General features: G+C 50.1%; 1 protein-coding gene across 1 annotated transcript; it reads right to left on the bottom strand.

The window, feature by feature from the left end:
- Positions 1–1,297: 1,297 nt before the first annotated feature.
- On the bottom strand, positions 1,298–97,418 carry CCDC60 (coiled-coil domain containing 60). The gene is made up of 14 exons (XM_036449669.2): positions 96,936–97,418; positions 53,378–53,457; positions 35,665–35,835; positions 29,860–29,967; positions 24,036–24,143; positions 17,912–18,002; positions 14,998–15,229; positions 14,373–14,457; positions 10,971–11,042; positions 8,166–8,228; positions 7,398–7,520; positions 5,321–5,452; positions 3,554–3,743; positions 1,298–1,628 (listed from the first exon to the last, which is right to left on the bottom strand). Exons 1-14 carry the CDS (start codon positions 97,023–97,025, stop codon positions 1,527–1,529), a joined length of 1,647 nt encoding a protein of 548 aa, XP_036305562.1. The 5' UTR covers positions 97,026–97,418; the 3' UTR covers positions 1,298–1,526.
- Between the last annotated feature and the right edge of the window lie 45,604 nt (positions 97,419–143,022).

Raw genomic sequence — 143,022 nt, forward strand, 5'->3', positions numbered from 1 at the left:
TCCATTCACTCACTTGTCACCTCCAGGACTTGTTTTCCACTCAATAGGAATCATTCTTCTCCTTCACACACCTACTCCCATGAACACCTTCTTCAAATCCATGTAAAGTTGAAAGTTTGTCCCAATAATCAGTGTTTTGTTTTTCATCTCTGTTTTGTTTTGGGGATGTTGGATGTGAATGTGCTTCATGAAGCACCTCAGGATGGCTCATTGTCCTCCAACCTCCCCATTTTTTTGGTGGGAAGAATTTTACATAATTGGGAAGAGTTTCACATGTTTGGGAAGGTTTTGGCATAGTTCATTTTGCCATTTGGAAGATGTAAATGGTTTTAAAAATGTATTGTGACTGAATCTCTGGCTCTGACCCCCACCAAAAGATGACCAATCTGAGTCCCAAGACAAAAGCCTCTAAAATAAGTATTTCTCCCTGCAGCTTTTCTTGGAGGCTGGGAGCTGGGAGGTGATGTCGTGCCTCTCCCTAGTCCCTAATCTACTTAGTAGTAAAAGGGCCTTTGTTTGAATAAATATTCCTTGCCCAACAAAGTAGGCCTTGTTGCTGCTGGTAATGCCTGCTGCCTTCCTTTTCAGTAGAAGGTTCTATATTTTTCAGGCAAGCATGATGGAAGCATAATACTAACTGAACCCACTAGGTGGTGCTGCAGTTCTGAGAAATAGTCTTGGAAAGTGGCAAGCAGGAGGGTGGAGTAAGTCCTGTGGTTTCAGCATATCTCTTGTGCTAGACAGACAGACACCCAGTCTAGACATGGCTCTGCCACTTACTGGCTGTGTGACTGTTGGCAAATGACCTTAGGTTTTGGTGTCCTTATTTGTGTCCTTATTTGTGAGATGGTGATGATAACAAAGCCTACCACAGAGGGATGGTCTGAGCCTTGCATATGATGCTGCTGGAGTATTATTTAATTTGCAAACTGTGGATTGCTGTGCAAATCGAAGTTAATATGGTGCCAGGAAGCCCCGCTATTAGAGCTAGCCCTTGGGAATGATTCCAAAAGCAAGATAGCTTTTGTGACTCCTTGTCTCATACAGTGAGGGTTGGGGGTCTGTAGGGGTAGGGAGGGAATGCAGAGGCAGCTGAACATGATTGTAAATGGCAGTATGAGGCCATAAAATCACCCAGCACTGAGTCCGTTGAATAACAAAGGCTCAGTAAGTGCTAACTGTTGTCATTGTTAGTCTCTGAATACCACACCCAGATTCCACAGCTCCAACTCTTTCCCAGCCAGACATCAAACATTCAGCTCAATTTTATTATCTGGAATTTGAAGATACAAATTTGTGGATACAGTGCAGGGATCTGGGAGTGGTAGAGTCAGGCTGGGTCAGTGAGGAACGGAGACTGGAAGGTTGGACTTGGTGTGAGGGTGAGGGGGGGAGTTTCTACTTTGCCAGAAGTCAGTCTCCAGATTGATTTTCATATCACGAGTATCCATGAGAACAGGCAGGAAGCAGGAGCACAGTGTCGACTAGCCCTCCTGCACCAGGACAGCTGGCTGGCCCGGCCCCGGCTACGTCCGGGCAGTCTGGGGCCGGGTGGGGATGTTGATCCGGGTCTGCAGCCAGTTGATATAATCCTCTTGAGGCATATGGATTATGTGTTCTCGCACAAACTGCAGGGCAAATACAGTGGCAGCCTCAGATTTGGTCTGAAAGCTAGATTCCTTGCCCTCCCCTTCCCTCAGGATCCTGAGATATTTAGATCGAGGGTGGTGTCCCAGAATGCCTCCAACCACTCAGACATTCAGAATGCAGCATCGCGCTGGGGTGGCTCCTTCTAGAAAAAGATCCCTTTCCAGTGTCCTGGTTCAGCAGGCTCATTTGAAGCCTTTTCTATTGACCCAGAGAAATTTAGGGAGATCAGAAAAACTCAGCTGTCTGCACCTTTCTTTCTTTTCTACTCCTTAATATCTTTTTTAAAAAAGTAATGTGTCCTTAAACTTATTTTGCCCTTTTAGCATTGATGACAGCTGAGGGCTTGCTTCCAGGAAAGGGTTAAGACACAGAATGTAGTTTCAAATAGATTCTAGGTTAAGACACCCACATCCAGGTCATTGGAAGTTCTGTGATGTTCTCACTGGGAGAGGAACATGCTGAGTTTCACTCGCTGGGGCCATGCACTCACCTCAGAGAATGGGGAGCCTCCACATCCCCGCTCCTCTTGCCCTTCGGAGATGGCCCCAGAGCTGGCAGGTTAAAGGTAGACCCCAGAGCTGGCAGGTTAAAGGTAGGACCCCATAACTGGCAGGTTAAAGGTAGACCCATAACTGGCAGGTTAAAGGTAGACCCATAACTGGCAGGTTAAAGGTAGACCCCATAACTGGCAGGTTAAAGGTAGACCCCAGAGCTGGCAGGTTAAAGGTAGACCCATAACTGGCAGGTTAAAGGTAGACCCATAACTGGCAGGTTAAAGGTAGACCCCAGAGCTGGCAGGTTAAAGGTAGACCCCAGAGCTGGCAGGTTAAAGGTAGACCCCAGAGCTGGCAGGTTAAAGGTAGACCCATAACTGGCAGGTTAAAGGTAGACCCATAACTGGCAGGTTAAAGGTAGACCCATAACTGGCAGGTTAAAGGTAGACCCCATAACTGGCAGGTTAAAGGTAGACCCATAACTGGCAGGTTAAAGGTAGACCCATAACTGGCAGGTTAAAGGTAGACCCATAACTGGCAGGTTAAAGGTAGACCCATAACTGGCAGGTTAAAGGTAGACCCATAACTGGCAGGTTAAAGGTAGACCCATAACCGGCAGGTTAAAGGTAGACCCATAACCGGCAGGTTAAAGGTAGACCCATAACCGGCAGGTGGAGGTTGGACAGTTGCCCTGGAGTTCGTTTTGGTCTAGCCAGCTAGTCTTTCCTGAAAGGGCCCCTTGCTCGCTTGCTTTCGCCCCCACTGACTGCCTGCAAATTCCTCCAATAGTTCAAGTTCTATGCTGCGGCCTTCGCACGTGCTCCTCCCTCTGCCTGACCTGCTATTCCCTTCTCTTCTCAGTGCCGTCTCTTCATCATTCAGGCCTTGGCTTAAAACTCACCTTACCCAATTGCTCTGGCTAAGGTAGGTCCCCTCTACCTTGACCTTGAACGAGTGCTCCTCAAACTTTATTATGCATAAAAATCACCTGGGGACTCATTGATATGCAGACTCTGAGTTGGCAGATGTGCTTTGGCACCTAAGATTCTGCATTGCTAAGAAGGTCCATGCTGTTGGTCTGTGGGCCACAGTTTTAGTAGCCAGATCTGGAGGGCTCCTCGTTATGACCGCCAGCTATTTTATTCCCTTGTCCACTTATTTCTGTCTCTCCAAGGTCTCCAGTTTCTGGAGGGGAGGGCACACCATTTACAAAGAACATAATGTCCCCTGGAGTTGAACAACCAAGGTCATGTGACAATCCCTCTTCTATTAGATGATAAGCTCCCAGAAGGCAGAGATCTTTGTCTTTTACGTTGTGTTCTCGGCACTTACTGGTGTCTGGGTGTTGGGAGGTGGTGGGATGAGGACCCCGGGACATGGTGAAGGGAAAGGACCCACGTGGCAGCTACCTCCACAGCCACAGCGACGTCTGGGGAGCACAGTTCCCAGGTCCTCAGTTCCTGGAGCACTTTCAGGAGGACGTGGGGCCTGATTCTCAGGTCCAGGTTTTCCCCGAACTTCTGCAGTTTTGCCAGGATCTTTTTGGCAGGGCGGAAACTCTTCAGATCTTCAGGGAGTTTGGACAGGAGATCAAAGTACCTCGGGTTTCAAGAAGAGAAGGCCAGTTAGGAGGCTGCAGGGAGGTGGGGCTGGCACCTCAGGTCCTCCATCTCTCTCTGCCTCTCATGCGATGCCTCCAGGGTGGCATCAGCCTTTATCTGGGGGACTTTTCTCCACCCCAAATGCAAGGGGCCTGCAGATCAGGCACGTCTTTAATTTTTAAGGGCAGTAAGAGCTGGAGCACGATTTGCATCTCATTAAAAAAACAAATTAGGGACATACTTTAAAGAGATGCATTTATTATTTTTCTGGCAAGCGGCATGAAAAGCTTGCAAGAAAGGAAAGGTGACTGAGGTTTTGAAGTGTCACTTTTGAGAGTTGATCAGGCCAGGGAGGACATGGACACTTCTGCAGAGGAGTCTCCAGAGTGGAGGAGGCTCTCACACACCAGCTGGAGGAGGAGGAGGAGGAAGGAGAGGGGGTAGGGAGGGGAGTGGGAGGAAGATGGGGAAGGAGATAGAGAGGGAGGAAGGATGTGCATTTCCCATGTCTCTGTCTGAGGAATCTTGGGCCACAGCTCTGTGTATTTCAGTGGGTTTGGCGAATCTTTTGATGCTACCACAGAGTGTGAGGGCAGTTTGCTAACCCATGGTGAGAACAAGGTGGATTCTAGCCCTGAGGGGGTTCAGGTGTGATGGGGTTTAAGAGGATCTCTTTTTAAAGAGGGCGGCAGTGGCCTGATATCTATGTACCCATTGTGGAAAAATTTGAAGAAATTGATCTCCATACAATTTGGGCTCCTCGTATGTACTGTTTTATATTTTATGATATATATTTATATATATTTATGTCTTTTTGTAGGCTTCAGTTCCACACTATTAAAATCATGGAAGGATTCAGGGTACATTTTTAGACTTTCCCATCTTACTCTTAGAGGCTGATTTACTCACCCTGCCAGGTTCATAAAATTACAGTTCATCCGACTTCAATCCAGATAAGCATAGAGACCGGGGTCAGGCAGGGGTCTAAATCCTAACTCTTCCTTATTCATAAAGTGGGGGTTGAAATGCACCTTCAGGGTTTTTTGGGGGAATACAATAGGTAATATAGGAACATTGCTCAGGGTGGTGTCTGCCATCCAATAATCACTCAGTTTCTGTTGCTTTTTGTTACACTTACTATCACACTATCACGCCTGGGCACAGTGTTCCTAGGACAGTGTGCCTGGTTCTGTATCGGTAAGGAGGTAAGTTATTTGAGGAATACAGTGATCACCCCGGAGATCTCTGACTCTGGATGTTTTCAGGTTGGTTAGCCTCATCTGTCGCTCCCACAGGGGCTGGTGAGCGGGTCCTTATTTGCAAGTCTGACTCAAATAGAAGATAATGTGGGGAACAGAGCTGGTCGGAGGGTCTGTGCTTCGGGAACTGAAGGGTTCTTGCTTGACCGCTCTGGGGACAGCCTGTTTGGGGGGCCTTGCTGCTGGCTGAGGGCAGCTTTGGAGTGATGCCTCTCCAGGTTGCGAGAGCGAATGGGATCAAATGTGATTTTGTAACAGCAGCCCTTCTTCCTTCACCCCCTCAGGGCCCGTCTTATCTGGCTCTCAGGGTATTTACCAGTGGTCTGCAATTTCTTCTGCGTCTCCTTTTACCATGGCGACTTTATGTCTCATTTTTGCTATGTCCTTTTGAAAATTCGAGACGAGGACAAAAGAATGGAATTTCTGGAGACCTCTCTCTTCCTGGCGCCTGCATCACAAGTTGTGTGAGAAAGAGGGAGAAGAGTCAGACACCTGCCTGCTTTAACCATCTAGCTGCCTTTTCCTGCATGAGGTTCTTCTTAACCCTCTCAGCCACTATCTAATTTACTGCCTGGCTTTGGCTAGCAGAGGATACACCTCTCTCCAAGGTCCTGAAATGCTCTTTTCTTGCTACAGTCAGTAATTTTTTTTTTTTTTTTAAATCAGCCTTCATTCTCTCCCTACTTTTGATTGTATTTGCACAGCTTTCTCATCTGTAAAATGAAGGATAATAATGGTTTCCAGCTCTTAGAGGTGAGGATTACATAATACAATGTGTGGAAAGTGCTGAACTTGGTGCCTGCCAGTCACACAGTGGGCATTCAACTCATGCTGTTTCCTCTCTTCTCTGCTCCCCTTATCATTTTGTGCATATGTCCTATCTCTCCAAAGAGACTTTATAAATATAACCATGCCATTCACCTTATATGCATTTTGATAGCTTCCCATTTTACTCAGAATAAAGCCCTCTGAGTAACTTGCCCTCTGAGGCTCTCCATTCTTCAGCCCCTACAACAGTTCCCAGCTTTATCCCTATCTTTCCCATCTCTCTCTCTCTCCCAGAATTTTATACTTTGGCTCATGATCAAAGACTGAGATAAAGTCCAACCTCCACAGCTGGGCTGGTAAGGCCTTTTATGATCTGGCCTCTGTTTTACTCTGATGACTTTGTAAGCAACCACAACCAAGTCCCAGCCACACCTGGCTACTGGTAGTTCCTGACCCACGGGGGCCCCTTCTGGCCTCTGGGACTGCTGTTCTTTTCCCTGGAACTCCCTACCTTCCTCCTTTTCCTGTGTACCTCTCTGGGTTTGAATGCCACCTTTACTGCTTAACTCCTGGGTGACCTTTGACAAGAGACATCTCTGAGCTCACTTTTCTCATCTATAAAATGGGTCTAATGATAGTACCTACCCGTAGGATTGTTGTGAGGACTCAGTGATAAATACACACAAGGCTCTTACACCGTGACTGATACACAGTAGGTGCCCAGGAAATATTACCTGACTTTATTAAGCTGAAAATATTGTTTTCCCCGGACGACCTTGCTGATTGCTGTTGGGGGGAAATCAGCAATTGCTGGGAAGGACACCCTCTTCCCGTGTTCCCTTAGCCCCTTGCTCACCCCCCTGTTGGCCCTCATCACTCTGTGTGGTAATTGCCTGTTTACTTTTCTGTCTCCCTCATTAGACTGGGGGCTCCCAGAGGGCAGGGACCAATCACCTCTAATCCCGTGGCTCATAACAGCCAGTCCATCCAGGCTGAGAGGGCAGAGGGTCACCATGCGACCTTTGTTGAATGGACAAGTTCATTGAAGTGAATGGTCATGGCAGTCAAGGAGTAGGCTGGGATGGGAGGCACTTACTGGGTTGTCAGAATAAAAACAGTTTCCAGTGGTCTCTGGTACTCTTAACATCAGTTCCAAGTTTTAATTATGACATTCATGGCTGGCTGTGCGTGATGCAGCTGTCACCTGCCACTTCTCTGTCCTCTTCACACTTTCTGTGTCCCTTTCAGCCTTAGGACTTTGTATGTACCTTCCTGCTGCCTGGAATGTCCGTCTACTCTCTCACTACCCACCAGCTCTTCCTTATCCTTGGCGAGGTCTTCCTGGATTACCTGACCTAAATTAGGTCCCCATGGTTTCTCCCTCTCCCAGAACACTTGTTCTTTTCCTATATAGCAATGATTATAATTTGTACCTGTGTTGATTAATTCAGTTAGTTTGTTTCTGCCCATATTTCCTGGGAGAGACAACAAGCTCTCTGAGGGCAGAGAACACATCCTTCCTGTACCCAATGGTTAGCCTCAGCACCAGCACATGGCATCGTGTGGGCACATAGTAGGTGTCAGATGAATGTCCTTTGAGTGAGCGCATCTACAGGTATCCTTACTTCATGAGAATTTCCATCTTGTCCTGCAGGCAGAAGCCGGCCTCCTGGGCCACGTTGTAGAACTTGGCCCTCATGGTGCTACACACATTTGTCTTGCAGTTGATGAGGTCCTGGTAGGTGCGGCTGTGGACACAGACAAGAGGGGTTTGGGGGAATCAGGCCCAAAATGGGTCAGACAGACCCATGAGGCTGGTCTCTCTGGGCCCCACAGTGCTTTGCTGTGGGAATTCCACGTGCCCACCTGGGCTCTCCGCCCTCACCTGGCGCGTCCCCAGCATCACCATGGATGTAGGAAGGACAGATCTTCCCGACCATACCAGGCTGGTGGTGCAGGCCTTATGAAATGAGCCCACAGTGAGACATCTGGCCAGTTGAGCCCAGTGAATGTTAAGGACCTTGAGATGAAGGTGGAATTTGGAGCTGGGAGATCCAGGTTCAAACTCCAGTGCCACGTTTCTTAGCTGCGTGGGTTGGGCAGGATATTTCATTGGCCAAGGGTCCCCTGTAGTATGGGATAATGTTACCACCTCGTAGGATTGCTTTTGAGGAATAAGCAAGATAGTGAATACGGAATGTTTTTCCCAGGGGACGAATTAGTTGCCATTGCTTGTGTTGTTGCTCGGCATCTTGACCATGAGCCCCTTACCCTGGGAGCCCCTGGTCCTTCAGCAGTGTCTGTGGCTTCAGGGGGCCTGGTCTACACTGGGTTATTTCCCTGGGAGGATAGAGGGTGTGGTCGCCACAGTCCCTCTTGCCCACCTGGTTTACCTTTTAGACTTCTTCTGGATTGGTTGGCTGTGGGTTTCTCCACTTGTACTGCTGGACCTGTCACTGAAATAGAGAGGGATGCTTTCAGGTTGCCTGGAGCCTGCTTTTCACACAAAGGAAAGTGTCGGGGTCCCCTTGATGCCTGCTGGCCTCCAGGATTCAGGTCAGGGAATTGTTCCAACCAAGACACAGGTTATAGAACTCAGTGTGTATTTTTCCCACATCTTTGCCTTTGCTCATCCCATACCCTGCCTGGAGCGTCCTTGTTTCTTCTCTCCCTATTAAACTCCTATAGGATTCATGGTCTACAGCTGGTTCTGCTTGCTCTGACTCCCCTGGTCCAACATTGACCTTCTGTCTCTGCCTAGTGGCAGGATGACATATTTTCTGGATCCCAGTTTCTTTTGAATAAAATGGGTCTCTAACGGAAGGATAAGTTCATTGTGGACCCTTCTGTCCTCCTGTCTCTACCCATGAGCTCTTAACCTGGGGCCGAGGGCAGACTTGGTGAAGGGGTGGGTGAGTCCTCCTCGTCATGTTGTCCTGGGAGTTCATGACCCCAGACTGCCTCTTCATTTACAGATTCTCTTCTTTAAATTGGACCCTTGAACTGAGTGTCATCTTCACTTGACTTTGGAGGCAGACAGAGCCCAGTGCTGGTCTGTGGGCCAGGAACTCGCTCTGGAATGCCAGTTTCCTCATCGGTACCCAATCAACTTCTTATACCATTTGTCCCTTTCTTAAATCAGTGAGGACTGATTTAAATCCTTGAGTGGCTGTGTCTTCCTGTGACTTTGCCTGGCTGGGGCTCCTGGGGAGTGGGAGAAGCTCCCTTGCTCAAGCCCATCCCTCCTCTGTGCCTTCTCCCAGGTCCTCCTTTGGTGACCCACGCCTTCAGCACCTGGGTCTAGCACCTTTTCTCTCACCCTGTCTCCCTTTGTTTATTCCAAACGCCTCAAAAAAAAAAAAAATGGACTTGACTGCTCTATCTGTGTGGTTCTAGAGGGTAAGAATCTTTCATATCCCTGTGATGTGTGACTAATCCTTTTCTTTTGGCCTTGTGACCTCTGGGATTCCTTTAAGGAGGCAGGCCTGGTGTCCTCCCAGATCCCTTTCCGTAGGGAGATCCAACAAAGGGCCTTTTCTGCTTTCCCCAGAGGCTCATGGGACTGGACTTAGAGGACTTAGGCCTGGCAGGTGGTGGAGCAAATGCTCCACTCAACTAAGGCAGAGCCCCAGTAATAATACCCAGAAGGCCCTGTGTTGGATTCAACCAGCTGCCTCAACCCTACAGACGAATTATTTGGGGCAAATGTGTTGGCTGTGACTTTCCTCTTATAGATGACTTTCTTCTTTTCTAGCAGTGTTATTAGCTTTGATAAACAAACAAACACACAGAAATACAAGCAACAGCTCTGACTGGCTTGGCTTAGTGGATAGAGAGTTGGCCTGCAGATTCAAGGGTCCTGGGTTTGATTCCGGTCAAGGTGGTGGGCACATGCCCAGTGGGGAGTGTGCAGGAGGCAGCTGATCGATGTTTCTCTCATATCAATGTTTCTAACTCTATCCCTCTCCCTTCCTCTCTGTAAAAAAATCAATAAAATATATTTTTTAAAAAAGAAAGAAATACAAGCAACAAAAGAAACCTTTGCCTGCCTCAGTCTCCTTTCCCTTATCTCTCATTGAGTTTCAGCCATTCAGGTCTTTGCTTAATGCCTTTAAGCTGCTCCCTGTCTCAGGCCCTTTGCACATGCTATTTCCTCTGCCTGGAACACTATCCCCACCTTTCCCAGCCACTCAGGCATGTCAAACTCAGGCTGACGGGCGCATGCCCCATTTAAAGAGGCATGTGGCCCACCGGCCACAAGTTTAACATGCTTGTGAAGTTCTGATCTCGACTTAAATGTCTAAGTCCATCTTGGTTAAGACCCTGGTGCTCAACATTCAGCCACAGTCATTATTATAGGGCTGACTTGGGGGGGTTATTTAATAAATGCATGACTGTCCCATTTATCAAATGGGACCAGCCATTCATAACCATGGACAGGATTCAACCAGTCCATAAATGCGGTGGTAAAAGCCACACCTTTATTTTACCTAGCCATACGCAGGAATGGAAATCACAGGCATTTGCACGTCATATGGCAATTGTGGGAGCTGTTTTAAAAAATCATTTACCCTCGACACGAATCCAAAATTTTGGTCATTCCTAGAGTGGCCACTTGGCCTTGTCAGATGGTGCATTTGCTGCAGAAGCTCACAGATGTATTATACTACATCCCAGATGCAGGTGTAGTATCATAGTCCACCTACGGTCTCACTGTAGATTGCTTCGTAAACAACGATTTATCATTGCATTGGAAAGGATCCATAGGCTTCCTCCGACCACAGTCCAATCTATTTGCTGTGGAATCCCCCAGAACCCAGCACAGCTCCTGGCCCAGAGTGGGTTCAATGAATATTCTTGAGATGAATGGATGAGATGGGGGCATATCTCCCCTCCCCCACTGTAACTCACCTGATAAAGAGGGAAGGACTAGCTCTGTAACACACCCTCCCTCTGCATCTCTCTGTACTGGAGGCTGCGAAAGTGTGGCTGCTTAGCATGCGGTTGGTGGGGAGAGATGCCTGGGTACTCACCCCAGGCCTGGGAGTTAAGGGGCTGGCTTGTTTCTAGTGAAGAAGAAAAAAGCTGACCCTCCCTGCCCCCCCATTCCATGGTCTGGTGAGGAGCCGCTGTACAATGGCCCCTGTAACTGAGGGGTGCCTCCTGACCGACCTGCTGTGGGCCCCAAGCCTTCCTACCTGGATTTGAGGGTGAGCTGCATGTCTTTATAGGCAGAATCGCTCTTGGTTTGTTTCAACATTGACGAGATACTGCAAAGCAATTAAGAATCTCTTAGTAAGGTACCAGACCTGTGGTGCTCCTGAGGCGGTCACTGTCTGTGGGAGGACAAAGGATTCTCTCTCTGGAGCAGGGCTCCTTAGACTACCGGGCACAGGACTCACCTGGAGAGACTGCCGAGAATACGGATTCCTGGGCCCTGCTCCTGGGATTTGCATGTATTAAGCCTGGAGTGGGGCCCTACCCTGGAAGCTGCATTTAAAACCAAACTCATGCACACACCCACACGTACCCACACTTCTGATACCTGTGTGCAGGAAGCACGTTTTGAAACACGAGAGTTTCTCAGCATACTGTGATGTAATGCCCACCGGAAGTGCTTATTAAAAAACACGGTTTCTGCCCAGCCACCATGGCTCAGTGGTTGAGTGTCCACCTATGAACCAGAAGGTCATGGTTCAATTCCTGGTCAGGACACATGCCTGAATTGTGGGCTCAATTCCCAGTAGGGGCATGCTGGAGGCAGCTGATCAATGATTCTCTCTCATCATTGATGTTTCTGTCTTTCTCTACCTCTCCCTGAAATCAACAGAAACATATTTTTTAAAAATACGGTTTCTTCTGGAGATTCTGACCCAGTGGGTCTGGGGTGAAGACCAGAAATTTTCATTTTTCGTAAACATCCTAGCTGATTCTTTGGGGACCTTTGGAAAATACAGCTAGAGGAATTTAAGAAAAGGCAGTCTTCCTAGACCAGTGGTTGGCAAACTGCTGCTCTCGAGCCACATGCGGCTCTTTGGCCCCTTGAGTGTGACTCTTCCACAAAATACCATGTGCGGGCGCGCACGTACAGTGGGATTGAAACTTTGTGGCCCATGCACAGAAGTCGGTTTTCTGCTCTCAAGAAATTTCAATCATTGTACTGTTTATATTTGGCTCTGTTGACTAATGAGTTTGCCGACCACTGAGCTAGAGGAATTTAAGAAAAGGCTGTCTTCCTAGATGATGTTATGATCTGAATGTTTGAGTCTTCTTGCCCTCCCAATTCATACATTGAAATCTTACCCCCCCCAAGGGGTTGGCTAGGAGGCAGGGCCTTTGGGAAGTGATTAGATCATTAGGTGGAGCCCTTATGAATGGGATAGTGTCCTTCATAAGAGACCCTAGCTTGTCCCACTCCCATGTGAGGTCACAGTGAGAGGACAGCGGTCTGGGAGGCAGAGGGCCTTACCCGACACCAGATCTGCCCGCATCTCGATCTTGGCTTTCCAGCCTTCAGACTGTGAGATCGAATGTCTGTTGTTTATGAACCACCCAGTGCATGGCATTCTCTGACTGAAGACAGATGACAGAGGGCGCTCTGCTTGGCCTTGAGGCTGGGCCTGGGATTGGAGCCCTAGGATTCCATGTCAGCCTTGATGGGAGCCAATTTGATGTCTAAAGTGAGAAGGGAACCCTGGTTCTAGAGTGAGGAGAAGCCCTCACCGCCTGCGGCCTCGGAGAGATGGGGAGGTTTTCCTCCCGGAGGAGTGAGGAGAACGGGGCATTTCAACGGGTTCTTGCTCGGCAGCCATGGTTATTTTATCATCAAAGCGGACACAGAGGCTGTGTGATGGGTTTTGTGCGGACCAGATTCTTGCCTGGTTTTGTCTTTGGTGATCTATGCAAGTTATTCACCACCATTCTTCTATGTCTGTGAGACAGAGCGATGGTTATGCTTAATAAGTGTGTCTTGGCAAGGTGCAGCGAGGACCGTGGGACACTATGTGTGTAAAATAAAAGTCATGACCATCACCACTACCACAACCACCACTGCCACTTGTTACATGCCTGCAGCATGCCAGGCACATGCTAATATGTGAAATGCATTATATCTCATGAAATGCATAAAAACAACTCATTGGAGTAGACATTACGTCCATAAAAAATAATAATACTTTAACAGGCATGATAGTATTGAATTCTTACTGTAACTCTTTGGGATAGGTTGTCAGTGAGCCTCACTTTACCAAATGGGAATCAGGCTCAGAGCCGTGAAGCAACTTGCTCAACATCACACGACAGTGAAATGAGGATGGAGATTAACCTTTGTCTGTTTGGTCCCAAGGCTAATGCTTTGAAGCTGCCCAATCTCATTTTATCAGAGGAGGAAATGGAGAAAGGCTGAGGGCCTTGTTCCAGAGCCTCAGGGTTTGCACCCATGGCAGTGGACTCCAAGCCAGGGTTCACACCAGGAGTTCTTACAAAGCGGGGAGGGGCCTTGTAGAGCTGACTGTCATCATGATTGTCTCTCTTTAATGCTGAGGAATCAGGCAGGCAAGCAGGGCCTTGGGGGCCAGTGCTGTCTCTGAGTGCCTGCGAGGGCCACACCTCCACGCCCTGATGCGAATTGAGGCAGTAGCGGAGAGATTCATCATTGCAAACGGACGTGAAAGTGCTTGGTGAACTGTAATTACGTGACAACAATAACCAATAAGTCATAGCCGTCATCTCAGCAGGATGAAAGCAATGATGAACCTTTCCTGGTACCTCATTTACTTTCAGCAAGTAATTTGCTTATTGGGAGGATCAACACTTGGGAAGGGAACTCTGGCTCTGGCCCTTGTGCTCTCCGAGGCTTTTAGAGACCAGAAGCTCTTTGGACAATGCTTCCCACCTGAAGGAAGACTCCTCGGGTTCAAGTCTGACCCTCTGAGCCAATGCCATTGGTCGCCAGCTTGAAACTTCAAAGGATTCCTGTGACTCCTGGGATAGACACGAGACTCAGCGAAGTGGCCTCCAAGGTTCCAGATGGACTCATGCCTCTTCCCATCCATTTGTGCTGCATCTCAGTTCTTTGAAAGTGACATGGTCCCTCGACCAGGTTCACATATGTATATGTGTTGCCTATAGTGTTCTCCCTTGCCCCTCCCCAACTTTACCTGGCTAGCTCCTTTTCATGCTCCATTCAAAAATCTCAGCTTCATGTTTCTTCTTGGAGGAACCTTCCCTGATCACCATTCCAGATGAGATCAGGTACCCGTATTATTTATTTGCACAGGTCTGAACTTTCCTGCCAGAACCCTTCCCTCTGCAATTAGCACATAGCCCATACACTTTCTTAAATACTCACTAAAAGAATGAACGGATAACCAGCATGTTCCTTCACTTCTCTGAGTTGCATTTCCTTATTTGTAAAATAAAGATAATGGTACCTGCCTTGTAGGGTGCTTGTAAGAACGTGGGGAGATGATGCACATGAGAAAAGCACATCGCTCAGTGCTGGCGCAGAGAAAACACTCAGTAACTGGGAGCTGCTGCTGTGAATATTGCTGTTCTTATCCCGATCCCCTTTATTAGCCCCAGGGGTCTCGAGAACATACCTGGGTGCTTTTTTTTGCTCCTCGCTTTCCATCATGATCGTCCTCCGGGCTTCCTCCCGAACCATTTCCAGGAGCTTCTGCAGACCTGACGGGGACAGGAGAACTCACTGTCTGGAGGGCTGGCTCTCTTGAGACCAGACTGTGCTGGCAGGGCCCAACCCCAGCCTGACATCGCCTCTGCTTCTCAGGGTTGGGGAGCTGCAGACGGATTGGAGCGGGTCCAGAAGAGGTGGCACACAGTGTTGGGAACTAAGTGATGTGTGGAGCTTTAGACACGACTTTCTGATTACAGGTTTAAACGATAATGTTTTGTATAATAAGTGTGTCTTGGCAAAGTGCAGTGAGGACAGCGGGACACTATATATATTGTTAACATTGTAAACAGAGAAATTGATAATCATCGACTGTCTCCCAAGGAGAAATAGCTCAGAGGAGCCCAGGTTAGAGGGTATTTTCTGGTCTCCACTGGAGTAAAACAGAGGGGTTCCAGGGGATAGAACAGGCCTAGGGAAACCCTGTGTCTCTCTTAACTGAGTCAGGGCAGAAGTGGAGCAGGAGGAGGTCTTGCTATCTGGCTTCAAGGCAAAGCATCAGGGCAGCTGGTGAGATCCCTGGCAGGACTTACTGATGTGGAGATCCTCGTCTGGCCTGGTGGAAGACGACTCTGTGTCCTCGATGTCCTTGTTGCCTCCTGCCTGGACAGTCACGCTCGGGGGCTCATCCGAGCCAGGGTTCATGGAGATCATGCTGCTCAGGGGAGATGACCCTGCACTGGCCCGAGACAGGCTGAGTACCGAGCCTCGCCGGCTTGGTTTGCGACTCGTGGTGCGCTGTGTAGGAGTTTTGAATTTCTTGGTCTGAAGGAAAGAGAGAAGAAAGTGGGATTTTTAGAAAGAAGGCAGGCTCGGCCCGTGTGTCTCAGTGGTTGAGTGTCGACCCATGAACCAGAAGGTCATGGCTGGATTCCTGGTCAGGGCAGGTTCCCTCATTGGATAAATTAGGAGCTTGATACAGTGTCCTCTTTGTCCTGACATTGGTCAAGAGCTTGCTAGCCTGACAGAAAGCCCCTCGACTCCCTGCCGCTCAAGGATAACGCCCCTTGTGTTTCCCCTGGGACAATGTGAGTTCCCCACTCTGGAAACCAGGTGCTTTAGATCAGCGCCATTTTTGAAGGACAGACAGATTGTGTCCTGGAGGCAGCCTGGGGTCATGCAGTGAGCACTGGACTCAGCCAGGGGACTTCAGGGGGACCTTGAGCAAGTCACTCGGCCTTGCCTCAGTTTCCTCATCTGTAAAACGAAGATGAGGGACTGGGATGCTCTGAGGAGAGCTTTTCATATCTTCCTTGGGTAGGATTTCATTTGGTGCTTCTGAAGTTGCCATTAATTGAAATTCAATTAATAATCCCAATCAGGAAATCCAAAGTGAAGGGCTGACACTCCTGATTAGTTGAGATGGGGGAATGTGACAGGCGGGCTCAGCATTCTCCTTGCCCTTCATTGCGCTAGCTCTCTCTGAATTGGCTTTACCCCAGAGCTTCTCTGTTGTTTTGTATTTCACTCAAGAGCTGTGCTAACCAGCTGCTGTGTCACTCCTCAGAAAGGGCTGCAGTGGTTCCTTATATTTCCTGAGAAGTAGGGTTCCACATGGATGGCTCATGGGGAGACATGTTTAGCTGCCCAAGATTTTACCAGCTGGGGAGATTTTTAAATAGAAACCAAGGCTATTGGTCTCTTAAAAATGCTAAGCCCTCAGTCCCATCCTCACACGACAAAATGAGCTCATGGGGAGCGGAGGTTCTTCCTGACGCTGGGCCAGCGGCTTCCTGCTTGCCACAGGCCTCACCCCCACCAAGCCTGATGGTTTTTTATTTACTTAGCTTGCCAGGCTCTCATGCACACTGCCTCGGCACCTCTAAGCTCTATGCAGAGAGAGGAGTCTGTCTTGCTGAGTGAGTTGCCTAGCGCCTCTCTCGCACAGTGCTCATCAGACAGGCGGAGAAAGTGGGTCAGGAGAGGTGAAAGGACGAGTCCAGTGCCACCCAGTGAGCGGAGTCCCGGAGGTGGAGCGAGGTCTCCTGATTCCTAGTTATGTCCCCCCCAATCCTAGAGTGGACCACGCTGGGGCCCAGAGCTTGACTCACAGACTTGCCCCTGGGAATTCAATTCTGTGAGGCCTCACATGTGGTGATTCACTCTCTCCCCCCATTTCCCGGTGTATGTTCCCAAAGGATATATTTTTTAAGGGTTTGTGGCTCCTGCTGCTTTTTCTGTGCAGCTCTGGAGACAGATGCACACGCCATCTCCATAGCAACTTTCTGTGATAAAAACCAGCATCCTGTCTTCTCAGAGCTATGAGCACCCTGATGAAAGAGCAAGAAAATGTTGAGGCTCTTTATGAGGGCCAATTATAATCATGATACCGCGGAGAACATGCGTTCAGAGACTCAGTGTTTCATAAGCAGTGGTTAATAAACAGGCTAGGATTAGCTCTTGGCTCTGCCGTTACCCAGCTGTGTGACCTCATGCAGGTCACTTAACCTCTCTGAGCCCCTGTTTTCTCCTCTTCCATCTGGAATCAGAATAGTGCCTCATGGGATTATTAAGAGCACAGACTAGCTTCCTTAGCACAGAACCTGGTTCATTGCAATGACGTTAAAAAGTGGCTTCTAAAAGATGCATAGCCACAATAAGCTCAGCCCTTGAACATATAAAAATTTTTAAAAATTGATTTCAGAGAGGAAGGGAGAAGGAGAGAGAGATAGAAACATCAAACATGAGAGAGAATCATTGACTGTCTGTCTTCAGCATGCCCCACTGGGGAGAGTCCACCACCGGGCATGTGCCCTTTACAGGAATTGAACCGGGGACCTTCAGTCCACAGGCCCGCGCTCCATTCACTGAGCCAAACCAGCTGAGGTGGCACTTGAACATTTTCAAGGTGAGTGTGTGTATTGTTTCCTGGGATCCTTTACTAATGTGAAAGAGACAGGGGTGAGCATCATTCCCATTTTGCAGGTAAAAGGAAAGGTTCAGCAAACACTCTAGTTGTATGCTCTCTCAACGACCTTTACATACCTAATATCACCAGTCATTATTATTATTTTGGTGCTTTGTTGAGTAGATGAATTTGTAAGATTTTTAGGTTAAGAATGTTTTTTGGTGAAAAGAATAGACTTCTTGATATTTCCTTAATAAGCACATGTTCTAGTTTATAGAAAGCCTTGTCTGTTGAATCATTCACTTATATTTTCTCTCTCTCTCTCTCTCTCTTATTGAGTGAGTCCATTTCCTTCTGGTGACATCCTATTGAGCAGCACCATGGCCACCCCTCCCGTCTCTGTGATATGGTGTCCAGCCAAATATCATTTCTCCTATAACCTCCAGATGACTATCTAAGAGAATGTGGTTCTGACTCTTCTTCACTCTGAGAACGAGCTAGAAAAGAAGAACCCAGTGAGGGAAAAGACTGGAGAGAATGCCTCCAGCACAAGTTGGGGCTGGTCACCAGATGGCAGAGTCGCCCGCGCTGTCTGTTACCTTAGGTGCCGCGAGGAAGTGCTCCCACCGCTGTCCCATGGACTTGTCCTTAGTGATTTTTTTTATTGTGCTCTTGCTTCCACCTGGGTCCCTGAGTGAGAAACAGGAACAGGTTAGTAAGTTTTCCAGTTCCAGAGTCTCTGTTTATTATGAGTCTCTGTTTATTATAAGAAATGCAATAAACAGATGATGAATGGTGGCTGGTCTTAGTTATTAACCCCCTCCCCCCCATCCTGTACTTGTGAAGAAGTGGGAGGTTACAGTTCTCCGTAACTGGGTCTTGCGAGTGAAAATCAAGATTAGGGAGACTATTGCTTACTCTATCCATTCACCCAATCCATCCAATCCATCCCATTCATCTAATCTATCCATCCATCCATCCATTCAGTTAATCTAATCCAGTAGTCGGCAAATTCATTAGTCAACAGAGCCAAATATCCACAGAACAACAATAGAAATTTCTTTTGAGAGCCAAATTTTTTAAACTTAAACTTCTTCTAACACCACTTCTTCAAAATAGACTCGCCCAGGCCATGGTATTTTGTGGAAGAGCCACACTCAAGGAGCCAAAGTTTGCCGACCACAGATCCAGTCCATTCCACCCAATCCATTCAATCCCTCTCTCCCTCTCTCCCTTTCTCCAATCCATCCATCCAGACCATTCAATCCATTTCACACAATCCATGCAGTCCATCCATTACTTTCATTCCATTCATACCATCCATCCATCCATCCATCCACCCACCCACCCATCTCTCTTTATTCCCCTTTTCTCTGCAGGAAGGACTTTAGATGGCGGGGATCCTTTCAGTCATTTGGCTGGCTGTCGCCTGGCATAGACGAGGGCCTTGAGGGAATGAGATGGTCAGACCAGTTTGATGGGGAGAGGCACTACGGGGTCTAGAGTTATCAGGGCTGCAGAGTGCCAGCGGTGGGGGAGATGCTCAGATCTAGGAGGCAAAGGTGATCAAGACCAACCTTACTTAGGACTGGCTTCTCATGGCATTGGGGAGAACTAAAGGCCTTCACCAGCCCAAAGGGCGGCGAGTGCACTCCTCACTGGCAGGACCTGGCTGGGCACCTGCCAGCTCACTGCTTTGATGCACGAAATGTGCCCAGACACCAAGGTGGAAGTGGGCTGGGAGGAGGGTGAGACTGTGCCTCAAGCTTTTTGTAAGACTTTATGTTTGATTACTCAATAAAAAGCCCTCTGAATAATTAACAGTAAAGCTCATTTAATGTGGTTCTGCCTGCCTCTCCCCAGGGTAATCAAATTAGGGAATATTTAAAATCCAGCCAGAGAAAGGAGCAGCCATGCTTCAGTCCTATAAACAGTATTTAAACTCGTGGCACTTCTGAAATCTGATTTGAGGCTCATCAACTAGAAGCGTTAGCGCTCCCTCTTTGCAGCATTTCTTTCCACAGGGCTTTTTGCCTTTTCCCTTTTCTAACACAGCCCCTGCTGTGTCTCCAGCCTTCTTGAAGTTCAAAAGCAACCCCTTCCCCTTTTAAAATTAAATCTGGTCCAAGCCAAGCTTTCAAAAGTTTAAATATTCAGGCCGATTGGGGAAGATGGGAGGTTTTCTGTTAACACCCACTTCCAAGACGACCCGAAATCTATTGCAACTCCAGGCAGCGGGCTAAGTGAGCTAACAGGCAGCTAGCTCCCCAGAGAGCTTACAGCCCGTGCCTGCTCTTCCAAGCCACTGATGGACAAAGGGCCTGGTTAGACAGAATCAGTCTCTCTCCTTCATTTTCAGAAGCAAATAAGCCAAAAGGGAAGACCAGTAGGGGGAGAAAAGGAAATGAACCGTCTGAGCTTTGTCGTCCACAGTGGGCTGACTGCACACCTTTCGGAAAAGGGCAAGGCCATTGGTGCCCCTTCCGGTAGGTTGGTGGGTTGATCATTATGTGGTTCACCAAATGGTCCCAGGTCTTCAGGCTCCTAGAAGTCAGGTGTCACACCGTGACTTGCTTTGCATGAAAGTGGCCTGTGGTGTTTAGGGTGCTGGGCCTCGGGGCGGAGCCCCTTTGCTGTGTGGATGGCGGGAGCTTGTATTGAGATGGAGCTCTTACCAGCCTGGTCCTTGGAGCGACTCTAATGAGCAGAGAGCCCCGGGTTGATGACATGTAGGGTGAGCAAGGAATAAACTTGTGTTGTGTGATGCCTCCGAGATTTTGGGGTTGTTCAATATGGCAGCTTAACCCTGCTTACATAATTGATGTCCCTGATTCCCTGTCTGTGACCTCAGGCAAGTTTCTCCAAGTGTCAGGACCAGTAGAGTGGTGTATCTTGGCAGTTTAAGAATTGGGCAGACTGGCTGCCCCCACTGCTTCCTAGACGTGTGTTAGTGTAAGTTATTAAGCCTCTCTGAGCCTCAGTTTCCTCATCTGTAGGATGGGGTGGTATTAGCTTTGTGGTGACGGTGCTTGCTAAGAACTTGGTGAGGTTCCTTGCGCAGAGAACTGAATACAGTTAAATCTTAAGAGCAACATCCCCTTTTCAACAGAGATCTTCCTGGGGCTTGGAGGAGGGGTTGTGGGGTAGGGAATGAGATACCAAGGCAGATCCACTGGGGAGAGGTGGCTGTGATTTCTGGACCATAACTTCCATCTGCTGACACTTTCTGGGAGATCCTATTTGCTGGGAATCCAGGGATGGGGGCACCGAGCTCTGTCCCATCTCTTTCCAGCACATTTGTTCCGAACGTTCACTTGAAGATGTCTGCCCACAGTGGCCGCCAGAGTAATTTTTCTCAGATACTTCACTCTCTTTCTGAACCAAGTTTCACCTTCTTCTCTGAGTGGGAAGCCTGTTGTCTGGTTTAGGAGGTGTCATGTGCGCATGACCCAGTGGAGCGAGGAGGTAACTGCTGATTTGGCACCAAAAAGAGGTCAAATTCTTGGGATCACCACCCAGGTTGCCTTGCTCTGCCTCCTGAGTGAGGGTTGCATGCTGATCACCCTGCCATGCCCCCCACTCCTGTGGAGATGCCACTTGGGTAAAGGACTGGAGAAGTGAGATTAGAGCCGTGCAGAGAGGAGGGCAGAGGTCACTCAAATGTCACCTCTTGAGTGAGTCACCCCACCCCTTCGTCACTGTCACATCACCCTCTCAGTTTCTTCATGACACTGAATATCCCAAAGAATCCTGATTATTACATGTTTATCTGTGGTCCCTCCCACCTCCCCTAGCACAGAATCCAGAGAGCAGGGATGTGTCTCCTCTTCCTGCGTGCCTGAAAACAGCAGGGCTGAGGGAAATGAAGCTTTTCAGGCGTGGGGGCACCTAACAACAGGAAACCACTTCAGTGTAATAATTGCTATTGTGTGTGTTGTCACATTGTCTTTTTGTAAGAGCGGCAGTCTGGAAAACACTTAAAGTTTTATTTCTTTTCTAGCCTTAAGTTTCAGTGGTATTGATAATCACAGAGCTAACTGCTCTTTAAACGGGGTTTTAACCTTGAGTAGCTGTCCTACGGGGAGCACTCATTGTGTTCCCAGACACTGGACTAAGTGCTCTATGCGCGTTCTCTTAATCCTTACAACTCTTCTGGGTCAGGAACCCATTTGGTAGATGAAGAAACAGAGGCCCAGACATGTTAAGTGACTTGCCCAAGGTCACATTACATGTCAGGGCCTGGGCTCATCCAGGCTCATCTGATGCCAAAGTCCTGATCTTTATCCTCTAATCCATCTGGGCTTTAAAACACGCAATGGAAGATTTGGGGAAATTCTCATGACAGAAGGGTGAAACATCACAAGTGGGGATTAAGTGTTAAAGATAAGAAAGATACCCTCTGCCTTTCTTTTTTTTTAAATATATATTTTATTGATTTTTTACAGAGAGGAGGAGAGAGGGATAGAGAGCTAGAAACGTCGATGAGAAAGAAACATCGACCAGCTGCCTCTTGCACACCCCCTACCAGGGATGTGCCTGCAACCAATATACATGCCCTTGACCGGAATCGAACCTGGGACCTTTCAGTCCGCAGACCGATGCTCTACTGCTGAGCCAAACCGGTTTCGGCCCCTCTGCCTTTCTTGCTAAAGAAAAAGATACTTTCTGGTACTTTCTAGGGAAACTTAACCCTTTTCCCTACCCCCTTCCACTGATTTGCTAAATTAAAAAAAAAAAAATCAATCTCAGGCAGCGATGTGCTGGAGCTGGCCCACATGGGCTCACAAGCTCTGAGCCTGCAGAATCCCGTGACATCATGCTGTTTAGCCTGGACGCAGCCGCAGCAGGATCATTTCCACCAGGACTTGGCCTGGCTGTAGTCATGGCTTCTCCCATTGGGAGAGCTGGTTGTTAACCCTTTACCTGCATACACTGACCCCAAACGGAAATCACCGCCAGGAGCAAGTAGTTGGCTGGAAAACACAAACCCCAGCGAGTGCTCTGGCCTCCTTTGGGAATCTGCTGTCAGGTGTGGCTGAGGTTCTGCCCTGAGAAGTCACAGTAGAACCTGCATAACCTCTCACGGTGACCACAGGCAACAGTTCTTTTGGTCACGGTCTGGGCACATTCCTAAAGCCAGCCAAAGGAGAGAAAGACAGTCTTTCTGTCTTCTTGGCCCCAATTCTGCATTATGTTCTCACCCCAATTTGGGAGAACGGGTGCTCAGCTGTCAGAGGCAAAATGTTGCTGCTGGAAGCTTGCTTGGGGAGATGAAATGCTATTAGAAGTCCATTGGCCGAGGGCCCCTTTCTTAGAATCTAAGCAGTCAACTGTGAAAAAAATTAGATGTTGCTTTGACCCGGAAATTCGATTTCTCAGAATCTAGCCAACAGAAATACTGCCAACAGGGCTTAAAGTGTGTGCACGAGGATGCTCCGTGCAGCCCTATTGGAAATGCAAAAATTTGAAAGCCATCAATAGAGAATTGGGTATCTAAATTATGGCCCATTTATACCATAGATACAAGTATCCTCTTAAAGCAGTGGTTCTCAACCTTTCTAATGCCTCAACCCTTTAATACAGTTTCTCATGTTGTGGTGACCCCCAACCATAAAATTACTTTTGTTGCTACTTCATAATGTAATTTTGCTATTATTATGAATAGTAATGTAAATATCTGTGTTTTCTGATGGTCTTAGGCTAAGATGACCAGATGTCCCCCTTTTGGTGGGACAGTCCTGATTTTTAACAATTTGTCCTGCATCCTGTGGCATTTTAAAAAAAAGTCCCGATTTTTGTGACTTTTTAAAAATGCCACGGGATGCAGGACAAATTGTTAAAAATCGGGACCGTCCCACCAAAAGCAGAACGTCTGGTCACCTTATCTTAGGCGACCCTTCTAGTGGTTCTTAACCTGTGGTCTGCAAATCACGACACACAGGTTGAGAACCACTGCTGTAGAGAAACATGCAAAATTGATCATCATTCCACTACACCCACCAGCCAATCAGAGCAACTATGCAAATTAACCCAACAAAAAAATTGTGGTTAATTTGCATACACAGGCGTGGGGTGAAGACTGAAGACAGTGTACAAGGAAGAGGGAGGGAAAGCAGAAAGTGGGGTGAGGGCAGTGGCAGCAATGGAGGAAAGGCAGAGTGGGGGTGGCGGCGGTGGCAGTGAAAGTGTGGGGAGGTGGCAGTGGTGGGAAGGAAGCTCGCTCAGGCCACAGGAGACCCCATTCTTACAGGAATCTTCTTGTGATGGGCCTCTAGTATTCCTGTCAGAATCTTTCCTTTCCCTTTGCCTTTGTATTTCTCCCTTCTCTCAAGTCTCTCTCTCTCTCTCTCTCTCTCTCTCTCTCTCTCTCTCTCTCTCTCTCTCTCTCTCTCTCTTTCTCTCTCTCATCACATTTGGTGGTGTGCCTGTCTAGCTGGCCACTGTCCGGGGTGTAAGTCCTCCCACCATGCCTGATTGACTTGAAGCTCCCAGTGTGACATCACAAATGTGGAGCTGGGGAGATGCACACAGCCGTCTCCCACAGCTGTATGCCCTGGGGCTCCAACCTACCCCTGTTTGGATCTCCCAGAACACACAGGAAAGAAGATCCTACAGCAACCCACTCACCGAGAAATAGCAAATGCAGGGGAAGAGCAAACAGGTGTTTCCATCCCACTGCCCAGCCCATTGCTGGTTGCAGCAAGTGGAAGGGCTGAGACCTACTTTGTGTTCCAACAGGTGATCAAGGGCTTCATGGTGTGGTGGGCGTGGTCAATAGTCAGGGCCTCCAGAAGCCAGTGGAGGGCGCACAGCTGGCGGAAGAGGGGTTCCCTGCAAAGACAGAGAGAGGGAGCTCAGTGGGATCCCGTCAGAATAACATGCTTCACAACTGTGGCCACAGAGACGGAAGCTGTGCTGGCTCCCAGTTAGCGGTGCTGTCCTGCTCCTGCATGTGTATTCCCCAAGCACCAACTCACTAAACCTTTGCAATGGCCCCATTTTACAGCTGAGGAACCCGAGGCTCAGAGGAGTTAAGGAACTTGTGCCTGTCACTGAGCTAGTAGGTGGCAGAGCCATGATTTGACATAAGATAACCTGTGCCAGTGACTGGAGAGTTGTGAGAAAAGGAGAGATGATGAAGGGGTCCTGCAGCTGAAGTTCCTGACTTGGCAAACGAGGGACTGAAGGGAATTAATCTTCTACAGGTAGCCAATTGTTCACCGGATAAAAGTACAATAAATATTGTACACTAAGAGGATTGAAGGGAAACTAGTGTATTTACTATACTTCTCCCTCAGCTCCAGATTAACAGTTGGACCCATCGCTTTAAGCATATAAATCCTTTGAATACTGAAGAAAAATATATTCAACTATTATTTGAAAATCCAACTAAATCCTGTTTAAAATCTGTCCAACCTGTATTTGCTGATTTTGGGGGGCATCTTGTGTTACAACGAGCCAGGCGCTGACTAGGGCCCTTTACATGTGTCAGTAGTTCTCCCAGCAGTCTGCGGGGCTGTGACTCAGCATCCACATGGTAGAGAAGAGGAAACAGCTCCGGGAGGCACAGTCATCTTGCTCTGGTCACACCTCTGGATGACAGAGATGGGGTGTGGCCCCCTCACTTCACGTTCCCAACATCTACAGGGAGGGCACTGCGATGGTGTTCTCCTTGTGGACCAGGGCCTTGAGGCTCAGAGAGGTAAATCGAGTTGCTTGAGGTCACGCTCAGGTTTGACCGTGAGGATTAATGAGGATTTGAAACTGAGAATTTTAACCCCAGAAACTGTGCTTCCCTGGGCCTGAGCTCTGATTGTTTGAGGCCCTGACGAAGCCAACGCAGTGGCCACCTGAGAGTGAGGCCAGCAGAGGGCTAACCTGCTGCACCTTTCCTGGGAAGAGGTGAGGTCCTCACCAGCACCCCTGCCCTCATGGTGGTTTCACCTCTTAAGCTAATGGGCACGCTGCCTCCATTATTAACTGTGTGACTGCTCTTCTCTGAAACCTTGCCCAGCCTTCATCGATACCCCCAGGGCCCCTGCACCTGCTGCTCAAAGGGCAGGAAGGAGTCCCACCGCAGAAGCGGAAGCCCGCGCCTGGGCTCAAGTCCCAAGCTGACCCAGGGTCATCCTGGAGATCCCTTTTGGAGGCGATGGTTTCACTCAGCTTGAAGGGGCACTGCCTCTGTGCACCCCACGCATCCCACGCCCCATCCCAGGGACCGGGGTGGCCGTGTCCACCAGGCCTTAGGAAGAAAGCCAGAGTCAGCAGCTCCTTTTTCTCCTCTGGAGCCCCCTCCCATCTCCTTTTCTTCCTTCCACAAATTATTTACTGAGCACCTACTATTCCTTCTCTTTTAATTTAAAGGACCCATCAGCCCACAGCCCTTCCCACTTTGTCTCTCTTCCTCCTTACACCACCTTGGCACCCACCACATATTGGCAGCTCTGAGCGCTGGGCCATGCCCAGCACTTCACCAAGAGCAGCGACCAGCGAGCTGTGTTGTGTGCCTGGCCCTGGGCCTAACACCACACAACACCCTCACAGTGTCCCCAGGAGGTTGTTAAAGGCCTAAAGAGAGATCCCCTCTCTTCTGTGTACAACTTAGAGTCCATGCAGGCTTGGGCTTTGGGGTGGGTGAGGTGGGTATGGGGAACGGGGGCAGGGTGAGCTAAGGGAGGTCATTGGGGATGTGGGGTCTGCTTGGTCGCAGGGGGTTGTGGGTATGTGAGCATCAAATTCATTTCTGCAGGTAATAAGCACAGTTGCACACCTGACCTGTCCCTCCCTGTGCAATGCAGGGAGTAATAGATGAGAATGCTGACCAGGGTGCACATGCGTGCTTCCAAAACCCCTGTGCTCGAACTCCGGGAGGGCACCCTGTGGTCAGCAGGCCTGGAGAGCCCACTTGGTTGAAACTGCCGTGCCAGCCAGAATAAGTGTGGTGTAAGCATCCCTGGAGAGAAAACAATGTTCTCCCCACTTAGTAAGAGAGATAAGGAAGATGCCTGCCAAGGCCTTCCAGCCCCCATGCTGACTGCCAAGGGCTAACCTGGACACAGGTCGCGGGCACTGTCCTCCCTGCACAGTCACTTCCAAGAAAGGCTGTGAGGGACAGGCTAGTCATCTCAGTGCTGTTCTCATTCCTGGAGACTATTCTCTCTCACCCCTTCCAAGATCAAAGTCAAGCCCGGCCAGCATGGCTCAGTGTTGCGCGTCAACCTATCAACCAGGAGGTCACGGTTTGATTCTTGGTCAGGGTAAATGTCTGGGTTGCAGGCTTGATCCCCATTGGGGGGGCATGCTGGAGGCAGCCAATCAACAATTCTCTCTCATCATTGATGTTTCTCTCTCTCTCTCTCTCTCTCTCTCTGTCTCTCTCTCACTTCCTCTCTGAAATCAATAAAATTATATTTAAAAAAATAAAGCTCAAAATCAAGTCTCCATTGACATGATTGAATTGATCCCCACAAAGTAGTTGAGAATTTTTAGCTGCTTTGGGGATCATTTGGGATTGAAGAGACTTCATTGGGATTGAAGAGACTGAGCAGCTCAGTCCACACTGGTTGACATGCTGAGAATGGGAGAATTGACCTGCATGCCCTGCCTTTGGCAGACTGATTACAGATTGCCTTGATACACCACCCTTCCCAGCATCAGCACACTTTGCAATGTGACTTTGCATCTCCCCCAGTGAGAGATGGAGTATTTCCCCTATTCCTTGTATCTGGGCTGGACTGATGCCAAACCAGTGAAAGTGGTGGAAGGATCATTGTGCTCATTCTGAGCTTAAGCCTCAAAAGACTAGATGGTTTGGCTCTTGTTCTTGGAACTTTCATGCCCATCCCAGCCTGAGCTGGGATGATGAGAGGCGGGGCTCAGTCACTCCTGTTACCCTAGCCAACAACCCATCACCAACAACCTGAGAATGAGGCCATCCTAGATGGGCCGACCTCCTGCAGGGTGCACACACAGCCTAGCCAGGATCAGCCAAGCTGGCTTGGACCAGAAGAGCCACCCAGCTAACTTGTAGACTCATGAGCAGTAACAAGTGGTTGATGTCTTAAGCCACCCATTCTGAGGTGGGTCTATAACATAGCAATAGATACTGATATAGTCATCAAATGAGCAGAGCCTTTTAGCAGCCAAGGAGAAGGAAGTGCAGCCTTCAGTCCGGGCAGGAGTTGGCAGACTGTGTTGCTGCCTGTGTTGGCAAAGAAAACTTTTTTGGAACACGGCCACATCCATTCGTTATAGTTTTCATACTGCATGGCAAAGCTAAATAGTTTCAAGAGAGACCATCTGCTCTGCAAAGGCTAAACTATTTACTTTCTTTCCCTTTAAGAAAAAGTTTGCTGATCCCTGGTCTGGGGCATAACAGATGATGATGATGATGATGATGATGATGATGATTATGATGATGATGATGATGATGATGATGAAGGAGGAGGAGGAGGAGGAAGAGAAGAAGAAGAAGAAGAAGAAGAAGAAGAAGAAGAAGAAGAAGACGACGACTATAATAATAGTCGCCCACCTAACAAACCTGATACAAAGATCTGACTTAGGAGTTAGGAGATGAGGATTCCTGTTGGGAGAACTTAGGCAGGTTTCCCTCTCTCTGAGCTTCAGTTTCCCCATCTGGCATTGACGGAAGATGAGGAAGAAACTTTCCAGTTAGTTCCACAGTTGATTTGAGCCTCAATTTGCTCAGACCAAATGAGTGGAGGGTGGGGCATACATTTCTTCCAGGCTTTCCACCCCCACCCCTTCTCCCCACCTCCCATCCCCAGATGATTGGGATGCAAGTGAAAGCGAGACCCACTGATCTTCACCATTTGGTTTTAGAGGCTCATCCATGGCAGAGACAGGCAGAAACACAAGGACTTCCAAGAGACATTAGGAGAAATTGCAAGGCCTGTCGATGTTTTAAGAACATTAGCCTTCAGCTGCCAGTTGGGATGTCCCTAAACAAGTCTATCTAGGAGCCAATCATAATATCTACCAGAGGGAAGTACATAGGAGGAAAGTGGAGAGTGAGGTGTCAAAAGCTGGAATATTAGGGAAAGGTAAGGATGTGTCCAAATACATGGTAGTGGTGGTGATGGTGATGATGATGGTAGTGGTTGTGGTGGTGATGATGATGATAATAATAGTTATGGTGATGATGGTGGTGGTAGTGGTGGTGATGGTGATGATGATAGTGATGGTGATGATAATGATGGCGGTGGTGGTAATGATGATGGTGGTGGTAATGATGATAGAGATGGTGATGATGATGGTGGTAGTGGTGGTGATGGTGATGATAGTGATAGTGATGGTGATGATGGTAGTGATGGTAATGGTGATGATACTGGTGGTGGTATCTTCCACACATGAACTAAGTGCTCTTATTAATTATCTTCTTTTGTCTGCCATCTCATCCTCTGATTTCACTTTTGCATTTTTTTTACTCTCAAGTACACATACTGGGAACTCCTCAAAGGTGTTAGGATGTACTTTCTGTGCAGTGTGTGATAGTAAGAGCTTAGCTCTGAAGTCAGGCAGACTTGCTTTCAAACCTCTGCACAGCAACACACTGAGCTCTATGACCTTGGATTTATGCTTTCTTCCTGCAGAGAGGGGACAACAGTATACCTACATGAGAGGACTGGATAAGATAATGCCTACAGAGCAGGCAGTGCACTGTTATTAATGTGCATACCATAGGGGCCTAATAATATTTGACAAATGAGTGAACGGTGGACAGAGAAGTCTAGAATTCATTGAAACATGTTCTTTCGCCCATGTAGAGTGTATGATTTTGCATCCAGGGGACATTTGTCGATATCTGGAGACAGTTTGGGTTGTCATAACTAGGGGTTGGGTGCTACTGGCCCATAAGGGGTAGATGCCATGGATGCTGCCAAACACCCTACAATACACAGGACAGTCCATCACAACGAGGAATTACTCATCCCAAAATGTCAGCAGTGCCAGAGTTGAGAAACCCCGCCTGCCCTAAAGTCAAAAGCTTCTACCTCTGTGCCTGAAATCTTCCCATTGGAAAGTGCTAAAGAGAAAAAGTTGAAATTCTTTGACGTAGACCCAAGGGGAACAAGATGTCAAGGTTTTGGAAAGTCAGAGTGTTCTTCAGGGGGTTGATTAGCCCGGAACATCATGCAATGATGAGTTCACGCCTGGGGTCAGCAGACACAGGGCTTCTCTGGGAGACAGCTCTGCGAGTCTTGGGGAAACCTGTCCCCTGAGCCATGGCCAAGATGTGATCACACACGCTCTGTGAGGGCTGTAGACAGATTCTATCAGGCTTTGCAAGCTATTTGACATTTAGAGCGTCTGGCTCGGTAAGGAACGGAGTGACTCAGTCCCCACTGATTTGCCACTTAACTCTAAACCCCCGTGTCTGCCCGCTCTTATTTTCATACGCCAACAGTGTTGTCGGCTCTCGGCTCCATGTCCCGTTCAGGACGACAAAGGGACAGCCGGGTGAGTCATTTCACCTCGGTTTCGCTTGAGGAGCTGGCGAGGCAGGCGAGCCAGAGGTACTTACACGTGGGACTCCGGTAGCAAGGGCGAAATGATGCAGCTGTACTTGGGGGTGAATGGGCGGGATATGAGTTCAGCCTCTGCCTTCTTCAACTTCTCATCCTCGAAGGTGCTGAAGAACAGGCAGAAAGCGAAACAGTGAGCAGAAGTTTTAAACACCTTTTGCCAGGGGTTATTTGGCAAATACCACCGGGCACCAACTTTACGGCTTGAGAGATGAGGGTTCTAGATGCAGTCAGTGAACAGAGCATAGGAAAACCTCTGCTGCTGCCGGCTGGTGTGGCTCAGCAGTTAGAGTGCCAGCCCACACATCAAGGAGTCATGGTTTGATTCCCAGTCAAAGGCACCTATCTGGATTGTAGGTTTGATCTCCAGCCCCTGCCGGGGCATGAGAGAGAGGCGGGCAACCAATCAATATGTCTCTCTTACAAAGATGCTTCTCTGTCTGTCTGTCTTCCTCCTTCCCTCCCTTTCACTCTCTAAAAATCAATGGGAAAAATATCCTTGCATGAGGATTAACAACAAAACACACCAAAATCTCTGCTCTTGTGGAGCGCATAGTCTAGTGGAGGAACAAAGACAATCAGCAGGATGAATAGGTAAATTGTGTGGTGTACAGTAGGATATATATTCAGTTGGATATATTTTCTTAAAGGGCCAGGCAAGTCTTTCTGACTTTGTAGGACATAGGGTATATGTCACAACTACTTTTGGCATGAAAGCAGCCAATGATGATATGTAAACAACATGTAAAGGCAGTGTTCCAATAAAACTTGATTTACAAAATCAGCCTTGGGAGCTGGATTTGGCCAGCATGGCCTCCCCACCCTATTCTAGATAGTGATAAATGGTATGGGGAGCAAGATAAATGCTATGGAGTTTGTAAGGGCTGGAGCACTGGGAGTTGCAATTTTAAGTAGGATGATTGGAAAGATGTCATGGAGCAGGTGACATTTGATAAAAATCTGCAGAGCATAAAAGGAGTGAGCCATTGAGATGTCTGGGAGCATGGCATTCTAGAGAGGGAACAACATGTGCAAATGTCCTGAGGTGCACCGGGTTGTGGCTGGAGTGGAGTGAGCAATAGAGAGAGAAGGAGAGGGGGGTGGAGAGAGAACAGGCCTTGGGGACCATTGCAAGGACTTTGGCCTTTTCTCTGAATGAATGTAAAGGATTTTGAGCTGAGAATATATGCTCTGACCTCCATCTGGGAAAGATCCCTTTGGCTGCTGTTTTCAGAATTGCCTATGGTGAGGGCAGAGGAGGTTAAGGGAGTGGGGGTGGGGGTGGGTTTGAGCACATATTAGGAATTTTCTTTCCTCCTGGGAATTTGAGGACAATCTGGGGTCACAGAGTGAACTGAAAAATGGGACCAGCATCTTGGTCGCCTGATTTCCATTTCCATGGGCTTTTAATTCAACGTCAGAGCTGAGGAAACCACAAGCAAATACCTTGGCAGTGCCTAGCCTTTTTTTGTTTTTGTTTTATATGTCTTCCCATGTATTCAGGTCTCTGTTACTTTCTTTCAATGTTGTTTTGTAGTTTTCAGTGGACAGGTTTTACACTTTCTTTGTTGAATTTTATTGGGTGACATTGGTTAATAGAATTATATAGGGTTTTAGGTGTACAAATTCTATAATATGTCATTTTATATTCACCACTCAAGTCAATTCTCTTTCTATCACCATTTTTATGTCAGTGCTCTGTCTTACTGGCTCAACTCTTACCCCCAGTGGTTTAGAACATACAGAAATTAACCCATCTTTTACACTCCTTAGCTGCTGGCTTTAAATCTTCTCTCAACCATGATAATAAGACAAATTTTGCCTTTTTGTTTCCCCTGTCTTTTCAGCTGAAAAACGATCTTGAGCACAGTGGGAAAGATGTGGGCAGGCAGAAGTCTTTGGGGACATGCTTGCTTTTCTTTTTTCCCTGCATAGTTTATCAGCCTGAAAACTTTTGTCTGAAAGAACATATCCTGTGGTCTTAGATCCAGAAGGGAGAAAAAGAATCCCCTTTGCTTTCATAATACACAAGATCAAATACTTTGTTTAAAAAGGAACACTTGTACTTCTGATACTTCTGTGACTAGAATTATAGAAGCATAGTTCTTAGATGTGAGATGCTTTCAAGTGTGTCCAGAAATTAAGATTTTTAGCCATGGCCCTGGCTGGTGCGGCTCAGTTTGTTGAGCATTGTCCTATGCATTGAGTGGTCTCTGGTTTGATTCCTGGACAGGACACATACCTGGGTTGCAGGCTCAAACCTTAGTTAGCGGGAAGTACAGTAGGCAGCCAATCGATGTTTCTCTCTCTCTCTCTCTCTCTCTCTCTCTCTCTCTCTCTCTCTCTCTCTCTCTCTCTCCATTTCCCTTCCTCTCGCTCTAAAATCAAGAAAAACATCAAAAATAGTTTTAGCCATAAATCTGAGGGTTTTAGGTCATTGAGGCCCAAAGAGATCAAAATCTTTCTATTGAATAATAGGAGCCATCAATCACTGGGAACTTTTCATACACCAGACTCTGTGCTAAGCATTATTTCATTTAATCCTCAGAATAAATGTGGGAGTTTGGTATCATTTCCATGGATGAAGAGAAAGAGATTCAGAGAGACACAGTGATTTGCCCAATGTTAAACAGTCGTATGAGGGAAGGCAGAACTTGAACCAGGTCCTGTGCTCTTAACCACTACTCTGTACTGGTCAGGATGACCTATCAATGCTATTCCATAACCCTTGCCTCCTGATGGCTACATTCAATAGCAGTATAGCTTCTGGTTATCCTATATAGAAAAACCCTAATATGCAAATCGACCAAATGGTGGGACCACCAGTCGCTGTGATGTGCACTGACCACCAGAAGGCAGACGCTCAACACGAAAGCTGCCCCCTGATGGTCAGTGTGCTCCCACAGGGGGAGTGCAGCTCAGCCAGAAGCTGGGCTCATGGCTGGCAAACAGAGCAGCGGTGGCAGAAGCCTCTCCTGCCTCCGCTGCAGGTGGGTGGTAAGGAGTGAGGGGTCCTGGACTGTGAGAGGGCACAGGCCAGGCTGAGGGGACCCCCCACCCCACCAGTGCAGGAATCTCACACACCGAGCCTCTAGTATTTTATTTTATTTTTTAAATATATTTTATTGATTTTGTACAGAGAGGAAGGGAGAGAGATAGAGAGGTAGAAACATCACATCGATGAGAGTCATCGATCAGCTGCCTCTTGCACACCCCCTACTGGGGATATGCCCGCAACCAAGGTACATGCCCTTGACTGGAATCGAACCCAGGACCTTTCAGTCCCCAAGCCGATGCTCTATCCATTGAGCCAAACCGGTTTCGGCCGAGCCTTTAGTATTTTAATAATTGGCCTTGTACAGCTCATAGAATTCACCAGATAAGACATAACCAGACCAGTGTCTACAAGAGGAGCGATCTCATGCATACTTAAACCTATTAAACTTTAAATAAACCACGTCTCTCATCCAGAAACATGGAATGGAGAGGGGAGGATGGTGTTTTGTGACCGTGGACTAAAAACCCCATTCAAACAAGGGGAACGTTACAACTGGACAATTTAACAGTCACCCAAGGATCTTTAACAGACACCACCCCTCCCAGCGCCCATTCACTTGCCTGTTAACCTGAGCACAGCTCCTGCACAAAGAGAGCCGGGTTTGTTCCTTCTCTTTATTCCAGGAAAGGCAGCCAGCTGGCCCGGGGCCCCGGGAGCAGCAGACCGTGGGCGCCATCGGCTCAGGGAAGGCAGAGTTTGCTCTGAGCTCCTGAGACCCTCATGGAGAGGGTATCCCCCTCGGCCCACCCCCAATCACTGAGTGCCCTTCTCTGCATCACGTGCCCCTTCAAGCTTCCATGAGGGCACTTCAGGGAGGCCCCTTGAGTGGCTGGATGGAGGAAGCTCAGGTCATGATGTGCCCGCTTTTTCTGTTTCTGTTTAATGTTTCTGACTTTAGGCAAAAAGCACCATCACAGTCTCCCATTCATCCCTGGCCTTCCCAACCAGAAAGGCTGGCTGTAAGAATTTCTCCTGGGCTGACATGCATGTGTCTAACAGCGCCTCTTTTTTTGTCACCCAACGAACTCCCGCTTGGCATTAAAGATCCTGCTCAAAAGTCCTGCCTCCGGGATTCTTGGCAGATGCCCTAAACTTGAGGAATGGGCATTGTGAAATAACAGGAAAATGTAGGTATCGGTTTCCTCCTCTGGTCTTTGGCACAGAGCTTGTAAAACCCTGCTAATGTCCTAGCAACAGGACATCTCCTAGCAACAGGACCATCTTTTGTTCTAATATTTGGCCTTAGACCTTGGTTTCTGACACGTAATTCCTAAATTCTTTGGAATTTCCTGGGTGACAGGATTGTCTGTTGTTCTAATACGGCAACTCTTGTGGGTTCCTGGATGGCTTCCAAAAGCCATGGTTAGAAGCTTGGAACTGCCCCAGCAGGAAGCCCCGTTGGTCGGAGCAGCATCTTGTGCACCAAAAAGCTTGCAGGTTTGGTCTCAGGTCAGGGTGCTTGCAAAGGGCAACCAATTGGTGATTTTCATATCAATGCATCTCTCTCTCTCTCTCTCTCTCTCTCTCTCTCTCTCTCTCTCTCTCAACACCTCCTTTCTATCCCTGACATGTGCCCCATTCCGTCTGCATGAGCTAAGGATCCCAGGATATTGTTCATGCTGAGTGGCACCGTCCACGAATTCGGGTATCATTCAGTTGGGGACTCAGGATGCTTTTAACTGATGACCTGAGTCCTAGGAGGAATTATGTGAGCACCTCTAAGCCTTATTCCTAATCTCTAAAACGGGGCTAATAATAACACCTAGTTTATAGGACTGTTTTAAAATTTAAACAGAAAGTTGTGTATAAAGTAGACCCATTATAATTATTGCTGTGGTTGTTATCATTATTAATTACTGCTGTTATATGAACATTTCATAATGGGTTAGTCTGAATGTGGTCCTCTCTTGACTAGAGGAAAGACCTTTACCCCCCCCCCCCCCAAGTGGGGGCTACTTTATTAAATAAGCCATTTTTTGTCCACCTGCTGGAGACTGAGCTAGGACTTAGGGTTTCAGGTGAAGGCCTAGAGCTGTGGTCGGCAAACTGCGGCTCTTGAGCCACATGTGGCCCCTTGGCCCCTTGAGTGTGGCTCTTCCACAAAATACCACAGCCTGGGCGAGTCTATTTTGGAGAAATGGTGTTAGAATAAGTTTAAGTTTAAAAAATTTGACTCTCAAAAGAAATTTCAATCGTTGTACTGTTGATATTTGGCTCTGTTTGCCAACCACTGGCCTACAGTATCCATGTGGATTAAAGTGAACTGGCATACAAACATATATGGGAACCCAGAGCCCAAATGGGTGTGCGGGTATTTGGGTTGAAATTCAAGAAAACAGGAGATGAGAGCATTTAAGCTGGGCTTTAAAGATAATTAGAACCTTAGCCGGACAAGGATGCAGGGAAGAGTGACGGAAGGCCAAAGGAACAGCATGAGAAAAGGCCTAGAGGCAGGGACAAGCCCGGAAGGTGCGGGAAAGAGGCACGTTTGGGGACTAGCAAGGCTTCTTGTGTAGCTCTTGGTGTTGGATGTGAGGACAGACACATGTAGCAGAAAATATTCCACTGAATTCCAGAAGGTGAGGGTGGCAAGGTAGGCTGGACCAGTCTAAACTAGTCATTAGACACTTGCTGGAGAAGGGATTCCCCACTCTGATAGCTGCCATTCCTCAGCCCAGCCAGGCAGCATTCGCTGTCCAAGGTCCTTCCTAAGACCACTGATGCCACAGCTACTCTGCCTACTTACGTCAAAACAGTATCCCTGGAAAGGATATCTGAGATCTTTTTGGCTGGTTGGAATCTATGCTCCTCTTCATCTTTTAGTTTCTGAAGTTTCTGTTGCCGCTTTTTCAGTGTACTCTCCTCCCTCAGCATGGAAAAGTACCCGCGACCTATCATCACAGACCGAATCAGGTACCTAGAGAGATGGAGACATATGAGTTGACTATAAAGAAAGACACTGTCTTGCCCTGGCTGGTGTGGCTCGGTTGGGTGTCATCCTGGGCACTGGAAGGTTGTTGGATCAAGTCCCTGTAGGGGACACGCAGGAGGTAGAGCACATCCATCCTGTGTGGCCGTCGCCGTGGCTGTGGGAGGGCCCCAGGGACGCTGGCAGACCCAGTCAGCTCAGTGAGCTGTGGGCTCCGACTTCAGTGTGTAACTGGACAAAAGCCCCCACCTTTCCCCGCAGAACTTGTTACCAATTAGATCTTGAAATGTTTGCGTTATAGAAGGAATTGTATTCCCCCAAAATTTGTTGTTGGAAGTCTTAACCCCCAGTACATCTGAATGGGACCTTATTTGGAAATAGGGTCATTGCAGATGTAATTAGTTAGGGTGAGGCTATGTTGGAGTAGGGTTGACCCCTCATTCGATATGACGGATGTCCTTATAAAAGGGAGACATTTGGACAAAGACACGCATGCAAGTAGAATGTCACGTGAAGGTGAAGGCAGAGATGAGGTGATGCTTCCATAGGTCAAGGGATGCCAAAGATCACCATTCTGCTAGGGCAGAGTCGTGGAGCAAATTCCCACAGTCCTCAGGAGAAACTAGCCCTCCTGACACCCTGATCTTGGACTTCTAGCATCCAAACGTGTGAGACAATGCCTTTCTGTCGCTTAAGCCACCCGATTGGCAGTACTGTGTGAGGGCTGCCTTAGGACAAGAATGCAGTATGAGCGAACACCTAGTCCTCCACTCATGGAACAGCCTAACTCTTTTTATTTCCTTTGATGTTAATAACATCCCAATGAATTAATTTTATAACAAGGGACTGGCAGATGGTCCATGGTGCACTGAATCAGAGGGCTTGAATATTATGTTCCAGGTCCTGGGCTGGGTATCTGCTATGTGTCAGATTCTGTGCTGGGCACTTATTCAGTTTCAAGTTCTGTTTAAGGCATTGGCACTGCAAAGGTGATCATATCCTCTAAGAATTTGCATCTTAGTTATTTTTGGGGGGTCATAATTAGGAGGTTGGTGATAGATTTATTTACTTGACTTATTTGTGCCCTTATTCCAAAAAGTATTAGAGGCAGAAAAGAAAAATAAAAAGGCAGGGAAAATAAGAAAATTAAATCAGGTGAGACAAGTATCAAAATCCATGCCACATGATCTAATGCACAGATTTGGCCCTGAGCATCCTAGTGGCCAATGCAAAGAGGGAAACACAATCCCTCATGTGATTTCTAATGCCCAGAGGATTTTTAAAAAGTGGTTCAGGTGTTGCCTAGCTATTCCTTGTCCTGAAACTAGGAAGAGATTTCTCTCAAGGACCTGTACAGGAGGACACTGTGAAAAGCCAAGTCTGTAACACACCCTGAAATGCAGTGATGAATGCCTGTCTTGTCAATAACTCACAGAAAGAAATAGGGGAGCTGGTGCTGGCCAATTGGAGGAACTCTAGCAAGCAAGTTTTCTGGTGGAACTGCGGCCCCTCTTCAACGCAGGCAGCCAGACTGCCACCTGCCAGGCCTCTGGAAAGACTGTGTGCGAGACGAACAGAGTTGGGGGGAGGGTCTGGACCCTCATGTCAGACACACCAGTCTATTCTGGGAACTTGAGGCTGCAGGATGTCCATCTGCCAAGCTTGAAATGCTCCCCTGGCACACGGAAGCCCATTTAAAAGATGCTTAATATTTTAGCAAATTCCCATTTAATTCCCTACATTTTCTCCATCATTATTGCTGATTACAGGCTATTTGTGTGAAGGGAGCTATTTGCAGGGAAGAGCAGTGTTCACCTTTCAATCCACTCACTCGGGCCTCTTGCTCACTGCTTTTCACAATGGAAAACTCCCCTGGCTAACATAGCAGGAGGAACAATGGGGAGTGAAATAATTAACTGCGTCAGGCAAGAGCAGGGAAGAAGCAGGTTAGAGAAGGAAAAGTTTTCTCCACCCAATGCAACTTCCTCTTAACCAGCGCATGGGGTGGGCTTTCATCTTTAAGGGGCATAGGTTCTCTGTGCGAGCTGATGGATGAGGAGTGTTCCTGTGGCCACTCGGACGCACTCAGCAGGGATTAGGTGAGACGGACAGATGGAGGAGTAGGCAGCCCGGGCTTCAGTCCCAGCACCTTCAGACATGAAGGCAGGTGTCTGCAGAGTAAGGCTTGGGCAGCTGCCCTGGGATGGGATCTCTACTGTGCCACTCCCGTAGGCAGGCTGCCAACCTCTTCACCTTCAAACGGGGAAAATATGAGTCCTGGCCTCAGAGGGCTGTTGGGAGGATTAAATGAAATGGATTGTGACATCAAGAGCCTAGTACCTAGGATTCAGCGATTGGGAGCTATTATTATTGTCGGTTTACCCAAGAGTCCTGAGAGGTTGGTGTGATTCACAGATGAGAAAACAGGGGAAGATGAAGATGACAAGGGTCACACAGCGGAAAGGAGCACAACAGGGATTGGAAGCCTGTGGGGCGATTCACAACTTCTCTCTCCACCTGTGCGGGGCATGCACATTCAGAGGAAGCTTTAAAGCTTAGCATGTGTGTCGGTGGGCTGCTTTGCAGAGTTCATCTCTAGGCTCGCAGAAGAAAAACTGGCAGCTTGCCTTTCCCCTCTGGACCTTGCTTCACCTAGTCCCCTGGTCGGCAAACTTGGGCTCAAGAACCACATGTAGCTCTTTGGCCTCTTGAGTGTGGCTCTTCCAAAAAATACTATGGAGTGGGTAAGTCTATTCTGAAGAAGTGGTGTTAGAAGAAGTTTAAGTTTAAAAACTTTGGCTCTCAAAAGAAATCTCAATCGTTGAACTGTTGATATTTGGCTCTGTTGACTAATGAGTTTGCCGACCACTGGTCTAGTCCAAGACACATTCGGCCACTGTTGGCAAATACTTGCATCCCCTTCCCCCTTTCTTTAGGCTTTGCCATGTAACTTCTTTGGCCAATGGGATGTTAGCAGATGTGACTTGATGTAAGCATCTGAGTAGATGCTTGACATAAGCTTGCTCATTTAGGTCTTTGACAAGGAAAGAAATCTCATTATTTCATAAATCCAGAAGAATGAGGAAGGCATGGAATAGACCTGAACATTGCTAATGTTAGCCTAGATCAGTAAAACCCCAGCTAACCTACAGACATTCGAGCAAGGAAGAAATACTAAAAGTCACAGAGTTTTGGGGACATCTTGTTACACAGCCCCAGTTCAAATGCACACAGAGCAAATATTTTTGCATTAAGGTGAAAATAGCTGATCAGTGCATCATCCCTTATAAGACATACTATTATTTCATGAACCTCGAAGAAGAAAACACCCATGCCAATTACATTAAGTCATGATTGTACATTGCATCTCCAGTTCAGAGATGTTCAAATGTGAAAAAAGTGCCTCTTAAATATGATAAAAACATGGTATTAAGAAAGAAATTGCCTCAGGCCCAAGAAAAAATGGTCTGGAACAGAACTTGGATCAGAGAGTAATTAACAGCCCCTTCTGAGAAGCATCTAGCATATCTGGTAAAATATTTGGCCAATTTTCTGATATCCTCTAATCATTAGAGTCTAATGAGGTTAAGAGTTCTTTCTGGGGTGTTAGATTTAACCACACAGGCGGCCCTTCAGACTTGTAACAAAGCTGTTGGCCTTTAACTATCCATTTCTCCCTTGAGTGATGCTCTCTGGCTTCTTGCTACTCAGCATGTGGTCCCTGGACCAGCAGCATCCTCATGGCTTGAGAGCTTGTCAGAAACACAGAATCTTGGGCCCTGGTAAGGCCTCCTGAGTAAAAATCTGCATTTAACAGGACCCCCCAGTAATTCCTATGCACCTTGAAATGTGAGTTGTACTGGTCCAGCCACCCTCTTCCCTTTATTAACAAAACAACAACTCCAGAAAGAAAGCTTCAGTGGGCTTGATCAGAAGGCCAATTCCCTTGCTACAAGTTTGAGATGAAACCTTCAGCACATGCTAGCAGCCAGCTCATCTCAGACAGCTCTTTCAGTGTGTCTGCAGGAGACAGACCCTCGAGGGCACTCTGCTTGCAATAACTGTCCCGAGTCAGCTTCCATCCTCAGGGCCTACAGGACACTAGGACTGAAGGTCATCTCAACACAGTCCCAGTTATCTTCACTGGGGGGGGGGGGGGGAGAGACAGGGGGCAGGCTTGCAAGAAGCTGTGGAGTGCTGGACAATTTGGAGGCCATGAATGGAACTTAGGTTACCCTTTCTATTATGGGGGCATGGGATCAACCACTGCAAATCACTTTGTCAAAAAACCAACAGCCCAAATGTCACACACACACACACACACACCCACACACACACACACACACCCCTTTTAATGGCATTATAGCTTTGCATCCAGCTGTTTTTCACTCACATTTTCCGTCTCTGCCTGCAAGAAATATGGGGCTATAAAGCCAGGAGTGCTTCCTTGAAGAAGGAATGACATTTAGGTGAACAAACACGTCTAGCAGCCCGATTTCAGGGGTGTCCTGCTCTTACCGAAGGGGGTTACCTACATAGGAACCTTTCACTGAACACATTTTACTGTTTGCAAACCACAGCCAGTAATTCAGTCTCTCTCCAGTCTGTGGAGGCTGGCGGCCTGGAGAGGCTGCTTCATCTAGCTGGCTCCCCCACCTTGCTTTGTCAGCCCACCCGGACATATTCGATATTGATTTCAGAGGAGAGAGGCCAAGGAGGATGGCCAGAAGGATCTAAAACGCTCTTCTCAAATTCTGGAATTTTCAGGCAACTCATGCAACAGGCGAATTAATAACGCGGCCCCAGTTCAAATGCACACCGAGCAAATATTTTTGCATTTAAATTCCCGCATTAGAATGCCCTGTTTATACAATAACTTAATAAATCTAGCCCGGCTGCCAAATTGACAAGAAGGTGAGAATCATTCATTAAAATGCAAATGCAATTGAGATGAAATTTGGAATACATTTATTACAGTAATTGAACTTCAGTCAACTGTAGTCACAACACCGCTTTTGAACTGCCTTTCTGACAAAAGGATGCGTTGTATTGTTCACCCCCCCACAAGTTAATATCTTTGTCAGCATCCAAATTAGACACTTCCCGACTGCTAATGATTTGCAGGGGAGATTTCACTCTTCTTTATAGGACAAGATTGCCAGAGATAAAGGTCAAATGAAAACACAAAAGATTGCTCTGGTAGCATATTGTGCGTACAGCAAATTGATTGCAAACATATTCTGAGTGCTCCGTGCAGCCACGTTCTTATTAAGTCACATTGGAACATCGCTTTACCATCCCTAGGTCATCTGCTAATTGTAATGCCCAACAATGAGAGCTTTGCGGAGTCGGATCAAGAGCTCAGGATGGATTTCTCTCCTTTCGGAACGGCTCAGCCCAAACAGAAAAGGGCTGTTCCCGGATTCCTTGAGGCCATAAATCAGGTGGAAGAAAGATGCCGTGCGACTGTGATAAAGGCTTAGGAGCCTTGACTCTCGGTGGGAAAGTCACTTTGGCTGCTTCACTAGTATTCTTTCTGGCTCCTTTGCAAAACTTGCGTGGCATTTCTGAGTGCTGGACAAACGTGCACCCAGCAGGTGCTATTTGAATTGGAAGAAGGTGAAACATAGAGTGGCTTCAGCTGAGGATGCCACCTAGGGTGGCTGGAGTAATTTGGTTTGCCTGTAAAGTGGATACATTACTTTTGTTCCCTTTGGCCCCCTTTCTATTTGCCCCTCCTATTTGCCTCCTTCCTATTTCCCCCTTTCTATTTGCCCCTGCCTATTTGCCCCCTTCCTATTTGCCCCCTTCCTATTTCTTCCCTTCCTATTTCCCCCCTCCTATTTGCCCCCTTCCTATTTGCCCCCTTCCTATTTGGCTGATGAGCAAACTAAGGCTTGGAGAGGTCCGGATGTCTGACCACAGGGTTCCTAGCTGTGGAGCTGGAATCTGAGCCCAGGTGGCTGGTCCTGGAGTGCTGCATGAGGAAATGCACGGACGTGGGAAAGGTCTGCTCAGCTTTAATGGTCAGCTTTAATGGTTTCCTTCTCCTCAATGTCCATGACTTTGGGCGAGTCATTTCCACCTGTTTGAGGTGCACTTCCCTCCTCTGTAAAACTGGGAAATGAATGGATACGGTGGAAATCATACATGAGAGGCATTTAGCGTGGTGCCTGGCACAGCAGAGGTATCCAGTAAGTGGCAGCAATTATTGTCACGGGCATCATCACCCCCACCACCATCAAAGCCATGAATGACTGCGGCTGCAACTCTCTGGCTATGGCCACAGCCAGGACAGCGGTTTGGCTCTGAGCCCCGCAGGCTTCTGGGAAGTGGCACTCGGTTCAGGCGTTGAGCCTAGGAGGTTCTCTTCTCTAAGGGTGGCAGCCAAAAGAGCCTAATTAGACCGAGGTTATGTGGGGATTTGGTAAATTGCCTTACGCGGTAGTTCATAAAGGTTTGTGAATCTCTGTCCATGGTGGGTAGGAGAAATGCTTGGTTATCATGTATGTAATGAAATTTATTAAACTAAAGGGCCAGGGAATTAACCTCTGCCCTGCTAACTAAGAAATTACATGCAGAAAATGTCTAATTATAAGTGCTTTTCTTTCCTGGGTTCCTTCTTTACTTAATCTCTAGCTCAGGTTTTCACTAAAGAAAATGAAGCAAGAGGAAAAGGAGGAGGAGGAAAAAGAGAGGAAGGAAAAGAGGGGAAGAAGAATGGAAGGAACCCACATTACAGTCTGGTGATGTTTCACAGGTGACACTGGGAAATGATATGGGTGTGGGCAAAAGTGGGATGTACATTAATGTCAGTTAGACTGCCGGGTTCTAACTCCAATCCCACCAACACCTGGCTGTGTGATTTAGGCAGAATAATTAACCTCTCTGTTCCAGAAAGTAGGAATAACTGTCACCACCACACCACCACCATCACAGCTAGAAGATGAATACCATGTGGCAGTGACTGTGAAAAAGCTTTATGGCTACTGATCTCTAACTTCTTCAGATAATCCTCCAAGGCTGCTGTGAGTCATCCTATTAGCCCCTTTTACAGTGAGGCGATGGAAGTACAGAGAGGTAGTCACCTCTGCTTTTCCCAGGCTGGTTCGGCCCCCCTCCCCACCCCATCTGTGTGATCCTGAGCTACTAGTTGACTTGCCTGTCCTTGAACTCCATCCTCCCACCTCCAACCCAATCTGAGCTCCTTGAGGGTCAGAACAATTTCTAAATATTTCTGCATCCCCAGAACCGGCACATAGGGAGTCCTCAGAAAATACTTATTGCATGAATAACTAAAGCATTAGAAACCCTTGCATTTCAAGCCCCAGTGAAATGCATGCGACTTTGGAGCGTGTGCCAATGACGCCACCACCAACGTGGATGCTGTCTTTGGGTGGAGTAGGTGTGCAGAACCGTCTGTGCAGACGCCGACTCATCCAGACGGGCTGGAGACGAGTGGTTGCCTTTGAGCCATGCGCTTTTTCAGCTGGGAGCGCGCCTATCACTGAGTTCTGGAAGAAGTGATCAAATGACACAGGCTCCCCATGGGCCTCTCAGGAAAGTTATTTCTTTAGCTCATAACGCCGTCTCTGACCTGCCTCATGCCAAATGGCTCCACATGGTGTCTAAACCCCTGAAGGGACCGAAGAGCCAGCGTAGATATCAGTGACACAGTAGGCACGTCTCCTCCTTGATTGATGGTACCACCTCCTGGACGTGGCATGTTCATGTAACCGCACTGTTCACACACACTCACCTAGTTCACACCCCGCCCTGCCCCCCAAACCTGGTGAACATCCTGAAGTGCAAACAGAGCGGCCGACCTGATGTGGCCATTTTGTCAGAGGGTGCTGACAGGGCTGCCATCCGCACTGGCTTCTGGGTGCCGCGGCCCATGGCTACGCCTTAATGAATGTGAGTCAGCACTCGGAGGAGGGACCGCATCTCTGCCGAGGAGGAAGGAGGAAAACCTGCCAAGTGTCAACTAACAGTCCTGCATGCATCCCAATTAGGGGGACTTCAGGGAGGCAGCAGCAGCCCACCGCAGCTCCGGTTTCTAGGCAACTGCTCTCAGGAGTGCTGAACCTCCTTGCAAAGGGAATGCTGGCAGGTCTGCCTTGCAAAGGAGTCTAATGCTCCCCTCCACCCCCCACTTCTGGTCTATTTACCCCGTCTTACTTCGCAGCAGATGATGCTGGGGGATGCAGAAGCAGCTAGCTATCCTGAGGCGAAAGTCTTGGGGAGGACTCGGGCTTACAAATCCATCCTAACGATAGTCCCTCCTCACAGAGCACTCGATCCCTGTTTTCAGGACCCTGATGCCCCACAGCGTTATTTCATTTAATCCCTACAGCAGACTCCCAAGGCGGGTGTTACAGTTTCAGAGATGGGGAAACTGAGGCTCACACAATTGCAGCCAAAGCCTAAAGTCACCAAATGAGATGGTGGGAAGGCTCGGCGATTGGACCCTGGTCTGTCTGAATCCGGAGCCGCTGTCTTGACCACCGCCGCCTGTCAGCTCACAGACTGCCTGCCGCCTGGGAGGCTGGGGGCGCAGGGAGCATTTGGAGGCAGTTCAGCGGCCGTTTCCGGTTCTGAGATAAACTGACTTTTTTTTTTAAAGAATGCAAACCCCACCACCCTGCAATACCCATCATTACCTGCTGCGCTTAATGGCTAACTGGCACGAAAGGGAGGGTTCTCCTATGGACCTGCCGTGTGGACATAAAAAATGCATTAGCGGGAGGAGAGGCTTTTGCTGGATGCATGGACGGTTTGCAGGGCACGCCCGGCTTATAATTGGAGGCAGACAACAGGCAGCGGAGTGAGGCACCCGGCCACCGGCCTGCCATCTTTCTATTATACCCACGTTCTGCTGGGTGAAGCAGGGAGGACTTGCGGGAGGCCCGGAGTTTGCAATGGCATCTCCACTCATTGCCAGCACCAGGGACGCCCCCGGGGTCCGAGAGGCAGAGCCATTGGAGGGGGTGTGCGGTCAAAGGCTTCCTTCCTGAATCCACAACTTGGTCCTGCCTGTCATCGTGAGAAGATGCTTCTGGTGGCCCCTTGAACGTGGGGTGGGGTGACCATCTGCTACTGAGTGTCCTTGTCCGGGTGCAATCAGACAGGTCCTAGAAGACGCAAACCTCTGCCCAGGACTGCAGGCCGGCTCCCTCCCCTCCCCCTCCCCCTCTCCCCAGGGTCTGCTAAGCTGTATCATTGGAAACTAGCCTCTTACCTGTCTGGTCCCCCAAATCAGGCAACCTTCTCTCCCCTTCCTCTCCCATTTGAGACATCCTGACATCATGTCCTAGCCCAGTGCCTGACAGAGCAGGAACTGGTAAAAGGTCTTTAGTCACTAGCCTCCCAGGTCCCCTCTGACTGAGGTCCTCATGTGTAGATTGTTTTCTCTGCCTGGGACACCTCCTGACTCCCTATTTGCTCTCCTTTGGTCCTTTCCTCTTCTACACCAAATAGGCACACACGTAGAGATGTAGGGGGGGGTGTGTGTGTGTGTAGCTGGTAAAAGGTAAATGAGCCTGAACACACATCTGTTAAGACTGTGTCTGGTTTGTGAACCACAATAGACACTCTTACTAGCAATGTGCCTGTGATTTCACCCCTCTCCCCTCCCAGAGCGCTGTAAGATCTTACTTTTATGTGAGTGTGACTATCCCTGAAGGGCTGCTTGATTGTACAGCCCAGGGTGTTGCTAACACTGTATTGTACAAGTTGCATTTCGGGGTTACCATTCACCCTGGAGTGTCCATTGTGAAGCTGTGGCCCTGGAGCTGTGCAAGGGGCAGCCCGGATCTGAACACTCCCACCCCCACCCCCACCCCCAGCCCTGCGTGTGGGGGATGGTAGGAGCGAGTCAGGAGCAGTGCACGGGCCTCCGGGCGCTTGGCAGCTGATGTGCACTTTGGAGCCGTCTCAAGGCAGAGCTGGAGGTGAGGCTCCCACTGTAACTGGCTGTTTGGTTCTGGCTCTAGTGAACGGACCCTGCGTAAGCTCTTCTGCTTTAAAGAGCGTCTTGCAAAAACGATGTTCTAGCTGGTTTCCTGAACTCTGCACCCAGGAAGCTCTTGTTTGGCGCTCATCACTCTCACCGAGACAATCCCTAAAGCTAACCCCCAGCCAGGTGCGCTGAGGGGCCAGCATGCCTTTTCTTTAAGGGGGGCCCCCGCAGGCCTCCCACAGCAGCACCAACATATTCAGATTCTCCTCACTCCCCAACTCTGTCTCCCCCAGATGTCACTTCAGGGAACTCTCTGGAAGCACCATTTGTGACACTTCTCAGGAGGTTTGACTCCTCAGGCTGTTTGGTTTGGCTGTCTTGCATTTTTTTTTTTAGCTCCGGGCAGGAAAGTACTGTGAGCATTCTTGCTGAATTTGTTCTCATTAGTGTGGGAAATTTTGGGAGGACAAGCCCAAGCAGTTTTGTAGGGGGACCCTCTAGCCCGGTGGGGTGTGGCTAGGGGAGGCTGTGGTGAGTGTGACTTTGGGGAAACATTCCACTCCCTGTCTTTGTCAGTCTAGTGAAATGATCCATGGCATATGTCTGAGTTTCCACAAAACAAAACAAACACCAGTGTGGTCTCCCTACGAGTCTCTCAGGAAGAGGGCCAGAAGACACTTTGGTTAGACCCTAGTTCTCTCAGATTGAGCATGAACTGGGCATTCTGGAGCCCGAAGGTAACTGCCCATGCACAGATAGCTGACTGTTGGGGAGTCATCTGATCAAGCCCTGTCTGCCTTTATAGGCATTTGAACATTTTCTTACTAAAAGGTTTTAAAAGTGAAGTTGTTGACATGGAAGATGTTTACAATCTATTGCTAAATAAAAATCAGGTTACCAAATGGTACATGCAGAATGGGGTTTTTATTGGTTAAAAAAATATACCTGAGTCTGTATAGAAAAATACTGAAAGTTGTTATGCCAAAATGTGAATAAGAGTGATATAATTGTGGGTGGTTCTTCATTGCTGATTTATATAGACTTATCTATATTTTCTAGTTTTTCAAGATTCGTTTATTTGTATATATTTTTAAAGTTCTTTAAAATATAGGGTTTGTTTGCTAGTTTGGAAACTGAGCATATGCAAACTCTGTGAGTCAACAATTCCACTTTTAGGTATATTTTCACCAGAAGTGCATAAATATGTTCAGCAAAACCACCACCAACAACAAAAATACACACACACACACACATGCATGCATAAACAAACATGTGCATGAATGCTCACAGCAGCTCTTTTCATAATAGCCCCAACATGGAACGGCCCCAGTGTCCATCAATACTAGAACGGGCATGTGCTATCTTCCTACAGTGTAAACTATTAAAAAACTGAGAGAGAATGGCAGTGTGATAACTCTCAGAAACACAATATTGAGTGGGGAAAAGCCAGCTGTACAATTTCACTTATTTTAAGTTCAAACAGGACAAACTAACCCAAGTTCAGAAATCAGGACAGTGGTTTTCTTCGGGGTGGGGTAGTGACCGGGAGGGGACCTGAGGAGGTTTTTGGGGGGACCTCCGTCATGTTTCCTTTCTTGACGTTGGGTGTGTTCACTTTGTGAATGTCAGTTGAGTGGTTTGTGTGCTTTCCTGTATCGCGTTATATTTCAATAGAAAGTTAGAAAAATTACAGGGCTTAATGCATGCAGCATCTACGCTAAGTGGTGGATTAGTGCTTTATTGTTCAGCCTGTGGTTGCATCCATTAGAGTAATGGCTTGTTGAACAATTCCAATAGGAAGAGATTTAAAATTAATATGGAAATCCAGCACTCACAGCTGCATTTGCACAGCCTCCACAACTTGACTTTGTCTCCCCTCCCCCCATCCTGTTGGCTCCAGCTGTGCTGAAAGCTTAGCCTTCCCAGGTTCAGAATCTGGGATCTGGTGCGACATGCTGGCTGCAGCCCCATGACTGGGGACGGGGAGACATCCGTGTAAAAACAGTCATTCGGGAACGTGAATGATGTAATACACACAGCTACCATTTACTGAGCACTGACCACGGCCAGGCACTCTGCTGAGTGCTTTATGTGTATTAATTCATTTAATCTGCACAAGGGCCCTGCAAGGTGGAGAGTGTTTTTGTAATTCTCCATTTTGGGGATCAGAGAAACTAGGCAAGCCGTTCATCACTACGTGGCTGGATTTGGACCCAAAAAGTCTGGCTCAAAGTGAAGGAGCTGGGATTTGAACCCAAAAAGTCTGGCTCAAAGCCTGTGTGGGCTCATGGGACAGACGCTGGGCCTATGCTTGTTGCCCTGAAGTAGGTTCCTTCCTGGCCCAGCCTCCCCACACGATCTTTTTAAGGATGCATCTAGTCACCCACCTTTTTCCCTCCGTTCCCCTGAGCCTGATACCTAGGAACTACCAGGGGAATTCTGAAGCATGCCTGCGTTCATTCATTCAACAGCTATTTCTTAATCACCCACTCTGTTATGTCCCATATCATAGAAGAAGAAACTGAGGTCTACAGAGTGAATGCATTTGCTCCGTGGCCACCCAGCTAATAACTGGAAGAGCTGGGACTTGAACCCACAGCTGCCCCCAAAGCCATTTTCACCTGTGCTAGGCGAGCCCTCCAAGGCTGGCTCTAAGGCGGAGCACACTACGTGTTATCTGGTGAAGAATTTCAGAAAACAGAGTTTTGAGTAGGCCCTTTTGTGGCAAAAGGCTCAAGGTTTCAAGATATTTTGATGCTCAACTTTGATCTTCTGGTTAAATTCTTTATGTCATGGAATCCTCTGAGGCAGCCCCGGCCACAAGGAGAGGAAATAAAGACGCTTGCCTCTGGTGGACAGTGGTGTGAAAAAAGCAGGGAGGAAAACCTGCCCTAGGACTATGGCTGACTAGAGGCGTCCAAGACACAGGAAGTCACCAAAACAGAGAAAAAATGGGCAGGAAACCCAGGTCACATTCCAGATGATAAAAATGCAATTAACCTGAGCCAGGTTCCTCGGGCCCTCGGCAGTGACCTACCCTTTGGGTATGTGGCTGTTTATCGGTTCTGGGCTAAGGACATGGGGCCAAGCATTTGCCTTTATTAATGTCTGCCTGCTGGCTGCAGGGTATGAGGTTGATGTGAAGGGGGATGGGGGGAGGAGTGGCGTGCACTAAGGTCTTCTTTGAATGATTTATAAAGTGCAATTCAGAAGCCTTCGCTTTGCTGCGTCCAGGGTATTGACCGTATATAAATCCACGATCTTAAATGTTCTGGGGCTTTGAGGCAAGTCTCAAATCCAGGGGTGGGGACTGTGGGAAGAATCAGGCTCGAACTTCTAAAGGAGGATGTTCCTGTTTGCAGGCTACGGATGGGGAGGTCCTGGGTGTTGAATGATGAGATGTAGAAACTACTGAGAACAGTAATAAACATCTAGGTCAAAGACATGTTTTCCAGCTATTTAAATCCACTAATTAAAATCAGCCTCCTTCATAAAGGGGTTTGGGTGAGGTTAGTTTCTCGTGCTGGTTGCTTACATCCCATTATAACACACATCATTGCCTCCCGTTCACAGGTCTCTTGTCTGTTCTGTTCATCGCCCTGTCTCCAGTTTATACAAGGATGCCCGTGTACACCTGGCCATGCCTGGTACTCATTTTTGTTGAAGAAAATGAATGTGCACAAAAAACGAAAGAGGAACCATGCCTAACCTGGTGCAAAGAAAATAGCTCCTTCCTTCGCCAAAACCCACCCTTATTCTCTTTAATTGCCTGGCTTCAACTGTCCATCAAAGGTCTCAGACTCTGTGCATACTGCGTGCCTGCCGGGGTCTGCCGCTCCTCACTGTGTACTTGCTATCGCCTGTACCTAACGCAGCGTTACCATGGGAAATCATGGCTGCAGGTTCAACTTTCCAGTTGTTCGAGTTGCCGAGGTGTTTCTTTTTCCTTAAAACACTCCCAACGCAAAGCACCCGCAGCATCGGGGAAGGGACGAGGTTGGCTTCTACAGTCAACCTGTCAAAGAACTGGGCATGCGCAGATGCTCCCGCGTTGACTTGCAAGAACTGGGGCCACTGAGGGCGAAGCGGGCTTTGCCACCTCCAAACATCTGGCGGAGCCGGCGAAGAGGAGAGCAGTTAGGTTTTTATTCTTCTTAGCATCGTGTTCAATGGGCCATGAAGGCAGGGATGGTGCGATTGAATTACAAGAGGGCTGAAGTTTTAAATAATAGTCTAGACTCTAGCAGATAGTCAAGGTGTCTGGCTGGGTTCTCATAGGCGAAGTGGACTTGGAAACCATGACGTGGAGAAGACAACATCATCTTTGCTAATAATTCGCCTCATCTGGCCATGGGAGGTGGGGCTGTGGGAGTTGCACCTCTTTTCAAAGAGGCGATTCCCTGGAAAGCAGGGTGTTTTCTTTGGAAGGGGGGTCACCGCCTCCTTAAGTGCCAGTAGGATCCAGGAGAGTGGCCAAGTGGGACGGTTTATTGTCAATTCTTGCTTTCTTGCTGTGGCTTTTCTGTCTGGCTTTCCCCACATTCTCCTCCTTCCCGTCCAGACCTTGGGCAGGCTAGCCTGTTCCACGGGGATGTTACATTCGAGCTAGTTTCAGAGCCACGTCAGTGCATCGCGCAGGAGAGCGAGACTCCCCTTGCCAACTCAAGGACGGCAGCCATGCCACTGTCCAAATCACCTTTAGCCAAGCCCCTCTGTTAGACTGGGTGAGTGGGAAGGTCACCCCTGGTTATTTGGGGGCGGGGGGATGTTCCCAGGAGTGTTTAACTGGGAGGGGACCAGCAAGCCCTGATTTGTAGTGTTTGCTGATTTCTGTGACGTAAGTATTGCCTTCGTGGCTGACCTTGAGCCGCCCGTGTGATGTGAGGGAATGCGGAGCTGGGCAGAAACTTGCGGTAGCCTCACTTACACTCTGCCCATCAGACAGAAATAACCTCAGGCACGTAGGTAGCAACAGGGAAATCTATGAAGTCATTAGGAAATGGTGAGTTTCTATCGCCTGTGCTTTAATATCATATATTTAATTGTAAGTTTATTCAATTTAATTTTTAACAATAGCTGTGTTTGATAATTGGCTTGAAAATTTCCTGAAAATTTAGCAATTGGTTCTGGTTACAAGTGGGCTCAACACTGCTTGTTGCCCTCCTTGGGCTGGGTTGGGTGAGGCTTGGTACCTGGGACTTAACACAGCTCCAAGCGTCTCCTGGTACTTCTCCTCTCGGCTTTTGTCTGCTCTAGAGATGATTGTGGAAATTCTCAGGTCTCAGGCTCTAGATTCTAGTCTGTACTTATAGCTGGGGATCTGGTTTAGAATCATCCACCTCAAGGCTCATAATATTCAGCTGTTAAGGACTCGCATAGTCTTCATGGCTGTGTATGGCCAGAGTCTGTTCTGAGTGATTGATGCCATGGCATGCAGATGGCTCTGTATCTCGTACCTTCCCTCTGATCCAGGTTCCCTCTGAAGCCTGGGATGTCCTCCAAGTGCAACCATGGGCCGAGCACAAATCCCATTGGGAGGCCCATCTTCAGCCATGATGCTGTCCCTACTCAGATAACTCTTGGCTTCCTGACCCTACGTCTTCCCTGTCCCTGGGGCATTAGGCTTCCCAAGGCATCAGCCTCCAAAGCCCTCCAGCCTGTTTTCAAACACTGTGGAGGCCATGTGTCCACAACTAACACAGAGTCCTTGCTGGTCCTAGCTCTCAGTTCTCATGGCCACATCATTCACACGCTGCCTTCGAGTTTGGCCCCATGTGAGACGCTGAGATGGAGGCCCATCACCCCCTTGAGCCCGGACATTCTCTGCAGCATTATCTCGACCTTGGCTATTATATTCGTGTGGCCAGGCTGTCAGAGAATATCTCAGACAGACTGGCTTAAACAACAGACATTTTTTCCCAGTTCGGGAGGCTGGAAGCCCAAGATCAAGGTGTCAGTAGGGTGGGTTTCTGCCGAGGCTTCTCTCTCCTTGACCTGCAGAGGGCACCTGCTGGCTGTGTTCTGGCATGGCCTTTTCTCTGTGAATTTATATTCCCAGCATCTCTTCTTATAAGGACACCAGTCCTATTGGTTAGGGCCCTCTTAATTACCTCTTTGACAGCCCTGTCTTCAAATACGGTCACATTGGAGGGTTAGGTCTTCAAGATAAGAATTTTAAAAGGAACACGATTCAACTCATAACAACTATTGAGTACTTGGGATATGTCTGGCCCAAACTGATACGTGCTCTAAGCGTAAAATACACTTGGGTTTTTCATCATCATTTCTCATCACTTTTCATCATGTGTTCAGAGCAGAATGTAAAGTGTCTCATTGATACCTTTTCTTTCTGATTACATGTGTAAGGTAGGATCTATCAACATGTTGAATGATAATACCTTGGGTATATTGGCTTAAGTAAAATATATTATTAGAATTACTTTTACCAGATTCACTTTTCTTTTTTCAGTGCGGCCACCCATGGCTTGCATTATGCTTCTGCTAGACAGTGGGTGCCCAGAGACCCTCCAGAGCTGACACGGCCATTCCTCCAGTGGTCAATGGCGAGATATCATTTTCTGGGGTCCTGTCTTGACCCTGCCCTTAGTCCCTTTCACCCTTTCCTTCTCCCGCCTTCTTTGCCCTAACCTTCCCGCCCCCTGTGGGGCTCAGTCCTCAAGTCCCATCAAGTTGTGCTGCGAGACAGGTCAAGGGTGGGGGTGCAGCTGGGCAGTGGGGGAGGAGGAGCTTCCAGATGGTGGAGGTGGAAAAAGGAAACGTCTCCTGTGATTGGCACTGTGGTCTGGCTCCCAGTGAGAGACACTCAGATAAACAGACCTTCCACGCTGCCTACATTACCCGCCTGGGCACAGCCTTGTGCATTTTTTGCTAAGAGAGCCTCCATCTCTTACTGTGCCTTGAGTCGCCTGGCCCAGGGCCCTGTAAATGACCCCACCTTGGATCCTTCCAGCTCCCAGGCAGGAGTGAAGGGGAGAGGAAAAGGAATCCCCTCTCCCCGCCTGGGGATGAATGGAATGGGCCCAGATCTGAGTTTGCTCCCACTGTCATGGAGGGAAGGGATGGCTGGGCCAAGAAGGCACTGTGTTAAGGCCACACGGGCGTTTCACCCAGTGCTTCTAACAGCCTCCTTTTATATTCATTTCACAGCTGAGGACCCAGAGACTCGGGGAGGTTAAATGAGTCCTCCAGGGTCACCAGCAGGCAGGTTTCAGGGCCATTAGTGAGACTGAGCCTGCCCTACTCTCAGCCACTATGCTGTAGACCCCGAGCGATGAGACTTTTGGAGAATACAGGGACTCTCCTGAATTGGATTGGGGTCCAGGCAGGAAAGCAGAAGGGAGTCTAGGCAGGATACTGGCATGACAGGAGGGGGGACAGAAGTCTGGTGCAGGAACTCTTTGAAAAGTCCAACCGGGAAATGCATCCTTACAGGGTTACCCTCCTGTAAGTCAGGGTTGGGGCGGGGCACCGGGACTTGTGGGCGCCACCCGGTAGGGAGCCTGGTCGCCCCGTCAGGCTGTTCGGGTTATTCCACGCGGGCTCACCCACCGGCTGCGCATCAGGTCTTTTTTGAGGTTTACTATTTCCTTCTCCATATACTTGATGCTCTTCTCTGGCTTCTCTGGGACCTGATGGGAAGCCAAGAAGTGAAAGAAAAACATGTTAGTACAACTGTTACCAGTGGAACCAGGCTGCAGGGGGCTCGCGTGTTCCTCTGAGGTCTCTGGCCAGGCTGGAGGGGGTGTGGGCAGCCCAGCGTCCTTTCCACACCAACGAGGGGCCTTGTGGGTCAGTGGAAATAGCTGGGGCTTTGGACACAGGCAGACCTGAGCTCTGATCCTGGTTCCGTCCGGCGACTGGCTGTGTGACTTTGGACAAATTCCTCAACCTCTCTGGTCTCAGTTTCATCAGCAGAATGGGGTACTAATTCCTACCATGCTGTGACAGTGAGATTAATTGCCAAATTCCCGACGCATAGCAAGCATCTAAAAATGAGGCTTCTGTTATTAGTGCTATCTTCAAAGGAAAAGTGACCTCAGGGTGCCTCATTGAACTGGTCAAGCTTCACTAGGACTTCTTGTAACTATTATTTATTATTTAAACCAGTTTCAACAGGCTTTTCTGTTTTCTGCAGCCATAAATTTGCTCTTTAAAATTCGCTCCAAGGCAGTCTAGTCCACTTAACCCCTCTCACCTCTCCCTGGAGACATCAAAATCAGGGGCCCCCTGTCCTGGTGCATTTGTAGTGAAGGCAGGGGGATTGGCCATGTTGAGCTTGAGCAGGTAAATCAGGTCGCCTCTCTTCCCCATCCTTTTAAGCACCCCACTCACTCTTTCCTTCAGGACCAGAGTGACTTTCTTAAAATATATTGTGAGTGAACATAACTTGTGAACAACACACACACACACACACACTCTAATTTCCTCACCAGGTATTTGAAATTACGTGATCAAAACCCTGCTTGATGTCATAGCCATGTGCCCATCACTCTCATAAATGTCTCATTTCACCCTCCTCAGGAAGAAATGACAACACTATCCACATTTCACCTCCCCCGCCCCCAATTCCCACCTCACTTTAGTGGCCTGTGCACCAGGAATTCACGCTATTGGAACGGAGCAGATTTGTATTGACCTGATGGTGCCAAACAATCTAGAGCAGCGAAGCTGAACTGTGCCCTCAACTTGACACAACATTTTAGCAGGACAGGAGCCTCCCACATGCCCCGCAATTATGCCTGCATTTTGCAGGATTCTCAGGAAACCGTGTTCATGATGAGCACCGTTTAACTGCAGTGGTAATAAGCTGGCAGTAATAACTGGCTATGAGTGAGGGCAGTCTGCTGGTCAGGGACTTATAAACACCATTCGATATGGACACAAGTCACAATTACAGAGCATTCACAAATCCCTTGTGATGGCAGTACCACCATACGGATGATAAACCTTAGAAAGACATCTCCTTTGGCCCGGCAGCTCTGATTCTAGCCACGGAAATGATGCATGGGGATGAAAAGGCATCAGTGAGCATGTCTGTAACAGTGCGGTGAACAATAGTGAGCAACATGTTTCTCCATGTGAGCAGTAGGCATGGGGTAGGGAGGGGCGGGGAGGGGAGCAGGGAAAGGGGTGTAAAATCACAGTCCCTCCAGACAGCGGTGTGTGATGCATTCGCATTTGGCGCTAGTATTTATTGTGGCTATCGACATCCATGTTACAAAATATGAAGTACTTAGATCATAGAGAGTTTTAAGACTTATATTTATAAAAATCGATAGAAATTCCTAAAATGTTGTATAACCTGACATAAATTATGTTTTAAAACATCGATAGACGGCAAAGTTTATGCTTAATTATAAAACAAGCTGGAAGGAAATATAACAAACTGTCAATAGCAATATTATCTTGGGGCATTTGAATTACACATAAATAATAATTTTTTTACATGGGGTTATCTTTTTTCCTTAATTTAAACTAATTTACATATATGACTTCTGTAGTAAAATAATAGTGTTTTTCGTGTTTATAAAGCAATTCTGACTAATTCTACCAATATAAGCAAAATGTGATTTTTTCAATGCTATTTTAAGTTGAGTAATCTAAATGTCTGAAATGATGAAAGTTAATAGTTTATTTTAAGGCACTGTATTAAGCACTCTGCAGGGTCTAGGCAGGAAATCAGAGCTCATGCGGGTAGTTCAATACAGGGAATTTCACTTAGGGGAGCAGGAGTTGCAAGAGCTGAAAAGCCAAGTTAGTGATGGCGAGGTAAGCTGGAGATGGCAGAAGGCCGGTTCCACCCCACTCCGGAAGCCAGCTGGAAAGGGGCTGGGAAATGAGTTTACAGGGACCAGCCCCATGGGGAAACAGGAAATGGAAATGAAGGTCAAAAAACGAATGATTAAGGTGATAGTTTATGCAAATACTTGGCTACAGGTTCTGACCAGCCACTTTGGGGCTATCAAGCAGTTCTCTCTTTGCAGATGGTAACTTTGTGTATTCCTAATCTTTTGATCCTAAGCCCCAGAATTTTCCATGGCTTAGATGCATATCCAGAATTCTTCCTCCCCACAAGGTCCCCTCAAAATCATTAACAAAACCCACAAGTCTAGGGAATCCAGGACCCTCCTACCGCCCCGAGGAGTGTTGGGTACTATAGATCTGTGTGGACCACCTCCTCCTGCATCAGAACTTGCATGTTCTAGGCCTCACATCCTTCAGGTCCCTATCGCTGACAAACAACCTGGTGCTAAATATTTCCTCCCTCACACTGATGAATGTGTCTCCCCACCCAGGTGACACATTTGCAATTCAACTCTACATTTAAGATTGTATTTTGGTTATGAAACTAGCTAATGAACACTGTAGAAAAATTTAGGAGAAAATAAAAGCCGAGTACAACCCCATCACCATCTCTTTCATGTCCTTGATCTTGCTCTCTGTGAGGGCTCCGGGCAGCCGGCTTCCATAGGAGCCATAATGCAGCTGACTTGAATGTTCTGACCTTGCTTCCCTGGGGAGTGCCATCGGCCCTAGGATAAGGTGACCAGACGTCCCGCTTTTGGCGGGACCGCCCCGATTTTTAAAGATTTGTCCCATGGCGTTTTAAAAAAGTCCAAAAGATTTAAAAGAATCTTTCCAAAAATTGGGACTTTTTAAAAACGCCTCGGGACTCCGGACAAATTGTTAAAAATCGGGACTGTCCTGCCAAACGCGGGACTTCTGGTCACCTTATCCTAGGTCTTGGGAGCAGGACTGTGAGAAATCCAGGTGTTCAGTCAGGAGTCAGGGTAAACACTGATGTGTGTGTGTGTGTGTGTGGGGGGGGGGGTCAGGGGGGGTGGGGAGGGAGGAGAGAGCTCAGACAGATTCAAAGCGAAGTCTTAGGTGGGGATGATTTTGGGGGGGCAGGTATATTCACATTTAATATTCATGTACTGGGCCCTAACGTGGCTCAGTAGTTAAAGTGTCAGGCTGGGCACCCAGGGTCATGGGTTCAATTCCCAGTTAAGGGCATGTACCTGGTTTGCATGTTTGATCCCCAGCCTTAGGGCATGTGCAGAAGGCAACCAATTGGTGTCTTTCATATGGATGTTTCTCTCTCTCTCTGCCTCCTCTCTCCCACTCTCTCTAAAAATCATTGTAAAAAATAACTTCAGGTGAGGATTAACAAAACAAAACAAAACAAAACAAAAAAAACTCGTGCTGGAACTGGAAGCGACTTGGTGGAAAGTGACGGCTGAGGTGGCAGGAATACAGGGAAAGAGCTGCTTTGTTGTCTGAAAGGCTCAGGTTGGCATCCCGGCTCTGCCACTTAGGTGTTGAATCATCGCAGGCGAGTTACATACATACCTCCCTGAGTCTTTCCCCATCTGTGAAATGGTGCTAAGGCTGTCCTACCAGTAACATTGTTCATCCAGGTGCCATACAGGAGCCCAAGTGCCCGAGTCCATTTAGATCTCACCGTATTACTCTTCCCATTTCATCGAGGAGCAACCTGCTGCTTCAAACGCTGAGAACACCATGCTTTTAGTAAGAGGCTGAGTCTGGGTTTGAACTCAAATTCCAGTGACATCAAAGCACGTGTTTGTGATTCTACCTCATTCTGCCCACGCCGCATCTTGCATGGTGGGGGCCAAATAAGGGAGAGCAGTTGCCAGTTATGAATTTACAGATATTACCTCCAAAGCATGCCCACTGAATTTCAGTCACAAACATTTTTATACAACAGAAAATCAAGACGATTTGCCGAAGGTCATGGCCGGAAAGCCAATCTTTTAAATAATCTGTGGTTCTCTCTTCTTTTATGTAAAAATGTTCCCAACCCCTCTTTGTTATTTCTTATAATTTGATCTACTTCCTAGAATCAGATTGAGATGGAAATGATTTCCTGCTAAATGTACTTGGGCTGATACAGACATCGGGGAACAGCTGGGAGGTTCTGTGGGTGGTGAGGGGAGGGAGGAGAGGCAGTAGGATGAACATATTTCAGACGCATTAAGGAGAGGCGGTAGCCAAAACTGGTTTGGCTCAATGGATAGAGCTTCGGCTTGGGGACTGAAAGGTCCCGGGTTCGATTCCGGTCAAGGGCATGTACCTTGGTTGCATGCAAGAGGCAGCTGGTCAATGACTCTCTCTCGTCGATGTTTCTGAGAGGGCAGGGCGGGGCGAGGATGGGCTCCTGACTCCACTGTGGGGCAGGGCGGAGTTATCCTCTATTCTGTGGCTGGACTCCAGCCCTCACCCAACCAATCAGGGTCAGCCGAGGCAGTGACATCACCACCGGCCTGAGTAAAACCTCTGGACTGGGCGAAATTCGCTCTCTCTTCCGTCATGCTGCCGGTGTGAGTGGGACAGAGCCCATGCTAGCATGGAAAAAGGCTCTTTTGTTTATTGCATGGGACTCAGCTCCCTGGTGGTCCTTGGGCGTAACAGTTTCTAACCCTGTATCTCTCTCCCTTTCTCTCTGTACAAAATCAATAATATATATATATATATATATATATATATATATATATATATATATATATATATATATATGTGAGAGGTGGTAAAGATAGAGGTAGAGAGTGGGTACACTCCATGGCGAGAGCGACACGTGAGCCCAGGGAACTTGGCTGCACACCGATAGACCCTTAAGCTTTTGTTGGTGTCCTGGTGGTGATGGGCACTTCCCTTCAGGGAGCCTGAAGGTTCTTTGTCATAAAGACATAAGGCAGGTACCTACCTGTTCACACGCAGACCCTCCAAGCTGAAATATGATGAAGTATGCTGTTGAATTATTTTTTAAAAAATTAATCCTCACCCGAGGATATGGTTTTATTGATTTGAGAAAGGGGAAGGGAAGGGTGAGGGGGGGGAGATAGAGAGAAATATTGATTAGTTGCCTCCTGTTGTTCTAACCGGGGGTTTGAACCCAAGATCCTATCATCTATCCGAGTGTCAGTGCGGTGTATCCACCATCAAAGGGACCTTTAACTCTTACAAAACACTTCCCATATCTGTCACCAGCAACGTCCGCTCTGGCAGAGAATGCCCCACCTGGGAGCAGCTGAGAGTGGCTTGCCTAGGACGGAGTGGGAGCCTGGGTGAGGGAGTGTTGTTTCCATTGTTTTACTTAGTCCTCATGCCAACAGGGATGAGCTATCCTCATTCCTATTTTATTGAAAAGGAAATCCAGGACCTGAGAGATTAAGCCACTTATTCAAGGTCACACAGGGAGTAGGAGGTGGAGCTCATTAGCTTGTGTTCCTCAGCACCCTCCCCACCCTTATCTAATCCAGGGGCCAGCACACTATGACCTGTTGCTGGTCTTTGTAAAGCGGAGTTTTACTGGAATATGGTCGCTCCCATTCATTAACTGTTATAAACCCAGGAGATTCAGTTTCTCATCTATAAATGAGGAGTGTGGACGAGAGACAGATGTCAGTCTGGTGGCCTCCATGACCTGTTCAATCTATGCAGTATTTATAATTATCGGCAATTCATTTCTACTTTAGAAATCATCATCTTTCACATACACACCCAGCTTTCTAGCTGTGCAACCTGGAAAGTTCCAGAAAATGTGGAGTGTGCCGGCTCCTTTGTGAGCGGGGCGGGCTGTGGAACGAGGGTATGCCCAAGGCTCCTAACTTGACAAGTGGTTATGGAATTGCTACCCATCAGCACTGTGCCACCAGCCTCACTTGCTTCTTTCAGACAGTGATCAAAAGACCCGTTTTACAGAAGGAGAAATGAAAGAAGCACAGAGGATGCTATCCTAGGCCCCATAGCTGGTCAGCTGTCAGAGCCAAGACTGGAATCCTGCTGTGATGGTTAATTTTGAGTTTCAACTTGCCTGGGACACAGAGCAGTCATGTATTTTGTCGAATGGGTATTTCTCTGAGCGTGTTTTTGGAGGAGTTTAACGTTTAAATTGATAGACTGAGAAGAGCAGATTGTCCTCGCCGCTGTGGATGGGCCTCATCCCATCAGTCGAAGGGCTGAACAGGGAAGCTCTCTGGCCTGGCGGCCTTTGTGCTAGACCAGTGGTCGGCAAACTCATTGGTCAACAGAGCCCAAGATGAACAGTACAAGGATTGAAATTTCTTTTGAGAGCCGAAAATCCACTTCTGCACATGGGCCAGGAAGTTTCCATCGCACTGTACGTGTGTGCCCGCACAGCACATGGTATTTTGTGTGGAAGAGCCACACTCAAGGGGCCAAAGAGCCACATGTGGCTCACTAGCAACAGTTTGCCAATCATGGGGTTAGGGCATCAGTTTCCCCTGCCTTCAGCTTGACTGAAACATTGACTCTTCCTGGGTTTTGAGCCCGCCAGCTTTCAGAACTTACACCACCTGCTCTCCCCCTCTCCAGTTGGACAATAGCAGAGCTTGGGACTAGGGAGCCTTCGGAATCACATAAACCGATTCTTCACGATACATCTCTTTATGCCTATGTCTGTATGCATCCCATTGGTGCTGTTTCTCTGAAGGACTCTGACTAATACATCCAGAGTATTTGGAACTTGGGTCTTCAACTATTAAGCCTCCCAGAAAATTAAGTCTTTCCCACCAATCCTTCGTGTCAGAGGGAAAGGTACTAGTGTGTGTGTGTGTGTTTTCTTAAATCCTCTCTGTTTTCTAAGGTGGTGATTGGTTTGTGGAGGGGAAGATGAGTGTGAGGGACGGGCCCTGGAGAAGCACAGAGAGAGGATGAATGGTCCCCATTAGTAAAGGCGACTTGTGTAATATGCAGGGTGTGCAGGGAGCTTGGGGCCGGGGAGGGAGGAGCTGACAGGGGTAGAGAGGAGGGGGGTGTGTGTGTGATAAACATGTTTAAAGGAGTTTTATTGGTTTTCTTCCATGAGAGGCAGTGTGATCCTCCCCTCTATCTCTCCCCAGAAACTTGCGGTGAATCACACATGGGATGGGAATTGTGCTTTGAGGGCCCTGACAAGGTGTGAGCCAGGGGTGGAGGGCAGGCGCAGGTGGAGAATAGGATGTGGGTTCGGAGTCCAGGTCTCTGTGTGACATCAGGTCAGACGTGTTCTCTGTACCTCAGGGCTCCCCCTGGCACCTGCCCAGTCTCCCCTAACGTCTGTGAGGGAACTAAGAGACCTGCTTGGTACACAGGCTTTGTGAACCTACCATGCCAAGGCAGTGTCCCTGTCCTTGTCCCTATATCAGGAGTCTCTGGGTTTTTTACAAGACGGAACCACAAATTACAAATGAAAAACGTAGCATGAGAGAAATTACAAAAATATTTCCAAATAAACTAAGAGCAGATTAATTAAGGCTACCAAGAACCCCAAGATAGACAGCAATGGTAGTGATGCAGCAATATAACAATAGGTGGCGCTAGATGCCATAGCTTTCAATCAAGTCCGGCTTTCCCCCCTCTCCTGGAAATGAAAATGAGCTACCAGCCTCAAGGAGCCCCATTAGCTCTGGGATTGACCAACAGCCAGTGTGCTATCCACCCAGTTTAAAACAAGAGAAAAGAGACATAGAGAAACGTGGATCAAATGCATTAACCTCGGAAGCTCTTTTGAAATACTGATATGCGAGGCGGGCAGTCCAGCTGTTGGGCACCAGCAGGCAGTGGGAACCCACAAGGGCAGCTGCTCAAAGTCCTGGAGGAGTTGCAGGACGCCAGCCCGGGCTGTGGCCACCGCCTTGCCAGCAGCGCTTCTGTTTAATAACCACAGCCGTGCCTGCCTCTTCAGCACCTCCCAGGGGTCTAGAAACGCGCTTGGCTAGAGATGGCAAATGGCCTCCAACTCCAGTGCCTGCTTCCATCTACCCATCAGCAGCGCTGGCTGTCTGGAGCCCCTGCAGTCCAGCCTCCTCGGAAAAGTGCGCTTTGGTTGATTCGCAACGTCTGCCATGGCCCCAGGAAGGAAAGGCAGTCCATGACATACCCCCGGGCTGGGCACGTCACCTGCCTTTTCTCATCGAATCCTCATGACCACCCCAAGAGGTCAGCATTGTAATTCTTCTTTTTCCCATTTTTTAAAAGCGTTTTCTGATTCAAGAACCTGAGACCCTTACCAGTTGGATAACTTGCCGGAGGTCAGTCAGCCCAGTTCACTGTAGGGCGCCCTCCCTGTGTTACCTTTCACACAAGTTACTCCCTTTTTTGAAAGGGAGACAAGCTCCTTGGCGATTCATCCTAGAGAAAGGAAACAAGTCGGGACCCAAGAAAGCCACTCTCCTTCTGTAGTGTCAGGTCAGGGGTTAGAGCCCATGTGGCTCCAGCATCCCTCTTCTGAGAAGAAGATACTAGTAAAGTCGACTTCTGTGCAGAATTCACGTGAACCCCTAAAGGTCCGGAGAAACACAGCCGCCCACGGGTTAATAACTGTCCACCCCATTACCACCTGAGGAGCAGGAGCAGAGCCGGCTAAGCCGGAGGTGCAGGGGGAGGAGCCGAGAAGCAGATCTGCTGGGGGCGTGAGTTCCCCTAGGAATGAGCCTCCACGTGACCCCGAGGCTGCTGTGATATTAATTCCATGACGCTGCCTGCAGGATGCCATTTGGTGTCCAGTGACATGGACCATGCCACGAATCTGGGACGGGCAAGACCAGCTTGACTCTTTTTTTAAAAATGCATTTTTACTAGAGGCCTCATGCACAGATTCGTGCACTGATGGGGGCATGGCCTACGGGGATTGGCCTGCTGTGGGAGCACCACTCATCCTGGTCAGCCGAGCGACTGAGGACCTGTCCTGAGTGGCTGTGGACCCGCCTTCTGGGTGTCTGCCCCATGGTGGTCAATGTGCATCATAGCAACTGGTTGACCAGTTGTTCTGGTCGTTCTGCCATTTGGTCGCTGGGCTTTTATATATATAGATTGATTTTAGAGAGAAAGGGAGAGAGAGATAGAAACATCCATGATGAGAGAGAATCATTGATCGACTGCCTCCTGCACACCTCCTACTGGAAATCGAGCTGCAACCTGGCATGTGCCCTTGACTGGAATCGAACTTGGGACCCCTCAGCCCACAGGCTGATGCTCTATCCATTGAGCCAAACCAGCCAGGGCTGGACTCTTTCTTAATTACGTACTGTGATTTAGAAACCGACTGCACGGTGACAGGGAAAAGGCACCATTCCTGCCTGCCAGGAGCTCCCAGCACTGGAGGAGACGGCAGGAAACATCATTCAGCTCCATGTGCCGGCATCACACCCAGCGTAGCGCGACTGAGCGGAACAGGCGTGGACGGAGAAGTGTTTCCAACAGAGAGGGCGGGAGGGCCCGGAGCAGAGAGGATGTGGGCTGGGTAGCGATGGTGTGGGACACAGGAAGCAGCCTTCCAAGGCTGGCCATGCTGCTGAAAAGCCGTCAGAAGCCACTTCAGCAAAATAAGCTTAAAGACGAGGGCCTGGGCTAAGGACCAGAGATGAAGCCTTCAGTTTCATGTCATTTCATTTTTTTTTTTTTTGACAGGTAGCATTTTCATGTGGTTTAAAAACACACAAAAGGGTATGCAGTTTTTAAAAAAAGATATGTCTTTATTCATTTTTACAAAGAGAGGAGGAGAGGGAGGAGAAGCATCCCTGTGAGTGTGAGGCTGTCACTGTGATGTGTCACAATTTCTCTGTCCCTGGAGGAAGGATGCGGTCCCGGTGTGTGGACCCTGCAGTGGCCTGGCTTCTGCCTGAGGGTCACAGGAGCGGGCACAGGGCAGGGCTGCGAGCACAAGGCTCTGCTTGTCCTCACGAGGTTAAAAGGAAACCAAGCAGCGCCCATTAAACGCGTTTCTGTTGCTGTATCCAGCTTCCCTCTTTATGATGTCTCAGTCGTATTTTTCTCTCATAGTCTTATTTTTAGCATAAAGTTCAAAACCACTGATTTAAGCAGCTATTACGTGCATGCTGTAAATTGTGTTTTCTCTCTTTTCTAAACCCAGCCTTGCGATGTGCTAGGGAAGTGTGACCTTGTCACGCGGTAGCGCGGTCTCTGACACAGTCCCAACACCTCCGAGCGGTTTCTTGGCAAGTATTTGTTGAGCGAGTGGATGACGGGGCAGAAACAAAGCTGTAGCATTCGTTGATTTTTATCTTTCAGGCACCAACTCATAGAGCCTGGGAAGCTGCATTATGGGTCTGGAGCAGAATGTGGGTGTTCTGCACCCCGATGACGCAGAAGTAGTCAAAGAGACATGAGAGGTGGATGAGGTCTGCAAAGTAGAGGTCAAAGATACTCTCTATGGCGAGCGGGGCAAGAAACGCAAGTGTAACACAGTTGTTTTGTATTGTTTATTTTAAAGATGTTTTTTGTTTTTCGTGCAGTTTTAAGTTCACAGCAAAATTGAGCAGAAAGTACAGAGAGTTTCAATATGTCCCACCTTCACAGATGACCAGCCTCCCCATTATCAACATCCCCCATCTGAGTGGTCCATTTGTTCCAATGGATGCACACTGCATCATTGTCATCCTGACACATTGTAACACTGTCACCCTGACATACTTGACACTGTCACCCTGACACATGTGACACTGTCACCCTGACACACTGTGACAGTCACCCTGACACACTGTGACACTGTCACCCTGACACACTTGACACTGTCACACTGACTCATTGTAATTCTGTCACCCTGATTTATTGTCATACTGACACACTATAACACTGTCACCCTGACACATTGTAACACTGTCACTCTGACACACTGTGACATTGTCACCCTGACACACTTGACACTGTCACCCTGACACACTTGACACTGTCACCCTGACACACTTGACACTGTCATTCTGACACACTGTGACACTGTCACCCCGAAACATTGTAACACTGTCACCCTGACACACTTGACACTGTCACCCTGACACACTTGACACTGTCACCCTGACACACTGTGACACTGTCACCCTGGACACACTGCCATACAGAGTCCATGGTTTACAGCTGGGCTCCCTCTGTGGGTTTGGACAAATGTATACCAACATGTGTCCATCATGATACTCCAACTGCCCTCAAAACATATTTTGAAAAGTTACTTAAATAGCCAGCGGAGGAACTTATATTTGGGTGGGGATGGGAGTTGGGGTAGGATGGGTAAGGATACAAAGAAACCAGGCCCTCTCGTCTTTCAGAAAAGATGGTCACTAAATGTTAACTGTATAAACGGAGAAACTGAGGTAAAACTTAAACCATTTGGGTCCCTGGAGAAATGATGAGAAGTGCTGGGAGTGGCTGCCTGGGGGTGGCATCGGGGGTAAGAAGTGGGCAAGGAGGAGGGACTCCTCTTTGGGAGAAGCCTTCCCTGGCTATTCTTTCCTTTTTAACTTGTATATATTTTACATGAAAAATTTTTATATAAAAAAATCATAGGAATATGAACGCTCTATAGTTGGAATTAAAATACAGAGCCCCCCTTTCTTCCCATGAAAATTAACAAGCATAAATATCCATTCTCATTTCGGAGTCAAGACAAAATTAATTTGGAAAAGAAAATACAGCCAGGGAGCAGAGCGAGCAACCTCAGGAAATGCAGGGAAATGTAATTGAGTAAGAATTATCTCTCTAATTACTTCTGACCAAATCAATAGCGACGCTAGATGAGAAACCGTGGTCTCCGCCAATGAGTACCAGGTTGCGGAGACACTAATTGGGGTTCAGCCTTGTTTGGAAAAAGCCGCCGCCTCCCTTCTCATTGCTGGTAAACATGGCTCCCGGGGTGAGGAGAGGCGGGAGAGGGCTGGCTGGCAGCGTGGGGTGGGGGAATAATAAGCTAAACCTGCTTATTATTGTTTAATGTGGCCGCCTGCCCGAACAGAGAGCCCTTCCTCCAGAAAGCAGGGGTGTGTGCCCTGGACTGTGTCAAATGCTCCTGCTCACGTGGTCCTGGGGCCACACCTGGGAGAGCCACAGAGAGGGAGGGAGCCAGACCCCACGGAGGCGGGGGAGCAAGGGTTTGTGTTTGCAGAGCGCAGGACTCTGTGCAGGAACTGCAAGGTTTCGGTGAAACCACCATGGATGTGCCTTAGGGGGAGGAGCCTTGTCCCAAAGGGTCCTTGCTGGGCACACCTTCTAGATCTTTCTAACACCCGGTACTTGGGGTAGGTTAAGATCCTGTCTAGAGCTGGGATTCAGGTATGCCCCATCTGCCTAGCCTTGTGCAGACGTACCTACCTGACTCCATCAATGTTGAGGTCTCTTGACAATTGTTGGGGTCTTCTCACTTCCCTCTCACTCTCTGTGCCTTGCTCCTGGTTCTCCTGCCCTTGGACTTGTCAGCGACTCCTCCCCGCTGTCCAGGGCATGTCGATGTGCTTTCATTCAACAAAGGCTTCCTGAGCCTCCGAGGGTGCCAGCCCAGCGCCCGATACCCACCCCTTCCCAGCGCTCCCTCTCAGAGTCTCAGGGGGCAGTCAGACAATTAAGCAAGCTACCAGACATGTGCCAGAGGCTGTGGTGGGAGTGGGCTTGGGGCTGTGGACACTTCTAACCAAGCCAGGGCGAAGGGGCTTGGGGATGAAGGAAGGGAGGTGTCTGACCACGCAGAGTGTGGAAGGACTAGGAGGGTCTAAGGATGAGGAAGGAGGACGGTGTCGCAGGCAGAAGTAAGGGCCCATGCAAAGGCCTGGACGAGTGGTGAACTTGGGACTGAGATGGCTCAGCCCCAAGGGAGCGCACAGATGGGGCAAGGGCAGGGGTGGAGAGGAGGGCAGCAGGTACCACGGGCCGAAGCTACTGGTAGATGGACCGCTGGACGCTTGTCTGCCCGAGACCATTTCTCTTTTGTGCAGGTTAGGCCACACTGCATTGAGCTTTTCTATCCTTGGCATGGAAAAGGGTCTTGATGGTGATGTTAGTGCATTGCAAGTGTTTGTCTAGAGGACCCCAAACTATACCCCAGGGGTTTTACCATCCCCTTGTGGCTAGACGGAAGGCCAGGGCAGGCCATTGACGTTAGAGTCACCAGAGAGCATCAGAGTTGGGTGTTTCCCCAGCACAGCCCCCACCATGCCATGGTAGGAACAGGAACACGGCCCTGTTCACGGAGGGCCTCCCAGCGCCAGGTGCTGCTGTAGGCGTTTTACACCATTAACCCGTTTCACTCACTCTTGCAGCACATTTTGCAGGCCGGCACTGCGATTGACTGCCTGTCCTGGATAGAAAGTGGAGTTACCGGGAGGCTAGTTGCATTCCCCCAACAGCAAGGGGCAGAGGTGGAGGGCAGTTTGGTTTCCAAGTCCGTACCCTCCTGCTCCACGATCAGATGAGCAACCCAGACACCGAGAGGCCGTGGGATTTCCTAAGGTCAGAGGAGGGTCAGGACGGACACACACACACACACACACACACACACACACACACAGGTCCTCACCCCCAGCCTGCCACAGCAGGTACGCAAGGCAAAGCCGGGTGGGATAGGAGCCACACAGACCCACGTTCACTGGCCAGGGTCTTTGGCAAATACAACACCTCTCTGAGCTGCAGTGCCCTCAGGCACAGGGCCTGCTTCCTGGGGTTGTGACGGAGATTCGAAGTGCTAACAAGGGTGAGGGTCGCGTCTCAGGATGGAGCTGGTTTATGGGGTTCTCGGTAGATACTAGGGTTGATGTGAATGTTATAATTAACGAGCTGTGCTGTTAATGAAGATGTAAAATGCAGGTGATCTGCACACGACCATGGGCAAGTCACTGAATTACCATGGCTGTGGTCCCATCAGTAAAACAGGGTTATTATCCGCCCTTTACTCATGACACGAGAGCATTACAGGGATTAATTAGAAGTTTTATAATGTGCAGTGCACTTTGATGCTCTATAAACATGGAAATGTGATGGTTGAATATTTATATAATCACTGTTACTGAAGATCTTGAATTGCTTTACTGACGTTAAAAATTCCCACTTCCCAAGGGGGTATAAATCTGAGCTGAATAAGAGAAGATTGGGCTCTTATTGTCTGCCACCTCAACAGGACTGGGCATCAGGGCGTCAGGGGGCTGAATGCAATGCCAAAGCTTTGGGAATGCAGAAGAGGCTTCAGGGCTAAGGCCGAGTCTTAACTCCAGTCACCACCAGCAAGGAGCACAATGCTTGACACAGAGCAAGCACAGGAGAAATGCTTGATGAAGGGAAGGATGGGTGGATTATGGATGAAGGATGGGTGGATGATGGGTGAAGGGTGGATGGATTGATGGACGGACAGGTGGATGGATGGACAGGTGGATGGATGGACAGATGGATGGATGGATGTCCATCTGTTGATGGATGGAATTGTTAACCTCTTGGTGATGGCAGATTAGATGGTTAAGACCCCAAGTACTTGGGCCACAGTAGATGGGGAGACACCTCAGGTATTGGAGAAAAAGCACTTAGACAGGGTGGCAAATTGGAAACATACTCGGCATTGGGCAGACGTGGGCTCCCAGCCGGGTGACCGTGGGCTTGGACTGAAACTTCCTTCATTTGGAAATGGTGCTAATGTCTGGCTGCTTTGAGCTGAAAGTAACAGGAAACTCCAGCCACCGCTGCTTAACCGCTAAGGAGGTTCATTGCTTTGTGTGAGAAGGAGTGCAGAGTGGACTGGTTAGAGCACATGTGTCAAACACAAGGCCCGCGGGCCAAATCCGTCCCGCCAGGCCTTGCAATGTGGCCCGCACCGCGCTGTCATCACTGCACTCCGCTGCGTTTCCATCACAATGACAGTTTATGACTGTTCAGTAAACCATTCGGCCCGTGATTTAGGCTGGATTTTAGATTTTGGCCCCTTCTCTGATTGAGTTCGACACCCCTAGGTTAGAGGTTCGCCATGTCCCTGAGCTGCCCGGTCAGGTCTCCACAAGTCAGCTCTGCGCTCGGACATCCTCCTCTCATGCCTCCTCAGGCAGCTCTCAGGTCCAGACTTCCTCCTCTGAGGCCCCTGGCAAGCCTCCTTTGATGTCTCACTGGCCCAACAGGCTGGGCTGGCCCATCCTCTGAAACGCCAGGTGAGAAAGATTGCAGCGACTAGACACGGGCTTCTCAAGTTATGGCCCCTGGACCAACACCATCAGCATCACTTGGGAGCTCATACCTATGAATTCTGGGTCCCACACAAGACCAGGACCTCAGAGGCTGGGGCCAGGAATCTCTGTCAGGCTCCCAGGGGGTTCCTGTGCCCACTAACGTCCAGAAACCACTGGGTTAGACGATTGAGCTGGGATGGACTTTGCTGAGTCAACTCCAAAATGTGGATGAGGATGCCAACCGTAGAGGGTTTGATTTTAAGGTCCCTTCCGACAGGAGGCGCTGTGCCATCACCTCCCCTCCCCCGTGAGAAGCGGCCCACACAGACGAGACCCGCTGTGGCCATGGGTCCTCCTTCTATGGCAACGTCAGGCCTCATTCCCTGGTTGGGACCGGCTTCCTGGCTGGGTTCCCACTCACAGTCTGGCCACTTCACAATCTAGAACGGGCTGCACAGTGTCCCCCAAAACTCATGTCCCCCCTGGAGCCACTGAATGGGACCTTTTGGAAATAGGGCCTTTGCAGATGCAGTGAGTTAAGAGGAGGTTGGGGTGAGCCCTCAATACAGTGGCCGCTGTCCATGCTTCCTTCATGACAGGCAGAAAGAACAAGACGGGATGCATGGGAGAAGCTAAAGAAGCTAAAAGGGGGTGTGGAGGGGACACGAGGAGAGAGCATGGACTTGAGTGTCACACAGACGTGGGTCTCAGTGTCCTGCTTCCTGGTGGAGTTGCCTGGATGAGCCCATCACCCTCTCTGAGCCTCTTTGTTCTCACCTGTCCAAAGGTGAGGATGCTCTTAACACCTTCCTCACAGTGTGGTTGTAACCATTAGACGCTGTGCGTAAAGTGCCTGGCACATAGCAGGCTGTCAGTCAATGGTGTGTTTGTGTGTGTGTGTGTGTGTGTGTGTGTGTGTGTGATGGGAATATTACAATTCAACAAGTATTCTCTGGGGGCCTATGAGGGATGTGCCATTGTGCTGAGGTCTTGGGGCTCAAAATGTTGAAGCCCAAGGTGCTTGGGGCTATCGAACACTGTGTGCGAGACAGAGGTGTGTGCGGGTGCTCTCTTCCTCAGCCCTTGTGAGTGCCTGGCGGCTGCGTGCATCCCAGCTGGACCAGGGGAGGCCACTGACCTTTCCTCCCCGCCCACACCCCCCTCCAAGGGCAGTTCCATGACATGAGTCCCGTCTTCCTTGCTGGATCTCTTCGCTGAACGTCTTCCTCAGGAGCAGGAAGCCACAGACTGGCCTCTCTCCCCTCTGGCACCTGCCCAGGTGTGGACACAGTCCCATGCCCAAGGCTCTCTTCTAACCCTGCAAGAAGGTGCCACCTGCAGAACTTCCCTGGAGCGTGCCCTCCACGGCCGAGCTGATCGATCACGTGTGTCCTGTGTCTGTTCGGCACATTCTAAAAGCCGCTACTGCAGCCACGTTTGAGAAACATATACATCCTCCTGGGAGGTGCATTTCTGAACCCGCGGTGTAGGCGGGGCTCAGACAACATGGACACCACATGTAGGGATATGAGAGCAGGACAAGGAGTCCCTCGTGAGACAGGGCATAGCAGCAGGAACTGTCAAGTGAGCAATGGCGGAGGAAAGCCCTTTGTCATTGCCGTCATTGCAGAGGCAGAAGCTGAGGCTCCGAATGGCTAAGACTCACAGCTGTGAGATGCACAGCTGTGAAGCGCGGAAGTTGGCATTCCTGTCCGGGTCAGGCTGAGACTGGGTCCACGCTCTAACACGGATTCCCATGCCTGAACCATTGAGCCACAGTCCATTCTCCCGGCAATTGATGGCTAGTAACCAAGGCCTCAGAACATCTGTAAGTCCTGAAGGCACCCCGTGGGGACGGCATTTAAGAGAAGATGTGCAGGCTGAAAAATGACACAGAGGCTGTGGAAACGGCATGACGGTTCCTGCAGGCCCACCTCTGGGACATCCCCAGAGAAGCTCCCATGCTCAGAGACTCATGGGAGAGGAAGATATTAACAAACAGGTGTTTTGTTATTATGGCAAGCAGCACAGGGGGAAAGTCTAGGAAGCGCGGTGTTCTGAGGGACCGGGCCTGCTGATGACACTGAGAAGTGACTTCTAAACGGGGACCCGGATAGTGACATCCACGCCTCTCGTCTTCTGGAAGCGGGAGCAGCTTGTGCAAATGTCTGGAGGGGGGCACGTACACTGTCACTGCCAGAGTAAACACATGAACACATCTCATCACAGCATCGCATGCAATGACCAGACGTGAGGAGCCACCGGAACCTGCGTCGGTAGGGACCCGGTGATGTGAACCGTGGCTCAGTAACACTACTGAATGTGGGGCCGCCGTTATAAATAATACATCACGTGTTCATGCACCGATTCCACCAGGCAAAGACCTCCAGGCATGTTCTTAAGTTTACAAAGTTCTACCTGTGGTAGAACCCCATTTATGCCAAACAAAACCATCTTCAAAGTAAAGGATGTGGAAAGCTTCACACGTATGCATTCATCCCTCTGAGAAAGGGCAGGGAGGAGCCACGTGAGAAGATGGCCCGTGGGGATGGGAGACGGACAGGGAGCGATCGTCACAGAGGACCTTGCTTTTTTTAATGCATGTACAGCAGGTGCCTTTTTGTCAAACAGGTTTCACTTACAACTTCTGTCATTAAAAATAATGGGCAGTAAACAGCTCGCATGCTCATTATAGAAAAATCCAGCAAGTGCCGGGTGGTAAGTGTCGAGCTCTGTGAGCCAGAGGGCGTCCGTTTGTTTTAGCCGCTCTTCGGGGTTCCTGGGAACAAAGGAACGCTTCTCCTGGGGCCTCAAACGCCCGCCTCGTGTGCGGCACAATTACGGCGGCAGAACTTGGTGTTTTTCATCAGAAGCTGCTTGCCTGGCAGACAGTGTCATTTTCCTAACCTGCCTACACAAAGCTTTGTGGGAAGTGGCTGCGCAAAGTGAAAGGGCTGTGTCATTCGAATGAGAGAGAGAGAGAGAGAGAGAGAGAGAGAGAGAGAGAGAGAGAGAGAGAGAGAGAGGGAGGGGGAGAGGTGGGGGCGGGGGAAGGCGAGCGTGTACACCCAAGAGCAAGCAGGTGGATGAGGCGATTCTGGAGAATTCTGTATAGAAAGATCTGCCCTGTGTCTTACAACACCAGCTTTCTCCCCCCCACCCCCTCCCGATTCTGGTAGCGTACAGGTTGGACCTTCCGGAGGGAGCGGGGTCTGAATGCCGGACGGACAGTCGTAGCGCAGAGGGGGGCATGGGCTGTGTGGTGATTGTCTTCCTGTTGCCGCCGGCATTTGCCAGCTCTCATTCCTGGGTTGGGTACCATTCACAGTAAGGCTCTCATCATGCGTGAGGCCAGTCAGTCATTGTTTTCTCTGATCCTGCCGTTTCTGCCAGGCCCTGGCCGGAGAGTCTCTGGGACTGCAATGCCGTCACCAGGTCCTTGTGTCCAACAGCCCTCGAGTGGCCGCAGGGAAGACACACGCCTCAGAGCAGCTGCACAACCGTGTCTCCCAGACCAACCGCCCTGCGCTGTGTGCCCTCCCCTTCCTCAGAGCGAGCCCCTCCGCTGAGGCAGCCCGGCCGGCACTCCTGCAGGAGAGGAGTCCGGAGAACGGGGAAAGGAAAGGAGATGGCAGAGGGGAGGACACGGCTTCCTGACCATCAGAAAGGATGCTTCTCTAAGAAGATCGCCCAGTCTGTTCGCTGCCCAGCAGGAGAGAACAGCAGGACTTTCCCAGGCAGGTCTAACCATCATCTGAAGTAAATGGCTGTGAACAGGGCAACCCGGGGCTGCCGACCACACAGAAGTGAGGTGGGAGTGCTGGTCCCTGTGACCAGTTTCCAACAGTCGGGCTGTGGTGAATAGAGGGTGCCGGCCAGCCTTCGGCAAAGCACCAAGGACCGAGGGCTTGTCCCCACCCTGGGGGTCGGAACCCACTCATCCAACAAACACAGGAGCTGCTTTGGGATCCACAGGGAGTGAAGCCAAGTGTGCCAAGCTGGGCAGCCAGCGGCAGAGAGATGGCCACGGACGAGCAGGTGACAGGGACCCACACAGGCTGCCTTTAAGCCTGGCTGCACCAACGACATGATGCACACAGGGCCAACAGGGGCCCTGAGAGGTCCAAACTGGCTGTAGCCCAGAACCAGCCCCTGTGGAGCCCTCCCCACCCCACCCCCAGGCAGGCAGAAGCCAGGGTGGGTCCTTGGATGAAGCTAAGTCGTGGGTGTTGGCCGGGGATGGCACAGCTGTCTTCTCCCGGCTCCGGCTCCCTGAGCTGTAAGGAACAATTTGTCTTCCAGCCTTGATTGGCTGTCAGTGACTCGAGTATTAATTTCTTCTCGAGCTGGCTACATTACAGCCAACAGAGAGGCGACAAATGGAGTGGGAACCACCGGATACAGAATCCCGTCACCGGGCTGCTTTATTAGCTGTGGTAAGAGATGAGGCCGGCTGGGCCCCTGTTCTTTTTCTTTCTTTCTTTCTTTTCTTTTTTTTTATGAAGCCGACGCCGAACCCCCTAATGAAGCATCTTTTATTTTGCAGCTAGATATGTGACCTCTTTCTCTCCCTCTTCCTCATCTGTGTGTGACCTCTTTAAAGATGTCTCCAAAGCAGCCAGGCAGAGAGATGCCAGGGAAACCCAGACACCCAGATCTCTCACTGCCTATAAAACAGCCACCCATCTCATGCCCGGGCCCTCTTGTACGGCTCTTGTCTTTTTTAGGTTGTGTTTTATTCAGGGATCCGAGGGCAGCAGGAATAGAAGTACAGTCATCCAACTCCAGTGAAAAATGAAGGAAGGCATCTAATGGCAGCGAAGCTCAGCTGCCTGCTCTGTCTCAGGCTCTTCAGAAAGGCATGGTGCTCAGAGCTGCTCTTTCTTCATGTCTGGTTCTTGATTCTCCCGCTCTGCATCTGGCTCCTGTTTCCTGACAGAACCTGTAAAAACTGTGCTGACATGGTGCTCCCAACCGTGGGCTTCATCGGATACTCGGTGGCTATCTGGATCAGTGCTCAGAGTCCAGATTCCCAGATAAGAGACTGTGATTGGTGCAGCCTGGATTGGGTGCTTTCTTCTGTCCAATCATGTGGCTTGGAGGGTGGGACTCTGGCTGTAGAGTTTCCCAGCTCAGAAGCTGGGAATGCGTGGCTGGATCCAGAATGACGTCTTGAGGACTTCCAGAAAGGGATGCTTTGGTGGCAAAAGCAGATCTGGACTTCAACCCTCTCCACCCAACCCCTTCCACACCTGTGCCTTTGCATACATTAGTTCGTTTCTCTAAGCCTTGGTGTCTTCACTGGGCACACGGAGGTGGTGTTTCAGGGTTGGGTGAATGGGTTGACACATGTCTAAATGTGGGGGAAGGTGCCTGGCACACGGTAAGTGCCCAGTAAATGGCATTCAACTCCATCCTCTGGCCTGCCTCCAACTTCAGCTGCTTTGGTGGGGACGGTGCCCATGCACGATGGCAGCGCCCCGCCTCCAGCACCTGCACCTGCTCCTTAAATCTCTCCCCAGAGCGCTGGGGGCCTGCTGGGCCCACAGGCAGCACAGGCGCAGGTGAGACGGAACTAACACTGCTCAGCACCCCAGCCAGCGGAGGATAAACCCTCCAGCTTGCCTTCTGCGATGGTTTCCCGGAAGGAGGTAGGGAAGGAGAGACAAATGCCAAGGGTCAGGGGCATTTTTAGCTCCTCGTGGTACAGGGGAGAAAAAGAGCTTCTTCCTAACATTCGAGGGTGTCAGGACGGGCGGGAGGTGAAGCAGACACAGCTCAGTGGCCCAGCATTTCTGGAGAAGCACAGACATCGTCACATCACTGTTGTTTAAGATGTTTCCATGGCTTCTCCTTGAAGTCATGATCAAGGTCAAAATTCTTGGTAGCAGACTTCGAAGACCTCATGGTTAGCCCAAGTATACATCTCCATCCTCATCTTCTGCTCTCTCTTCTTCTCTCTGCCCATTCATTCATCCATTCATTCACTCACCTACTGAATGCCTCCTGTGGGCCAGCCCTGGAATAGGAGCCACCTGGACCTCGTTGAGCTCACAGACACTAGTCACCCTTCACCAGGTAGGTGCTCCCTGAGCACTCCGCCCTCCTCCTCTGTCACCACCTTCAAATGTGGTAAGTGTCCAAGATGTTTAGATCCAATAGTTGGAAGTTTGCAAAACGCCTGTGAGATACGTGGCCATCTCCTAGAGCGTGTGTGTGTGTGTGTGTGTGTGTGTGTGTGTGAGAGAGAGAGAGAGAGAGAGAGAGAGAGAGAGAGAGAGAGAGAGGCTAGGAGACTTCCTGTTGCCCCACTCCACAATCCGAGTGCACTCAGGCCTGTTTCAGAGGGGCCTTCCTTCCTGCCTGCCTCCCCACACACATGTCCGAGCAGCCACCAGAGTGGGTGGGACTTTCTCTTTGTGTGCTTTTTGCACATCTGTATGTAACTCACACCTGCACTTCGCCTCCTGTAGTCATGCTAGGCGTTCAGACTCCTGCCTGCTTAACTTTTAAGTCATTACCCGCTCCAGCAGCTCCCTGGCTCAGCTCACACCAGGCTGCCCTTCCAAGGCCTAGCCTCTCCCGCACGCACGTCAATCACCATCTGCATCTGGACGCAGGTGAGCCACGTGCGTTACTATGGCGATTAAATCTTCCTCTGATCATTTGCACGCTTCACTGTAACTACTACTTCCAAGGGAGACCCGGCCTACATCACGTTTTATTGAGGGCCCACTATGTGCCAGGCATTATGTGGTTATGAGAGTGGGTGGTTGCAGACTTGCGGTGGGGATAAAATAAGATGCTGGCTCACCCCTCCCATGCTGTCCTGTGTTCTCTTTAATTCTGTCATCAGCAAAGCCAGGAGCAGTGGTATGGGCCCTGTGGGCCCTCAGTCAACCCTCACTGATGGCAGTGGGCCTGCCCTGGCCACTCCTCAGTCAAGCCCAGGCCACCCACCGCCTCCCTGGGTGCCCGGCCCGCGGAGCATTTGGGTGCGCTCCGCCTGGAAAATGATGTCCTGTATATCACCACTTAAGCCTAATTGCGAGAGGCTTGGAGGACGCCCCATGCGGGGTGCTTTAACACTGGCCTGTTAGGCTGCCATAAGCGCTTCATGATCTGTGCCATCCGCAGGCACGGCTATTTTCAGTTTCCTAGCAAAGGCTTGGACCGGCTCCTGTTATGTGTTTTTCCTCTCCCCTTCACTGCCTGATTGGCCACTGTCTGGTATGTGACCTCTCCAGGCCAAGCCGGAGGTTTCTGGAATGAATGGAGAACGGCTGAGCAAAGCCTGTCATCCGATGGCTGTGCCCCTCCGGTCCTGGGCCCACCAGGACGTGCTGGCTCTGGGCTGAGCATTAATTGTCACCGACAAATTAGTGGCTTGCCATCCAGTGCAGAGGCAGGATGTGCTCCCTGGGCCCGGCTCTCTGCGCTGTCCAGCGAGCCCACCGCCTGTGCCAGGCTTGGCCCGGGACAGGGCTTTGCCTGTGATGTTGTCCAGGCTTGTGCCGTGGGAGTTTGGCAGAAGAAATCAATTTCGGCAATGCGGGGGTCAGAGGCTGGAGGGAGAGAACATCTCAGCCATGTCCTGGGAGGCGGGTGCAGTCTTTGCTGAGAGTGTGGACAGACCTGGGTTCAAATCCCATCTCTGACACTTATTAGCTCCATGGCCAGTTACTCAGCCTCTTATAAAGATTAATCGAGATACTCGGGGGCTGGCAGACAGTAAGCACCTCTTTATGCTTCTTGGCAAAGCGTGTAAGAGCCTGTGTTCACAGTTACAGTTGATGGAGGAGAAATGCGTAGAGGTAGAATGGAAAGACTTTGAAACCACATTGCCTGGGTTTGATTCCGAGTTTCCCCATTTATTAGCTATACGCAAAAAGGCAGGACTTTGGAAGGAATCACACTAAATAGCGAATGACTCCTACTTCTGGGGTAAGGACTGGTCTGGGTGATGGTCCAAGATATTCTAATCTTATTTGTAATATTGTGACTGGTTACAAGGTTCGTGTGTTTATGTTATAATTAGTGCATGTCAGACACTGAGAATAAAAAGGAAACAGAACTGGTTACTTGAGTTTCCCAGATTTTCGTGGGCCACATAAACGAGGCTTTCTGATATTTGGGAAATCATGCTGCTGCTCCGTCTCCGTCTCTTGTGACTTGGGTGGAATATTGAGGGGACGGTCTCCCTCCAGCTAGTCTGGTGGCAGCCGGTGGATACTCTTGGGCCCAGTGCCCAGTGAAATCTTTCTCTCACCCCAAGTCCTTGCAGCTTCAGAACACCCCCCTATTCTGAAATGGGGAAGGCACCCCTATCCTCCCAACGGAACCCCACTGCCTATAGTGTGGGCCCTTTGGGAAGCAAACCGGGTAAGTTGCTTGAAGGATAGGAACCAAAGGAGGATTGAGAACGGGCCCAACAAAACCAGCATCCTACGCTGATGTCTGCCTTGGGCTTAGGTCAGTCCCGTGATCGGTAAAATGTGGCTCACAAGTCACATTTGGCCCCTTGGGTGTGGCTCTTCCACAAAACACCAAGGCCTAGACGAGTCTATTATGTTAAAGGAGTGGCGTTAGAAGAAGTTTAAGTTTAAAAAAATTGGCTCTCAAAAGAAATTTCAATCGTCTTAATATTGATATTTGGCTCTGTTGACTAATGAGTTTGCCAACCACTGGGTCAGTCCCCTGAGTTATTTGAGGGCAAAGCCTTGGAGCTCAGGACACTCTGCCTGAGCAGCCCAGCTGGTGACAGCTCGGTGAGGGCCCCGGACCTCGCCGTTTCTGCCCAACGTGGGACTCTGCGGGGGGCAGCCTGTGCTTGGAGCTCTCCTTCGAGCTGGCCGAGCCCTCAGAGCTGCCCGGAGCCAGACTACTCAGTCCCCTCCTCCTCTTCCCCGGTGTCTGAACTCACCACGGGCGGTCTCAAGGCTTGTACCTCCTCCTTTAAACTATCATGGACAGTGACCAACAGACCCCTTGCCCCAGTGGACATGGCGACCTGTGCCTCCGGCCAGTGAGCCAGTGCCTTCTTTGTGATTGGATGCCTGCAGGTGTTCCTGAAAAGGCGGGACAGGAGGAAGCAAAGTGGTTGAGGAAGATTCCCTGTGGAGTAAGGCAGCTTGGGAAATCCTAGTCTTAGGTTTGAGCGGGATCCCTTGACTCTGCTTCCCCGGGGTAATGGCACCTGAGAGTCTATGGAGGCAGACGGCCATGAAATAGAGAGAGGACATGTGTCTGATATGCAGATCTGGCGGGGGAGGTGGTGTCGTGTCCTCTTCCGACACCGTCACCTTTCTCGGTGTATTGTGATCCTCCCACCTGATCACCACTTTGCTCTTTATGCCAAAGGAAAGCCAGGAGAAGAGGTATTTTGGGGAGACAATGGGCAGGTTAATTAGGGGCTCTCCATTGGCCAGACTTTACGTGAAGGGCTCTGAGGGAGGGGGTGGCCACTACAGGAAGGAGCTGGGGACTTGATTCATTTTGAAAACTGGCCCCTGGCCTTTTGGGCAGCCCCCCCCCCCACACACACACATTCCACGTGCACCAGGAGCACATGAGATTAAATGACACCAGATCTACTTCCCTCACAGCTGCACTGCTGTCCATGCCACTGAGAAACGTCTTTGTCGCGCGCAGGAAGCTGTTCGGGTCAAGGAGGACACTGCCCCCCACTCTGAGCCGCACCCCATGCTCTGACTGATTCAGTCAAAGCCAGCCCTCGGTGAGCTGCGCGCAGAGCCTCGTGGACACAGCTGTTTGCAGCTGCTGAGGTGGGTGCAGCCCAGGGGAGAAGGCCAAGGCGTCTTTCCGGGGAGCTAGTGGGGAGTCGGGTGGGGACGGAACCAATGTGAGAGAGACTGTGCGAGTTGCTGGTGCCATTTCCTTCCCGCCCTGTGCATGGTGACGTCACAGCGGGCGTGGAAATTAGTCACAGTGGGTGTGTTTGTACCACAGAAATTGGCGAGCACTACACACTGGGGTTTTTGGGGCAAAGATCTCTGTCTGTATAAACCGGTTCCTGAGACGCATTACGGTATTCCTAAGCCCTACCATCCCTTAATAACATTTCTCATCACACCCTTTCCTTCCCAAATTGCAATCATCTGTGGGAAGGATGGGCAAAAGTAGGCTTACAGTTGTATGTGAAACATAGAGTTTACTCTTGTATTACTATTTATTAATTATTGTGTTGTTTTCCATACAAATAACTGTAAAGCCTACTTCTGCCTCACCCTGTATATATTATTTCTGCAGTGTCCCCTTTCCTAGCACTTCCATGTACTGCTTCCGAAGTTAGGCAAAGGGGTGAATCTCTCTGCGCCTCAGTTTTCTCATCTATAAAATGGGGATAAGAAGAGCCTCAAATCTTATAGGGTAGTTGCTTCATGGTTGCCATGGAGGAGTGGTGAATAGATCGTGCCTGCTGTTTTAATACAACTCGTCTTCACAGTAATGGGGACACAGGCATTGTGGCCCACATGATGAAGGGAGGAGAGCCCCCAAGGCTTTAAGTAACTGGATGAGTGTCACGGCCCGTAAGCGGCAGAGGCAGGGCTTGAACTCAGGGCTTTTTGGGATTCCAGGGCCTGTGTCTAACTCCCTCGGCAGCATCGGCCTTCTTCCTCTGGTAAGTCAGCCTCCCTCTCCTCAGCCCTGGGCAAGCGCAGGTATTCTGCCAGGAGCTGACAAAGATGAAGTTTTCCTCATTTCCTCCGAAGAAACGTTTCTTGCCTCAAAGAGAGAGCAAGAAAGGAACTGGTTTAAGTTCATTTGGAATTCCGAGTTCATTATCCACGCCCGTGGCACCTGTCTGGGTGACAAATGCAGTGCGGGAAACGTGCTCCATCACTCACGTTTGGTCTCTGCGCTGTCTTAACGGGCGTATTTTAGAAACACCTGGATGGCTCGAAGGGGGCCAAGCCAGGCTTTTCTTAGTGAGAATTTATGGAAATGAAGGGGGACCCCTCCATTTTACAGATGAACAAACTGAGGCCCCCAACTTTGTCTAAGGTTATATGGATTTTGGGTTGCAGAGCCGGGGTCCTGTGGACATTGAGAAAAAAAGATTTTAAAAAAAGAGACACCTACTAAGAAGGGCTCCTAGTCGCTCACGGGGCTCAAATGAAAAAGCTGAGCCCAGCCATTTCTGCACAGGGGCCGCTCCTGCTAACTGCACTTCACAGAGAAGCTTCTACACTAAACTGCCTGCTTCTGTGCCAAACTGCTGCCTGGCCTGGGTCTCTAACATGTGAGCCAGCCCTGAGAAAGGAGCTCCTGGACCAAGAGGACTGAGACTTTCCCCATCCAGGCAGAGCTGGGCATCTCCACCCAATCAGAGTGGCTCTATACTGACCCATCACAACAGTGCCTTTGGACCATTCAAACTGTGAGGAGTCAGAGTCTTCATTTGCATGAGAATGGACCAACCAGGGACCAGGGGCGGGGACTTGTGTCTATATAGCCTAGCTCCCCTCTGGGTCCTGGGAGCACTGTTTTCCTTTCCACCCAAGAATGAAACCGGCAATCCCCCCCCCCCCCCCCCCTCAATCTGAGCTGAACACCAAGGCCAGAGCACAGCAGACCCGTGAGCAAAGCTGCCTAGCCAGGGGGCGTCCTCCCAGGCTGCCAGGCCCCAGAGCCTCTACCGCCGGGCTGTATTCACAGCCGCTCCGGCACAATTGAGCTGTTTTGCACTGAGTCAAGTTTCCTTCTTCACTGCACCCCAAACTGGCGATTCTTGTTGGTGCACATTTGGCACCAACCACCATTGGTTGACAGGCTGAACTCCTGTGGGTGTGGTTTCAAGCCCACCACATGGCTTTGACTTGGGCAGAAATTGCTTAATGTGGTCGAGGCACGTGGTCCCACATGAGTAAGCATGTTGTGAGTGGTTTGGGAGCATGCTTCTCATGACAGTGCCTTCACTCTGAGAAGCAGGGCTGGTCTGATGGGAAGCCCGTCTGCTGACGAGGGACCGGAGGCTCGGAGAGGTTGAGAAACTTGCTCAGGATCACAAAACAGCTGGTGGAGCTGAAGAGGGTTGGAACCCAGCTTTGCGTAGGTCAGTTGGCCACAACCACCTCCTCTTCCTAAGCACCAGGAGAAGAACCACAATTGTTTGCAGATTATGTGCCAGACATTTTTTTTTAAATCCTCACCTGAGGATATGCTTTGTAATTTTAATTTTTTTTTCTTTTAGGGGGAGAGAGAGAACATCAATGTGAGAGTGAAACATTGATTGGTTGCCTCCCATATTTGTCTGGGGTGGGGGGTGGGGGTGTCAAACCCACAACTTAGCTATGTGCCCTGACCGGGAACTGACCTGCAGCCTTTTGGTGACCGGATGACATTCCACCCAACTGAGCCCCTGGGCTAGGGCTGTGCTAGGCATCTCCTGGCTGGAACAGAGTGGGAGGCGCCGTCTGAGCTCCCCACTTGGCATTGGGGAGTAGAGGTTGCTCTGGGGTTGGGTCAAGGTCAGTCATCTTGCTCCCATTTTGGTATTTTGTAAAGACACCAGCGCCCACTCTGCAACTTAAACCTGACATTTTCCTCTCTGCGTCATTCCAAATTTTCCAACGTTCACGTACGAGCATCATACTCTGTTGTGCTATTTGCGTTTTGGGCTCTGTAGACAAATTCCTGCAATTTTCTTGATTTAAGGCCCACTGACCACAGACATCCCTGGGGGGGGGGGGGGAAGGGTCTTGCATTTTTTGGTTAATTATCTCAAGTACCTATTTTGCTGATTTATAGACACAACCTCACCATCTTGTTCTCCTAGAGAAGGAATCAATTCTCTAGTGACAGCTGCTTAATGAAGAAATATGAGGATGTCTCAAGAAATGGAGTCAGGTAGGGAGCGCCCAGGCACCCAACCTCTAGCTATTAGGCTCTGGCTGATTGCAGAGCTGCCCGTGCGCTGAGACCAAACAGGTGGAATGCAAGTGTTTGGGTGCATGTCCCCCCCGGCCCCCCCCTCCCCACCTCTGCATGTCAGCTTTCCAGTCCAGGCCGACGGCAGGATGTCACAGACGTTGCTGAGATGGGAAGGGAGGACAGCATGCTCCACCCATGAGGCCCCTTTAAGTAGATTTGAGAACCCTCCAGCACCATTTTAAAGAGCTGTGCTGAAAAGAGCCTCTGCCACCGTCCCACTGTGATTCGTGAGGGGCTTGCTGCCTTGTAAATGAGGTAGAAGGTGTCACCTTTGCGGCAGACTTCTTTTCACAACCCACGGCGACATCCTGGGTCCATTCCCAACCTAAGTGACCGTGGCAGTTCATTACCATGACAACTTAAACCATGGTCCCCGGCGAGGAGGGCACCACAGACGCAACTTTGCCAAGAGCTTCGCAACAGTGCTTGTATTTTATATGCTTTTCTCAATTCCTTACAGACACTATGGGTTAGAGAGACACTGAACTGCAAAAATGGATCATGTTGTTTGGAACTACGTGCAGGGATGGGCGTGGGAGCGGGCAGAGGTGGGCAAACTTCTGCAGGTTCAGGCAGGTTCGGACGGGGGAGTGACCAGGCTTGCTGATGGGGTCTCAAGGCTGGGTCTGGCCTGGACTTGCCTGGGATTCGATAGAGAGGGGTGGGTAGAGTGTAGGAGTCCCCGAGCCGACTCGACTCCTTCGGACTTCCTGCCTGGACTTTGAAGGCACTTTGAAATCCTTGCTTTGAGGAAGTGGATCAAGAGAGAAACATCTGCCCTTGGCTGACCTCTGGATGCCATTCATTCATTCATTCATTCACTCATTCTAGCATCTACGCCCTGATGCTGGGTGCCGGGGAGGGAGAGGACGATAGTAATTAACCCTCAGTGATGGTCACTGCTTGCTTCAACACTGACCCACTGTCCTCATTATGATCCGTAAGGAAATACTGGTGCTGTCCCCCTTCTTATAGATGGGGACTCAGAGGCTTAGGTGAAATAACCTGCCTGTGGTTGTGCAGCTGTGCGGGCCGGTGTTAACCCCACACGGCACTTTCCTCTGGCAAGACCCTGTGGGGGGAGGGGGGGCGCTCACATTAGCTTTCAAGGACTCGCTGGGCTTTGTGCTCTTCCTGCCTCTGACCCTCATCTGCTCTGCAGGTCCGAGAAACACAGTGAGAAGCAAGTGTTTCTTACTCCAGCAGACTGGACAGCTCCTCCGCCTGCTGCAGCATGCCACTTGTCAGCCCCCGACTGTAACTTCACCCCTTGCCGGACTGAAAGGGAGACTGTTCGGCTGCGCATTGTAAATCTCTTTCCAAATATGGCCACTTCTCAGGCCTGGGCTTAGCGTCTGTTCCTCCAGCCCAGACAAGAAAGGCCCCATATAAGGCCGCGGTCCTGTGGTTTTCATCTCCTCGTACAGACGCGCCTGGGTTCTGCAGCCGAGGCGAGTTCTCCCCGCTGAGAAGTCAGACGTGCTGGGAGGCTGACTCTTCACCTGTCCCCACTTTTTCCTCTGTCTCCGAAAAGAACGGGCTTTTGTCTTCTTCTCCCTCCCTCTCCTCTTTCTCCTCTCGGGATGTTCATGAGGAAACATGAAAGAAGAGGAGGGAAAAGAACGGCAGAGCGATCGGGGTGACACGGGGAGGAAAAGTAAGATGGCGAGGAGATGCGTTAGCCGGCGGAGGAACAGGTGCGGTCCAGCCACGTTAACTAGGCACAGGGCGTCTCCATGGAAACCCACGTTGGGCCCATTAATGAACTCGTGTTAATTACACGGAAATCTCCGCCCCGGAGAACCGGGCTCCGGTTGCTGCTGCTGCCAAACCGAATTTCCCGTGGCTCCTGTCTGGTTGGAACTTCTAAGCTCAGGAGTCTGAAGGTGTGATCTTCAGTGGTTGGCAAGAGTTTTGCCCTGGGCCTCTTCCCCGACCACCTGGCCTTTCCTCTCAGTCCCTGGACCGCCACAGGGCCCAGCGCAGAAGGGTTAACAGATGGCCAGATTCCCTGCACAGTGGTTGCTAACATTGTAATACCCTTTCCTCGTCCTCGGCTGTTACTGGATGGAAAAGGGAGGCTCAGGCAATAGCTCCAGGCCAGGAAGAGGCCGATCTGGGGTGGGAACCCAGGCAGACTTGCTCTAGAGCTCCCTCCTCTCCCCTGTCTTTCCCCTCCCTCCCTCCCTCCTCCTCCCCTTTCTCTGTCTTCAGCATCTTCATTATGAAGTTCCATGCCATTCACACACCATGTGACTCATCCATTTAAAGTGTACAGGTCAGTGGTGTTTAGTACACTCACAGACATGTGCCACCATCACCACTGCCCATTTGAAAACATGTTCTCTTTCTCAAAAAAACCAAAACACCCTCTTCAGATATCAACCCATTTCCTACAATCCCCTCCCCCGCCCCTCCCCAGACTCTCCCAGTCTGTCTGTCTCTATAGATGTCCCCACGCTGGGCATTGCATGTAAGCACAGCGATACAATGTGTGTCCTTTAGTGTCAGGCTTCTCCCCCTGAGCAGGCTGTTTTCAAAGTCATCCATGTGGTAGCAGGTGTCAGGACTCCGTTCTTTTTCATGGCCAAGTCACATTCCACCACACCGATCTATGTCACATCCTGTTTATCCATCTGTCCGCTGATGGACAGAGCCCACAGGTTGACCTCCTCAGTGGATAGACTCACTGAAGGTCATACATAGTCAGGGGGAAACTCGGGACTCAGACCCAGGTCTGTTTCCTCAGCTCATGCGCACAGACTCTGAGATGGATCTCCGGTTCCACACTGCTGAGGAAAGATGTGATGCTTCTGCTCGGCACACTCAGTGTGGGGTCCCAGGGATGTGGGATGTGGGGTCACCGCACAGGAAGGGAAAGTGGGAGCCGTCCTGGAGGGACCTGGGTCAGGAGAGGCTTGGGGTGGAAGGCTCTTGTGGGAAAGGTGGGGGATGGGCGGAGGGGGGGACCCTGAGCCTCGCTCTGTTTCCTCCTCCGTAACAAGGAGATGACAACAGCGCTCACGCAGGGCTGTTTGGAGGCTGAAGGAGTGCGTTTTTGCACTCGTGGTTGGCTAGTGCCGGGCTCGCAGTGAGTGCAGTGGGGTGTCTGCTGCCCCTTCTGCCATCACCGGGACGTCTCCGGGGCGGCTGGCCTCGGTCCCACAGGGACACCCTCACTGCCCCACGGTCCCTGCTGTGGACCCCCGTGTTCCTGTAGATAAAATGAGGAGAACGGACTCATTCTCTGCCAGGGGACTTCACGTTCTCTGAGGCAGGGAGCAGAGATGCTGCTGAGCGATGAAGGCGTCACGGGGAGCCTCCGTATTGGGTGCTGTCTGCATGCCATTTGCTCCCTTTTATGGGGATGTTAGGATTCTCTCTGACTACTTACATTTCCTCATGGAGGCCCCCCCTCCACCCCCTCATCCTCAGCACAGTTTCCCTGTCTCAGGACCTCTGTCGGGGATGAATGGGGGTTTGTCACCCTGTGCCCCACCCTTCACTGTCCTCTGAGGTGTGGGTGCAGGATAGGGCAAGGTCAAAGCCAAGGGCTTTCTGGACCGAGCCACGGAACCTCTTCACCCAGTTTCCTTACCCTGTAATGGGGATAACATGTTAGAGGATGAAATGAGCGAGTTCATGAACAGCAGCGAGCCCCTAGTAGGGCGGGGTGTGTGTGTGTCTGCGCTGTTACAGTTCCTGTGAGGCCCGGGCCCCCAGCGGGAGGCCTGGGCCTTTTCAACGCTGTGATCACAGCCCCAATGCCTTCCCTGAGCAGGCGGACTAGGGGGCCTGCAGTTTGTGGGTTTACTGGAGGAAGACTGGCTCTGATCTCCGCGGCTGCTGGGCGCCTGCCTGTGTGCTGCCCATCAAAGCGAGCCTCTGCCAGCATCCTAATCACCCTGTTAGTCCCTCGTATTTCTGTGTGAAGGGGAACAAACAGCACACAGACAGCATCCACTGTGAAAGCTCCCCGCATGCTTTCAATGTCCAGGCAGCGTTCTCTGCTCGCGGCCTCTGAGAACAGGAAGGTAATTGGCAGGGCTGTTTATCTTACTGGGGTTAACCTGCCCTTGAATTTGCAAACACATCTTTCGGCATTTCTGTGATCCTACTTTCTGCTAGCGCTTGCCTCTGATCACAAACCACACACACACACACACACACACACACACAGAGTCTACCTTTGTATCATGTGACATAGTGAGGGCAAAAGGGGTGGGATTTGATCAGTTTGGAAATGATATCTCTCTACTTGCATTTATAAGCGATTAAGTAAATACAAGTGAGGAAATACAAACAATATGCTAGTGTTTCCCTTTCTCAGACATTTATCCATTGAATAAATAGGATTATCTTTTTAAATGTCCATTCGTGCTGGGGACATGTGGACCCTTCTCTCCTCCGCTGCTTCCTCTCCACCCCGCTGAAGTCGCCTAGCCAGCAGTGCCCTGGGGTCAGGAAGGCGCAGGAGCCTTGGCCCCGGACAGGAATGCTGGGTCAAATCTCCGTTTATCAGTGATGGTGTCACCCAGGACAGTTATCGTATCTCCCCGAGTCTCAGGGGCCCCACTGGTGAAATGGAGCTCAGCATGCTTGTCATGGTTGTCCTGAGGATCGTGGAAGCACTGCTTTTGAGTGTCCATCACAGCGCCTCTCTCACTGTGGAGATGTTCCGCGGGGTCCTACGTCTGCCTTCCAGGTCCGCTGAGTGTTCTGCTGTCCCCAGAGCCGGTCTGTCTTCACTTTGCTCACAGCCGGTCCTCCCGATTCTCACTTGAAAGCTTCTCCAGGGAGCTTTTCCTGAAGCCTGGACTGCACCAGATGCCCCTGCCGCCCGCCCTCCCGTGGCAGCCTGTGCCTGCCTCCTGCAGCACTCCTCCTGCCTGAGATGGCTTGTCAGACCGGACTCTCCCCTTAGGGCTCAGGCAAGGGCGGGCGGTGCGCTGCCCACCGGGGTGTGTCAAGTACAAGACGCAGCAGCAGAGTCTCAGAGCAGTTCCGATACTAAAAGGGAGAAAACCTGGAACCAACCCAATTGTCCATCAACAGCTGCGTGGGTGAACTTGAATGTATTCGGATGATGGAACACGCTTCAACATGAAAGGGAACGGGCAGCTGGCCTCTCCAGCAACACGGTGAGTCTCCAAGACACGCGGAGAGAAGAGGCTGGAGACAGCAGAGCAGGCCCATCTGATTCACTTACAGGCTCCCCTGTGACTCCAGGTGGCGCGTCCTCCTCCTCAGAACCGGGGGCTCTGCTGGTCTGCATCGCTCTGCCTCCTGAGCCCCAGAGAGGAAGCCTCGGGCGTGGGCCCCGTTAGCCTGGAACCCACCTCCGTCTGCAGACAGCCGGTGCCTGGTGCTCTGGGTGCTGGCTGAATCGGCAGCACCAGCACGCTGCTCACTCCCGCCTTCCACACAGCGCGCTGCTTCTGCCTTGCACCCCTGGGCCTCTGTGGCGTCCCCTCTTCCCCCCTTTTATCCATTGGAAGCTGACACCATGCTTTGTTGAGAACCAGGCTTTGTGAAAGGGAGGAATTAGCTGCAACGCCATGGCCTGGTCTATGTCAACCAATTATAACCCGATATCAAGCTCATTATCAAAACAAACCCCCCCTTTGCCCGAAACCCTAAGCTCGGTGTCTAGCTTGAAAGAAAGCCTCCCTTTTCTTTGTTAAAGCCAAAACGCCAGAATTCAGAAAAATGGCAATTTATGCTGAAAAATCCCACACCCCCTGACCCGAAACTGCGGGAATTGCGGTTGGTCCTGCCTCTTTCAGCTAGAGACACCCTCACGCTTGCCTGCTTTTGGTAAAACATTCCCCAAGCCACTCTGTTATCAGTCTTGTCTAGCGATCTATTTACATAAAGTCGGAAATTACAGAGCAGTTTCCATCCGGGCGGACGGGAGAACAGGGATGACAGACGTCGGGGTGGGAAGGATGAGCAGTTGGCCTGAAAGGCTGCCTGCCTGGTGTCCAAGTGGCCAGGCTGTCTCTAGGGTGTTTGCTTTCTCGTTTGAAACAGATGGAATTTTTACAATAATTAGAGAAGCTGAAAGGAAGTATAGAAAGAGCTAGCAAATATTAAGTAACATTTATACAAAAGGAGAGACAGGGAGGAGGCGGAGGGAGAAGGAGAGAGAGAGGAATTTAGAGAGAGAGAGAGTTTTTCATTTTTCCTGAATCAGGGCTGGCTGCCTAGAGGGTGTCTAACCTCTGACCCATACCCCCAACCCCCTTTCATTAAGTCCCTTACCATGGATTAAACAGGTCTGTCTTTCATCACGGGGCAATGGGGTTTGGCATCCTTTCAAGTCAATCTGCAGTAGGCCTGTGCTCTAGTATTGCAGAGGAGGAAAGGGACACTGTGTGTGGTGAGCAGCCATGAGAGGGCTGATTTGATGCGACGTCTGTGGTGATTTGATGATCCCAGCTGTTGGTGAGCTCATAGGCGAGGGTGCTGAGCAGGTCTGGCTGTGGGAGCGCAGTCTGCAACTGAATTTGGATGCTTAGGAGGGAAGCCAGGCCTCCATCCCAGCAAATATTGCTGCTTTGGGTATCATGGGGGGGGGGGGGTAGTGGTGGGAGGGGACAGAAAGTGTTTCTTTGGGGCTTGGCCGAAGGTGCAGGCAAGCCTTGGATGGTGGCTGCCCAGTCAACACCCAAGGGGCAGGCAAACCTCAGGCCAGAGGCACAGGCAAGCCTCGGATGGTAACCAGGGCTGGCTGAGGCTTGCACTGCCGGCAGTGGCAGCAGCAGAGGTGTGATAGGGCGTCACCTTCCCCTGATTCCTGGGTTGCCTTTGTCCCTGAGGGCTCCCAGACTGTGAGAGGGGGCAGGCCAGGCTGAGGGACCACCCCTCCAGTGCATAAATTTTCATGCCTCTAGTCTATATATAAAAGCCTAATATGCTAATTGTCCCTCTGACTGTTTGACTGTTCGACCATTAGCTATGACATACACTAACCACCAGGGAACAGATGCTCCGACTGGTAGGTTAACTTGCTGCTGGGGTCTGGCCAATTGGGACTGGGTGAGATGGGTTAGACACACCCTGGAGCCTTCCAGTAGTCTCTCCCCAGCCCTGATTGTGTACCGGTGGGGTCCCTCGGCTTGGCCTGCGCCTCTCACAGTCTGGGTCCCCTTGGGGGATGTCGGAGAGCTGGTTTTGGCCCAATCCCCGCAGGCCAGGCTAAGGGACCCCACTGGGCTTTTAATACATATATTAACCCCCACCCCCCGAATGTTGGCATCACACATGACAGAATGTCAGGGGAGGGCGCTGAGAGGATGTCCATAAAACACTAAGAGGTGGAATAACAATCCTAAATCCACCTTAGTTATTATTCTGAATCCAGTCTTTCCGGATATTATCCTGAATCTTCACAAGATGCAATGACAGGTGAGAAAACTAAGCCTCAGCAAAGTGAGGCAGGGAGACGGGGGTCACCGAGCAGGCAGGCAGCAACAGGCCCCGAACGAGTCATGGCCCAGGCGCTGCCAGTCAACCAGCCCTGGCGTGAGTGTGTCTGGTCAGCCCGGGAAACTCAAGAATTAGCTTTCACTGAGGCAGTTTCAATCTCACACCCCAGAGCTGCAGGAAATGGGCTATTTATTGGCTTGGGGAAGAAAGGGAAAAGTTGAAGAGGTTATTTGGGTTACAGGATGGTCCCGGTTGAGCCTGGTTCCCATGGACCTTGAAGCATGCTCTCCCCTCCTATCATTTTTCTTCCCCTCTGAGGAAGGCAGGCTCTCGTTGCTCCCTGTCAATAAGCATTGCTTCCTGTGCTCTGAAAGACCTCATTTGAAAGGTCTAAAAATATCAGAGAAGCAGTCTGATTAGCAGAGGATAAAATCAGCGCGGAAGCGATGGCAGCAGAGGCGACAGCCATGTGCTAATTGCCGTCGGGGCATTTCCTTCAAGGGCCCTTGGAAAGGTAATGTTTTAGTCATGCTACCCTTTGGGCTGCCTTTTCCTGAATGCATAAGAAATGATCCGCGTGAGAGTCATCGTCTCAGGAAATGTCAGTGTTTAAATGTTGCAATCTTGATATTTGGGAGCCAGTGGCGTCCCTCCCTCGCGGGACTGTGGAGAGATAACACTTAATGAGCATGTACTATGAGCCGGGGGCTGTCCTTGACATTAACCAATGATCCTCCCAACAGCCCTTCGGAGCGGGAACTCATCGTTTCCATAGGGAAGGTAAGGAAGCTGAGGCTCGGAGAGCCGCTGGCCCAAGGTCACAGACATAGCAAGTGTTGGGGTGGTCTCCGTCGTTACGTATGGAGTGCCCAGATGTTTGGGGGGTGTACCTGGGATGAAAACATCTGTGGCTCTTATCCAAATGGAACTCAGTTAACTGATGGATGTGTTGTTGCCTCACTCTGTACTCAGAGATGTCCTTGAGAACATGGAGCTTCTACCTGGTGCCAGACACTGTGCTAGGCTCCAGGGATAGAATCATGAGCAAGGCATGATGGTCCTCTCCCTCAAGGAGCTCCACATGTAGAGGTGGGGTCAGACTTGAAATAGGGGTTGAGGTTACAGGATGGTCCGGGTTACTATGATGCAGGGTAATATTTGTGTGTGGTGTGTGTGTGTGTGTGTGTGTGTGTGCGTGTGTGTGTGTATGTATGTGGTTAGAAAATCTGTTTAGAACTTTGGTTCAGAGTGAATCCATTTAACTAGGTATTTGCCCAAATTACTCAACCCAATTAAGCTGTTTACGGTGATCAGCATCTCAGCCAGAAACTCATCCCTCATTAGCTGGGCCTGTCTTCCTCTCCGTTTCATCCAGCAGAGCTTGGCAGTGCACTGACCCATGATCAAAATATGCTTTTCTTAGAAATGTGACTTTGATTAGAAATGGCTTCTAAATCTTCGCTGAAATGAGCATAATTTAGAAAGATGAGTCTAAGCCATGTATAGAGTTCCCCCCACCCCACCCCCACCCCACCCTTAGCTGTGTTTTTCTTTCAGAAAAAGCTTGCAAGCGTATTTTACCAAGAGCTCAAGAAAATCCGAGTGTCCTTGTCTGTGGTCATGGATACAGTCACTTTCCTGTTCGCATTGCCTACGGCTAAAACTGCACTTGCTTCTTTCCGCCAGAGACTGTCAGGTTTACACTTTAAAAATGTCACCCAGAAAATTCATAAATAACCATAAATGCCCCTTGAGAAAGAGAGAGACTTGTCTGTTGCCCCTTCTGACTGCAGCAAGCCAGGCTGAACATAAGAGCATGGAGGCTCTGTCTAGTTAGTTGGTCCTGGATTCACATCCCATCTCCATAACCTACTTGTCTGGGTTTCTCAGGGCAAGTTAAAAAAACAAACACAAAACCTCTCTAAGACTCAGTTTCCTTACCTCTGTAAATAGGGGTAATGATAGCATCTGCCCACAGGATCGGGGAGTTGATTTTAATAATATATGTAAAGCAGGGGAAAGACAATATCAAGCTTGCATTGAAAGAGAAAGGGTTGGAAGAAGGTCAGACTGAAGGTAAACAGGGCAGTGAGGTGGCAGGTGGAATAGTCCAGGCTAGAGACGATGTGCCCAGGACCAGGTAGTGAACTTGGGGAAGGAGGAAGTTAAGTGACTTGTCTGCAGTCATACAGAAGTGCACTGACCACCAGGGGGCAGCTTCTGCATTGAGTGTCTGCCCCCTGGTGGTCAGTGTGCGTCATGGCGACCAGTCATTCGGTCGTTCTGGTCATTCTGGTCATTTGGTTGTGATGGTCACTTAGGCCTTTATATATAGAGATATATATTATATAGGAAGGATGGAATGTATGTGACTGCTGTATGTTTTCCGCTTTTCTTTTTGGTGCTTCCTATTTGCTATTTTGATCTGTGGTTATTTATGAATTTTCTCTCCAATGGAATTGTGAGTTTCTTGGGAGGAGACCCAGACACCCATCATGGCAGCTGTTCAATATGGACCTCAGAAGTGACCCTGACCGTGTACCAGGGTACCATGGGCATTAATTTCTGTGATTTCTGCCCCTGAACTACAGCCCACCGTGGACCCTGTGAATCCGCATTCCAGAAGCCACCATAGCTGTCACCTCTCCCCTCTGTGAAATCCAGAAACCCCAAGGCCCTCCCAGCCTTGCAGATCACTGGGCGTGGCCAATCTTCAAGTTATTAAAAAGGACTGCTGATCGCATGCATTCCAATGTAGGCAGAAATGCAGTAGGTAAAAATTGAGCCCCATAAGAGATTTTCTCAGCGGTGTGAGAATGGGAATTGAGAAGGGAAAACGCCACCATGTCATGATCGAAGGTATCCCATTATCGGCGATGATGGCTCTGAATTTAGCTGTCGGAAAGATCTCTGAGAGAAATGTGTTGGTTTATTCAGTCTAAGAAGGGTTTAATTGGCTTCTGTCAGGTTTTATGAAAGTGCTACTTGCCACTGAGCCCCACATGGATTCTGCAGCTTTTGAATATAACTGCTGACAGCTGCATCTTTGCAGGCTGTGGATGTGCTGAGCGCGGGTCAAGTGTAGGTCTCTTCCTATAGTTGTGCAAAAGCTTGACTATCCCAAATTTTTTCAAGCACCGCCCGCCCAGCAGTGCAAACAGATGGAGGTCATAGGACAGAGAGGGGCCCCTCCCACGGTTTCAGCTCTTTGCTCCTGTTACTTCCTGTAAGTATTTATGTTTCATAGCTTCCAGAAGTGGGTTCCAAGGGGTTGTCTTTTTTCACTGCAGTACCCCTCATACCAAAAGTCATGCTTGGCATGTTCCCGGAGCTCAGTAAATTCAGGGTGTGGCAAAAGGTTTACAGTTGTGTGTACACAATCAGTGCTTACTCTGGTGTTATTATTTATTAATTATTATATTATTTTCCCTATGAACAGCTGTAAACCTACTTTTGCTCCACCCTGTGTTAGTTGAATGAATGAACGTTCCCAATGGGGGCTTCTGTATTCTTCTCCCGGCCCACACAGCTCCCTGACGGATACTGTGCTGTGTTTGTAAAGTACCACAATGGATATGCGCTCTTGGGATTCCTAAGAAGTTGCTGTGTAGTGTAGGGGATGTCTCTCTTTCCAGGCTACTCTGTCATTGTATTGCTTGGAAACCCCAGTGTCTGAGTTCTTGTGAAATCATTTGTGCCAGTCACTGCTGATGGGTCAGCCTGATCCTCCCCTTCAACACCTTCACGCCTGCCTGTGCCACGCTGGCACAGCCATGGATGAACCTGAGTGGGGATGTGAAGGATGGAGAAGTCAGACAAGAGAATAAAGCTGGAGCTAGGTAGGACACTGCTTCTCTGATGGAGAGACAGAGCCACAACCTGCAAGCCACTTCTTTATTTTATAGCCAGATTCCACGAGACAAAGTAAGGGCACAGTCAAGATGTTTACAACATTCTCATGGGATTCGAATCTACTCAGTTTCATGCACCTGATCAAGCTTTGTTTACTTGCTGCCCCTCCCACAGCCCATATCACTCAGCCACGGGGACCACAGGTCGGACCATAAGGTCCAGCTTACAACCACAGCCTTTGGCTATAATTGTTCTGGGACTTGCACGTGGTTTTGCCACGAGAGGATTCTGCCCTCTCATTAGTCACAGGCTTGAACCTGTCCAAACACGGTAGCCGCTCTCCACACCTGCCCCTTGCCACTGCTGTCCACAGTCATGTCACATACCCACTGTTCCCGCCATCCTTGCTGTTAGAAGAGGTAGATGACACTATTCTGGCAAATGAGAATCATAGGAAATGTGCTGCAAAGGTTCCTCCGATGCCTCCGTTTATGTCACAAAAGGGACAGACATAGCTTTTACTCTTCATTGATTGGCTGCCTCTCACACATGCCCTGACCAGGACTGAACCTGAAACTTGGGTATGTGCCCTGGCCGGAACCGAACCCATGACCCTTTGGTGCCTGGGATGACGGCCAGCCAACTGAGCCCCGTCCAGGGCAGGAAGCTCCTTTCTGTTGGGTTTTTAATGACAGCGAGATAGAAACTTCAGGTGCCAAGTGATGGTGCTTGTAGAAAGGATCCCACACCTTTCTATAGTTTTTTACCAAATCTCGTCTCTGCATATCCATTCTAGGATGGGGTGTTCTAAGTGCTCCTCCAAGGAGGAAAACGTGGGCCCTGTGCCCTCCCTCCCCCACGGCCACCCCATTAGGCCTCTCTGTTGTCCCCTGGGAAACAAAGGGAGAGGGAGCCCGGTATCCGGTTGGGGAGCCGAACCCCGCAGGCGGACCCAGCAGGAGAAGGCATTGGAGCAGAGCATTTGCATCCATTTCCTTTCCATTGAAAAACCACGGGCAGCTGTTGTCCAAGGCAGGGTGCCCTTGTTTGACATTAGTTATGACGTCTTGACTTCCACCTCTGGAGGAAGGGAGTGGCTGGTTTCAGAGGGCGTCTGGACCCATTCCTGGGTTTTTCCAAGTGGCACCTGGTATGCACATGCGAGGCGGACTCATAGTAAGTGCCATTCCTCCCTGAGAAGCCAGATCGTCCCCCAAACAATACTCATCGGACAGTTACCTGGCTGCCCGGCATGTGTCCTTCCCCTTTTATTTGTTACCCCCTCCCCAGCAAACATAAAAACTACGTGAAGCCAGTGACGGTGCCTCACACCTTCTTTCTCTGTCCCCCGTGGCGCATGCTCACTGTCACGGAGTAGCACAGGAGGCAGGGAGGGTTTGGGCTCTGGAGCCAGACAGACTGGAGCTCCAGTCCCTGCCCTGCCCCTGGCTGGCAGGGCGAGCTTAGGTCAGGGACCTGTCCTCCCTGAACCCGGTGTTGCCATCGGTCTCATTGGGAGGTGACAGTTCACACGTCAAGTATTGTAGGTGGCTGTGAAATAGCACACGTGAAGCCTTTTGCTCAGAGCCTGGCACGTGGTGAACACGCAGTGCACGCCCACGGTCCTCGCGTTATCACCACCACAATCGCGCCAGAGGTCGATCCTAATCTCTACATATTCCCCCGTGGCTTGTCAGTTCCTAGTTAGCCCGGTTTCCATTAATCAGTGCTTTACAGTAGCTCAAAAAGTTGACATTTTTAAGGGTACGAGCCTTCAGATGTGCACGGGGACACCGGGAGGTCCTCAGAGGTCCCCAGAACGTGGTGCAGGATCCCACAGAAAGAATCCCACACCTTTCTATTGTTGGGTTTCAATGCGTCCTTGGGTTTGAGGTCTTAGTTTATCCAACAGTTCCTTAGGCGCCTTCTCCCTCGCCCTGACCTCCACCCTCACCCCACCAATCTTCATCACGAGAGGAAAATATCATATCCAACCTCTATGTCTTCCTCTACTTTCTTCTTCTCAGATGGACAATTCTATTGCACTTGAATACATGGCTTCTTCCTTTCTCATATCTCTCTATCTCACTCGGGGGTGCTCGCGTGCTCGCACACAGACAGGAGTCTGAGTTACCATGTTTCTCCGAAAATAAGACATCCTCCGAAAATAAGACCTAGCGCATGAAAAAGATAAGACATCCCCTGAAAATAAGACCTAGCGCTACTTTGGGAGAAAAAATTAATATAAGACACTGTCTTATTTTCGGGGAAACAGGGTAGCTGTCCTTCTCTGAGTTCCCACAGCACCCAATGATACATCCCCAGCACATCATCAATCAGCCGACATTATAATTACCTGCTTTATTACCTCTTTTACTCCCCATCCCAAACGTGCACACCATGGATTGTGAAATTTTTAAAGGCAGATCTCATCTGTTACAAGCACATGCAGCAAGGTTTCACAAATGTTGGCTAAATGAACGAAAGAGCAATGTAACTATTGTATAATACATCTAGGGTGTGCTTGCCAGGAGCTGTTCGAGGAGCTTTGGGCGCGTCAGTTCGTGCTCACAGCATTCCCATGAGGAAGCAGCAGGATGTCCCCCTTTCACAGATGGCAACACCGAGGCAGAGCAGAGCTGCAACTTGCCTAAGGCCACAGGGCTGCTAAGAAGCAGATCCAGGCTCCAAGCCCAGGCTCTCTGGGCCGGTGGCCCACGCTCTCACACTCGCCTTGCTCCCCTCACCCCACCGCCGAGCGGGGAGCTCAGTCCCAGAGGGGGCTGCTCTGGATGAACCCACTCTGTACAGCACTTCACGACGAAAGGAGACCCAGGAAGAGCACATCCTGCAGAGTGCGCTCATATTAATCCTTAGGAGCTAGAGGCTCGGGAACACTGGGGCCTCCCATGTAAGCCTGGCTGAACTTCAAGCTTTCTTTTGTGCTCTGACTTGCTCCCAGGATTGTGGGTGAACCACAGTGGGCCAGTGTGGCCTTTGACCCTCTCCCCTACTGTTCACCTTCCTCGGCCAATCGGTGGTGGGATCAGGGCTTGTGGATACAATAAAAACAAAACACCCTTAACGGATCCATAACTGGTCTATCCGGTTAGGATCATTTAAAAACAGAAACAGTTGACTCTGGGCATTAAATCAACACCAGCATTTCATGTCACTTAGACACATTACCCAAGTGACAGTATCATGCTAGCACTTTCCATGTCTTCGCTCAATCCTCACACTGTTTCTGCCGAGTCGATGCTCCTGCACTCACTCCGCAAACACGGAAATAGCGGCTCAGGGATGCTGACCAACTTGTCCAATGTCAGTGACAGGTGGAGAGCAAAGTCAGGTTTCAAAGCTGGCATTCTGCGCTCAGCCCGTGAGAGAGAGGATGGACCGGGACCTGGAAATGCTTTCAGCAACGGCAGGCCCACAATCCATCTCACTGTTTCCTGACGTTCTACAGCACATGTGTCAAACACAAGGCCCGCGGGCCAAATCCGTCCCGCCAGGCCTTGCAATGTGGCCCGCACCGCGCTGTCATCACTGCACTCCGCTGCGTTTCCATCACAATGACAGTTTATGACTGTTCAGTAAACCATTCGGCCTGCGATTTAGGCTGGATTTTAGATTTTGGCCCCTTCTCTGATTGAGTTCGACATCCCTATCTACAGTGTCCCTGCAGACCTCCCCTGTCATTTTAGCATTACTGGCTGATGGGATGGCCTAGCTCACCATTCTGCTGCCATTTTCATTGTGTGCGAGAAGCCAGCCATTGACAGCAACAGGGACGTGTCTTGACCCTTCAATTACTCCAGGACTCTCCTCTCTTCCCTGTCCCGTGTTGGTTGAAGGCTAATTCCTATTTCACTGGGGATTGAAAACATGTTTGGTTTCGAAAGAGAGGGGAAGCTTACCTGTGCTGGGGGATCTGAGGCATTCAAGGTCCGGAGGGCCCCTGAGTTGGGGGAACTCTGAATCTTCTTGGGGGCTGGTGTCTTGGTCATCTTGGAAATCCTTCAGGCTTAGCCTGTGTCCCCAAGAGGAGAGAGGTTTTCCAGAATCTTCTACCTCAGCAGCCACCAGTGTGAGAAGCTCCAGCAATTTCACTCTGACTCCTAAGTGCCAATTAGAGGCTCCAAAGAGGCTTGGGACCCGTGACTAATGGAAAGCAAGTCATGTGGGTTTCCCACCAACAGGATAAGGAAGTCCAGATGGAGCAGATAAGGAAAGTCTGGAATTATTCACTTTTTAGAAAGTTAAAAACTTTAGGAGCTTTCTACCCTCTTTGAAAAGACTTATCTTTCTCTCTTGTAAACAAAAATAAAATATTAACTAAAAAAATAAAACTCCACTGATAAGTCTGAGGGGGCCCATGGAGGGGCCTCCAGGTCCCTATTTTAAGGCGGCTCCATGTGCGGCTCAGGTTCCCATTACTGGGAGGAAAAAAAAAAAAACGGCTGAAAACCGCAGGGCTGGGCCTCTCGGTTGCCTAGCAACGAGACGCCGTTTAAGGGCTTCCTCATTGGCTGGGCTTGGTGGGGGCGTGGCTTTGAACTCGCTGCTGGGATGATGGCTGGGAGCGGGTGCCTGGCCAGGGAGCCACATTTTCCAAATTCTGGTTTCTCCTTTAGGCCTGAGGACCTCGACCCTTTCTCTCTAACTACAAGGACTTATTCCTTTCCAACTCTGTTCTGTCCTGCTACAAACCCATTCGTGATTGCTTGTGTTTTGGGTTGGGTAGCTCAGTGTGTGCCTTTAGCCTCGCAATCACCTTAACACAAGGGGCCTATTTCTCTTCTTTATTCATCTGACAAACTCCTACTCATCTTTCAAAGACTACACACACACATAGAGAGAGAAAGAGAGAGAGAGAGAGAGAGAGAGAGAGAGAGAGAGAGAGAGAGAGAGAGAGGGAGAGAGAGAATGGGTGAATGGCATTTATGAATGCTTAGAATGTACAATATTAGACACTGCTCTGATTACATATATTAACTCATCCCCACAAAACGTCTTTAAGGAAGATATTCTGTTTTATAGACTAGGAAACTGAGGCACAGGGAGATTGGATGCTGTGCTTAAGGTCTCAAACAAAGTACCTGAGCTAGGACTCAAAGCCAGACTGTTGGATTTCTAAAACCCAAGCTCTTCACTGCCTAACTGCAGGACTCCGGATAAGATGCCTAATTTTGCCGAGGCTTGGCTTCCATAGCTTTAAACGGGGAAGAGGACTTCACCCCAGGCGGGCGAGGATTAAAACATAATGCATGCAGAGGCTGATCTCACGGGGAGCCCCAGTTAAGTGGCAGCGATCATTATCTTCTGGAACCCCTCCCCAGGAAGAATCCGTCATTTTTACAGCGCAGTGTTCATTTCACAGCAGATATTAATACTAATATTTATCGATCACTCGCTCTGTGCCAGGCGCTCTACTAAGCGCTTTACGCACATTAATTTATTTAACCCCTCCAATAGCCCTGTGGGGTATGTTGCCAGCTTGCAGGAGATTTATTGCATGTGCTCTGATTTGCATGCTTTATCCTTGACATTATTTCACGCTGGATCAATCTGGCCCGTATTTTATCTCTCAGCCTTGAACTGCGGAGAACTATGATGTCATCATGGCTGCACAGTGACTTCACCTTCCTGTTAGAAGGCCGTCTGCTGCAAGATGACCCTCCACGGAATACAAAATACCGACCCACACAGCTCCGGAGGCGGACGCTTGGAAGTCATTATTTTCTTGCCTTTGTCTGAACACTGAGTCCGACCCTCTCTTCCCGGGAAGTTTTGCTCCCTCCTGCTTCCTTCTTGGGCAGCGTTTGCAACCAGCAGGTGCTTTCGGAAGGATGCGGATAAACCGAATCACGCTCAGAAGACGGGGCTGGGGCGGGAAAGGGTTAGAAAACAAGAAAGAATGAGACTTATTTAGCCCCAGCAGAGCAGACAAAGGGTTTTAAGGGACAGGCTTGGGGAAGAAAGACTCAACTAGTTCACAGGAGCCCAAAGAACAGGGAGCGGGCTTTAGCTCCAGGTGAGGAAAACTACAGCAGAGCATTGTTTTCAAAGCCATGAGCTCTGGAGTCAGACACGTGGCCACTGAGCCACGTGTGATAATCTCAGAGGACTGAAATGGATAACCCACGAGAAGTACAATGCCTAACAAAAAGGAAGCCCACATAAATGTTAACTCTTATTTTTTTTGTTATTAATACCCCCCTGTCGGAGCCATCTGAGAACTGGAAGTAGAAAGGGCTCTGGAATGAAAAAGATCTGTGTTCAAATCCTGGCTCTGCCTCTTAGTGGTCATGAGATCTTGGCCAAGTCACATCACCTCACCTCTCCAAGCCTCAGTGTTATCATGAATACCAGAGGCCCGGTGCACGAAATTTGTGCATGGGTGGGGTCCCTAGGCCTGGCTGGTGATCAGGCCCAATCAGGTTCCCCACCTAATCCACCCACCCCCAGTTCCCTATTCTGGGGGATTTGGGGGAGAGGGACTTGGGAGGTTGGCCACTGGCCTTGAGGAGGGGGCCAGCCCTTGGCCTCCCTGGGAAAGGGGCTCCATCCACTGCCATTCACCCCCAGTTCCCTGTCCCAGCCCAGGGCCCAGCCCCAATCGAGGGAATGGGACCTACTGGTCTGGGAGAAAGACCAGGAGGTTGGCCAGCAGGCCCCACCCTCGTGTTCAGTGCACATCATAGCAACCAGTTGTACCAGCCATTCCATTGTAACAGTCATTTAGGCTTTTATATATGTAGGTAAGTAGTGATGGCTGTGCCTGCCTTACAGAGTTGGGAGGACTAGGTAAAATGATGAATGTATACAGCACAGCACCCAGTAAGGGCTCAAGGCATGCTGTCTACCCTCTCTGTTCACAAAGGGACCTGTTCCACAGGGAGAAATGAGCTCCTCAGCCTAGAGGTGTTCTAACAAATAAGATCACGTTCTGACCTCCTGGGGGTTAGACCTCAGCCTATGAATTTGGGAGGGACCAGACCAACCCATACATTGAGCTAATGGCACACACAGTGTTGGGTAGATGTTGCTATGTGCCCCTCAGAGATCTCAGACATCCCCAATCTTCTGTGAATTTTCTGTGGCGTTATGGCGTTATATAAGAATGTTTTCTGTCTTTGAGCTGAGCAGTCTGGATGTGCAAGGAGTTAAGACCCACAGGAGTAGACATGAGGTAAAGATGAATGGGTGTGAGGGTGCGGGTAGATTTCTCACCTCCTCACCTGTCAGATAGCATATTTCTGGAGCTTGATCTGTTCTCCTCCAGCCGTCCCCTTCCTTCAGGACTGACTTAGGGGCAGCCCTAGTGCCTGCTCACCAATGACCCCGCCTTGGCTTCTTCCCTTTTCCTGTTTCACCTCCCTACACCCCTCTGGGCTCCCAAAGAAACCACTTACATCCAAAATCTTCCTGGGTCTGCTTCTGGGGAGACCCCGAGATCAGTGCTGGGGGGGGGGGGTAACTAGGGAGGCCAGGCCTGAGGCAGGCCCTGAGTTTGCCCTTTCCTCATCTGCTTGAACGTGCCACCTCCTTTGGTGACCGTGCCCCATGGTCGCCATCTTGCAGTTGCCCTCAGGGATGTCTTGAGGAGCTGCCTGGTACTCTCCACACCCCCTCAGCACAGAAAGGACAGCACGTCCGCTGTGCAAACACATCCCCGGAACAAAACAGTTCACAACTAAGAGACGACGCGATTGTTTAATTCTTAATTCCCGGTTGATTTATGCAAAATATAGACTGAGCGACATGAAGTGACAGGCATCCTCTCCTCCCAGTTCGCCAAAAGGCAAGGCATGAGAAAGACACGTGTCGAGTGGAAGAACGTGTTTGGAATGTGTAGCTGAAGTGAAATCTCAGAATCTGCGCAGCACTCGAGCTTCAGTCAATAATACATATGTTTGGCATTAAAAACCTATTGGAAAAGTCATCATTTTGAAAAACATCTTTAAAGTACTTTTTTGTGTGGCATCTACCCCCCAGAGCACTCCTTCTGGTTATTCTTACTGAGATGTCAGCATTGGGTTTAGAAATGATGGAGCCCAGGGCACGGGGAAAGCTCGGGGCTCCCCTGGCCCCTGGTAGCTGGCATCTATCGGGGAACTGCTGCCCAGATAGAGTCACGCTGGGCGGTGTGTATTGGCACCACCTGCATGCGTCCCTGCACCTCCTCCAATGAAAGGAGGGTGCCTGTGCTTCCTTGCCTCTTGGGGGCTCTGTGGTTCCATCTCACATTCCTACCCCGTCCTCCGAACCACACCCCAAGAGGGGGAGGTGCGTTTGGATTTTTGTAAACAAAGGAAGAGCAAGTAATGATAACCTCCTGCTCCTCCTCTCTCCCTCTCGGCTGGGGTCCAGGAATGTTCTTAGGGAATTTCCCCCACTGGACACCTAGGATGTGGCCCAAGCATTTTCATCGACGGTGCTTTCCATTGTCACGTGCTTTATGTCACAGCATGCCGAGCCGAAGGACGGGCTGGGATTATGGAATTATTTATCCCATTTTACAAAGGTGGAAATTGGAGCTCTTGGGTTTAGTGCTTTGTTCGTGGTGGAGCTTGCCCGAGAACCAGGCTTTATGATTCCGACATGAGCGATTATTTCAGCACTCTGTCATACTGTCCTGATGGTCTTTCACTTAAAGGTGTGTGTGCGCCCAGTTAAGCAGAATGACCTGGGGTTATCTTTGCAAACCCTGCTGAGACCATTGGGATTTCCAAGCTATCCGGGAGATGCTGACTTCCCCCGCCTTTGGAGGGGGATGGGGGGGATGGGGGGTGGGGAAGCACTTGCTTGAACATCCACATAAAACATCTCAATTTCTCATCCCGGGTAGGAAAACACGCCCCTGCCAGGTATTCTCATGGATTTCCGACTAGCTCATAATTTCTTGTTCAGCACATGATCTAGCCTGCTTCCCACCAGGTAGAATCATGTCTCCTCAAAAGATACGTTCAAGTCCTAAACCTTGGTGCCCGTGACTGTGACCTTATCTGGATAGAGTTTGCAGCTATACGCAAGTTAGGGTGAAGTCATCCCGGATTAGGGCGGGCCCTTGTCCCATGACTGCTGTCCTGAGGAGATGATTGAAAGTTGGAAATAGAGACAGAACACACAAAGGGAATGACGTGTGACAACAGAAGAAGGGATTGGCGTGATGCAGCTACATGCCAAGGAATGCCAGGGGTTGCCAACAACAACCGGAAGCAGGAGAGAAGCAAGGAAGGGTCTGTTCCCAGGGCCTTCAGAGAGAGCAGGGTCTGGACAATGTTGGACTTCTAGCTCCAGAACTGTAAGGAAATAAATGTCTGTTGTTTTCATCTCTCTCTACCCCCCCGCCCCCGCCCACCTCCCCGCCCAGCCCCAGGAAACAAACACCCCACCCATCTTGCTCAGCTCCATTTCCCTCCCCACCCAACTGGGATCCTAGAAGAAGGCAGCACACCTCTGCAGGGTCGGCAGCTTAAAATTAAACATTAGGCATCAGTGAATGTTCAGTTAAATAAAAGTCAAGTTCCCAGGTGACTCTAATACAGGTAGGAACCCCTGCCACACACCTGCTTGTAAGCTGCATTTTCACATAATCTATACTAATAAAAGGATAATATGCTAATTAGACCAGGTTAACTGGACATCTTCTGGACGTCTGACTTCCTTCTGGACAAAGCCATGGTGGCAGAGGCCGAGGCAGAGACAATTAGGGGCTATCAGGCCTGCAGGCGAGCAGTTAGGGGGCGACTAGGCTGGCGGGGGGAGAGGGACAGTTAGGGGGTGGACAGGCCAAAAGGGGGGCAGTTAGAGGGCAATCAGGCTGGCAAGCAGAGGCAGTTAGGGGCAATCAGGCAGACAGGTAGAGTGTTTAGGGGCAATCAGGCAGGGCAGCAGGGGAACAGTTAGAGGGTGACCAGGGCAGCAGGGGAACTGTTAGGGGGCAATCAGGCCAGCAAGCAGAGGTAGTTAGGGGCGATTAGGCAGGCAGGCAGGCAGGTGAGCAGTTAGGAGCCAGTGGTCCCAGATTGTGAGAGGGATGTCCAATTGCTGGTTTAGGCCCCATCCCTTGGGGCCTAAACTAGCAGTTAGACATCCCCCAAGGGGTCATAGATTGGAGAGGGTGCAAGCCAGGCTGAGGGACATCCTCCCTCCCCGTGCATGAATTTTGTGCACCAGGCCTCTAGTAAGCTATAAACATCCTTCCACTTCTATAGATGCATATTTTTAAACATGGTTTTTAAATGAGTGCTCACTAAAATGGAGTTCCAATTTTACGGATCTCCAGTAGTTTGTGTGACCAATAACTTTGTTTTGAACAGAAACCCGTGTATTCTAACCCTGGGCCTGCAGTTGGGTAGTTTGATTTGGGTGGGAGGATGTTTTGTTGGTTGCAAAGACCTGAAATCAACATTAGCTGATTACCCACCTTTCCACCTGGTGTCAAGACACTCAGCCAAGGCCTCATGAGTGGACACGGAGGACATTGGCTGTCCACAATCTGCACTTCCATTGGGGGAGGAGTCCTCCTCACCAGCTCGGATCACAGGGGCGAGCTTATCACCATGCCCGGCCAGTGGAGAACCCATTCTGTCTGGCCTCAAGGACTGGCCCAGAGGTAAGGATGTCAGCCAAATTACTATAGCCAATCAGAATTGATTGAAGGAAAGGGGTCTTCCTCTTAGGTCCTGGCGCCAGAGATTGTGAATCGGGCTCTGTCCTAGGACACGATTTTGTGCCAGAAGGAAAAGCCTTTCTGTCAGAGAAGAGAATGAGGGCACGCAGGGCAGCAGATTAAAAGAGAGAGATTGGGTTCTGATGGAACGTGTTTGTGTGCCTGGACCCAGGTGGGCTTGAGGCCAACACCATTCAAAACCCATCTGTGTGAGTCCTCGAAAAACATTGTGATGCTGTGGCTGTGGTCATTGTTACTGCTTGTAAGTGACTTTGAGTTCATTTTTTTTTTTTGTCACCTGCAAAAAAAAAGAGTTGACTGGTTTCATTCTTTTCTACCTGAAGGATTATTTCTCTTTCCAGGCTCCCAAAATAATCTCTCACGCAGAGATGGGCCATTCTTGACGACAGGATCCTGAGACTTGGGCGTGGGGGTGAATTCAGCTGAGAGGCAGTGGGGAAGAGGGGCAGAAATAGGTTGTAAATAAGTCTTATCTATAAATCAAATAGCGGTTAATCGGGTCTGGCTAGCGTGGCTCAGTGTTTGAGCATTGGCCTGCGAACTAGGAGGTCACAGTTTGATTCCTGGTCAGGGCACATGCTCTGGTTGTGGGTTTGATCCCAAGTAAGGTGTACAGGAAGCAGCAGATCAATGATTCTCTCTCACCACTGATGTTTCTAGCTCTCTCCCTCTCCCTTCCTCTCTGAAACCAATAAGTATATTTTTAAAACCAGTTAGTCAGGAATTGGTGACATAAACCATGTTATAGTCTCCGTTGTTAAAAAGAAAGAAAAGAATGAGGTGGTTCAAAAGCCCTGTGCTGGGGTTCACCACGGGAAGAACAAGGAGACGGTCCACGGGGGTCACTGAGGAGAGGTTAGTTACAGGTGGAGGCAAATCCATGGAACCCATGGGGGGGTGAGACACTGCGAGGCAGGCAAGAGTGGGAGCTGGTGCCACCTCTAGACCTGGACGGGGCCCGTTAGCAGGACGAGGAGAGCCTGTACAGAGGGCCATCCAACAACAGAGCGGCGCCCTCCTGAAGAGGGAAGCAGCCAACCTGAAGGGCCCAGAGGGGGAGATAGATACCCAGGGCCCACTTCCTCTGCCTTCCTTCCCATTGCCAGGGCCTCCAAGCCCACGGGCAAGGCCCTGCTCCAGGCCCTGGGAGCATGTGGGAAGGAGTGGGGAACGGATTGGACAGAGGTTGTGCAAATAGAGAGCATCCAGCACAATCTTCAACATGTATGAAGTTAAAATACAGAAAAGATGAAAACAGGTACATCATGTACTAACAGTTTATTAAAGAGAGAGAGAGCGGGGAGGAGAGAGAGAGAGACTGAGAGAGGGAGAGAGAGAGAGAGAGATCCACGAAGGAAATTGTGCCAGTGGCCACCTTGCAGTGGGGGCCAGCAGCACTGGGGAATTAGCACAGGAGAGTATATGAGCCCGGGCCCAGCAGGGCACAGGCGTCAGGCTCAAATCACATGATTCGAGGAGGGCTCATTTACAAAGGGGCCGTTACACAGGTGTGGGTAGAGTGGGACAGAGGAGAATGTGCAGTAACCAAGGGCTGTGACCATTTCTATGGACCGAGGGGAGGGAGTGGGTTACCACCCCTTAAGGAGAGAGGGCATGTCTCGAAAGCACCCGTGAGAGGACCAGGGATTTGTAGCTGAGAGATACAGCCTGCCTGAGGCAACCTGGCAGGAAGGATGCCCCAAACACTCCCTGGTTCTTTGCTCTGCCAACGCCTCCCGTTGGCTCAGCCCGCCTGCAGGCCAGAGCCATGGAGCCTGTTGGTGAAATGGAGGCAGAAGGTGGGTAGGAGGAGGAGGGCAAAGCATCACCTGTAACTTGCTTTTCCCCGGGTAGCCTTTTGTACTGTTTGGAAATTTCTTGTAACTCATGTGCATGTATTACTTTAAGAATACACAAACAGAAGTCGGTGTCAGTTCTTTCCCCATTTTGCACATAGAAGCAAAGAGGACAGTGTTTTCCTCTGAAAAGAACAAAGCTTGAGCGTTCCCGATGGGGCTACTAAATCATTGCCGAGACAAGGTTGAAACGTGCATTTATGTGTGTTTATCTGACCCCAAAAGCATATCGTCCCCAGCCTGTGCATCTCCCTGCTCTTCTGAAAAGTGACAGCTGAGAATTTGGTTCGCCACTGTTGTCTCCTCTCTCTCTCCCTCCTTTCTCTCCCACCAACCCCCGCCACGTCCCCCCTGTAATTTCTTTGTGTAACTTACCATTTTCAACTCACAATTCAAACTCACAATTCAGCTAACCATCTGGGAGGCAGTCTTCCCACTGTTGCCTTCTCTCAGGCATCATTATGTAGACAGTCTGGATGGGGTGGCCCAATTTTTCCGTTTCCTGACAATATCTCTCTTGAAGAGACTCTGGCGGCCTCCTCTCGTTGGCTTTGTCCTCTGCCCTCTGCGTCCTGTTCAAGGGCAGCCTCGGAAATCACACGGATCCTGCCCACAGCCACCCGCCTCCTGCCACTTTGCCAGAAGCTTGTCTGTCTTTCCTTTGGCTCCAGTGACACTTCTTTCTCCATCACAGACACTCTTTCAAACAGGTGCTGAGGTACATGACATGTGGAATATATAATAGCTGCATTCTAGCAGCTACCTTCCTGAGACAGCAGCGAAGAGAAGGAAAGGAGCTCACTGAGGTGGAAAATCCACTCAGAGAATTAGCATATCCTGCCAACCCAAGCCCCCACCAGCCCACCCCCTTACTATGATTTCTGATTTTCCAAGTTTTGTTTGCAAACTTCTTCCTCGCACTGCAGAATCAGACAATTAAAACTAGCCAAAACAGCATATCCTATCTAATAAAGAGGGAATATGCTAATTGACCCTCCCACTGTTGCAAAGATGGCGGTGGCCACAGCCAGAAGACGGTGGTGTCCAGTCCCCTCAGCCCTGCCAGGGTGGCCTGTGCGTGACATGGCTGGGCCTGCTCAGCACGCCTGCCTCCAGAGTCCCCTAGTTCCCAGGGTTGGCCCAAGGCACAGGCAAGTCTCAGATGGCGGCTGCCCAGCTGCCCAGGCTGCCTGAGGCTCAGGTAACCAGGGCCCTGCTGAGACTTGCGCTGCCGGCAGTGGCAGCAGCAGAGGTGTGATGGGGCATCTCCTTCCCCTGATCTCTGGGATGCCTCCTGCCTCTGAGGGCTCCTGGACTGTGAGAGGAGGCAGACCATGCTGAGGTGCATGAATTTTCATGCACTGGGACTCTAGTATTCATATATTTGGGTATATTTTTAAAAGATATTCTTAGAGGGTTTTCAGGGGTATACTTATCTTTCCAAATAAAAATAAGCTGGAATAAATCTTTGACTGTTGAAGTGACACACATCTGTTTTTAAAAATTAGGTAACACAAAATGTAGACACATGAAAATATAAAAACACCACAATTTCTCCACCCAGGGGTAATAATTTTGCCTTTTGGTATACACAATTTCATAATTTTCCCAGATACAACAATAGCTTATCCCTTCTGTGATTTGACAAAAATGAGATCACACTAAATATACTAATTTTTAACTCATTGACATCTGTCCCTGTTAGCGGAGTGCTGATTTTCACCCTGAGCGTTCACATTTTTGATCCCACGGTGAAAAATATATTTTAAACTCTGATCCAGCACAGCGTATGTGCAGTACCTCTCTATTTATAATTGAAGTGAAAGTTTCATGAGCCACTACTCACCTCTATTATGAATGATGTACTCTGTTATTTTCTGTTTTGTTCGCTTTCATTTTTTAAAAACGCTGGTTATGACTACACAAATTGATTTCCAGGCCCACTAATGGGTTGTGACTTGCATTTTGAAAAACAGCCTCCTAGGCCCCGATTTTAATGGCTTTATTGTATTTCGAACTCCAGAGCTTTAAAGCGGCAGAACCGTAGCGGGGGCCTCGCCCAGCCTCTCCGCTTCATTTGCAGAGGCGTGAAGACTGTTTTGTCAGGAGCTGGTACACGACCTCCCCGCGGGGTGGAAGGCGGTTTCCTTTGGGAAAATATCTTTATGATTGCTGTGGGGGCTGGGGCTGCAGTGGGTGTAGCTGAACCGCTGCCCAAGGAATCAATAGGAATTTGGAACGGAGCGCATGAGCCACGTGGCAGAGGCAGGACCTGAGTTAATGAAACAGAACTTCTAAAAACAAGCATATCGAATATTGAATTTATATTGTGTTTCGCTATGCTGTAAATTCTCCTAGCCTCTCCAGGTTTATTATGAGGTCTCTTTCAAGAGCAAGTGATAGAAATAAAACTCAAATTGGATTAGGAAAAAAATAAGTTAGGAGTGTTTATTTGCTTATGAAATTAAATACACCAGGCATGACTGGGTCCCTGGGCCCTAAGTGATGTCATTGACTATACCTTCTTTTTTGTTTGTTTGTTTGTTTGTTCATTCTTATGTATTGATTCTCAATAGTTTTTCCAAAAAGAGTCTCAGGATGAATCCTCAGTTGACTGCCTGGGATCATATGACTTCTTTGAACCAATCCCTGTGGCTGGAGGAATGGAATGCTCTGATTGGCCAGGACTGGGTCACGTGCTCACCCTTGGCCCTAGAGGTGGCACCATATTCACACTCACATGGTTTGAGACAGAGAGGAGAGTTTTTTCTGGAATAGCGGGTTCACATTGGAGAAGATGGTGGGCAGCAAACAATAGACCTGTTTATTCACGCGACACCTCATGTGAGCGGTTAGCTGGGTGGAGGCTGAGGAAGGAGCTGAATTCCTCACCTGCCTGTCCCGCAGTTGAAAGGGCCCCCGTTAGTGATGACCCCTAAATAGAACTAACAACAGAAGGAAAGCCCCCCACCTCACCCCGGGAATTCACAGAAAACTTGGGAGGGCACAGATTTTCTACAATGTGTACTAAAGGTACCTGTATCCATCTCGTCTGGACTTTAAAGAGGATCCCCACGGATATTTGGGTTCCACAAATGGGGAGATTGAGGCCCAGAGAGGTTCGGAGACCTGCCTAAAGTCACACAGCTAATTTCTATTGGGGGCTGGATTGGGCACTATCGCCTACTGGGCTCAGCGATGTTACCCCCACGTGGCTCCTGCAGCAGTCCCTCTTTTTTGCTGCTTCCATCAGACCAGAAAAGTCCCAAAAGCTTGTTCAGCTACCGCTCCCCTCCTCCAGCCTTCCCGCAGCTGTGTGTGAGCCCCTGCCCAGTCCTTGGGCTCGGCCTAGAGCAAGGAGGAGGAGCTTGGGAGGGAGGAACCAGTCTCCAGCCTCTATAGGAAACTGGCGGATCAGGTGTGTCTGAGAGAGGGGCCCAGGAGGCCGAGCAAACCAAAGAGCAGGGTCAGCGGAACAGGCAGGAATGACGGAGACAGGACACACAGCTGAGGAAGAGGACCGGTGAGTCACTGTGCATCCTATGTACCAGGCCTTTTGAGTATGTTATTTTTAGAAAACAGACAATGAAAAGAAGGGAGTGGCGATCATTAGGGGCCCGACTGTGAAGGCCTGAAAGTCAGCTGAGTGAGTGAGTGAATATGTATCCGTTTCCTGGGGCCACCATAGCAAAGTACCATGAACTGGTGGCTTAAGCCAGTGTTTTCCAAAGTGTGGTACGGGAAGAGTTTGGTGGGGATATGCACTGCACCGTGCTTAGCTGCGCCTAATTCTACGTTCTCATGAGTATGAGGGGTACTCAGCGTTACGAAAATTATAGAAGGGGTAACACTTGTGTCAAAAGTTTGGGAAACACTGGCTTAAGCAATGGCAATGAGTTTCCAGGTTCTGGAGCTGAAGTCCAAGGTGAAAGTGTTGGCACGTTGGTTCCTTCAGAGGGCTGGGAGAGTCTGTGCCGTGCCTCTGCCTCCCAGCATCCGAAGGTTTACGGGCAATCTTTGATGTTCCTTGGTTTATAAATGCAAACCCTTGCTAGTGGCTGTCATCTTCCCATGGCCTTCTGCCTGTGTGTGTCCGTGTCCAAATTTCCCGTTTATAAAAAGGACTCAGTCGCTGGGTGAGGGGCCCGACTCTAACACGCCCTCATCCTAACAGACGGCACCTGCTACAACGCTATTTCCAAACAAGGTCACGTGCCGCCATCCGGAGGGTTAAGACTTCAACCTCTGACTCTGGGATGGCGCGATTAGAAGATGGAGAAAAGCTGGGTGAAGCAGAAGGAAACACGTGGGTTTACCGTGGGCCAGCATGGCGGTTTACTGTATAACCTTGCTGTGAAATCTCTCCCAATCCTCCCGTTAGAGGTGGGGCCCCTGTCCCCTCCCCTGGGACCTGAGACTGATAGATAAGGTGGAAATGACTACATGACTTCCAAGGCTGGAATACCGGGTCACCATGTCCGGGAGGTGGCCGCCCTCAGAGAGGCATGGTACACCCTCTGGCCAGCAGGCCCAGCTGAGCCCAGCCTGCCCATCGCCCTGCCAAAGAGCCAGACTGATGGGGACGCTCCCTGGGATGCACCCTCCCGCCCCCACTGCTTAGTCCCAGCTGTGAGGGTCCCAGTTACCATCCCAGTCTTAGAGCTGTGCCCTGTCTGGATTCGGAGCCACAGGCTTCAGGGGTATACTAAGTTTAGCCTGCGTGTTCGGCTGGGTCCCCCGGAGAAACAGAACCCATAAGACAGATAGGAATTGGATCCCGTGATGGTGGAGGCTGGCACGTTCGGAGTCTGCAGAGGAGAGCCAGGGAGATAGGGACTGGCACTCAGTCTGAAGCTGTCTGCAGAGCAGGCTCTCCCAGGGGACATCAGCCTTTTTCCTCCTAAGGCCTTCACCTGGTTGGACGAGGCCCACCTCGTTGGACGAGGCCCACCTGCTTGCAGAGGGGACTTTCCTTTACTCAAAGTCTACTGACCTAAGCGGTAACCTCATCGAAAAACACGTAGACTAAGGCTCCACCAAATGTCCGGCACCAGGGACTAGCCAAGGGGGCACATACTGGGAACCGTCCCGGGCCGGTTTGTTACACAGACCAAGGTAACACCTCTCACCGCGTGCTGCGACCTTCCCAGGGGGCGGTGATAGGCTGCATTTTCCAGTTGTGTTTGGTCAACACCCCCACCCCCCCTTAAACAGAGACCTTCTGGGCATGGGGTTCTTCCTAGTAAAAAGCCTGAGTGTAGCGTAGGGGTGTCGAACTCAGTCAGAGAAGGGGCCAAAATCTAAAATCCAGCCTAAATCGCGGGCCGAATGGTTTACTGAACAGTCATAAACTGTCATTGTGATGGAAACGCAGCGGAGTGCAGTGATGACAGCGCGGTGCGGGCCACATTGCAAGGCCTGGCGGGACGGATTTGGCCCACGGGCCTTGTGTTTGACACATGTGGTAGTGGTTAAGAGCCTCTGATTTGGAGTCAGAGTCACATTCAATTCTACACTATTCTAGTTCTAGTTCCTAGCTGTGTGACCCTGATTCACTTCTTCTTCTTTTTTTTATTTTATTAATTTATATATGTTTTATTGGAGATTTTGGAAAGGGAGGAAGGGGGGAGAGAGAGAAAGAGAGAGAGAGAAACATTAATTACTAGAGGCCTTGTGCATGAAACTTGTGCATAGGAAAGGGATCCCCTCGGCTTGGCCTGCACTCTCTCCAATCTGGGATCCCTCAGGACCTCTGACTTCTAACCACTCACCTGCTGCTGGCCTGATCCCCCTAACTGCTCTCCCCTGCCTACCTGATCGCCTCTAACCTCCTCTGCCTTGGCCCCGCCAACATGGCTTTGTTGGAAGGACATCCTGAAGATGTTCAGTCTAATTAGCATGTTACCCTTCTATTAGTATGGACGAGAGAGAATCATTGTTAGGCTGCTTCCTGCAAGCGCCCATTGGGGATTGAGCCGCAGCCTGGGCATGTGCCCTTGACCGGAATCGAACTGGTACCCTTCAGTCAGCAGGCTGACACTCTATCCACTGAGCCACACCGGCCAGGGCTTGATTCATTTCTTTAACCTCTCTGAGCCTCAGTACCCTCATTTGTACCCAATGGGATGGTTCAGTGCTGTTGTGAGGAGTAAACTGAATGGGCTGCGGAAAGGGCTCAGCCCAGCAGCTGGGCACTTGGATGCTTTTCGTTCGTTCGTTCGTTCGTTCGTTCGTTCTCTCACCAGTAGGCCTCAGACTTTACCAGGCTGTGATGCTGCTTTCCCTTTAAAGGCTTAATTATGATGTTCAAGCTCCATCCCATTTAATTTCTAGAAGCTTCTCTCCCTCTCCCTTTTTTTCTCTGCTTCTGTTTTTCCCCTCTTTTTCTTTTTGTTTTCCTCTATGAAAGCAGGTTTCCCCCACCGGGACCCTGTGTGTGTTTCCCAGATTCATCTTGCTTGTCACTTCAGCCAGCGGGGGGGCTCTGGAGCCCCCCTCCCCGCCTGAGGCGCCTCTCTGCTTCCCTCCCTCCCTCCCTCCATCCTTCCCGCTCCAGCTGCCGCCCTGCCCTGCACCTCCCCTCCAGCGCAGGACAGACCTGGCCGCCCAGCCGGCAGCAGAGAGCAGGCTGCAGCTCAACGCTGACTTGTCTGAATGTCCAGGGAAGGAGAGGAACAATGTGGCTTCTACCTGCGATGGCAGGTAGTGTGCTGGGGGCTCAGGGACCCAGCACGGACAGAGCTGCCCCCATCCAGGAGGCATGGCAGTGCTGGGGGAGTGGCCTGCCTGGGCGCTGGCCCCACCTCCTGCCCAGCCTCTGTGTCTCCATTGTCTGACCTCATTTCAGGGTGTCTGTCCACTCCCTTCAGGGAAAATCTGGCTCTGTCCTCAGGGAGACGATGCCGCCCTATGGCCCTCTGTATTATTCAGAGAAACAGAACAATAACATCTGCTTATTTGCTAATAGGAAGTCCTCCACAGCCTCGGTTTTCACATCTGCAAAATGGGGATAATGAAAATAACGTCGTTGAGTTGAGGCGAGGAATGGCAGTGATATAGGAAAGGACATGGTGGGGAAATGGTTAAACTGCAGGAGCTCAGAATCTGGAAGCTTGTATGTTATCGTACCTCTTTCCTAGATATGAGACAGGGGTCGGTGACATTCCCACACTGAGGCCCACGTGCGCCTTCAGGACCGTGCTTATACCAGACAGTCCGGACAGGAGTTTTCTCAGGGTCCGTTTTCCTCTGGTGGGATGGCTAAATCTGGAAGATCTTCTAGACCAGTGGTCAGCAAACTGCGGCTCGCAAGCCCCATGCAGCTCTTTGGCCCCTTGAGTGTGGCTCTTCCACAAAACACCACGGCCTGGGTGAGTCTATTTTGAAGAAGTGGCGTTAGAAGAAGTTTAAGTTTTAAAAAATTGGCTCTCCAAAGACATTTCAATCATTTTACTGTTGTTATTTGGCTCTGTTGACTGATGAGTTTGCCAACCACTGGACTAGACCAAGCATACACTCCCGGCCAGCAAATGCAGCCCTCTGGCCGTGAGTTTGACATGCTTGTTCAGACCTAGGCTGTCCAGTGAGGTAGCCAGAGCCCCAAGGGAGAGAAGCCAGTGTGTGTGTGGGAGAGAGAGAGAGAGAGAGAGAGAGAGAGAGAGAGAGAGAGAGAGAGAGAGAGAGAGAGAGAGAGAGAGAGAGAGACTGAGCCCAATGACCTGCTTAGAGCCTGAGCTGACCATTCCTAAAGGTGGCATTAATGGTCGACTTTTCTGTCACAGGAGCTGAGAACGTGTCCCTTTTGGCTCAATGTCACTCTGCTGTGAGGTTAAATGATTTGTAACCAAAGCATGCCAGCTCACCGGCGTGTTTTACCTCGGTCATTCAGGCGGCCTGTGGGAGGAGAATGTCCGCAGGGAAGAGGGTTTCTCTCAGGCTTCCTGCCCGGCCTGAGAGCCTGGTGTGAAGCCCCGCGCAGAGGCTCAGCGTTGGCCCATGAGAACGGGAGCCAGGGTGATGCCTGTGTGCCAGCCAAGAGCTCCAGCGGACAAGACTCCTGGGGCTTTATAATTACGTGAAAAGACCTGCGGTAAAGCAGGGGTCAGCAAATTAACATCCTCCCAGGAGCAAGGGCTCCGCGTGCTGTTTCTGATCATCGTGTTTACATCCGGGGTAAAGAAATCTGTCCTTTGTTCTGTGCTCTTCAGCCCTCAGCCCTGTTTGCAATTAAGAGGGCGGAGCGGGGAGAAATGAATGAGCGCTTTAATTGGCTCTGTTCTGGGAGACAGGGAGTAAGACGAAAACAACCCTCTTGGGCACGAGCTGGGGGCGGCCTGCTTTGCCCCGGGAAATGGTGATAAACCCCGGGCAGCTGGCGGCCGAGGCCAAGGGCTGGCCATCCATCGTCATTAGTGTGATCGATGAGCTGGGGCCCAGCCTCTCTGCTCTGTGCCGGCCCTCCCGAGGCGCCCGGGAACCAGAGTGCGCGTCTGGTTTCAGAACCCCCTCCTGTCCCGACGTGGCCTGTCACTCCCAGTGGAAGCATTACTGGCCTCTGCTTTCCTTCATCCCCGTCTCTGGGAGGTGAGGGATGACAGAAATAAATCAGACAACCCCGCCAGGCCGTCAGAGAACCCTCATTTCTGACAGGACGTGATAGAAAGGGATTCATGGACGGGGGAGGGGGGGAAGGGGGGGCAGAAGGAGGCGCACAGCTGTTCATATGGAAAATGACATGATGATTAGCAAATAATAATACAAGGACACACTGTGTGGTTCTCAGACTCACAGCTGTACACCTACTCTGCCCCACCCTGTGACAGGAATAACAGATGATAGCTAACACATGTTAAGTGCCTTTTGTGTGCTAGACACTGTGTTGTGAGCAATACATACATGATTTCTTTCAATGCTCTCAAGAATCCCATGCTGCTGACGTACAGTGGCGTGCCTTTTGGGTAAAGACTTGGGCTCACTCAGAGAGGCTCACTCACTAACTGGAGGTCCCGGGGCATCGGTGGCGCTGACTTACGCGGAGTCAGCCTGACTGCACTGCTGTGCCTGCGTGGCCTGCACTGTGCCTCTCGCACCTCCACGAAGCTCTGCTCTCCTCTGGCTCTCCGTGCTCTAAGTCCTGTGCTCTGAGTGCCCCAGTCATACCTGTAAAGTGTTAACAACACTTGCATGTAGCAGGTGCGTGGATGCGCACAATGGAAATAGACACTTAAGCAAAATGGAATATTCCGGAAGGCGATTGGGGTCTGGTCTCTTCTGATTCTGTGGTAGAAACAGGTCCAGCTCCCACCATGCATCTCCCAAGAGCCTGGCCAGTGTGGGTCAGTGGTTGAGCATCAACCCACGAATCAAGAGTTCACTGGTTCAATTTCTGGTCAGGGCACATGCCCAGGTTACAGGCTCGAGACCCCAGTAAGGGGCATGCAGGAGGCAGCAGATGGATGTTTCTTTCTCATTGATGTTTCTCTCTATCCATCTCCCTTCCTCTTCCTCTCTCAAATCAATAAAATAAAATATTTTTTAAAAAAACTCTCCCAATAAAGGGGTTTCCAACAGGAAGAGGTTTCAAATGCTGAATACCTCCCCCCCTCTCCCCGATCCATCCCCTGCCCAGACTGTCTAATAGAGCAGTGTGGTGATGGGTATCTTCACAGGAAATGCCCAGTGAACAGTAGTAGTAGTAGTTGTTGTTGTCGTTATTATTATTATTACCAGGAAAAGGCAGAGCAGCCTGTCTCCACGCCGGCTGTGTAAGTTCCGGGCTCTTCTCCTGGGGATGATTTAGATGCCCTTCATGAGCGCAGACACAAACCAAGCGAACATGCCCTCCAGACAAGGAAGCTGGCCTGCCTTCAGATGGGTCACTACAACATGTCCTAAGTTGGGAAGAAATCAGAACAGATTGCATCTAATTTCTTACTGTTCCCAGCAAGAGATTCCCCTTCTAGGGGAAACACCATGACTTGCAAGCTGCTTACAAACACAGGGTTTGTGACATGTCTTATCTTGGGCTTGGCTTGGCTTTCTTGGTTAGATTGTTCTCATGCAATGAGTTGGGTTTTCAGGGAGAAGAGACTCACAGAACCCACTTTTCCTGCTCCCCAGAGGTGGCTGAGTGGGTTATGACGGCAGGAACATGGGCTTTGGAGCAGGTGGATATGGGTTTCAATCCTGGCTCTCCTGTTTGCTGCTGTACAGCCTCCGACAAGTCACTTGGCCTCTATGGACCTCTGGTTTCTCATCTTGAAAATGGGATAATCGTTACTGCCTTCCTAGAGACCGTGGTGTCCCGAAGCTGCTGCTGCTTTCGCTCAGGGCCGCTGCTGGCCTAGATGACATCGTGGTATGAACTGGAAGATGGCAGCCCTTCTAGCAGATGTGTCTGGGGCCAGGGTGCATGGCTGCTGAGCAGATCAGAGGCAGGATTTTCCCTGTTTAGCCCCTCCGCTGGCACCTTGGGCAGCATGCAACCTGCACACCTATTCATAGTGACCTTGTTTTTACCTGCCTGTTTGTTTTTAAACCCTTCTTCTATGAACAGACACAGAGTCCTTGGCCAAAAGGATGATTCTGACCAAATCATTTGTCAGCAAACAGTGATAGGTGCAAGGAATGGACATGTGACCCAAATGGTCCAATCAGCATTTTCTCCTGGGACTGATACGCATGTTGGGAGAAGGCAGCACTTTCAATACATCATTGGGAGGGTGGTAGCCATGTTCCTCTTCATAAGGAATGGGCTTGTTTGTAGCAGCCCGTGTGATGGACAAGCAAAGGCAAGCAGAGAGAAATGAAAATGAGAGACGGGGAGAGGAAGTTTGTGTAGCTAGTCCCAGAGGCTGGCTTCTGAAACCCTTCCCCTGATTTTAAGCACTAACTCAGTTCTCTAAGTTACATGAGCCAAGTTGGTTCCCTTTTTACTTAAGTTAGCGTGAGTTGATTGTATGACACTTGTAACCAAAACTATCCTGACAAAGGGGGAGCTGCAATATGCATTGTTATTATGGGAACCCCCTTACTCTGTGGGCACCCCATAAACAGGAGCTGTTGTTCCTGCCACATTGTAGCACATGGAACTCCCCCCAGTCCCCTTCTTTGCAGAGAAAAGAGAAATCGCTTTCTTAGATTTGGGATGCTAGCTCTGGCACCAGCCCCGGGCAGACATCGGTCACTCGTTAGTGGAAAACACGCATTAAGAAGGCCGTGGTGTTCTTTGGTTGCCGTTTGGTTTATTTTGTTTTAGTTTAGCCTGGGAACAGTCTTAGAGTCCTTCCTCGCCAGTGTGACAAGCAGCCACGGCTTAATCATTTGGAAATGAAACAGGAAATGGGACCAAACATTTCTATCGCGGAAATTTGTGGCAAAACCTGTTGCAGTTCTTTTTGTAAGCCTGCACCCCAGGGAAGCCTGCGACAGGGGTGAAGAAACGTTGCTTTAAATTAATGCCCGAGAATAGGAGACTCAGAACAGCATCAGAGAGGCCTGACTGGCTCAGGGTGTTTGGCAGCGGCTTCAGTGAGCATGTGCGGGGTACCTCCGGCACAGGCCAGCAAATTTCCAAAGACAATAGGATAGATGAGCTGAGCGCTGCCTTTGTATCTCGGATAAAGCTCACTTCCTGGCGATCCTTTGGGGATGGGGGAGGGGTCTTGATGAATTTTCCAGACCAAAACAAAAAAAAAGTTTTTTTTGTTTGTTTCCCTCCCCCCACCATCTTGGAGAAGTCTGGTATCTGTCATTTCTTTCAAATGCACCTTGAGTTTTCACCTTAGTAAGATAGTTTTTGCCCCCATTTTACAGATGAAGAAACTGAGGTTTAGAGAGACTACAATGTGGATAAACCAGGATTTGGAATCAAGTCTTTCACCTGCCAACACTGATGCTACCTGTGCACAGGGCTTATGTTTTTCTTTTTTTCTTTTTTTCAATATATTTTATTGATTTTTCACAGAGAGGAAGGGAGAGAGATAGAGAGCTAGAAACGTCGATGAGAGAGAAACATCGACTGGCTGCCTCTTGCACACCCCCTACTGGGGATGTGCCTGCAAGTTGGGTACATGCCCTTGACCGGAATCGAACCTGGGACCCTTCAGTCCGCAGGCCGACGCTCTACCACTGAGCCAAACCGGCTTCGGCAGGGCTTATGTTTTGTTTTGTTTTTAAACATTACAAAAGGCAAAAAGTGAGAATGTACATAATGTAAAACAAAACAAACAAAACCTACCTTAAGTAACTTCTTCCCATCCCAGTTCCCAGAGTAACCTCTGGTACCCGTGGGGGCGGGCTGTTTTTCAATATTGCGGCTGATGCCACAACAAACACACGTGCATTCTAGGAAAGCCAGAAAATGCAGATAAGCCCAAAGGAGCTAGAGGGCCAACTGAGAGAGGACGGAACTGCCGGTGCACTTCCTTCCTTTCCTAATTGCGTGCACGTGTGAGGTTCGCAGAAGCACTGGCTGACTGCCGTCCTGGGAGCAGCCCTGGGGGAAAAGAGATGAATGAGACCCAGCTCTGCCTCTGGGTCCCACAGCCTCGTGGCCGCAAGGCGCTACAGCCTTTCCTTCCGGGCCCTGCTGGGCTTTGCTTTTCCATGGAGCATGAGGATGGGGTGGAGACCCCCAGAGGGGAGGGGCGGGGGCAGTGTGCACCTCTCCCCTGTGTGAGGACCTCCCCAGCACTCTGTGGTCCAGTTCCCATTCTACAGATGGAGACACTGAGGCTCCGGGAGGTGAAGTTTTCTCACCTCCCTTTGTTCTCTCTTCAGGGACTTTTCAAAGCAGAAACGCACCCTTTCCTCGTCTGGTCCCTGTGCTGAGTCACCCTTGTCTGGTCTGATTCCTCTCCCCAGTGCCTGATGCTCAGGGCAGGAGAGCTGGACACCTCTGCCAGCAGCCGGCTCCACCTTCTGGGCCCGCCCTGCTGCCTTCTAGCTTTGTCCCACCCTCTCTCCCACCGACCCTGTGGCCTGGCCCCTCTGCTCCCCTCCAGCACGGCTCCCTTTCCTGTCCTTTCTGTAGCTTTCAGAGGTTGGAAAGGGTTGAAACAGAACCTGGCCGTCGTACCAGTGGGTGTGTTCTTGGTCAGAATTCACTCAAGGTGTCATAGTCCATCAGTTTGGCTCAGTACAGCGAACTTGATCAATTCAGCCTGGATGCAGTGTTGGCCATCAGCCGTCGTGGACCAGACCCACTGATTTCCTCCCCTGATTCTCTGGGAGGATGGAAGCGACAGTGGGAAAAACTCAAGTTCTCCAGTCACTCACCCATCCTCAGAGCAGCCCTGTGAGAGAGGGTGGTTATCATTGGCTCCATTTTACAGATGGAACAATCAAGGCTCAGATAAAATTTCCACTCAGTAGAAAACGGACTTGGAAGACACCGGCTTGAAACAAAAGATGCAGCTCTTCCCTTTAGCCCTTTGGAAGCGTCCGAAAATGTCAGGCTCGCCACACTGGGAACTGGGACGCTAAGTGTAATTTGGCTTGAGAGCCGAAGTCTCCTGCCAGGTTCCTTTCCCCAGGATCGCCTGGGAGAAGGACGGGAGCCCGGGGAGACTGCTGGAGGGACAGATCTTCTCTGGTCACGAACAGGTTATTTCCAGTCCCAGCAACAGCTACAGACGGTGTAGACATCTTGAGGATTTGTGCCCTCAGAGCGAAGTGTCTTCAGTCGATAAATGATCTGGCCATCTCTGTGCCAAGTTCTGTGCGAGAACCACGACTGTCTGAACATAACGGTGAGGAAATGAGAAGATGTCAAAGGAAAACGATGGTGACGGTTAAGAAAAAGAAACAGGCCCAAGGTGGAGTCCCTCCCCGCCAGGACAACACACCCAGAGGTGACCCCAGGGTCAGCCCCTCGGGGTGTGAGTGTGCGGCCTGAGGGCAGAGGGGCTGGTGGCTGGTGGCTCAGTGCACGGAGCGCACGCCTGTCCGCAGCGGCTGGGCGGCGCCTGCACCTGCAGTTCCCGGCACTCAGATGCCCTCTCCTTCTCCAGGACGGATGTTCCCCCGGCCTTGGTTCTCTGTGGCCGCCACCCCAGACGGCGGTCTCAGCATCCCTCTGGGGGCCTTCTTGGGCAGAGCACCTTTCATTTACCCGCAGGTCAGGAGCTGCTCTCCCGCCCCCGACCCCGCCATCTCTCCCTTCTCCCCCCCTCTCCCTCTCCCTCTCCCTCTCCTCCCCCGAGGAGAACACTGGCCTGTGCTGGGAGTGTGGTTGCTTGCCAGACTCCAGCCCTTAGGTTTCTCTAGGCCAGTGGTGGGTAAACTCATCAGTCAACAGAGCCAAATAGCAACAGTACAACGACTGAAACCTCTTTTGAGAGCCACATTTTTAAAACTTAAACTATTGTTTATAGGTAGGTACATTGTGATTAACTTAATTAGGGTAACTCCTAAGCTGGCCTTTGCTAAAAACTCAAGGGGCCAAAGAGCTGCATGTGGCCCGTGAGCTGCAGTTTGGTGACCACTGCTCCGGTCCATGGGGCCCTCCATCTTCAGGGCGCACAGACCATGCTCTCCGTGTTCTTCTCCAAGCCCCGCCCACTGGGCTCCGGATGAGGAGAGCCCAGCCTTCCTCCCCCGGGGATTGGGGAGAAAACATGTCCCAGCACGCCCCCAGCGCTCTCCACAGAAACCCTCCTTCTGGTGGGTTCAGGTGGGTTCATCTCACAGCTGTCCTCTTTCCCTCTCCCCTGATGACCATCCTAACAGCCTTGGAAGCAGCAAGATGAATTGGTAGCCGCTACTCAGAATTTGAAACCCCCACCCCCACCGCCACCCCTAAACATCGTGCACATGAGCTGGGCAAACCGGAGTGCTTATGGGGAGGACGTGGGAGCCGCCGCTGGGCTGGCTGAGTGGGAGGTCTTAATTGTTCCCGGGCTGGTGGCATCCACCTCATTGCCTCTAAGGAGCAGACACAGCGGCGGGCGGGCAGGGCGCAGGGCGCGGGGCTGGATGGCAGTCCAGTGCCCAGTGCCTCGTAAAGCCAGAGAACGGCGCCGCCTCTCAGGATTGCGTCTGCAGGTGTCTGAGGCGGTCTCCATGGGCGCTGATTCAATTACGCTGAAGCATCGGAGGAAATTGTCAGCCAAATCGCTGCCACTCCGCCAGCTGCCCTCGCCCGGTCCCCAGGCTCTTTGCTGCTGAGTCAGCAGCAGACAGCAACCTCCGGTCTGAGCACCAGGCTGTGCTCCGCTTGGGATGGCTCCCTCTCCCGCAGCCAGACTTCCCATCTCTGTTTATTTTTAAGAGACTTCAGAAAATGCAGTTTTAATGTGGCTTTGTTCATCTTTTCTTTCTTTTTCTCCCGAAACACCTGTTGTTAATTGTCCATCCGTTCATTTAACAACAACTGCAAAAATATGTGATAAATTTAAAAGATATATATTATTCAACCAATAAATAAATTATATATATATATATATATATATATATATATATATATATATATATTTATATATATATATATATATTTCAACCGAGGATATTTTTCCATTGATTTTTAAAAGAGTGGAAGAGAGAGGGAAAGACAGAGAGAATCGTCGATGTGAGAGAAACACATCGATTGGTTGACTCCTGCACATACCCTGACCAGGGCCCAGGCCAGGGAAGAGCCTGCAGCCAAGGTACGTGCCCTTGTCCGGAATCAAACCCGGGACCCTTCAGTCTGCAAGCCGACGCTCTATCCATTGAGCACACTGGCTAGGGCGCAACCAATAAATCTTGATTGATTACCAACCAGGTGCCAGGTGCCATCCTAAGAACCGAGAACACAGCAGGGAGCCAAGTGGATAAACAGTCCAAAACCTGCCCCACGTTCTGAGGATTACCGGTTGTGTCTAGCCCTCCCTTGCTTTCTGGAATCTGGATAATGGATGGATATGACAACTCAAAGTGGACAGAAAGGAGTATAAGAGAAATTACGGGAGAAGAGAGACAGAACACAAAACAGCCGGCATAGTTAGGTTTGGAGATGTAGGGAGTTTACAAAATAGAGGAAAGGAATTTGGTTGGCTTGGGCTGTGGAGAAAAAGATGAATTTCAAGTTTTCGTCTATTTTATGAATGGAATGCCTCTGGGCTCTGTAATTATTTTTAAGAGACGTTGGAAAGGGCAGTTTCAATATGGCTTTATTTTTTAAGAAGAATCCATCCGCCAGGAATGAGTGTTGATTGAGTGCCTACTATGCTTTGCCTCATTGGGCCGAAGGTCCTGAGGGAAAGCCAGAAGGAGCCAGCGAGAGGGATGTGGAGGAATGGAAGTTCACATCACTGAGCAGAGGAGAGGCATGCTGAGTTCTGAGGATTAGGAGTCTGCTGGCAAAGAGAAGGGGTGGGTGTGGGGGTGGGGTTGGGTGGGGAGCGGCGGGGAGAAGGGTCCAGATGGCTTTGGAGAAGGTTTGAATGAAAGAAAGCAGTTCCCTGGGCCAAAGCTGCCCCATTAGAAGAAATAATTCCGGGAACTCCTCCCCCAAACACTTCCCGAGACCTAGTTTCCAGAAAGCAAGTAAAATGGAGTGTTCTCAGAACTGGAAAGCGTGGGCATGGGCCGGCCTGGCATGCCTCCTGCTGTGCCCTCTGCTGCCACCCCCCCCCCCCCAGTCCAGGGGGTGAGCGCTGAGGTCAAGGGGGGGCAGCTGGGGTCGTGGAGTTGGTTTGTTTAAAAGAACCTTTAGCTTTAACTGAAGCCCCGAGTGTTAATCAGTCCTTCAGAGTGTTTGGCTATAGTCTGGCTGTTAGAACCGGGGTTTCTTTATACCGGGATCTGGGTGATGGCAACTTTGGGGCTAAACCTGGCCAGTCAGGCTTTTCATAGGGTGCATTTATTAGGCTCCTGCTGTGTATGCTCTTCCGTGCCATGTATTAGTCAGTAGCAGATATGGTTCAGGTTTTGCCTATGTCAAGTAAAAGGCTTTCACAGAGAGAGATGAGGAAGTGTGGCTTAATGGGTTGGGCGTCGTCCGTGCCCCAACAGATTGCCAGTTTCATTCCCGGTCAGGGCACATGCCCAGGTTGCAGGCTCGATCCCCCATAGGGGGCATGCAGGAGGCAGCCAATCCATGTTTCTCTCTCCCTGCTTCTCCCTTTCTAAAAAGCAATGAAAAATCTTAAAAAAAACACAAAACAACAACACACAACTAAAAGAGGTGTTCACAGAATTGTCATGTCCTAGGAGTGTCAGTTCTTAGCTCGCTCCCAGAGTCCCTTGGGAAGGTGACACAGACGTGAGTTGGGTATCGGCTGCATCAAGCAATTGCTCTGTGACGTTACACAAAATTCTCCCACATCTGTCCTTTCTCATCGGTGAAAACGAGGATTATAGCACCCGACCTCGAAGGGCGGGAGGAGGATTAGGATAGACTGTGAGTCACCATCCTGAGGAGCCGGCAAGAAGGCAGCTCATTCATTTCTCCTCTGTCCATGGGCACAGCCGCGGGCGCTGAGGCTCTCTCTGCCCCTGGGTGAAGTCCAGAGCCACCTCCGTCACTGTGCTGGTCTGGATAATAAAACACCCCGCAGTCCTTTCTACTCACAAGACTTCCATCTCAGTAATTAAAATGCCGACTCTGAAGGACTGATTAAAACTCGGGGCTTCAGTTAACGCTAAGGGTTCTTTCAAACAAACCAACTGTGACAGAGACCTGTCTGAACTGGTCTGAGCACTGAGCCCTGGCTGCAGAGCAGGTGAAATGAAGGCGTTCTTGCTCCTCGTGTGATGGTTAATAGGGAGGGGGCGCTTCGTGGTGAATTGCTAGCGATGAGATAACCGATGTCTGAGATTTGCTTTCCAGTAACCGGTGGCTTGCAGAGGAAGGCTGGGCGTAAGGGAAACAAGAATAGCCATGTTCCTTTCATTATTTCCCCTGCTTTTATAAATGCCTGGAAACTTCTACAAGGAAATATTTGTCAAGGATGTTAAAGCAGCTCCTCCAGGCAGCCACATGTGACCAGCAGGTCGTATGGCACGTAAGACTAGAGGGTGTTGTTCACATCATCGGCAGTACAGATCTGTGTAGTTAGTATAGCAAATCTTTGGCTCTCATAAGATCAGTATGTGAAGTGGGCAAGCTTCTACAATGGCCCACCCAATTATCTCCTCCTCCTGCTTTTAGGCCCTGTGTGAACCCTAGCCTTTAGGGCTGGACCTAGTGACTTCTAACTAATAGAAAACATGAAAAGCGACGGAATGTCACTTCTGAGATTAATGTCACTTCTGAGATTAGATGGTAAAAGGCCGTCTTCCATCTGGCTGGTACTCTCCTCTCTACTCTTCTTTTGTGCTTGCTCTGATGAAGCAATTTTCCAGATTGAATTCCTCTATGGAGAGGCCCATAAGGCCAGGAACAAAGAATGTGGCCTCAGACCAAGAGCTTTCCAACAACCATGTGAATGAGCTTAAAAGTGGATCCTTCCCCAGTCAAGCCTTCCGTTGAGACCATAGCCCAGTTGATATCTTGATTGTAACTTGGTAAGGAACTCTGAACCAGAGGGCTAGTTAAACTGTGCCTAGGTTCCTGACCCATAGAAACAGGGAGGTCATCAATGCTGTTGTTTTAAACTATTAAATTTTGGGGAAATTTGTTGTGCAGCAATAGATACGTCATAGAGTATACTAGTATTAGGACAAACATCAGACAGATGGAAGTAAAGTTTCTTTTTCAAGTTCCAACAAAAGTGGAGTATTTATGTGGATCATAGCAGCCTGCTTTGCCCCTGTCTTTGCTCAGGCTTTGGGACAGGGGTTGTGGTTGGCTTCCCTATGTTCCCCACAGGCCTGAGGGAACAGAGGGACAATGACAAGGGCAGGAATGGTGCTGGAACTCTCTGATTGGCAGGTAATAAATGTTCCTCTTGAGTTGGCAGGTGTTCCAAGCTGAGTCTCATTTTTTTTTTTTTTTTTTGAGGTGTGCTTTGTGTTCTTCGGGGTCCCTTCAGTGGCTTCCACATGGCTCAGTCCCTGGACATGGTGGGACATGAGGGGCCAGGGAGTAGAGGTCAGTGCCCTTTTCTATTTATTTCAGGTGGGATATTTTTTAAGGTGTCTCCATCCCAGGTTCTGCACATCTCCTCAACTCATGGGAAACTCGTGCTTCCTTGGTACCCCAAGATGGACATGGCATCTTCTTCCACTTCTGCTCTCCATCCTCATCCTCTGGTCTTGACAGACAGCCTCCAGCCACAGTCAGTCAGTCTGAGTCAGATGCCAGCCCCCCAGGTCCAGAGAACACACACCAAACTAGAGGTGCCTCCTTGAAGTTCCTCGTACACCGCTGTGGCCAGGAGTCATTGTCCTCCTCCCCAAGAGGGACTGAGGCTCATTTCATACCGGACTCCTTCCTCCAGAAAAGTTTCTCTCCCCAGTTTCCCACTTCAGCCTCCTCACACCCTGGGTGTGGGTGTTAGGCCAAAGGGCACAGAACTGTTCTCACCTGGAGCCTCTGCAAGGCCGGCTTCTTGGTTCAGAACATCAAGGGTTTGAATGTCTCATCTGAAACCAAGACTCAGAGCCTCTCACTGTGACATATCAGAGGCATGTTGTTGCTGTTCAGTAATGGTGGGTGTTATGTTTATACTAGAGGCCCGACACATGAAATTCAGGCATGGAGGGAGGGTGTACCTCAGCCCAGCCTGCACCTTCTCCAATCTGAGACCCCTTAGGGCAGGGGTCCTCAAACTTTTTAAAGTGGGGGCCAGATCACGGTCCCTCAGAGAGCTGCAGGGCTGGACTATATGAACTACTAATTCCTACTGTAACACCTCGGCTGCGCTCACTGCCCAAAAAACCTGGCGGGCCGGATCAGACTCCTCTGCGGGCCGCATGTGGCCCGCGGGCCGTAGTTTGAAGACGCCTGCCTTAGGGGATGTCTGACTGCTGGTTTAGGCCTGATCCCCCAGTTGGACATCCCTCTCACAATCCAGGATCACTGGCTCCTAACAACTCACCTGCCTTCCTGCCTGCCTGCCTGATTGCCCCTAACCCCTTCTACCTGCCATCCTGATAGTGCTCCTCTGCTGACCTGATTGATGCCTAACTGCTCCCCTGCTGGTATGATTAACACCTAACTGCTCCCCTACCAGCCCAATCGCCCTCAACTGCCCTCCTCTGAAGACCTGGTCCTCCCCAACTGCCCTCCCATGCAGGCCATCTTGTGACAATGGGGGAGCAGCCATCTTGTGATGACATGGGGTGGTCATCTTGTGGCAGCCGTCTTGTGACTATGTGGAAGTAGCCATCTTGTGGCGACCATGTTGTGACGATGTAGGGGGGCCCATCTTGTGACATGAGGGTGTGAGGGTCAATTTGCATATTATCTCTTTATTATATGGGATTGTTCTGAGAGATGGACTATACTGATGGGCCCGGTCAGTGGTCTTCCTGTCTCCATACTCTGCCATGTGACTCTGTCCCTCCCATGAACTGATGGCGTCTATTTCCCAGATCGTGGATTTCAGCTTACCTTACCATTGTGACCACTGGAACGCAGCAGAAGTAATACTGGGATCAAGAGTCCCTGTATGACTTGAGAGGCCATTGGCTTGAGATTGCAAATAACGATTGTATGCACGGAGGTTTTGTGCTTGTTACGCAGCATTGTGGTGGCAGGTGATAGCTGATACCAGTGAGTGGGCGTCGCTGAGGAGGGAGGTGCTTTTGAGCAGAGGGCCCTCTCCAGTTCCAGGTGACAGCTGGCTGCGGCTGGCCTTGCCATTGTGTGCATCCCTCCCAGAGGAAGACTGCTTTCCCTCCGTACGCATCTCAGCTGCCACGCGGAGAGATGCCTCCCGGGCTTGTCAGAACTTCCCGGATTACGGCACGCAAACAGGGCTTCCTCTGGCAGCTTGTTAGGATAATTGGAATGTGGGTGGAAGCTCATTAAGCTTCCCTTTGTCAACAGTTCCCCTTCCAGGCCCGGAGAAGCTGCGAGTCTGTCACATCCCGTTAGCGCCGTGTCGGGGTGGTTTCCACACCTTTCGGAGGATCAAACACGCGGGGCTCACTTCAAGGGGACGTGCATTTATTCCCGCAGAGAGGGGGTGTTTATGGAAACGGAAAGGCATGTGTACACCTGACGGCGTGGGTGATGAGAGGGGAAAGAGAAGACCTAACATGCTTTGGAAGTAACATGCTTGCCATGGCACACAATAAAAAGCCAGCATTTGACGTCTTCTCTGGACAAGCCCAAGACCCCCTCTGTTCTCATTTCATGCTCGTCCCCTGCAAACCTCACCTTTATGGAGAGGATTTGAGAGTCAAAAAGACCTCGCCCTGGCCAGTGTGGCTCAGTTATTTGGGCTTCATCCCATGCACCAAAAGGTTGCTGGTTCGATTCCTGGTCAGCGCATATGTCTGGGCTGCAGGCTTGATTCCCAGTGCGCGGCAAGCAGGAGGCAGCCAACTGATGTTTCTAGGTCTTTTAGAATGAATTAGAAAGAAAAGTCTCCAAATGATCTGTGCCAGGCATTTTGCAAAGATTATTTGTAACCTGGTAAAAACCCCAGGAGGATGGGCATCTGTAACTCCACAGCAAGGATTTCGGCAAAGATCAACGTGTTTGGTTAGCAGTGTCTGCCGTGGGCTAGGGAAGGGGCATATAGGCATGCGTGGCGTGCTGCTGGCCCTGCACTGTTTACATGCTGTGACGTGGTGCTCTAAGCAAGCAGTCACGCTCCCTTTGTCGGAGTGTTGGGGTACACCTCATGGGTGCCTCCACAGAGCATGCCCAGTTACGTATCGGCACTAAGAGATGTTGCTGTGTCATTTGCATGATCATTTCATGTGTCTCACCCACATGCACGTTTGTCATTGAATCTCCACCACGTGACCAAACCTTTCTCTACCTCTGTTCCCTTCATCCTCTCATTGAGTGGGAATTATTATTTTCATTACGTACCAGAGGGAACAAAGGTCCAGGGAGGTGAACTAGCTTGCTCAAAGCGGCCCAGCACCTCGTGCATGTCTGACATCCAGTGGGTAACTGAGAGGGTCGATGTTGATTGATCAGCTAGGGAGCTGTTCAGGCTATAGGTTTAGGCTCTGAGACCAACCCAACGCTTCATCCTCAGCACAATAGAAGCCTCTGGTGCGAGCCCAGAGCTGCGCTGGGTGTCGTGGGGAACACGGAAAGATGTCCCCTCTCAATGCTCAAGGAGCCTGCAGCCTCACTCGCTTCCCCACCCCTCCTCTCTCGGAGAGAAGTCCAAATCTTCTGAAAAGCAAAAGAAATAATCACTGCATATTATTTGGCTACAAAGCACAAAATGGTAAATCGCCTTCACGTTTTGAATTGCTGGCACCATCAGATTCACCGTGAATACAAGTGCATCTTCTGGGGGTAATAGCCATTTTCATGCTGCTAATCTCGACACGGAAAGACGGCTCAGAGAGCAGGCCAAGGATGAGTTCAGTAGCAGTCCCAGGACTGGTGGGAGACAGCCACGGAGAATCAGGGCCTGTTTTCTCCCTGAGAAATGGTATCCGATCTGCGTCTTGATCACCACAGCAGGGAGAGGAAAGAAAACTAATAAGGAGTCTGAAGGCAAATTTCAAGCGTTTGCAAAAAAAGACAAAATAATGAGGATGCTGCCTGAGACGTCCCGTTGGTGTTGGCAATAAGTCCTATCTATTGGTTCGGTCCTCCAAGCTTTTCCGAATCTCCTTTCTCATGTGGTTGTCCCAATGAACCTGGAGGGTGGTGAGAGGATGGACCGGAGGGTCAGGGAAGGGACGCAGTTTGCCCGCGGTCACACCAGGGGCAGGTCTCCAGTGCACACCTAGGTGCATTGCTGCGTTGTTGTGCTGAGAAGGAAAGGGTAGCTTAGGAGCCCTTTCTCACAAAGCAAATGTTTGCTGTGTGAATACAAGATGGTGGGTGAAGCAACTCCCGCAACCCTTTCCAGGAACAAGTTTGCTGAGTGTGTCAAAAACCTTAAAAATACAAATTTCTGCCCTGGCCTGGGTGGTTCAGTGGGTTGAAGCTTCGTCCTGTACACTGAAAGGTTGTGAGCTCAGTTTCAGTCAGGACACAATACCTAGGTTGCAGGTTCGATCCCCAGTCAGGGGTGTACAGGAGGCAACCAATCAATGTTTTCTCTCTCTACCTTCCTTTCTCTCTCTCAAATCAATAAAAACATATCCTTGGGTGAATATGTAAACAAAAATACAAATTTCCATTTATTTCCCTGTTTACAACTTTACCACTAAGAAATACACAGATAAGATATGAAGATATGACATTTAGACGTTCATGTCAACATTCTCTATTGGAGCCAAAATCATGTATATGAACTGAGATGTCCAAGAGTGGACATTGGCTTAGAGGTGATGGACGTGCACACGATGGCATCCTGTCTCCTGGGCCTTAGAACAGCGTGTTTGGTGACCGAAAGGCAGAAGGTGCCCAGCGGCTTAGCTACAGTGGCTTTTGCTGCAGCTTTCTTAAAAGACAAAAAGAACATAACCGGAACCGCCCAACACCAAAGGCCTGGGTGTGCAAATGCCCAAGAACCGTGGTGGTTTTTTAAAAGAACGAAGCAGAAGGATGCTTATGGGCCCAGGATGAGGTTCATTCGTGGAAATCAGGCAGACGATGCAGTGAGTCTGACGTGCAGAACAGGGCCTCTGTCTGTTGCTCCATGTGGCTGTGAGGACATGTGAGAATGCAATGGTGTTATCTTTGGAGGAGAGGCACATAATAATTAGAGTAATTCTTCTTGTAGGTGCTTATGAGATGACTAGAGGCCCGGTGCATGACATTCATGCACTGGGGGCGGGGGCCCCCTCAGCCCGGCCTGTGCCCTCTCACAGTCCGGGGCCCCTAGAGAGATGTCCGGCTGCCGGCTTAGGCCCCGGCAGGAGGACATCCCCTTGCTGGGTCCTTAGCCCTGTCATGGAGGAGAGAGAGGCTCCCACCACCACCGCTGTGCTCGCCAGCCGTGAGCCTGGTTTACGGCTGAGCTGTGCTCCCCCTGTGGGAGCGCACTGACCACCGGGGGCAGCTCCTGTGCTGAGCGTCTGCCCCCTGGTGGTCAGTGCACAGCATAGTGACCAGTCATTCCGCCACTCAGTCAATTTGCATGTTAGCCTTTTATTATATAGGATGATAATTCTCGTTGTGTTTTTACTAAGAGACGTGTGTGGCTGTGCCAAGCTCACAGACCTGACCCATTTTGAACACAGCATGGCCCCCTGAGGCTGCTGGGGAAACAGGGGCCCCGGGCAGGGCTGTCCTGGGAAGACTAGGAAAGGGACAGGGAGACGCCTAACCTTGAAAAGTACCCACTGTGTTGCCGAAACCGGTTTGGCTCAGTCTTCAGACTGAAAGGTTCCAGGTTCGATTCCGGTCAGGGGCATGTACGCTGGTTGCGGGCACATCCACGGTAAGGAGTGTGCAAGAGGCAGCTGGTCCATGTTTCTCTCTCATCGACATTTCTAGCTCTCTATCTTTCTCCCTTCTTCTCTGTAAAAAATCAATAAAAAAAAAAAAAGTATGCATTTTGTGTCAGGCACCTAATACACAGCATCACACTGACTCTTGCTCTGTTGCGCAGTGTAAACCCTGCCTCCAACTCTAATCTGTGAAAATCGAAGCTCAGGGAGGCTGAAGAAGTGGCTCCAGGCCACCCAGCTTGTAAGCGGAGCTTGTCTGGCGCCACGTGCGCATAGTTTCACCTTGTTCTCTGGCTCAGAATTTCTGCTTCTCCTCACAAGGCCTCGGCCACCCCCACTGAAAAGCCGAGGTCCTGGCGTTTGGAAGGGCCCACGTGTCATCACATGCAGCCTGGCTGTCCGGTGAGCCCGGAGGGGAGAGTGATGGACATGGGATAATGTCCGTGAGAGTGATGAAGCCATGGGCCCCTGTCCTCAGCCAGCTCTGTCCTCTGTCCTCTGGGGAGGGGTGGGTTTGCAGCTGGGCTGAAGGAACGCACGAGGCCAGAGTGGTGAGGGATGACGGATTCATTTGATCGTCTGCACACCAGGTGGCTGAGCCGGGATGGCTCCAGCACCCAGTGGTGGGGAGTCAGCGGCTTTTAAAGCACTTTTGGCGGGCCTGACTGGTTTGGCTCGGTGGATAGAGAGTCCATCGGTCTGCAGACCGAAAGGTCCCAGGTTCGATTCCAGTCAAGGGCATGTACCTTGGTTGCGGGAACATCCCCAGTAGGGGGCGTGCAGGAGGCGTCTGATTGATGTTTCTCTCTCATCGATGTTTCTAACTCTCTGTCCCTCTCTCTTCCTCTTTGTAAAAAATCAATTAAAAACATTTTTTTTAAAGGACTTTTGGCGGTTTTTTTCTGGGCAGAGACCTCTTTATGCGTACCCGGAGGGGAGAGAGTGGAATATGGTCTCTGCAAGTGAAAAGTCTCAGCAAAGGGAATGCCCATAGTGAAATGCCTGAAAGCCAGTTCCTGGGGGAAGGGTAGCAACTCAATTGCTCCATCAAACCCACCAGTGCAACTATGCTCAGCCCTGGAAATAGACTCTCCAACTCCGCATGGTCTTGGGCAAGTCGCTCTGCCTTTCACACCTTCATCTGTTTCCCCGTGGAGTGGAGACAGAGATGCCCACCCTCCCGGGGTTTGCCAGGTTACAAATAATATTCGCAAAATGCCTGGCACAGAGTAGGCCCTCATCATTTGGAGACTTTTTTTTTTTTATTCGTTCTAAAAACATAGAGGCGATAACACTCAGGGACAAGACACCCCGCGTGAGGCTGGTGACAGAGTATATCGGCACCTGAGGAAAAGCACTTCATCTTTTCTCTGCCAAATTAAAGTCAGTTTCACCTTAAAATTCCCCCTGCGAACGCTGGGAAGGATAGTCTTTAATTGAGCATAACTCGCTCAGCCTCTCAGGCAGGGCTCGCCCCTCTGGCTCATCACTGCTGATTACGGAGATATTTTGATGCAAACAGAAGATGTCTTCTGCATAGAAGTAGACCCATCCACCTTCCCCTCCCAGCGTTTCCTCTCTCCCCCCTCACCTCCCCCCCTCACCCTCCCACCTCGCCCAGTGGTAACCGCTGGAGGTCTAGGTGCCTGTGGAGCTAGCGGATCCCAAGAGGCTGAACTGGGGTGGCTGGCACCGGGAGGCTGTCATCCAGGGCCCTGGGGGCTGCTGGGAGAGGAGAAGACGCTGCTCCCTCTGTTTCCCATTTCTCAGGTGCCATCTCCCCCCCTGACCTTACACCCCCTCTCCCCCTCCCCCAATCAGGAGAGACTCTCTTTCTGAAGGGACAGCCCTGTGTCCCCCCCAACTGGCCCTTAGGCAGCTCAGAGGAGAAAGGGTTCTTCCTAAAATAGCGCGTCTGTGTTTGTGGGTGACCTTCCTGTTTCGCCTGGTCCCCCAGTCCTCCCTCCGCGCGGGGAGACAGTGCTGCAGGCCACGGAGACCTCCCAGGGCAGGTGTGTGTCTCCCTGGCTTCTCCATCCCCCACGCTTAGCTGGTATGAGTGGGCTCTGTGTGAGGCCTCCAGGGAGTTCCGTGGAGGCGAGGGAGGGTTGAGAATAAACCCACGGATGTCAGTGGCATTGGGTTCGGGAAGGTGTGGGCTCCATCCTAAAGGCCCAGCGGAGCTTTAGGAGGAGGGAGTGAAGTCACCGGGTGTGTTTTAGGAAGACGGCTCTGGATGCCCGGGGCCGTGTGGACAGGAGGAAGCAGGAGGAGAGGAGGTCTTACAGCAAACCCAGAGGCCGGGCCGGCCCAGCGGGCTGTGGTGCAGGCGCAGGCAGCTCCTCTGGGCTTGTGCAGCCTCTGGGCTCACTCTAAGCTGCTGGTACCTCCTGTATCCCCTAGACCACCCTTTAGACTGTCCGCAGGCGGTTGGTGTGGCTCCCGTGGCTTCCTGTGCACTCTGAGCACTTCCCGTATCTCTCAGCCTCAGGGTGTCCTTTAACCAGTGAGAGGCAAGAATAGGTGGATAAATGTTCCAGCTATACGTTTTATTTTTAAAAATCAATTTATTGATTTTAGAGGAAGGGGGGCAGGAGTGTGTGTGTGTGTGTGTGTGTGTGTGTGTGTGAGAGAGAGAGAGAGAGAGAGAGAGAGAGAGAGAGAGAGAGAGAGAGAAAGAGAGAGAGAAACATTGATTTATTATTCCACTTATTTGTGCATTTATTGGTTGATTCTTGTATGTGTCCTGACTGGGGACTGAACCTGAGCTCACAACCTTGGTGTATTGGGGTGATGCTCTGAGCTTCTAATCCAAGTGCTTCTCCAATTATCATGCAAAACCAATTCATAGCCAGTATTTGTGGGCTATACTCTGGCCAACAAGGTGAGTCTCCTTACCACACTCTTGGATGCTGTAGAAATGTTAATCATGCTATAAGTTTGCAAATGTCTGCCTTGATTCCTACGCTCATCTCATCAGGGCAAATAACAAGCATCTGTTTTGCATGACTTGGATTAGAAGCTGGTATCGGGCTGGAAAGTCTAAACTGGAATTCCTGAGATTCCATGTAATCTCTGGGTGCCCCACACAGAAACTGGCACGTGCCTGAGGCCTGGATGTCATGAGCATCTTGTTTTGCCTGAGGATATTTTCCTATTGATATTTAGAAAGGGTGGAAAGAGAGAGGGAAAGACAGATAAACATCGATGTGAGAGAAACACATTGATTGGTTGCCTCCTGCACATGCCCTGACCAGGGCCACCTGCAACCAGGGTGCCTGCCCTTTACTGGAATTGACCCCAGGACCCTTGGGGCTGAGGCTCTATCCACTGAGTGAAACTGTTTAGGGATAATTCTAGGTTTTAGAATAAACAAATGGGAGGTACATAGTCAATAAAAATGAAGCAATTATCTCTAGGAAAAATAAAAAGTTATAAAAAGGACATGCAATCATTGTACAATACTTAGGAGTGTAAATTATTTACATGGTAAATGGTTTTAACAATGTTAACACTAAAATTGGTTTAAACGAAAATTGAGATATTGTGTGAAAGAATATGATAGATAGATAAGCAGATAGATAGACAAATAGATAGTAGGTAGATAGATAATAGTAGGTAGATAGATAGTAGGTAGATAAGAGACTGATTTGGGTAGAGGTCATGATGCAAGAGAATTAAAATTCCATAATAGAAATATAATAGGAAATGTTTATCAACCATAACCCAATAAATAGCGGTATTCACATGTTCTTTAAAACTAGAGGCTCAGTGCATGAAATAGTGCATGGGCAGGGCCCCTAGGCCTAGCCCAGGATCAGGCCATCTTCTGTCCGCTCCCCAGTCCCCCGCCGACACCCACCCTGGTTCCCTGTGGTTCCCTGTTCGCCTTCCAGTGATCGGAGCTGGGGGAGGGACCAAGAGGTCTGCTTTCTGCCTGCTGGTCAGTCCCCAGGCCTGCCCCACTGCCACCCACCCCAGTTCCTCCATGGTTCCTCATTTGCCATCCAGTGATGGGAGCCTGCGGGCTGGGGGGAGGGACAGAAAGGTGGTCAGTGCACCTCATAGTGACTGGTCGATCGATGGGTTGTTATGGTCTTATGCCGTTATGGTCGCTGGCCTTTTATTATACAGGATATGGAACCAGATTATACAGGATAAAGACCAGAAAGGACAACCCAAAGTATTGATTGTAGTTACCTTGGTGGAAGGGGACTAAGGAGTGATGTTGTTGGAGGAAGTAGAGGGACTGCTGACATTTCATTATAAACTAGAGGCCGTACATGACATTCGTGCACTCAGGGGGGGTCCCTCAGCCTGGCCTGTGCCCTCTCACAGTCCGGGAGCTCTCAGGGATGTCTGACTGCTGTGGAGGTGGGAGAGGCTCCTGCCATCACCATTACACTCGCCAGCTGTGAGCTCGGCTCAGGGCTTCTGGCTGAGTGGCACTTCCCCAGTGGGAGCACATTGATGAGTAGGGGCAGCTCCTGCATTGAGTATCTGCCTCCTGGTGGTCAGTGCATGTCATAGCAACCGGTTATTCTTTAGTTTGGTCGAATTGCATATTAGCCTTTTATTATATAGGATGCTATAATGAAACGTGTGGTTTTTTTTTAACTATGTACATGTAATATTTTGTTAAAATGAAGATTAATTTAATTGTTAAACATTCTCTCCAGCTGCTGTGTGAGCCACAGACTGCAGGGGAGGGAATGGAAGCAGGGAAACCAATACTAGCATGAGTATTTCACCTGGCCAATAAAAACACATCATCTCTTGGCAGTCACTGTTGTCATTGTAACTTGTAGCTTTGTTACTCGACCAGGGGATGGAAATTCCAGATGTCATTAATCTGCTTTATTAGCACACTCGCTATCTTGCCACCGTGGGCCAATCTGGGTGCCTGCATTACTGAGTTTTCTCCTCTGTTATGCTTGTCTCCCATTCAGCAAAGAAGCCCTGCGCCGTGAACAGGAGGAATTGAGATTCCAGTCATGTCTCTGCTCTGTTCGGTCTGATTTTCAGAAATTACAGTAAATCAGTGGCATTGAAAATTGGCCAATTTTTTCTTTTCCAGGGGTGTTGGCTTGGCTTGATGAGAAAGCAAAAACAAATGGAGTTTTATAAATGTAGCTAATCAGGAAGTTAAAGGGAGGTTAAACCTAATGGATTAATCAAGTTCCTCCGGGAAGCGGAGGAGAGGTGGGAGGGTAGGCGCACAGGGAGTGGGCCGGCTTCTGCCCGGACGGAATCCATAAGCTGCACTGAGTCCGAGGGGGATGGTGGGCTCTTTGCTCTCTGCCTCAGGCCCTCCTTTCTGGTTAGCGACCAGTGAGCCACACAGTGGTGGCGGGTGCGCAGAGCCGAGGGTAGGCCTCTGCTCCGGTTCCTGAGTCTGCCACTTGCAAGTCCTATGACTTCACAGACATTCCTTCGCTCTGAGCTGATGTTACGCTCATCTGTAAAATGGTGTGAATATTCCAAGTTTCCCAGCATGATGTGGTTTGTCAAGGTCAACAGAAGTAATATATGTTGCTGAAACCGGTTTGGCTCAGTGGATAGAGCGTCAGCCTGCGGACTGAATGGTCCCAGGTTCGATTCCGGTCAAGGGCATGTACCTTGGTTGCGGGCACATTCCCAGTGGGGGCGGGGGAGGGGTGCAAGAGGCAGCTGATCGATGATTCTCTCTCATCGATGTTTCTAGTTCTCTATCCCTCTCTCTTCCTCTCTGTAAAAAATCAATAAAATATATTAAAAAAAAAAAAAAAGAAGTAATGTATGTAGCCCTAGTCAGTATGCTCAGTGGCTAGAGTGCCAGCCTGTGCACCAAAGGGTCAAGGGTTCAATTTCAGGCAAGGGCACTGCAGGCTCAGTCCCTGGTCCCCGTCAGGGCCTGTGTGGGAGGGAACCAATCAGTGTATCTCTCCTCCATCAATGTATCTCTCCCTCCTCCCTTTCCTTTTTCTTTCTCTAAAAATCAATGGAAAGAATATTCTTGGGTGAGAGTTAACAAAAAAAGAAAAAAAGAAAAGAAAAAGGAAGCGACAGTAGAACGCCAGAGGTAGCGGTGCCGATGGAGAGGGAGGACTGTCCACACCCACCAGGACCTCCAGTAGGCTCTCTCCTCCAAACGGGCTGCCAACTCTCAGTCGGAGCTGATGCCCAGGCCTGGGAGTCCGTCTTCACTCCAGCTGCTCTGACTGGACTCACACCGATGGGGGCAGGGCGGAGTTAGTACCAGTGGACACCATAAATCTTAACAGTTATTACTTATAGACATCTCTGCTTATAGGAGAGCACTACTGTTAGTCCCATTAAACACCATTATCAATGTGTGATCTGATAATTTCAACGTAATGAAACCAATGTATTTCACAGGAGTGAGAGGAAATATTCCACATCTGCTCCAAACTGGCTTATCCTTGGCTAGGAAGGCCTTGAGGCAGGGATGATGGTTATTCTGCTTTTATTGCGCCCAATTGATACAGTGTTTTGCAGTTTACATATCATTTCCACATTCTTTTTTTTTTTTTTTTTTTTAATCTTGTTTTCCTTCTTCCAGAATTTTGGAGAGAGAGTAGGGCAGGGAAAACAGAGTGCAGTAGTTTGAGAATATTTTGGTTGCAAGCAGCAGAAAACCCAACCTATTCTAGCTTAAGGAAAAAAGTTAACTGGGTGTGGGGTGGGCTGGGTGGGGTAAGATTGATAAGGAAAGGTAAGATTGCTGGGTCATGCCGGGACTGGTTTGGCTCAGTGGATAGAGTGTCGGCCTGCGGATTGAAAGGTCCCGGGTTCGATTCTGGTCAAGGGCATGTACCTTGGTTGCAGGCACATCCCCAGTAGGAGGTGTGCAAGAGGCAGCTGATCGATGATTCTCTCTCATCGATGTTTCTAGCTCTCTATCCCTCTCTCTTCCTCTCTGTGAAAAATCAATAAAATATATTAAAAAAAAAAAAAAAAGATTGCTGGGTCACATAACTAAATTGCCCTGGGATATTCTGAGCCAGGAGTGGTTTAGTCCAGGGGTTCCTGCTGTCATGAAGGTCCTGGCTTTCTTTCTGGATGATTCTCTCCTGCTTTGTCGGCTTCGTCCTGAGATTGACTCCTAGTGGCCTCTCCTCCCAGCACAATGCTCAGAAGGGAGACAGAGCGGCTCTTTTGGCAGGTCTGGGGGGCAGGACCCTTGTCTGTCTCAGAATCCTCTCCTCCTATCTCATTGGTGTGCACTGGCTCAGGTGCACATCCCTCAACCAATCACCATGGCTGATGGATATATTCATTTATTCGTTTTAGCCAATCAAGGCCCACCCTAGAGCTAAGGGTGAATTCCAGGGAAAACTGAAGAGCTGAAGATGGGGGTGGGGGGAAGTAAAGGTGAATGAGTGCTCTCGGTGGGAAAGGGGGACGTGATTTGGAGAAACAATCCAAAGTGCCTATTGCACAGTGACGTGAGGCGGTGAAGAGGCACCTGCAGAGGCGCAGATTCTGACGTGTAGGACCAAGATATAAACTCAGAGCTTCATCTCAAATCTTGTGCCGTAACCACCAGGCTTCTCTAGAAACCTGACATTTCCCCACGACCCTTCAAAGTCAACTGCCAGCTCTGTTCTCAGAAAAGCACTGGAAAACACATGAGCATCCTTCTGAGCCGGGAACTTCCTGTCCACGAATGTTCAGAACACCGAGCCCCGATCCGGGACGCCAAAGGAAGTGAGATCGCACTCGGCATTGTCGGAGTGCCTAGGAATCCTTTCAGTGTTCTCACAGGAAGTATCGGGACAGCGAGTTTCCGTCCCACCCTCCTCAGTCAGCCGTCACCTCCCCGATCGCACTGCTTTTTCTAGGGTTCTCATTCTCTGGAGCAAGAATTGCCTGGCCAGCAGGAGTACATGCAGGCCCCCGTATGGCAGGTAACGTTAGTCTCTGTTTTGCTAGAGAGGGCACTGTGACCCCAAGAACTATAGCAGCTCCTCCAAAGACACCCCATTGGTAAGTGTTGAGAGGGGGATTTGAGGTGCTGAGAGGGGGATTTGAGTCCATGTGTGTGCCTTGGTCTTCAGCTGGCGCCCAACACAAGGCCCCGTCTTGTCTCAGTGGAAGCACGTGGAGGATGGTAGATCGCACGGCCCTCTCCTGCCTGGATCTGACATCAGTGCTCCCCTCCCTGCCGCCCAGCCCTCAGATCCGGGGACAGAAGCCTTGACGGAAAGGCTTGTCCAGCAACACAGCTCTCCCGGGGCCACCTGCTCAGGACACAGAACGTACCGGCAGGAAACATCTGCCCGTAAACACCGGGGCTTCTGTTGACTGAAACGCACCAACGGAAGCGCTGCCCCCGCTCGGGGAGGTTCTGGGCTGAGATTGTGGGATGAGGAGCCCCACCCCGCAGAGCCGGAGATGGGAGGGCCTGGGCGGCTCCCCAACAGGAATCCTCCTGGTCATAACAAGAAGCCTCCGATAAACGTCACTCAGGAAGCAGCTGCGGCATCCCTGGGGGTGTTTCGTCAGATGGAAGTGGAATCTCTTCGGGGAGGGAGCGCTTTGAGTGACGGTCTCTTCTCAGATGGTCTCTTCCCTTCGGGGGACGTACTTGGACGGGCTGATGTGCACATGTGACTGTGAATGTGTCTCCCCCCTCCCCCCCCCCCCCAAACACCAGGAGGGCGGGCCTGCGCTTCTGTTGTTCTTGGCTACATGCCCACCTCCCAGCCCGGCGAGGGGCCGGTGGTGTCTGTGTCATAACTGGAGCCAGACACTCGGTTTGAAGTCCCGCCGCTCCACTCACTAGCTGTGTGACCTCGAGCAGGTTAGCTGACCTTTCTGTGCCTTGTTTTCCCCCTCTACAAGGTGGGGAGGGGGTGATAGTGTCCATGAAGTGTTGCAGGGAGGGTAAGTATCGTGTGTGTGTCTGGGCCTGGCTCGTGGCTGGTGCTTATGAGGATTAACCGCCATCACCACCGTCATTCCTCTGCCGTTGTCTTTACCTGCCGCTCCGTCATGGATGCCAGCACACGGGGGGGCCTCTGGGGAGCACTTGCTTCTGTGAGTAATTTAGAGAACCATCCGAATTTGCAGAGAAGCCGGCTGCTCAGCTAAGCGGAAAAGTCGAAGTTAAAGCGACTTCTTTCAGGATATTTGAGGGAGGGTCACGGAGGGTCACCGGAAGGTCACGGAGGGTCACCGAGGGTCACGGGAGGGCCGCTTGAGTCACCAAACAGCTCTTTCCTCACCTGGAAGCAATGAGAATTGATTGGAAGCTTGTCCCATCGGAAAATGGGTGTTGGCTGCCGGAACCAGGGCATGCTGTCAAGGATGCTTTTCGTCTCTGGTCCTCAATTCTTCAGAGACAGCCAGGAATGTATGGTTATCTGTGGAATGTACAGACAGCCAGGCATCGACACACAACGGGAAAGTTCCAAAGTTGAAGTCCTGAGGCGAGTCAAAGTGAAATGAAGCCATTCCTCCCCGTCCAGCCCACTCTCGTTTGAGTATTATACAATAGTTTCCATGGCTTGCCCATGGTGACTCTATTTTGTTCCTTCGCTCTGTCCTCACCAGGGAGCCCCCCTGGAGCTCCCACAGCTCAGCCGAGGGGGTGCCAGGCGGTACCTCATGCTGTGACGTGGGGAGGAGAAAGGCCCCTGGGCTGCGTAGCTGTTGGCTTGCGCCCCCGGAATTAGAGGCTTGTCAGTGTGTCCGCCAGCCCCGGCCCTCATTCCCTCTGCCGTCAGAGCTGTTCCCCCTCAGGTTCAGGGGCACCAGGCGAATCCGTGGAATCTCAGAAAGGCCTCCCGATTCGCCCCGGGCCTTCTCTTTTGCGTTCAGATCCTTTAGTGCAGTGGTCAGCAAACCGTGGCTCTCGAGCCACTTGCGGCTCTTTGGCCCCCTAGAGTTTTTAGCAAAGGCCAGCTTAGGAGTACCCTAATTAAGTTGATAACAATGTACCTACCTATATAGTTTTAAAAATTTGGCTCTCAAAAGAAATTTCAATCGCTGTACTGCTGATATTTGGCTCTGGTGACTAATGAGTTTGCCGATCACTGCCCTAGTGTTCCTTTTCCTCTGCAGCTCACAGGCCCAGCCCACAGCGCAGGGCCATCCTCACCACATGCAAACCGGCACCCAGTGGCTGGTCCCGGTGCAGAATGTTCACAACTGGGTCAGTGGTGTTTAAAATCTTGGACATGCCGTGGTTGCATCTGAAGTAGGCATTCATTTGTCATTCAGCAAACACTTACTGAGCACCTAGTACCTGTCAGGCCAAGTTCACTGTCTGTTGTGGGAAACGGACAAGTAAGGAGATGAGTTCTATTTCGTTTGGAGTATTTGGAGAGGATTCTGGGCTAGTCCTTTAGAGGAAGAGACGGAGCCAGAATGGGACTTCATCCTCGTCTCACTGGTGTGAATGGCAGAAGCAACACCAGGAAGGCACTGTGGCCATGTCAGGCAAACGAGGGTTCAAATCCCAAGTTCACCAGTGACCAGCTGGGTCCCTCCAGCACCAGACAGACGGGGCCAGAGTGTGACACAGGGTGAATAGTCCATACATGGCCACTGCTCTTGCTGGGTGGGTCATGGGCAGAGGTCATGTACAGAAACAAACTGGAAAATTCTGCCCTGAGGTATCGGGTTGGCGGGTGGGGGGGTGGAGATCCCAAATTTGTAAATATGGAGCGGTCGTCTGTCCTGGACCAGCGAGTTGCCCTCCTCCCTCTCCCCTTCCCCACCACCCCACTCCCTTCAGCTCTGCCACGGCAGGTCTCTGCAGGTGCAGAAATGTGAAACCGCCCGTGGTTGCTGAAGACTTTCCACGTCACTTTTCCAGCATCACTGCCCACAAACGATGAAGTCTGATACTTAGGCCCGTTTCTAGGTGATGAGGGCTGTGTTTTCCAAAACAAAGAATTGAGGTGTGTGGTGGGGCGGGGAGAGGGGCAGGAGGGCCTGCTTTGATGCTAATTTGAATATTTGAAATGCTGGACTGCCCGGGAGGGGTGTTTGCTCCCCAGCCTTCTGTCCACTCACAGACCAGAGCCCTCTGGAAATATGGGAGTCCCGGTCTACGTTCCCAACACACTGCGAACTCCCCAAGGTCAGGAGCCAGGCTTTCCACATCTCCTTGCCCTCACAGGACCTTGAAAAGAAGCTTCGTACAGAGGCAGGCAGAGTCCTGCTGCTTTACTGAGCACTTACTATGTCCCAGGAGCCGTGCTAAGTACGTGATAATTGTCATCTCAGGAATCGCTCAAAATAAAAAGGGAAAAACAGAGCCCAGGTGGTACATGCTATTGCTCTTGTTAATTGTTACTATTACCGTGTTAGAGCAGGCAAAAGTAGGGCGGGGATAGAGGGGGGTTTGAATCTAGGGATGGCTGACCCCATTCCGTTATCTTGACGTTAATGCCGAACTCGGAGTCAGGTGAGGGTCAGAGCTCCAGCCTTCTCTCACCAGGCGTGTGACCCTGAGAAGTCACTTAACCTTCCTGAGCCTGAGCCCCCTCATCCGGAGCTGAGACAAGGACACGCCGCGGAGAGGTGTTGTGTGATATCTACCAGGAAACTTGGAAAGGGGCCTGGCATTGTCTGTCTACTAGACTCTACAGCACATGTGTCAAACACAAGGCCCGCGGGCCAAATCCGTCCCGCCAGGCCTTGCAATGTGGCCCGCACCTCGCTGTCATCACTGCACTCCGCTGCGTTTCCATCACAATGACAGTTTATGACTGTTCAGTAAACCATTCGGCCCGCGATTTAGGCTGGATTTTAGATTTTGGCCCCTTCTCTGATTGAGTTCGACACCCCTAGACAGTGATCACTCCGAAACTCCAGATCCTTCTCAGCCCATAATGGAAACTTATCGGCAGAACCATGATGTCCCTCCCGGCCCGCACGCAGAGGCTTAACGGAACCCAGCTGTCAGCATTTCTCTGATCCTGGCACTAATTGTGTTCAGAAATCACTTTGCCTCTCTCTGCCACTTATAACGAAAATGACTGCGGAGAAATGGAATTTATCATGCAGTGCGTTGTGAGAGGTGTGTGTGTGGAGGTTTTTTTTTTTTTTTTTTCTTTTTTTCCAAGATTCCCTCCATTTCCCCTACTTTTCTTCATTTCCCCCCTCTCCTTGCCCGATAATCAAACACCAAAGTGATATTAACCTCCCAACCACTTCAATTAGAGTGCTCATCCAAAATTTGGAAACAATTAAAAAACCCATTATCTCAGATTTAATGTTCTCCGGCTCCGTGTCTATCTTCTGCCGCGGCGTCAGCGGCAGGTAACGTTATCACAGCGGGCGCCTCTGGAAAGCCACGTCTCCTCCTCTGCCCCCCGGCCCGCGCCCCTGGCACAGCCCGTACTAAAACCGCACACGCCCTGCTGTACTTTGGTCGTGTCCAAATGCATCGAAATAATTGATTGTTTTAATGAGCTCTCCATCTGTCTCATTTCCTTCTTCCTCTGCTCGAGGTGGTTTCAGAGAGAGGAGAGCACAGACTCCAGACTTGGGAGCTCATGGACGCAGAGGAGGGCCCTTGGCGTAGCTCTGCTTGCTGCCCAGGGATTGTGGGCTCCCTGAGAAATTAGGAGAGTTTTCCCAAAGCAGAGCATGCTGGGACGTGGGTCAGCTGCTGCGGGGGCTGCAAGGAACACGAGACCCTCAAACTAGCTCAAGAGGAGAGGGCTCCTCAGTCCCTCCCCCTGACACCAGTCGGGTCAGCCATCACGTGTTGCGTGCCTGTTGTCTACCAGGACACCACGCATTTCCAAACAGCGAGGATCTGGTCTCCAAGATGTGATAGAATCAATTAAAAAACACCCTCCTACCAAAGCCGGTTTGGCTCAGTGGTAGAGCGTCGGTCTGCAGACTGTAAGGTCCCAGGTTCTATTCCGGTCAAGGGCATATACATTGGTCGTGGGCACATTCCCGGTAGGGGGTGTGCAAGAGGCAGCTGGTCAATGTTTCTCTCTCATCGACGTTTCTAGCTCTATCTCTCTCCTCCTCTCTGTAAAAAATCAATAAAGTATATATTTTTAAAAACAA

Source organism: Pipistrellus kuhlii, unplaced genomic scaffold (assembly GCF_014108245.1).
Source record: "Pipistrellus kuhlii isolate mPipKuh1 unplaced genomic scaffold, mPipKuh1.p scaffold_m20_p_20, whole genome shotgun sequence".
NCBI classification, from domain to species: Eukaryota; Metazoa; Chordata; class Mammalia; order Chiroptera; family Vespertilionidae; genus Pipistrellus; species Pipistrellus kuhlii.

What these genes read in the sequence shown, in the direction of transcription:
- CCDC60 (XM_036449669.2), bottom strand. Translation starts at nt 97,025, where the DNA reads ATGACCAAGACACCAGCCCCCAAGAAGATTCAGAGTTCCCCCAACTCA. An exon ending in AGACGAGGATCTCCACATCA is followed by an intron (nt 14,458 to 14,997) that starts GTAAGTCCTGCC and finishes TGTCCCCGTCAG; the next exon opens with GTCTGCAGAAGCTCCTGGAA. An exon ending in CAGCTCACCCTCAAATCCAG is followed by an intron (nt 8,229 to 10,970) that starts GTAGGAAGGCTT and finishes TCTCTATTTCAG; the next exon opens with TGACAGGTCCAGCAGTACAA.